At 28.2% G+C, this 129100-nt stretch overlaps 3 protein-coding genes and 1 long non-coding RNA gene across 4 annotated transcripts; 3 read left to right on the plus strand and 1 right to left on the minus strand.

The window, feature by feature from the left end:
• The first annotated feature begins 15002 nt into the window (after positions 1–15002).
• On the plus strand, positions 15003–15494 carry LOC139431501 (uncharacterized). The gene has a single exon (XM_071199378.1). The coding sequence runs from the start codon at positions 15003–15005 to the stop codon at positions 15492–15494; it is 492 nt and encodes a 163-aa protein (XP_071055479.1).
• A 12727-nt stretch (positions 15495–28221) lies between these two features.
• Positions 28222–106607, plus strand: LOC111419002 (zinc finger protein 284-like). Its single transcript, XM_071199450.1, has 5 exons — positions 28222–28920; positions 62857–63737; positions 70833–70928; positions 98212–98609; positions 98658–106607. Exons 2-5 carry the CDS (start codon positions 62874–62876, stop codon positions 99334–99336), a joined length of 2037 nt encoding a protein of 678 aa, XP_071055551.1. The 5' UTR covers positions 28222–28920; positions 62857–62873; the 3' UTR covers positions 99337–106607.
• On the plus strand, positions 87039–94736 carry LOC139431553 (uncharacterized). Its single transcript, XR_011641635.1, has 2 exons — positions 87039–91201; positions 93013–94736. It is a non-coding gene; the product is annotated as an uncharacterized lncRNA (long non-coding RNA).
• Positions 106608–115794: 9187 nt separating the features above from the next.
• Positions 115795–117092, minus strand: LOC111421920 (Carbonic anhydrase 9). The gene is made up of 4 exons (XM_023055120.2): positions 117000–117092; positions 116459–116931; positions 116168–116401; positions 115795–116112 (listed from the first exon to the last, which is right to left on the minus strand). The coding sequence occupies exons 1-4, from the start codon at positions 117052–117054 to the stop codon at positions 115915–115917; spliced, it is 960 nt and encodes a 319-aa protein (XP_022910888.2). The 5' UTR covers positions 117055–117092; the 3' UTR covers positions 115795–115914.
• Between the last annotated feature and the right edge of the window lie 12008 nt (positions 117093–129100).

Consider the following 129100-nt stretch of genomic DNA (forward strand, 5'->3'; position numbering starts at 1 on the left):
TGAATTTTATACGAATTTTTAAAACTTAATCTGCGAAAATTACGAAATTCGAAAAAATTGTCGATCATTTCAAAATTTTATTTCTCAAGAACTAAAAGTGATTTTTCAAAACGGCTTTTTGCATTAAAAAGAGGATACTTTAATTAATAATTGGTGAAATTTCCACAAGGATCGTTCAAGAAATTAATTTTATAGCGAATTTTGAAAATTATCGATTTAAATTGCAACATCGAAAATTTTATCAAAATTTCAAATTTTGTTTTCTTAAAAACTAAAAGTTATTTTTCAAAACGGGTTTGTTCATTGGAAAGAGGACACTTTTATTAACACTTTGGGAAATTTTCATACTCATATTCCAAGAAGTGGATTTTATACGAATTTTTAAAACTTAATCGGCGAAAATTACAAAATTCGAAAAAATTATACATTATTTCAAAAATTTATTTCTCAAAATCTAAAAGTGATTTTTCAAAACGGCTTTTTGCATTAAAAAGAGGATACTTTAATTAAGAATTGGTGATATTTCCACAAGGATCGTTCAAAAAATTAATTGTATAGCGCATTTTGAAAATTATCGATAAAAATTGCAACATCGAAAATTTTATCAAAACTTCAAATATTGTTTTCTCAAAAATTAAAAGTTATTTTTCAAAACGGGTTGGTTCATTGGAAAGAGGACACTTTTATTAACACTTTGGGAAATCTTCATACTCATATTCCAAGAAATGCATTTTATACAAATATTAAAACTTAATAGGCGAAAATTACAAAATTCGAAAAAATTATACATTATTTCAAAAATTTCTTTCTCAAAATCTAAAAGTGATTTTTCAAAACGGCTTTTTGCATTAAAAAGAGGATACTTCAATTAATAATTGGTGATATTTCCACAAGAATCGTTCAAGAAATTAATTTTATAGCGCATTTTGAAAATTATCGATAAAAATTGCAACATCGAAAATTTTATCAAAACTTCAAATATTGTTTTCTCAAAAACTAAAAGATATTTTTCAAAACGGGTTGGTTCATTGGAAAGAGGACACTTTTATTAACACTTTGGGAAATTTTTATACTCATATTCCAAGGAATGGATTTTATACGAATTTTTAAAACTTAATTGGCGAAAATTACAAAATTCGAAAAAATTATACATTACTTCAAAAATTTATTTCTCAAAATCTAAAAGTGATTTTACAAAACGGCTTTTTGCATTAAAAAGAGGATACTTTAATTAATAATTGGTGATATTTCCACAAGGATCGTTCAAGAAATTAATTTTATAGCGAATTTTGAAAATTATCGATAAAAATAGCAATATCGAAAATTTTATCAAATATTGTTTTCTCAAAAACTAAAAGTTATTTTTCAAAACGGGTTGGTTCATTGGAAAGAGGACACTTTTATTAACACTTTGGGAAATCTTCATACTCATATTCCAAGAAATGCATTTTATACAAATATTAAAACTTAATAGGCGAAAATTACAAAATTCGAAAAAATTATACATTATTTCAAAAATTTATTTCTCAAAATCTAAAAGTGATTTTACAAAACGGCTTTTTGCATTAAAAAGAGGATACTTTAATTAATAATTGGTGATATTTCCACAAGGATCGTTCAAGAAATTAATTTTATAGCGCATTTTGAAAATTATCGATGAAAATTGCAACATCGAAAATTTTAACAAAACTTCAAATATTGTTTTCTCAAAAATTAAAAGTTATTTTTCAAAACAGGTAGGTTCATTGGAAAGAGGACACTTTTATTAACACTTTGGGAAATTTTCATACTCATACTCCAAGAAATGCATTTTATACGAATTTTTAAAACTTAATCGGCGAAAATTACAAAATTCGAAAAAATTATACATTACTTCAAAAATTTATTTCTCAAAATCTAAAAGTGATTTTTCAAAACGGTTTTTTGCATTAAAAAGAGGATACTTTAATTAATAATTGGTGATATTTCCACAAGGATCGTTCAAGAAATTAATTTTATAGCGCATTTTGAAAATTATCCATGAAAATTGCAACATCGAAAATTTTAACAAAACTTCAAATATTGTTTTCTTAAAAACTAAAAGTTATTTTTCAAAACGGGTTGGTTCATTGGAAAGAGGACACTTTTATTAACACTTTGAGAAATTTTCATACTCATATTCCAAGAAATGCATTATATACGAATTTTTAAAACTTAATCAGCGAAAATTATAAAATTCGAAAAAATTATACATTATTTCAAAAATTTATTTCTCAAAATCTAAAAGTGATTTTTCAAAACGGCTTTTTGCATTAAAAAGAGGATACTTTAATTAATAATTGGTGATATTTCCACAAGGATCCTTCAAGAAATGAATTTTATAGCGAATTTTGAAAGTTATCGATAAAAATTGCAACATCGAAAATTTTATCAAATATTGTTTTCTCAAAAACTAACAGCTATTTTTCAAAACGGTTTGGTTCATTGGAAAGAAGACACTTTTATTAACACTTTGGGAAATTTTCATACTCATATTCCAAAAAATGAATTTTATACGAATTTTTAAAACTTAATCAGCGAAAATTGCAAAATTCGAAAAAATTGTCGATCATTTCAAAAATTTATTTCTCAAGAACTAAAAGTGATTTTTCAAAACGGCTTTTTGCATTAAAAAGAGGATACTTTAATTAATAATTGGTGATATTTCCACAAGGATCCTTCAAGAAATTAATTTTATAGCGAATTTTGAAAGTTATCGATAAAAATTGCAACATCGAAAATGTTATCAAAGTTTCAAATTTTGTTTTCTCAAAAATTAAAAGCTATTTTTCAAAACGGGTTGGTTCATTGGAAAGAGGACACTTTTATTAACACTTTGGGAAATTTTCATACTCATATTCCAAGAAATGCATTTTATACGAATTTTTAAAACTTAATCATCTGATTGGCTGCAGGATTTTTTTGTATTGTACTTTGTGTGTGGCAAGATTTATTACTGGCAAAGATGATCAACGCAAAAAAGTACAATCAGTTAGGAAGTGTTGGACTTCTAGAAACGAAGGATATCAGAACGCAAGATGGCATTCAAGTTAATTTGGATTGCCCAGCTACATGGGCAATAAAAGAGATCTTGATTAAGGTATTCAAGACATATTCAATAATAACTAATCCACAAGGATTTAAAATTACTCTAAGAAACTCCGTCAGGCAAAATAGCCGACCTGGAGGGAATTTGAGAAGAATCAGATTCTAGGACACATTAACTTTTAGTAATTCGAGACTGCATCCTCAGATATATAACTTTCTGATCTTCGTGTATTTCTTCAAATGGTGTTAATTGATTTACTTTAAAACTATTTAAAATAATTTTAATCTTGTTATATCTTCATAACATATAAAATAAAAAGTTTTATAGCGACTTTGTGTCAAAGGATTTACGGATTTCACTCTAAAATTACCGATGTAGCTCTCGTACATAGTAAGCGGGCTATCTATTTTCTAATTGCCTCATCGATAACTGTCATTTTAATTAGCGCGATTTGTCAGGATCGGATTTATTTGCAAAAGCCCAACCCTACCAACATCCTTTCATGCTTTACTATTTAGTTGTTACAGAGGATAAACTTCGAATAATAATAATAATTTCTTAATCACGATTTTATTTAACATCCTCCTTTTTCTTATCATTTCTAACAAATTGCGCTTACGCGGTCGCACGGGCTAATTTCGAAGACCATAAATCCGGGGGCCATTACAATAAGAATCGCTCACGTGCACGGTCGGTGTGAAAAACTGCGCAGTAATTTCAAGTTATTAAAAGAGCTACGTGCATTAGTTTTACGCGGCCGTGATTTCATGATGGAGATAGAACGATTACGACTATGTTAAATTAGCCTGCTAACCTTAGTTAGACCATAAAGGTAAATTATGATTTGGAAAAGAAACTTTTAGAACTTAGAAATTTGTAATTATATTATTATATATAGTGTGTTAATTAATTATCGTACCCGACGTCATCATTGAAAATATGCAACCAATATCACAGTATTGGTATTGCATTACCAGTTCTGTGATATTGGTTGCATACTTAATTAATTAATATATATATTTTATTGAATTTCTAGTTCTAGATCTATTTCTCTTTGTCTATCGTCTTATTTCCAGAATCATTTACTATTTTGTTCACCTTAAGTTTATTTATTTTCTTTGTTAAAGTAAAAATCCCTTGATACCTTCATTTAATATCATCCACCTCTTCCCACGAAAATCGTACGTTGGGGGTGGTTGCGTTCTGAGAAAGCAACCACCCCCATCAATCGCCTCCGCGCGATCCAAAACACGGTCCCCCGATGCATAATTCACCCCGTCCGAGTAAGTTTCGTGCAGAACCGCTCGCAGCGTCGTGTGTGCGGGCTTCGTAGGGATGGTGGAGACGAAGGGGTTGAAACGGGGAAAGAGGGAGTTCACGTAGAGGCTTGGGAGGGGGGGGGGACGTCTGAGGGGGTTGAATACCCCCCCGAAACGCAGAGGCGTCGGCCGGTGCAACGGCGGCTCCTGATGCAACCCACCCGGGGGTGGGTTGCGAGACAGCGCGTGACGCAGTGGGGGGATCGGGGGGGCGGCGAGCGAGCGGGGGTGCAAGGGGGTCGGCCTAGGCTAGACTAGTATTGATCTAGGCCACCTTCACCCACTAATTTCGTTGTCGGAGCTGGAGGCCAGACGGCCGGCCATCTTTACGTCTTGACTTTATAACGCTCGGGCGGCCGAAACGCCCGCCACCACCTCCAAACCCCTTCCCTTCCTCTCTCACTCTACGTTTGTGAAGGGGTTTTCCCCCGATGATGCTAGTAGTTCGGACCACCGTGCGTAGTAAGCGGAAATTTTTAAGGTACTCTATTATTTTAGGACTGTTATTTTCCAAACGGTTAATAACACTAATTTACAAGAAAAAATGTTGTGCTGATTCTGAAACTGTCTTCAGTTTTTCTCCATCACGTCCAGATTTTCAGATATACCCAAAAATGTGGAAAATCGTAAATTAAGAAACATAGTAACGGTTCATGTTCAATATATTTTTTATTTTGCATAGTGTGCTTCTGTAGCTACATGGACATGAAAGTAGAGATCCAGATGAACATTTTGTGGTATTGTGGCATAAATTGAACTCTTCGTTATAAATTTCTTTTTTTGCCATTTTCACTCTATTGTTGAAACATTATCACGAACAATTTTTTTTAATAAAGAGGTGTTCCAAGCACTAAGTATAAACATTAAATTCACTGAAATCAATATTATTTTACCTGTTCTAAACGTTGAACATTAAGCATACCAAGTAATTAAAATTTATTGTCACTGTCACTTTTACTCATAACTTTTTTTTACTCTTTTACTGGATTGTATTAATTGGTCAGGAAGATTTGGTTTTGGCAGATCTTACAAACTATACCAAACTTTTCTTTGTCTTTTTATTTATATTGACTAGGTTTATATTACAAATTATTTATGGAATTAAATTTTATGTTTAATACATACTACTTTACTTATTGTTAGTATAGTGCTGGAAATGATTACTTTTCGACAATTTTTTGTATGTCTTTAGGTCGATTTCTTTGATAACACTCCAGAGATAATCTCCCATCATAACGTCTTTTCAATGTCACTAAGTCTTGATGGAACCGCTCACCTTGTTCGTCACTTTCTGCTCCAAGATTGCTTGGAAAAAAAAAATCTAAGTGCGAATGGAGAAAATGGATTTTGAGCAACATATTGTGCATTTATGGCTTCGTAATTGTGCAATAAGTTGGAAATTATTTCGCGATAATTCTCATCTGTATCGTTGTTATTTATTTAAAATATGCCTTCTTTTAGTTTAGCATACGATAGTTGTAGAAAGAGGTATTTAAATGCTGGAACTTTTGGATTCAACGTTTTCACAAAGTTTTTCATCAAACTCAGTTTGATGTGTAGTGGAGGCGATATTACAGGTGCTGGTTTCACCAGAGGCTTATTTAAGACATTGAAAGCACCAGTATCGTAATGTTCTCTAGAAGGCCAGTCTTTGCGCACATAATGATGCATAATGAATCTCGCTCGGCTATCCCACAAACAAAGAAAACAGCAATATTTTGTAAAGCCGCTTTGTAAACCACAGCAATTACTTGAAAATCATAGAAATGTAAGTCAATACTTAAAAAGTAGAAGTTAGCAAATTTCTTTTTGTAATTCGCTACGGTAATGAAAGCTATAACAGTACTCAAACGGGTGCTGTAACGAGACTCCTTACAGCATCTGATGCTGTAATGAGATTTTAGTAACATTTTATGGAAGCAGTTCAAGTTGGTGACATTGGGTCATTAATTTTTCTAGTTGTCAATATGACAATTTTTGTCTATGGATGTTTAAACACGTTCTTAGCATCGAATACAAGGTCCACAATTGCTACTCTGAGCAATTTCTCTTATTTTGGGAGATGTACATCAAACATTTTTTCAGGTACATATATTTTGACAGTTTCTAATTGTCAATTCAAAGTTTCTATTTTCAAGTGTTCCAGTGTTACCAACTACTACATAACTATTTCCCTACATTGCCAAAATTTACTTTATTTTTGTTAAAAAAAAGTATAAAAATGCGAATTATACAGGGTGTATCTGAATGACTGCAACAAACTTCAAGGGGTGATTCTTTAGTGAATTTTAAGGGTACTTTGATATATGAACCAGGGGCGACTTCGGCTCCCCTAAGGAGCTACACCCCTCCAAAAATGGCGGAAAATTTAAGTTTAATTTGTTTTTCTCAAAAACCATAAACGCTAGGAAAATGAAATTTGGGGAATATGTTTAACTCATAATAGGGCATGTTTTGACCCTACTTGTACTTTCAACCTACCCTTCTAAACTACTAAACGTAACCACCCCCTTCACATTTTTGCTAATATTTTTTTTATGCAGATGATAAATACATTAAAAAATCTAGGTAGATGAAAGTATTCTAAAACTTTTTTGTCTCTCTAAAATTTTTCCAAAAACGACTAATTTTTGAGAAAAAAATAATAAAGCAAACACTGCACGTTAAACATTGGGGTTGGCGATCAAAAGTTGGAATGAATTTTTAATGAAAAAATCTTAGTAGGCTTAGTAGAAATATTTTTGACGTTTAAATGTCAGTGTTTTTCTTACTATTATTATTGTTTTTCAAATTAATTTTTAAATAAAGTTCCATCGCATTTACGCTCGTTCACTCGACGTTTCAAAATTTTAAATAAAACAATAATAATAGTACGAAAACCACTGCCATTTAAACGTCAAAAATATTTCTGACAAAGATTGCAAAGCCTACTGAGATATTTTCATTAAAAATTCATTCCAACTTTCGATTAACAACCCTACAGCTTAACAGTTAGTGTTTGCTTAATTATTTTTTTTCTCAGAAATTATTAAATTTTCGAAGAACATCAAAGAGACAAAAAAATTTTAGAATAGTTTTATCTATTTAACTGAAATTTTTCCAATGTATTTATCATCTTCATAAAAAAAATCTAGGCATAAATTGAACGGGGGTGGTTACGTTTAGTAGTTTAGAAAAGGGTAGGTTGAAAGTACAAATAGGGTCAAATCGTGCCCTATTATGAGTTAAACATATTCCCCAAATTTCATTTTCCTAGCGTTTATGGTTTTTGAGAAAAAACAATTAAACCAAAATTTTCCGCCATTTTTAGAGGGGTGTAGCTCCTTAGAGGAGCCGAAGTCGCCCATGGTTCATATATGAAAGTACCCTTAAAATTCACTAAAGAATCACCCCTTGAAGTTTGTTGCAGTCATTCAGATACACTCTGTATAAATGCTTCGCCTCTGTTTCGATGAACAGTTACATGGGTTGTAGGGTGTAAATAATTCCATTGCTGCAAGCGGGATGCCAATACCTCACTATCAATCTTCGACAACTTCAGATCTCTAGCTAAGTCACTTAGTTCTTTCTGTGACAGTTTATTTTGGCATCATAGTCGCTGCTAGATGACATATGTTCACTCTCTCCTTTACTCTGACCACTTTCGCTGGATTGTATTAATCGGTCAGGAGGACTTGGTCTTGGATCTGATCTTACATCAGGATAAACCAAACTTTTCTTTGTTTTTTGGTTTATGCCGTCTAGGTTTATGTTACAGAAATAGCAATCGCAATGAATAGATATCTGTGACCATAACATTGGAATATCAAACTGTAAATGAGATGTAGATTCGCCATCCATCTATTGAAAGTATACCGCAATTCGGACATACAAAGCTGGGTGTCTAGGGCTTGTCTAAATTCGTCAAAGCAAACCCAAAATAATGAGAATACGCCTGTTTTATAACAGTTGTAATTGGTCGTCCCGTCATCCCAATAATGCATTGTCCTCCAATAAAATAGAACGAATCAGGATTGTTCTTGCATCCAAAACTTCTGCTACTGCTAGCCATTATCAACAAAACTTTTACAACACTTTGGCAAAAAAAATGGAAAATGGCAAAAAATGAAATTTTGCACGATTGTCGTAAATTAACGATATCTCCGGTAAAATACATTCAACCATGGTGTCTAATGCTTCGAAATTTAGAGAATTAAATGTTCTACAGGATAGAATAGCTAACTTTTTTGTTCATATATAATTCTTTTTTATTACGGTGCGATTTAGTGTTAAAAAAATGGGAAAAATGCCAAAAAATTTGATTTTGTTGAATTGTTTTAGGCTGTATCAAAATAACGGAGAGTCCGATTTATGCCAAAAATACCTCAAAATGTTCGTCTGGATCTCTACTTTCAAGTCCATGTAGCTACAAAAGCACACTATGCAAAATAAAAAATATACTGAACATGAACCGTTACGATGTTTTTTAATTTACGATTTTCCACATTTTTGGGTATATCTCAAACTGTAATAAACTCTCTCCTTTACTCTGATCACTTTCACTGGATTGTATTAATCAGTCAGGAGGATTTGGTCTTGGATCTGATCTTACATCAGGATAAACCAAACTTTTCTTTGTTTTTTGGTTTATGCCGTCTAGGTTTATGTTCTCTGTGACCATAACATTGGAATATCAAATTGTAAATGAGATGTAGATTCGCCATTCAGTTCGGATATACGAAGCTGGGTGTCCAGGGCTTGTCTAAATTCGTCAAAGCAAACCCAAAATAATAAGAATACGTCTGTTTTATAAACAAAACAGAACAAATCAGGATTGTTCTTGCATCCAAAACTTCTGCTGCTGCTAGCCATTATCAACAAAACTTTTACAACACTTCGCTATTTTCTTAAACGAAAAATCACTGAGGTGTCTCAAGAAGAACTAAATATTATGACAATATTATTATACCAAAAGATATTTCAAAAAAAGCCTGTTTAGCAGAACAAGCTTCTAATATACAGGGTGTTTCGGTGACTCGGGGAACAAATTTAACCACATAGGTACTTTTTGAACGAGACAGAACAAGACAAGTAATAAAAAATACTAAAGGAAATGTTAAAAAACTTAGATTTCTTTTTTTTAGTGCTATTATTGAAATCGGAACACAACATTTTTGCATTTAATACGAAAACGGTGGATTTTATCAATATTCTCTAAGAGTGATAAAAGTTTCTAAACTAAATTTACTATTAGAAACTGCAAAAATAAATGTAAGGTTATGATAGAATAAAAAAGTTCTGAGCAAACAAACTTTTGGGACAGCCTGTATAGCATTGTTCCCGTGTACCGATCCAACTCAAAAATTGCCTAATGATTTTACGTGATATTAGTTTACACTGTACCAAATTTCAACGTTTTACCATAAATAGTGTTTGAGATATTTAGAAAAATGTGTTAAAATTTCCTAACTATGATGGCCTGTATTTTTGCAATTTGAGGACTTAAAAATAAAATCGTTATCATTTTCACTCTAGTACATGTGGTTACATTTGTTCCCCGAGTCACCGAAACACCCTGTATAAAGAAGTGGAGTTATTAAAAAACACTTTTTCAAAAAATGGCAAAAAATGAAATTTTGCACGATTGTCATAAATTAACGATATCTTCGGTAAAATACATTCAACCATGGTGTCTAATGCTTCGAAATTTAGAGAATTAAGTGTTCTACAGGATAGAATAGCTAACTTTTTTGTTCATATATAATTCTTTTTCATTACGGTGCGATTAAGTGTTGAAAAATGCCAAAAAATTTGATTATGTTGAGTTGTTTTAGGCTGTAGCAAAATAACTGAGAGTCCGATTTATGCCAAAAATACCTCAAAATGTTCGTCTAGATCTCTACTTTCAAGTCCATGTAGCTACAAAAGCATACTATGCAAAATAAAAGATATACTGAACATGAACCGATACTGTGTTTTTTACTACGTTTTTCAAAAACTGGAAGTGATGGAAAAAAACTGAAATTAGAAAGATAGTTGTAATTGTTATTGATTTCGAAATCCATAAAAGTAATTACTTATTGAAAACTTTTCCTAAACATATAATTTTATAACAAAACTACCAGAACCTCGCAGTCTTTAATAAACTTTCCACGCGGCTGCAAAAGAGGTGTATTTCTCGCATATATGAGAAAAGCGGGGGGCTCAAATCGATATGCAATTACGTTAGCGACAGGACTGCATTGTAGGAAAACGAAGACGGCAATTACCAAGTCCACTAATACCTATCTTAGCTCTTACACAGCATAACTTATCTAAACCGGCTAATTTTCGATTCCGCGGTACCTAATGAGCCTTTAAGGCGTTTTTGCGAGTTCACTCGCGTTTATCGACACACATCCACGAAAATTATTCTCCTTTTAACTCTTTCACTCTTTCTTGAACTCATTTAACTCTTTTTTTCTTCAAACAAACACAATTACTAATTTTGATTGCGTAAACTCTACATCGCCATCGTCACGCAACTATTCTTTCTACTAAATAGTTTGGGGTATTATTATAATTGAGGAAAACGCACGAACGAATGATCCAACATTTTAAAAACCTTGGTATACACGCGAATTTTTGGTGTTAACCTCGTTGTGCGATTAATGATATTCGCACGTTTTTTTTTTTCTTGTATTTAGAATTTCGCAACGCGTTTTGCAATAATAGCCTCGTCGTTTGGAGCGCCCAAATAAATTGAAGGTTAGCTAGTGTTTTCAGCTCGCGTCCGAAATGGTCGGTTCTGTTTGCCGATTGCGAATTTTGCGCTTAGCCAGCCTACCTTGTACCCATATTTGCAATATTTGAATATTTATGTTCATAAAAGAACTTCGAATTTCTTGAGTTTTTGAAAGAATGAAGAAATAATTTTTATATTTACAATCAATACCAAAATATAACGTTTTGATTGTGGGTCATGACCTCGCCACGCACCGTCAAAATGTGCGAACTCGAATCGTTTCGTAACAAAATCGTCTGAGTCTAGGCAAAATTGCGGGGCTCAATACGGGCAACGTCCGACGGAGTTAAATGAATTGTTTTAGATAAAAAATATATCTTTAATCAAGATAATCAATTATATTGATAACAAATTGGTGTTAAAATCTATAATGTGTACAAAAAGTAAATATAACTTCCAATGATTTAATTTCCTGATGATGGTATGATACCGAAACCAGTAGAAATCGATTTTTATGTCATAAACAAAGATAGAAAACAAATTACGTCAGTATCCTATCTCTATTTTACTCCCTCATACTCTCTTTTCTTTTTATTCTCTTATAGCAACAGGAAGGACTTCTCTTATAAGCTGCTTATAGCTGTATTACCGCAGGACTATGGGCAATTTGAGCCGTTTGCTGATCATAAATGGATTTTTCGAAAGTCGTAATTTATTTCTATATGTAGTTTTATTTTTATATGACGCACAATATTTATACCTTAGAAATCTAACCAATGAGAAGAGCTGCTTTTTATTGCCACCTTATCACAACATCCAGGAAAGTAAAAAAAAGCTGTTATTTCTAGCATAGAAATCAGCAATACATATGCAAAGGTAACATATTTACAAGATTTATTAAATCACACGATTAATAGAACTTTATTAATTGAGTCAGTATATAACTCTGGATTACAAAACTTAGTTTTATATAGTAAGTGGTATAGCAAGTACTACCTAAAGAGTCTAATGTTGTATCTGATGCTAATTTGTTCATAGCTTCAATTGTACCTATTAGATTAATTGACGAATAAACTGGTAAAGTAGTGTGGCAAAATCCTGTTCCCTCATCTATGCGGTTTTGTCGACAAATTTCAATTGAGTTTTCTAAAGAGACTCCCGAGAAAACGAAAGCCGTTATGGATGGCTAAGTCAAATTGATAGTTTGAGTCCATCGGTAACTACAAAGCCAAGAAAAGCAATACAAATCAAACATGATATGTTTCTCACTATAATAGATGACTTCATTATCAACGCTACATGCCTGGATGCATTGCATGGAGATGATTTTCCACATGAGTGGTGTAGATGCAAAACTCACATTCTCCATTTTCTTAAGATATGGAGTTAAATATATCACCGTGTTGGTCTTGTTAAAGCGAATCAAATTCTGATAGCAATTTACAGCAAAACTTACAGTTTAACACCACAAAACTATAGTGAAAATCGCGTTTTGAAACAAAAGTCACATTATCCAACAGTTGTTCTGCTACAAAATTCACATTCTCCATTCCAACCAGTCACAGACCGTGTAGCAAAAACAAGTAGGCGTCTTTGCCCTCTGTTTATGTTTTCGTCGACCTCACAATTTAAATTAACCTGTTGCATTATTATTACACAAAGTTATATAGTGCATAATGAATCAACTAGTGCAACCATCAACCGGATTAACAAGAAAAAAGAAAAAGGCTCCTGAGAAATGGAAGCGAAACGAAACCAAATTAGCAAGGTTAGCATTATAGTCCAAGGCTAGTTCTATGTTTTATACTCGGCTCTTTCTTTCTTTTTTAGGTACTCAGCAAACAGTTTACCAGCATTTCCATCTTGCAACCACAACGGCGTAAAATTTCAGTGCTTAACAGTGTCCCTACAAGATATAAGGAGATTTCATCAGAACTTCCACTTCCAAAAAGAAAAGATTTGCCAAGACAACTTTATTTTAAAGTTTACTTCATCAGTTGATATTAAGAGAAGGAGACGCTACAAAAAGCAGTCCTTAAGAACCAAATACTTTATAGGCTCTAAAAACAAATCAATGATACCAGTATGTCTTAATACATTCTTAGGTGTTCTAAAAGTTTCAAGATTTCGAGTGAATGGTATTTTAAATCGTTTTAGACAAACAGGTCAGCTTTCTAAAGAAAACAGAGGGGGTGACAGGATTTCAAATAAATATATACGTAAGAAAGAGAATGTTATGCGTTTTATAAACACATTCAAATGTTCAGAGCCTCACTATTGCTCCAAACATACAAGTAGAAAATACCTTTCTGCTCAGCTAAATGTTAAAAAAATGTGGAAACAGTATAATAGTTCGCTCACAGAGGATCAGAGTGATTTAAAAGTAACACAATGGTACTTCAGAACTATTGTTAACACGGAGTACAATGTTGGATTTGGTTCACCAAGAGTTGACGTTTGCTCTACCTGTCTACAGCTAGATGAACAAATAAAACATACCTACTCCAACATTGAGGACAGACAGAAGCTTATGGTTGAAAAACGTATTCATAAATTGCGTGCTAAAGCTTTTTATGCAGCATTAAACAACACCGACCCTAATGTTTTTATGTTAAGCTACGACTGTCAAAAGAACTTACCATTACCAAAATTGCCTGACCAAGCCACGTACTACAGTAGGCAAATATATTTAAACAACTTTACTGTAGTTAAGGGAAATTCGAAAAGTAGACTCAATCCAGAAAATGTGACAGCTTACATTTGGACAGAAAACGAGTTTAAAAAAGGATCCAACGAAATTGCTTCGTGTGTTTTTAATACACTGTTAACAACCGAAATGGAAGTGCCCATTGATACAGTTCGATTAGTGTGTGATGGATGTGGGGGTCAAAATAAAAACTCGATAGTTCTAGCCATGCTTTGTTTCTGGAATTCCAAACATGCACCAAAAAATATCAAAAAAGTGGAGCTCTTTTTCCCTGTAACAGGCCACAGCTTCCTTCCCCCAGACCGAGTATTTGGAATCACCGAAAAGGCTACAAGGAAAAAAGAAGTGATTTACAAAACCATCAGAATACATTGATATTATTAGTAAGCAATCCAAGGTAGTAAATGTTGGTGTTGATTGTCAGGTTTTTGATTGGAAAAAAGAAAAAGAAACTTTTATGATCAAACCTGCTAAATTTCATTTTAAACTAGGAGCCTGCAAAAGAATAATTTTGACAAAAACCAATCAAAAGAACGTACTCGTTAGAGGAGAGTACACCTACAAATCCGACCTTGGAGTGCCTAAATCTATAGCAAAGCCTAAATCCCTAGGTCAAACGCAATAAAGCAATCCAAAAAAGTTGACGTCAACAACTTATTAAAGAAACATTATGGGGATCAGTGGAGAGAGATTGAAGATTTGGTATTTTATAAAAATATTATTGATGGCGCTGAAGACAATGAAGAAGATGAGCCAACATGTGAGCCGACAGAAGAAGTCAATATCTTTAATATCTAAAAATATTAACTTACCTCTACTTCCAAATTATATTTTGCAATAAAGTTAGTTCATTATAGCTAATGCATTTACTTCCTTTGTTACCAGTTGATTCCAAGATGTGATACTGTTTTGCTTCAAAACTAACATCATCCATGTGAATTTGTTACAAAACCCACATTTGACCATATTTTGGCTCAAAACTCACATTTTACCAGTTTGAAAATAAAATTACAAAAAAACCTCTTCAACTAAAAGGTTTGCAGTGCAAGTAAACAGTTTATTTGGTTACAAAATTTAAATTAAAAAAAAATTGCAGTAATACTACTTGAACTTCAATACGTCCTAGTTTTTTACGTTTTTCCGAAAATTTGGAAAAGTGGAGAATGTGAAATTTGCATCTACACCACTCACATATCATAATATGATATGTGGAAAAGACAAAAAATTCCTGAAGAAGAAAGAACCAGAAAAAGAGTGAGGAGAGAAAGTTCCTGGAAAGAAAACGTTCGGAAGAAACTGAAGGAAAAAGACAAAGAGTATACATCTAAAAAAGGAGTTTTAAAGAAAGCAAAAGAATTGAAGACACCCTGCAACTGCCGCATGAAATGTAATACCAAAATAAGCCAAGCGCAAAGAAAATCACTGTTTGAAAATTTTTACCTTTTATCAAGAGATGCTCAAGATCAATATATTGCAGAAACTATAAAAGAATCTGAAAAACAAAGAGAAAGAGTCCAAAGACGAAAGGAAAGTGAAGAAGTGCATAAAGAAAGTCGAAGAAACTTTACAAGAAAATATTATCTTTCAAAAGAAGACCGGCAAAGCGTTGAAGTTTGGAAAAAAATTTACCATAATTCTTTTGATTTAACATTGAAAAAGATAAGAGTTATAACAGAGAAAAAAAGGAGGTCCGAGTAGAACATTTGTCCAACAGATGGTCGTGGAATGCACTCAAACCATTACAAAATTGGCGAAGAAAGAAAAGATCTAAATGCGATCAATTTAATTTGAGTTTAAAGGCACTGCAGGATAAACAACTGACCAAAGAGGAGGAAGATACTAAAACGAAACTGATACAAGAAAAGGAGATACACTTAAACTTGGCTGAGGCAGCTTATAAAGAAAAGTCGCTAGATAAAGAAAGAAGTAAGAAAAATGAATCTTTTATTGTCGCCTCATTTGACCTCGAAAAATGTTTGTCATTTCTAAGGCATGGCCTTAGAAATGGCGTATCATTTTACAAAAGACAACTATGGAGGTTCAATTTAACAGTTTTTCAAACAAATACTTCGGGACATTCCGCTTTCTTTGGGGTGAAACAATAGCAGGTCGTGATGGTCAAGAAATAGCGTCCTGTATAAGGTCCTTTATATTGTCGTTACCCGAAAAAGTTATATCACTTCATTTGTACAGCGACTCTTGTACAGGCCAAAACAGAAACGAGCTAAAACAACAAAACAGAAATCTGCAGGAAATACACCACAAATTCATGCAGCTATTGAATTGGCCAAAAAGAAAACCACCTCTGAAATAGAAGTACCTCATGAGTGAAACAATTTGATACGAAATGTATGGAGAAATCCGTCTTTACAAGTTGTTGAAATGCTACAAAGTAAATTTCTCAATTTCAATAGCTTATTGCACAATGAATTAGTTCACCGCAAAAAAAATGAAGATGGTGAAAATGTTCCCTGGCTGAAAATAAAGTGGTTGAAGTTCACCCAAGACCAGGAATTTCAGTTTTTTTACAAAATCAGTTTTGCAGAAGAAGAAGAGGTCAAAAGAGTTTACCTGAGAAGAGGCAGTTTAGAAAGCGACAAATTGACATGGATCCTCTTAATGTAGAGCCTTTGGCACTTCCCAGTAACTTTAAAAGTTATGATCCTGTACTGTAAGAATAAATTTTTAATAAACTTTGTTCATTTACTCCGACTTTATTATACACATTTATATCCTAACTTTTAGGGTCAATGTCGGCAGTCAGTAAATGTGCTCAGGGCCAATGTCCATTGCTTTCTAAAATAAAAAGGAATATTCACAAAAGTATAGCATAATATGAAACTACCTATTATTAGCTGCTTCTGTTTAAAAAATCAAATTGTTAATACAAATCTCACACTTTTTAATCTAGTTTCTATCGGCCATCCAGTATCTGTTAGCTCTCTACTCGTTTCCACAACGGAACCTAGCCACCAACTTCATCCCTTCCTCATCTCCTTCCAATAACAAGTATCTAGGCAGCCCCTCCGTAATTATGTCCTTGTACCTTTCGTTATACCTTCCCTCTTTTATTTGTGTCCTTCTTTCCTGTCTCTGCACATCTCGGTCCCTATCTCTCAACTCCCTCCACATCTCTCTACCCACCTTTCGTCTATTATTTATCTCAGTTACCGAGTAGCCCGCTCGTCTATAATAGTTGTCTCTGTCTCCTTTCCCATATCTGATCTTTCCCTCTCTAATTTCCCTCCTTTTCCTCTTCCCTCACTATATACCCCGGTGTTTCTCTCGCCACCCCAAGCACCCATCTCCAGTATCTAGCTTGCACGTCCTCCAGCATTGCCTGCTCTCTCCATCCCCATACATCATCACACTGCTAACCAGACCTTCAAACATAATCTTCCTCGCTGCCACATTCCTTCCAAAGACTCTCTTCCCCCAACCCTATACTTGTCCCATCACCTTATTCGCCTTTTTTGCCATAGCTATCACACCCTGTTGTCCTCCCTAAACACATACCCCAAGTAAGTATACTCCCTAACCTCCTCGATCTCTTTTCCTTCCCATCTCCAGTTTTCTGTCCTTTTTCTCCCACCCTTACAAAACTTCATCATCATTGTCTTCCCCACATTCATTTCCAGCCATCTTTCATCTCCGCCGCTTCTCTCGCCATGACCACGATGTCATCCGCGTATGCTAACATATGCACCTTTCTACCTCCCATTTGCCCCTTCCCCAATCTATCCTTCAGGTCCGGCGTATACAGTGCAAATAGACGGACATCCCTGCCTCAGTCCCTTCGTCGCCCAGAACACGTCGCTCAGCTTATCTCCCACTTTTATCCTAGCTATAGTCTCCATGTATATTTCCTTCACTCTCGCAATTAGGTGTTCCATGATCCCCCTCCTCCAGTCTTCCCAGTAGTATCTTCGTGTATACCTTGTATGCCGAGTCTAGTAGGTTAATTCCCCTGTAACTCTCTACCTTTCCCTTATTACCCTTTTTATATACTGGGCAAATTACCCCCACTTTCCATCCCTCCGGAATCCCATCCCCTCTCCATACGCTATTCATCTCCTCCAACAACTTCACTCTCACCACCCTTGATGCTTCCAACCATGCCTCGTTCTGGATCCCATCTTCCCTTAAGCGCTGCTTCCATCTCCTCTCCCCGATCTCCCTTATAGCCTCCCAAACCCGTTAGCCTCGTTTCCACCCCTCTCAATAATCTCATAAAGTAACTCTTCCATTCTGTCATGTGTATTTCGCTGGTTATCCTCTTCCTACCCTTCTTTCTCTTTTTCAGATACCTCCAGACTTCCCCTTCCCTTGTTTTCCCTCAGTTCTGTTTTCTTTCTACTGCATAACTCTCTGTATCCTCTCCTGGCCTCCCTATATCTATCCACCCCTATCTTCCCCCGTCTCCACTGCCTCAACCTCTTTCTCGCCTCCCTCTTCGCCTTCTTGCACTCGCCATCATACCCCTACGTACACACTCCCTTTTCAGTGTTGCCTCCAGCACTACCTGGATAAGTTCTTCCAAACCATTGATCTCTTGTATCTTCTGTTGCGAAGTGTCGAGGTTTCCCCTGTAGAATGCTATCCCTTCTTCCGACCAGTCTGTCCTGATGAACTTGCTCGCCTTCTGCCGCCCATCCCCTTTACCCCCACCTCCAATAGTTGGTGATCCGCTTCTCCCACTTTAAACCTTTCCACCCTCTCCCACATTTCCTGATCCACCAGTACATAATCAATCACAGATGTCCCCCTCGCCCCGATGCAAGTATACTCTCCTTCCTCTTTATTCCCATTCAGTATCTCCCATCCGTTCTCCTCTACCCATCTCAGCATTTCTGTTCCTTCTCCATTCCGCACAGTATCCTTCGACCGCCGTCGTCCCTCCTCTCCCCATAACTGCCAAAGCAAATAAGTGGTAATACAAACGATGGAAATACTGCTAGAAGATTTTTTTGTACTGCTTCTTCTTCGGCAGAAATTACCGGTGTTTCTTCAGGCGTTGACATCGGGTGTTATGGCAGATCCAGAAAAATTTAGATGGAAACGGCAAAATTATAATTAAAAATTATAACTGGTGAACGTATTCATACGACATTTTGCAATTTTACCTATTGGACAGCTATCAGAAGATGCACAGGAATCTCGAAATAAAGATTACAAAAAATTCATGCACAAAAATTTTCTAGATATGCCACATTTTTATACGACTGAAAAATAAATTTTTGGAAAAATACTTCTAAAAAAGGCACTAAATTCAAAATAATTGTAGAATTTTCTTTATTTTAACTCCTATATGTAAAATCGCATGTGGAGGTGATTTGTTAAGTAAAATACTACTTCCGGTTTCATGATTTCAATGTAATTTTTATCTATACATTTTTCATACTGCTTTTTCATACTATACATTTTACTTATGTTAGTACCAAGTGTAGATAAAGTACTACTTCCGGTTATGTGAGGTGGTATTTCTACAATTTCTACAAAATTTTATCTGATAATCTCTATTTAAAGTGTAAGTTTACCACTCTTTGATTTTCATCACTTGGGTTAAGAAGTCCATTGCAGTGATACCTTGTGGTCTAACCAGCATATGGCGATACTCTACAATAACTGCTTCTGCCAGCTTTATCTCAGCTGAATTTCTTAATTTTTGGAATTTATAACAGAAAATGGTGTGTCGGGTTTCCCACATCCAAACTAACACCCATCTGATGTTAATTTTTATCTCTTTGAAATAACCAGAAAATACTCTGTGTTCTGTAATCGCTTGTGTTAAATATATGGTAGTTGATGTTTAGTCTTTGTATTGAAGCCATCTTTTTTGCCACCGATTTATCGTTTCCTTATGACCTCCTTCAGTCTGTGTGCCTTTATTTGGCCAGTCCCTGGATCTTTCTTGGAGCAGCAAAATTCGGCTTTATCCACGATTCGCTGTTTGGTAGATTCTTGTTTACAAATTTTTTTAATGCTAACAAACATTTATTTTTTTGGCCTATATGATTTATTAGGTTACAATTTTATAGTGTGTAGTACAAAAGTGTTAGTAAACGGATCAGAAGCTATTTCAATTTGTTGGTCACCGAATCCAATTAACAAGAATCAGAATCACTTTCTTTTCCTCAAGGAGAAACGGTATTCGAGGCTTTTAACGGGGCGACAGAAAAACTATTTACCACACTGCGCGTAGAGAGTCTGCGGATGGTATCGGAGCCCCCGCACACGCATCAAAAGTCGGACCATTGTCTCGGGGCGGTGACGGCAACTTGTATATAATTGGCATCTCTTTTCGTTCTGCTTCCTCCGCCGCAACAGCGTCTGGAGGTCTGGTCCGGACCAGCCATGCGGAAACACGCCAAGAACGAAAACGCATCGGCCCTAGTACTCCTCTTCCTCTCTCGCTCTTAGCCTTTTGCAAGAACACCATGACGACGGTTCCGGTTCGTGTCCGCCATTCGCAGATCACCGGAGAATGGCATTAAGCCGTGAATCAAAACGATTTTTCGGGCCAAATTGCAGGGTCTGCTAAAGGTCTGCTATGTACAGATTTAAACCGCGATTATTATTATGGAATTAACGTAGCAGATGTTTGGACATAATTGCTTTTTTTTTCTGGTTGAGTGTTTTTTTTTTGACTTTTTAATGTGAAAGTGAAAATTGGGGCAGATGCAGGTTGTTTACCTAAAATGTTATAATTTCCTCATTCGGAATAATTATCGATTTTTATATAATGTTAACTTAAAAAACTTTTGTAGGTATATTATTATATTTTATTCGTAATTTGACATATGAACTTTTAAAATTAAATTAAAAATTAATTAAAAATTTTTTGATTATTTTTAAAAAATCCTAATAAATCAGGGATTCAATAAATCGTTATGAAATTGACCACACATATAAATGAAAGTATAGGCTTTTTAATGAAAAACAGTATTTTATAAAATATTTTATACTTTTTGAGGTGTCAACTTTTAAATGCAACAATTGTAGTTGGTGTAACAAATTTTTTATTATTTTTTAAAAAATCAATAAAACTAAAAATGCGAAATAATTAGAAAGAAATTGTTTATGGATTATGTATTTGTGGTGTATTATTTATAATTTTTATTAACATCATTCTCATCCACAACTTTTAATTTTTGAGATAATATCATGTTGTTGTTAAATGTGCCAAATTTGAAATGTTTGGGATTTTAAATCCGCTAGGTTGGTAATAATAACAGTTAGGTTATAATCGCTTACGGATATTGTTATATTGGTTTATTACAAACAATTTTCATCAACAACATTTATTTCTAGCATCATTAGTTTGTGAGTTACAACCAGAAATTTTACACAAAAACAGCAATTAAGAGATTTATGGCTTTTATGGTTTATAACTAAAAATGCGAAATAGTTAGATAGAAATCGTTGATGGATTATGTCATTGTGGTGTATTATGAACAATTTTTATTAACATCATTCTCATCCACAACTTTTAATTTTTGAGATAACACCATGTTGTTGTTAAATGTGTCAAATTTGAAATGTTTGGGATTTTAAATCCGCTAGGTTGGTAATAATAACAGTTAGGTTATAATCGCTTACGGATAGTGTTATATTGGTTTATTACAAACAATTTTCACCAACAACATTTACTTCTAGCACTTTTAGTTTCTAAGTTACAACAAAAAATTTTATACAAAAACGTCAATAAAGAGATTTATGGATTTTATGGTTTATAACCAAAAATTCGAAATACTTAGAAACAAATCTTTGATGGATTATGTCTTTGTGGTGTATTATGAACAATTTTTATTAACATCACTCTCATCCACAACTTTTAATTTTTGAGATAATATCATGTTGTTGTTAAATGTGCCAAATTTGAAATGTTTGGGATTTTAAATCCGCTAAGTTGGTAATAATAACAGTTACGTTATAATCGCTTACGGATATTGTTATATTGGTTTATTACAAACAATTTTCATCAACAACATTTATTTCTAGCATTATTAGTTTGTGAGTTACAACTAGAAATTTTACACAAAAACATCAATTAAGAGATTTATGGCTTTTATGGTTTATAACTAAAAATGCGAAATAGTTAGATAGAAATCGTTGATGGATTATGTCATTGTGGTGTATTATGAACAATTTTTATTAACATCATTCTCATCCACAACTTTTAATTTTTGAGATAACACCATGTTGTTGTTAAATGTGTCAAATTTGAAATGTTTGGGATTTTAAATCCGCTAGGTTGGTAATAATAACAGTTAGGTTATAATCGCTTACGGATAGTGTTATATTGGTTTATTACAAACAATTTTCACCAACAACATTTACTTCTAGCACTTTTAGTTTCTAAGTTACAACAAAAAATTTTATACAAAAACGTCAATAAAGAGATTTATGGATTTTATGGTTTATAACCAAAAATTCGAAATACTTAAAAACAAATCTTTGATGGATTATGTCTTTGTGGTGTATTATGAACAATTTTTATTAACATCATTCTCATCCACAACTTTTAATTTTTGAGATAACACCATGTTGTTGTTAAATGTGCCAAATTTGAAATGTTTGGGATTTTAAATCCGCTAAGTTGGTAATAATAACAGTTACGTTATAATCGCTTACGGATATTGTTATATTGGTTTATTACAAACAATTTTCATCAACAACATTTATTTCTAGCATCATTAGTTTGTGAGTTACAACCAGAAATTTTACACAAAAACATCAATTAAGAGATTTATGGATTTTATGGTTTATAACTAAAAATGCGAAATAGTTAGATAGAAATCGTTGATGGATTATGTCATTGTGGTGTATTATTTATAATTTTTATTAACATCATTCTCATCCACCACTTTTAATTTTTGAGATAATACTATGTTGTTGTTAAATGTGTCAAATTTGAAATGTTTGGGATTTTAAATCCGCTAGGTTGGTAATAATAACAGTTAGGTTATAATCGCTTACGGATAGTGTTATATTGGTTTATTACAAACAATTTTTGACCAACAACATTTACTTCTAGCACTTTTAGTTTCTAAGTTACAACAAAAAATTTTATACAAAAACGTCAATAAAGAGATTTATGGATTTTATGGTTTATAACCAAAAATTCGATATACTTAGAAACAAATCTTTGATGGATTATGTCTTTGTGGTGTATTATGAACAATTTTTATTAACATCATTCTCATCCACAACTTTTAATTTTTGAGATAATATCATGTTGTTGTTAAATGTGCCAAATTTGAAATGTTTGGGATTTTAAATCCGCTAAGTTGGTAATAATAACAGTTACGTTATAATCGCTTACGGATATTGTTATATTGGTTTATTACAAACAATTTTCATCAACAACATTTATTTCTAGCATCATTAGTTTGTGAGTTACAACCAGAAATTTTACACAAAAACATCAATTAAGAGATTTATGGATTTTATGGTTTATAACTAAAAATGCGAAATAGTTAGATAGAAATCGTTGATGGATTATGTCATTGTGGTGTATTATGAACAATTTTTATTAACATCATTCTCATCCACAACTTTTAATTTTTGAGATAACACCATGTTGTTGTTAAATGTGTCAAATTTGAAATGTTTGGGATTTTAAATCCGCTAGGTTGGTAATAATAACAGTTAGGTTATAATCGCTTACGGATAGTGTTATATTGGTTTATTACAAACAATTTTCACCAACAACATTTACTTCTAGCACTTTTAGTTTCTAAGTTACAACAAAAAATTTTATACAAAAACGTCAATAAAGAGATTTATGGATTTTATGGTTTATAACCAAAAATTCGAAATACTTAAAAACAAATCTTTGATGGATTATGTCTTTGTGGTGTATTATGAACAATTTTTATTAACATCATTCTCATCCACAACTTTTAATTTTTGAGATAACACCATGTTGTTGTTAAATGTGCCAAATGTGAAATGTTTGGGATTTTAAATCCGCTAGGTTGGTAATAATAACAGTTAGGTTATAATCGCTTACGGATAGTGTTATATTGGTTTATTACAAACAATTTTCACCAACAACATTTATTTCTAGCACTTTTAGTTTGTGAGTTACAACAAAAACTTTTATACAAAATCGTTAATTAAGGGATTTATTGATGTTATGGTTTATAACCAAAAATGCGAAATAGTTGGAATGAATTTATGGATTATGTCTTTGTGGACAAAGAGATGAAAGAGGGAACAAGGGGTTGGAATAGGTTGGGATGACTTCAAAAAGGAAGTCAGGATATTGTTCAAGACGGATAGGAGGCAAGGGGAGGTGGTAAATTATGTTATGGAAGTGTCAGGGAGGATTACAAGGTTTGGGAGGGTATATATTGGGTTGTCGTCATTGAAAATTGACGATTTCATAGACGTGAAGAGGTGACAGACACGAAACAAAAGATAGAAACTATGGGGAATACCGGCGGAGTTGGCGAAGAGAAGTATTAACTATGAGGACATAGGGAGAGAGCCGAAAGGGAGAGAGCGGATAACCGACTGTGATGGGGAAGTGAGGGAGAGGGCCGGGGAGACTTTATCAAAAAACTAGATGGGGGGGAGAAGCGACAGAAGAGAGAGGGATTGAAAATGGTATTCTGAAATGTAGCGGGGATTACGAATAAGGGAGGACAATTCTGGGAATATTTGAAAGGATTTGAGGTGATTTGTTTGGTGTAGAGCTGGGTTGACAAAGTAGCGTGGGCAAAGATTGCCAGAAGTGTTGGGTTAGATTGAGAGAAGATGGAGGCAGAAGGGAATGGTAAAAAGGCAAATCAAGCTAGAGGGAGAGAAGGTGCAGATAGTCACAGTATACATATAGCAGGGTAATGAAAGAGACAATAAGGCAATGGGAAGATATGATAGAAGAGGGGAGAGAGGGATATCTGATTATCGGAGGGGACTTTAATGCATGAGTAGGGGGAAAAGGGGGAAGAGGGGAATATGTGGGGGGAGGGAGTGGGGCGACAGGTTAAGGATAAGATTTTGAAATGGAGAAAGAAGGAAGATGCTGAGATGAGTGGAGGAGAGGGGATGGGAGATACTAAATGGTTATTGAATGAACTGATTGAGGTTAGGGAGTCGACATTGAAAAAAGATAGATTGGGAAGGACGGAATGGGGGGATAGGAAATGCAGAGAGGCCAAGAGAAAAGTTAGAAGGAGATTGAGACAGTGGCAGACAGGGGAGGTAGAGATAGATAGATATACAAGGTGATTCACCATCAAACTTTGACATATGATAGCTAATCCAATTACCAAAAAAAAGGTCAATTAACATATGTCCTATTTTAATTATTTACGAAATTATAACACTTTAGGGTTTTCTGTAGCTAATTTATTAATAGTCAGTCAAATCAAACATTTAACAAAAATAAAGTTGTCATTGTAATATGTCAGTTTGCTGTAAGGTTCAAAATGTACGCTTATAGCACTGAGGAGTATGCTGATATAATTTTCGTGTATGGTTTTTACAATGGAAATGCTCGACAATCAGTACGAGAATATCAAAAAAGATTTCCATAGCGTCACTTGCCATATTACTCAATTTTTAGCGATTCTTTCAGAAGACTTCGAGAAACAGGTAATCCTGCTCCAGCAAAAGCTATGTTTTACACGAGATGGTATAAATAATTACCATAATGAACATATTTGGGCATTACAAAATCCGCATGCGATTAGACCAAGGAAATTTCAACAACGTGTCAGTATCAACGTTTGGGGTGGAATATTTAACAACAATTTACTAGGTTTGCATGTACTTGATTTTTTATGAACAATACACTTTTTGATTTACTTGAAGATATACCTCTTAATGTAATTCAAAATATGTGGTACCAGCACGATGGTACCCCAGCGCGGAAGAGTGGTTAAACCAATATTTTCCAAACAAGTGAGTTGGTAATAATGGTCTATTTGCGTGGCCACCTAGATGCCCCGACCATAATCCATTGGATTTCTACTTATGGGGTCAAATGAAACAAATTGTGTATCAAGTGGAAATTAACACACGAGAATAGTTATTAAACAGAATACAAATAAGTGAAATAAGAAATCAACCAGACATTTTAATTCGGCTGAAGAACTCTTTAATTCGTCGTTGTGAAGCATGTATTCTAGGCTAGTTTGAACAATATTTGTAATATTTATGTGTTTTAAAAAAATGTAGCAGTTCATTATGATATAAAAATTAAAACTTTAAAGTGTTATAATTTTGTAAATAATTGAACTAGGACATACAGTCAGTCCCAAAAGTCATCGTACACAAATGGTTTTCGCATGATTTCCAAAACGTGATCGTAAATAAAAGAATTTTTTTATTACCATACATGTAATTATTTATTTTTAACAGATTTATAAACAGAAAACACTGCAATTTAACAAAATAACTTAATAATTCTTCAAAATCGTTCCATTGCAATCTCACAAAAGTAATCGTACATCTGAAAACCGACAGGGGTTTCCCCGTCTCTTTGTCAATTACGTGGGATTTTCCGTGCAGCTAGTCTAACCTGCCCTACATCTAGTAATCGTTGCTCTCCGTTTGTCAAAAAAGTGTCATGGCTCCCCAGAGAACGGAAACAAGTGTAGAAGTGAGAAAAATTGTTATAAAATTACATAATGAAGGTCGATCTATACGTGAAATCGCTAAAACACTTAATAAAAGTGCTTCTACAATTCAGTATATAATTAAAAGGTTTATGGATACCGGAAATATTGAAAATGCTCCGCGCACTGGCCGTCCAAAATTGTTGAAGTCAACGCAAATCCTCGGATAAGTGCCCCAAAAATAGCGGCGAACGTCCAAAACAAATTTAATAAAACCGTAAGTGCAGAAACTGTGCGAAGGGTTTTGCGTGGTGCCGGGTATAACGGACGAGTACCACGAAAGAAACCTTACATTAGCGATGTTAACAAAAAGAAACGAATCGAATTTGCAAAAATGTATAAAAATAAAGATATGGACTTTTGGAAAAGGGTCATCTTTACAGATGAATCAAAATATAACATATTTGGATGCGATGGTAGGGGTAAAATTTGGAGGAAGGCCGGTACAGCCCTAGATTTAAAAAATCTCCTACCAACAGTGAAACATGGCGGTGGATCCGTTATGGTATATATCCATGGCTGCTTCAGGAGTCGGTAGTTTAGTCTTTATTGAAAATATAATGAATAAGTGGCAATATTTAAATATTTTAAAGGCTAATTTAAAGCAAAATGCTATACAATTGTGTCTTGGAAGTAATTGGATTTTCCAACAAGACCAATACCCAAAGCATACAGCGCATGTAGTTCGCGAATGGCTTTTATATAATGTGCCCAAGCAGCTACATTCTCCTCCACAATCACCGGATATTAACCCCATAGAGCACGTGTGGGATTACTTAGAAAAATCTATTAGAATGCACAACATTAGTAGCAAGGAATCCCTAAAAGCTGCATTACAAGTAGAGTGGGATAAAATTCCGGCATCATACACTGAAAAACTTGTTCAATCTATGCCGAGAAGACTAAAAGCTGTACTTAAAGCGAACGGAGGACCAACCAAGTACTAGTACCAGCTTGGCTGCGTCTTTAATTACAACTTTTGGATCTGTACGATCACTTTTGTGACATTCCAATGGAAGAATTTTGAAGAACTATTAAGTTATTTTGTTACTTTGTTAAATTGCAGTGTTTTCTGTTTATAAATCTGTTAAAAATAAATAATTATGTGTATGGTAATAAAAAAATACTTTTTTTACGACCTCATTTTGGATATTATGCAAAAACCGTTGGTGTACGATGACTTTTGGGACTGACTGTATGTTCATTAGAACATTAGAAGAATGCAAGAAAAAGAAGAGAGGTGCTGAGAAGATTAGGGAGTTGAAAGAGGAATTATGGAGATATGCTTAAAGAGAATGAGGAAGGGAAGATAGGAAGTCAGCAAAGATATACAAATGACGGGATGGAGAACATACTTCATGGGATTTTTGGGATGGGTGGAGGAGAGAAGACTTGGAATTTGAAATGTGCTAGGTTGGTAATAAATAGCTTACAGATAATGTTGTATTTGTTGGTTTATTATAAACAATTTTGATCAACAACATTTATTTGTATCATTTTTGTTTTGTTAATTTAGTTCAGTTCAGTAAGTCAATCGTTGGCGTCGGTTTTCGTCTCCGTTTTTGGGGGGTTGCGAGGTGGCGTTTCCCTTATCCGAAAAAGGGGGGAACGTCGGCGTCGCGCCGTCGTTGCGTTTTCGGCGGCGGCCGACGTCGTCATTGCACCGACGTCGGTGCACACGTTTAACGGGGGGAATCGCGGGGAGACGGCGGGGAGCAGCGCGGGGGCGCGACGGCGCTCGAACCAAGCCGACGTCCGCGGCCGCCGTCCGAGTCACAGTCGCGACCGTACCAGTCTGCCGACGAGGGCAGGAGCAGAGCACCACGTCTCTCGCAAAAACCCGCGCGGCGTCGCCAACAACACATTACTACTTAACACTTACTTTTAACTAAAAAAAAAAAAATAAATTATAACAGTGCAGGAGAGAAACGTGTTAGTATAAAAAAACGAAAGAAGGGAAAAAATCGGCGCCCCCGGGCAGACTACGACGAAAGATTAAAAAAAATTGTACCGACGCCGGCGTCGCCTTCGCCTTCGCCCGTGTTGGAAAAAGTGATTATTTAATTTTTTTTTAATAATTTTTTAATTATCTCCAAGTTAAATGTAATAATTGTGATCACGGGATTAACTAAAAAAAAATTGATAAAAACAACCCAAGTTTTTACGACGTTAACTAAAATACTTAGAACACGCTTTCAAAAAAATTGAACAAAAATAAGAAACGCAAAGTAAATTCGAAGTAATAAGGAAAACTAAAGATAATAAGGGGAAGAATAAAAACGTTTTTTTAGTGTTTAATGTACATTCCCGACGACGCCGACGACCGTCACCACTTATGCCCGCCGACGACGACCGCCAGCGTCTCAAAGCGCGTCTGCACCACCGTCGCTGCCGCCACCAACGCTGCCACCGTCGTCGTCCGAACCCAAAAAACTTCAGCTGAGGTGCGTTCGAGTCGTAGGTTAGCCACGGATTGCGTAATCAATGTCAGAAAGGTAAACATTATTTCTTAATTTCTTAATCGTAAGATTTTTCCTCAAACATAAGATGTTCTAAACACAACCCCATAAAACACTATTGATAAACAAATTTGTTGTTTCTCCGAATTATACACATAAATATAACACGAATAAGTAAAAAAGCTACTTGTTGATAACTTTGAAGCATAATCGATTAAACAAGAATTTAATAACAATCAAATCGGTATCAATTCACTGCTTGGATTTATTTTTCTTGCAACTTAATCGTGACATAAGGCGATAAATAAAGAAATACTCCTAGTTAAATTGAACTTTTAAAGTTATGGTAGAAAATAAATTTAAATGATTGATGTCACTGAGGTTCAGAAATTTATCTGATACTAATCCAGCTTTTGATACTGATCACCTCATTCTTTCAAACTTTTCAAACTTTTTGTTGTAACTTAAAAACTAAAAGTGCTAGAAATAAATGTTGTTGATGAAAATTGTTTGTAATAAACCAATATAACATTATCCGTAAGCGATTATAATCTGACTATATTTATTACCAACCCAGCGCATTTAAAATCCCAAACATTTCAAATTTGACACTTATAACAACAACGTGGTATAATCTCAAAAATTAAAAATTGTGGATGAGAATGATGTTAATAAAAATTGTTTATAATACACCACAAAGACATAATCCATCAACGATTTCTTTCCAAGTAGTTCGAATTTTTTGTTATAAACCATAAAATCCATAAATCTCTTTATTGACGTTTTTGTATAAAACTTTTTGTTGTAACTTAGAAACTAAAAGTGCTAGAAATAAATATTGTTGGTGAAAATTGTTTGTAATAAACCAATTTAACAATATCCGTAAGCGATTATAACGTAACTGTTATTATTACCAACCTAACGCATTTAAAATCCCAAACATTTCAAATTTGACACATTTAACAACAATATGGTATTATCTCAAAAATTAAAAGTTATGGATGAAAATGATGTTAATAAAAATTGTTTATAATGCACCACAAAGACATAATCCATCAACGATTTCTATCTAACTATTTCGCATTTTTAGTTATAAACCATAAATCTCTTAATTGATGTTTTTGTGTAAAATTTCTTGTTGTAACTCACAAACTAATAATGCTAGAAATAAATGTTGTTGATGAAAATTGTTTATAATACACCACAAAGACATAATCCATCAAAGATTTGATTCTAAGTATTTCGAATTTTTGGTTATAAACCAGAAAATCCATAAATCTCTTTATTGACGTTTTTGTATACAATTTGTGGTTGTAATTTAAAAAGTAAAAGTGCTAGAAATAAATGTTGTTGATGAAAATTGTTTGTAATAAACCAATATAACATTATCCGTAAGCAATTATAATCTAACTATATTTATTACCAACTGAGTACATTTAAAATCCCAAACATTTCAAATTTGGCACTTATAACAACAATATGGTATTATCTCAAAAATTAAAAGTTATGGATGAGAATGATGTTAATAAAAATTGTTTATAATGCACCACAAAGACATAATCCATCAACGATTTCTATCTAACTATTTCGCATTTTTAGTTATTAACCATAAAATCCATAAATCACGTAATTAACGTTTTTGTATAAAAGTTCTTGTTGTGACTCAGAAATTAAAAGTGCTAGAAATAAATGTTGTTGATGAAAATTGTTTGTAATAAACCAATATAACAATATCCGTAAGCGACTATAACCTAACTGTTATTATTACCAACCTAGCGCATTTAAAATCCTAAACATTTCAAATTTGATATATACAACAACAACATGGTATTATCTCAAAAATTAAAAGTTGTGGATGAGAATTATGTTAATAAAAATTGTTTATAATACACCATAAAGACATAATCCATCAACGATTGCTTTCCAAGTAGTTCGAATTTTTGGTTATAAACCATAAAATCCATAAATCTCTTTATTGACGTTTTTGTATAAAATTTTTTGTTGTAATTTAAAAAGTAAAAGTGCTAGAAATAAATGTTGTTGATGAAAATTGTTTGTAATAAACCAATATAACATTATCCGTAAGCGATTATAACCTAACTGTTATTATTACCAACCTAGCGGATTTAAAATCCCAAACATTTCAAATTTGACACTTATAACAACAACATGGTATTATTTCAAAAATTAAAAGTTGTTTATGAGAATGATGTTAATAAAAATTGTTTATAATACACCACAAAGACATAATCCATCAACGATTTCTTTCCAAATAGTTCGAATTTTTTGTTATAAACGATAAAATCCATAAATCTCTTTAATGACGATTTTGTATAACATTTTTTGTTGTAATTTCGAAACTAAAAGTGCTAGAAATAAATGTTGTTGATGAGAATTGTTTGTAATAAACCAATATAACATTATCCGTAAGCAATTATAATCTAACTATATTTATTACCAACTGAGTGCATTTAAAATCCCAAACATTTCAAATTTGGCACTTATAACAACAACATGGTGTTATCTCAAAAATTAAAAGTTATGGATGAGAATGATGTTAATAAAAATTGTTTATAATGCACCACAAAGACATAATCCATCAACGATTTCTATCTAACTATTTCGCATTTTTAGTTATAAACCATAAAATCCATAAATCACGTAATTAACGTTTTTGTATAAAAGTTATTGTTGTATCTCAGAAATTAAAAGTGCTAGAAATAAATGTTATTGATGAAAATTGTTTGTAATAAACCAATATAACATTATCCGTAAGCGATTATAACCTAACTGTTATTATTACCAACCTAGCGGATTTAAAATCCCAAACATTTCCAATTTGACACATACAACAACAACATGGTATTATCTCAAAAATTAAAAGTTGTTTATGAGAACGATGTTAATAAAAATTGTTTATAATACACCACAAAGACATAATCCATCAACGATTTCTTTCCAAATAGTTCGAATTTTTTGTTATAAACGATAAAATCCATAAATCTCTTTATTGACGTTTTTGTATAACATTTTTTGTTGTAATTTCGAAACTAAAAGTGCTAAAAATAAATGTTGTTGATGAGAATTGTTTGTAATAAACCAATTTAACAATATCCGTAAACGATTATAACCTAACTGTTATTATTACCAACCTAGCGCATTTAAAATCCTAAACATTTCAAATTTGATATATACAACAACAACATGGTATTATCTCAAAAATTAAAAGTTGTGGATGAGAATTATGTTAATAAAAATTGTTTATAATACACCATAAAGACATAATCCATCAACGATTGCTTTCCAAGTAGTTCGAATTTTTGGTTATAAACCATAAAATCCATAAATCTCTTTATTGACGTTTTTGTATAAAACTTTTTGTTGTAATTTAAAAAGTAAAAGTGCTAGAAATAAATGTTGTTGATGAAAATTGTTTGTAATAAACCAATATAACATTATCCGTAAGCGATTATAATCTGACTATATTTATTACCAACCTAGCACATTTAAAATCCCAAACATTTCAAATTTGACACTTATAACAACAACATGGTATTATCTCAAAAATTAAAAGTTGTTTATGAGAATGATGTTAATAAAAATTGTTTATAATACACCACAAAGACATAATCCATCAACGATTTCTTTCCAAATAGTTCGAATTTTTTGTTATAAACGATAAAATCCATAAATCTCTTTATTGACGTTTTTGTATAACATTTTTTGTTGTAATTTCGAAACTAAAAGTGCTAAAAATAAATGTTGTTGATGAGAATTGTTTGTAATAAACCAATGTAACATTATCCGTAAGCGATTCCAACCTAACTATTATTATTACCAACCTAGCGCGTCAAAATCCCAAACGTTTCAAATTTGACACATTTAACAACAACATGGTATTATCTCAAAAATTAAATGTTGTTTATGAGAATGATGTTAATAAAAATTTTTCATAATACACCACAAAGACATAATCCAGCAACAATTTCTTTCCAAGTATTTCAAATTTTTTGTTATAAACCATAAAATCCATAAATCTCTTTATTGACGTTTTTGTTTAAAACTTTTTGCTGTAACTCAAAAATTAAAAATGCTAGAAATAAATGTTGTTGATGAAAATTATTTGTAATAAACCAACATAACATCATCCGTAACCGATAATAACCTAACTGTTATTGTTACCAACCTAGCGCGTCAAAATCCCAAACGTTTCAAATTTGACACATTTAACAACAACATCGTATTATCTCAAAAATTAAAAGTTGTGGATGAGAATGATCTTAATAAAAATTGTTTATAATACATCATAAAGACATAATCCATAAACGATTTCTTTGTAACGATTTCGAATTTTTGGTTATAAACCATAAAAGACATAAATCTCTTATTTGTCGTTTTTGCATAAAAACTTTGATTGTAACTCAGATATTAAAAATGTTAGAAATAAATGTTGTGGGTGAAAATTGTTTGTAATAAACCAATGTAACATTATCCGTAAGCGATTCCAACCTAACTATTATTATTACCAACCTAGCGCGTCAAAATCCCAAACGTTTCAAATTTGACACATTTAACAACAACATGGTATTATCTCAAAAATTAAAAGTTGTGGATGAGAATAATGTTAATAAAAATTGTTTATAATACACCACAAAGACATAATCCATCAACGATTTCTTTCCAAGTAGTTCGAATTTTTTTATAAACCATAAAATCCATAAATCTCTTTATTGACGTTTTTGTTTAAAACTTTTTGTTGTAACTTAGAAATTAAATTGCAAGAAATAAATGTTGTTGATGAAAATTGTTTGTAATAAACCAATATAATAATATCTGTAAACATTTATAGCGTAACTATTATTATTACCAACCTAGCGGATTTAAAATCCCAAACATTTCCAATTTGACACAATTAACAACAACATGGTATTATCTCAAAAATTAAAAGCTGTGGATGAGAATGATATTAATAAAAATTGTTCATAATACATCATAAAGACATAATCCATAAACGATTTCTTTGTAACGATATCGAATTTTTGGTTATAAACCATAAAAGACATAAATCTCTTATTTGCCGTTTTTGCATAAAAGCTTTGATTGTAACTCAGAAATTAAAAATGATAGAAAGAAATGTTGTGGGTGAAAATTGTTTGTAATAAACCAATGTAACATTATCCGTAAGCAATTCCAACCTAACTGTTATTATTACCAACCTAGCGCGTCAAAATCCCAAACGTTTCAAATTTGACACTTATAACAACAACATGGTATTATCTCAAAAATTAAAAGTTGTAGATGAAAATGATCTTAATAAAAATTGTTTATTATATACCACAAAGACGTAATCCATAAACGATTTCTATCCAACTATTTCTCATTGTTAGTTATTAACCATAAAATACATAAATCTGATTACTGATGTCGATAAAATATCTGATGAGATTAACTCTATGATTGTAAATGTTGATGTTTGAGTATAATGTACGCAAATTTTCCCTTTTTGAGATTATTTATTTATTCTAGATTAGTATTAATTAGATTACGGTAGCTTGGATACCGTATTAATTAATAATTCATTGTTATATTGATATAACTAGCAGAAAATGATTCAATATTTGTTTTTTATTTATTATTATTACCTACATTTTTTGATTTAATAATTTCGATTAGATCCAATTTCTTTCATTGTTTGATTTAGTATTGTTTTTTTTTTTAATTCGTTGATTAAACATATCTCTTGTCCTACAAATATTAAAGAAACGAAATTTACCACAAATATTCTATAAAGATTGAGCTTTAATTTAAACCTAACTTGGTGGTTATATCTTAATTAGGAATTAAGTTATGAACGTTTTAAAATTGGTGTATTTTGATAAAATTGGGTTGGGTTACTTTTATTTAAAAGATCATATCTGTTGTAGCACAAATATTGTAGAAACGAAATTTACCACAAATATTCTATAAAGATCGAGCTTTAATTTAAACCTAACTTGGTGGTTATATCTTAATTAGGAATGAAGTTATGGAGTTTTTAAAATTGGTTTAAAATTTCAACAATTTATCACTAAAACGTCAAATTTGACAGATAATTGATGTTGAAACGTCAAAGTTGGCAGATTGAAGATATTGGGAATGAAATTTTTGAAAAAATTCTTCTTTTAGAATAAAACCCATAAAAAGATATATTTATAGAGACTTGAAAATCGCAACATTAAACTTTATTTTACCTAAATTAAAATTTAATCATTCTCTTCCTGTTTGTAGTCGTTATCACGCTTCAGCCAGCTTAGTCAAAATTAATTATATCTGCGCCATACGAAATTGGCCAAAACTTTCTTGGTTTGGAACCAAGAGGAAGAATGTTTGTGGTGAATTTTTTAAAAAAGATCGAATTATTTTTCTTTATACCCAACACCGACGGGGAATTAAGTGGCCGGTCGCGTTATGATGACATAATGGCGTACGAATTACGAAAAGCAAACGTTCTAAAAATATCGCACGCGAGAAACGCACTGCGACATTAATTTTAAAAACTTTTGAACTTGATCTTAAAGGTTAAATATAGAAACAACGAATTCAAAATTGTTCTTTAACAAATAATAAAGAATAAGATTTTAGGTTTCTTCAAAATTAAAACAAAATCAAAGATAAAAATTTTATTCTTCCGCCTAATCCAAATCCGTATCACCTCCACGACTTCTGTTTACCATACAATTAACGTTATGCAACGCTCGAGACGGACTCGTAGCCGATTGTGTGCCGCGATAATAATTGCACGTATGGACGAAGGGATGTGAGGGGAGAAGAGGTGAAAGCGTTGAGAGAACGAACAAGAGAGAGACGAAAACTTAACGGGAATATACAAGATGAAAAAAGATGCAAATACAGGCGTGTGCAGCACTTTGACTCTGTATAGTTGTGCTGCGTTCGGTTTCGAGCAGTTCTCTTTTGCACGCCTACGAACGTCGCGATGCCGATCTCGAGTGCGTCACGTTCTTTAATAAAAAAGAAAAAATGCAAAATCCCATTAAAAAAGGAAAACAAAGTATACTGTTTAGTTTTTGGATATTAATTAATTAATCGTTGAGAATGGGATTAGGAATTCGTTCGACAAATTGTCTTTAGCCCATATCAGACACCTATTTATTATCCTCGCATTTACATTTTAATAGTTTAAGGCAGAGTGCGGTTGGCTGACCGCAAACTCAACTCGACTTCCACGGGGTACACCGTTTATGGAAGTTAACTGCGACCATGTCTTGTTCCATTATTTTCCTATTGATTTTACGTTGCGGATCGACAGTTAATTGAAAGCTAATTAGATTAAGAAAAAGAGCTTTTACCGTACATAAACTGGTGTCATTTACACTCTACTTTTTATTTTCAAGAATTTTCAACGAACAATTTTAAAAAAAAGATGAAATTATTGTACATAATTCAAGACATTTTTTATCTGACATTCACTATAATATCTTGGCTAAGTAAATTAAATAGAAGATAGTTGCCAAGAAGATCCAAAATAATATAGGATGCATAAAACGTTTTGATATACAATGTTTTGACATAAATGGGTATTTAGAGAATTTTTGATCTACAAGCATTAAAGAAATAAAATTTGCCATAAATATTCTATAAAGATTGAGCTTTAATCCGAACCTAACATGATCCTTTTAGCTTCATTTAGTTATCAATTTTTTAAGATTGTTGACTTTGACAACGTTTTGAGAAAATTTGGTTATTTAAAAAAGAAATGTATCTCTTGAACTACCGTCATTGAAAAAACGAGCTTTACCATAAGTATTCTATAAAGATTTAGCTTTAATTAAAACCTAACTTGATGGCTTTATCTTAATTAGGAATGAAGTTGTGAATTTTTTAAAATTGGTGTATTTTGATAAAATTGGGTTAATTCACTTTTATTTAAAAAATTATATCTCTTGTACTACAAATATTGAAGAATCGAAATTTACCATAAATATTCTATAAAGATTGAGCTTTAATTGAAACCTAACTTCATTGTTTCACGTTAAACAAGTACGAAGTTATCAGTTTTTTAATATTGCTTTATTTTGACAACGTTTTAACAAAATCTGCTTGGCCTATTTTTATTTAAAAAACCATATCTCTTGTCTTGTAAATATTGAAGAAATGAAATTTGCCATAAATATTCTATAAAGATTAAGCTTTAATTTAAACCTAACTTTATGGTTTTATCTTAATTAGGAATGAAGTTGTGAATTTTTTAAAATTGGTGTATTTTGATAAAATTGGGTTAATTCACTTTTATTTAAAAAATTATATCTCTTGTACTACAAATATTGAAGAATCGAAATTTATCATAAATATTCTATAAAGATGGAGCTTTAATTGAAACCTAACTTCATTGTTCCACGTTAAACAAGCACGAAGTTATCAATTTTTTAATATTGTTTCATTTTGACAACGTTCTAACAAAATTGGCTTGGAATATTTTTATTTAAAAAATCATATCTCTTGTCTTGTAAATATTGAAGAAATGAAATTTGCCATAAATATTCTATAAAGATTAAGCTTTAATTTAAACCTAACTTTATGGTTTTATCTTAATTAGGAATGAAGTTGTGAATTTTTTAAAATTGGTGTATTTTGATAAAATTGGGTTGGGTTACTTTTATTTAAAAACTCATATCTCTTGAACCACAAATATTGAAGAAACGAAATTTGTTACAAATATTCTATAATGATTTAGCTTTAATTTAAACCTAACTTGATGGCTTTATCTTAATTAGGAATGAAGTTGTGAATTTTTTAAAATGGGTATATTTTGATAAAATTAGGTTGGGTCACTTTTATTTAAAAAATCATATCTCTTGTACTACACATATTGAAGAATCGAAATTTACCATAAATATTCTATAAAGATTGAGCTTTAATTTAAAGCTAACTTCATTGTTTCACGTTAAACAAGCACGAAGTTATCAGTTTTTTAATATTGTTTCATTTTGACAACGTTCTAACAAAATTGGCTGGGAATATTTTTATTTAAAAAACCATATCTCTTGTCTTGTAAATATTGAAGAAATGAAATTTGCCATAAATATTCTATAAAGATTAAGCTTTAATTTAAACCTAACTTTATGGTTTTATCTTAATTAGGAATGAAGTTGTGAATTTTTTAAAATTGGTGTATTTTGATAAAATTGGGTTAATTCACTTTTATTTAAAAAATCATATCTCTTGTACTACACATATTGAAGAATCGAAATTTACCATAAATATTCTATAAAGATTGAGCTTTAATTGAAACCTAACTTCATTGTTTCACGTTAAACAAGCACGAAGTTATCAATTTTTTAATATTGTTTCATTTTAACAACGTTCTAACAAAATTGGCTTGGAATATTTTTATTTAAAAAATCATATCTCTTGTCTTGTAAATATTGAAGAAATGAAATTTGCCATAAATATTCTATAAAGATTAAGCTTTAATTTAAACCTAACTTTATGGTTTTATCTTAATTAGGAATGAAGTTGTGAATTTTTTTAATATTGGTGTATTTTGATAAAATTGGGTTAATTCACTTTTATTTAAAAAATTATATCTCTTGTACTACAAATATTAAAGAATCGAAATTTACCACAAATATTCTATAAAGATTGAGCTTTAATTTAAACCTAACTTCATTGTTTTATCTTAATTAGGAATGAAGTTGTGAATTTTTTTAATATTGGTATATTTTGATAAAACTAGGTTGGGTCACGTTTATTTAAAAATCATATCTCTTGTACTACACATATTGAAGAATCGAAATTTACCATAAATATTCTATAAAGATTGAGCTTTAATTGAAACCTAACTTCATTGTTTCACATTAAACAAGTACGAAGTTATCAGTTTTATAATATTGTTTCATTTTGACAACGTTCTAACAAAATTGGCTTGGAATATTTTTATTTAAAAAATCATATCTCTTGTCTTATAAATATTGAAGAAATGAAATTTGCCATAAATATTCTATAAAGATTAAGCTTTAATTTAAACCTAACTTTATGGTTTTATCTTAATTAGGAATGAAGTTGTGAATTTTTTAAAATTGGTGTATTTTGATAAAATTGGGTTAGGTCACTTTTATTTAAAAAATGATATCTCTTGTACTACAAATATTGAAGGAATGAAATTTACCATGAATATTCTATAAAGATTGAGCTTTAATTTAAACCTAACTTCATTGTTCCACGTTAAACAAGCACGGATTTATCAATTTTTTAATATTGTTTCATTTTCATAACGTTTTAACAAAATTGGCTTGGAATATTTTTATTTAAAAAATGATATCTCTTGTCTTGTAAATATTGAAGAAATGAAATTTGCCATAAATATTCTATAAAGATTAAGCTTTAATTTAAACCTAACCTTATGGTTTTATCTTAATTAGGAATGAAGTTGTGAATTTTTTTAATATTGGTGTATTTTGATAAAATTGGGTTAATTCACTTTTATTTAAAAAATTATATCTCTTGTACTACAAATATTAAAGAATCGAAATTTACCACAAATATTCTATAAAGATTGAGCTTTAATTTAAACCTAACTTCATTGTTTTATCTTAATTAGGAATGAAGTTGTGAATTTTTTTAATATTGGTATATTTTGATAAAACTAGGTTGGGTCACGTTTATTTAAAAATCATATCTCTTGTACTACACATATTGAAGAATCGAAATTTACCATAAATATTCTATAAAGATTGAGCTTTAATTGAAACCTAACTTCATTGTTTCACATTAAACAAGTACGAAGTTATCAGTTTTATAATATTGTTTCATTTTGACAACGTTCTAACAAAATTGGCTTGGAATATTTTTATTTAAAAAATCATATCTCTTGTCTTATAAATATTGAAGAAATGAAATTTGCCATAAATATTCTATAAAGATTAAGTTTTAATTTAAACCTAACTTTATGGTTTTATCTTAATTAGGAATGAAGTTGTGAATTTTTTAAAATTGGTGTATTTTGATACAATTGGGTTAGGTCACTTTTATTTAAAAAATGATATCTCTTGTACTACAAATATTGAAGGAATGAAATTTACCATGAATATTCTATAAAGATTGAGCTTTAATTTAAACCTAACTTCATTGTTCCACGTTAAACAAGCACGGAGTCATCAATTTTTTAATATTGTTTCATTTTCATAACGTTTTAACAAAATTGGCTTGGAATATTTTTATTTAAAAAATCATATCTCTTGTCTTGTAAATATTGAAGAAATGAAATTTGCCATAAATATTCTATAAAGATTAAGCTTTAATTTAAACCTAACCTTATAGTTTTATCTTAATTAGGAATGAAGTTGTGAATTTTTTAAAATTGTTTAAATTTTCATCGTTAAAACTAACATTAAAAATTAATTAAAAATCGATTTTTTGGATTATTTATATGAAATTTTCCCATCTTATAAAGAAAAATGTCACCTTTTCAATGAATGCATCGGATTTTGGAAATCTCGATTAGTTTTTGAAATACATATTGTTGAAGCGTAATGTTACCAATATTTTCGACCCAAATTAAAAAAATCGAGTTTTTCAAATTTTTTTTCATAAATCATTACGTAAATTGTCTACTTTTTAACGATAAATTTGTTTATTTGGAAATCTCGAATATTTTTAAAGATATTAATATTCAAAGTTAATTGTAATTCAAGCTAAAATTACAATGCGATTTAAATGAAGATTTCGTAACAACTATCGCGTAATTACTAGATAGGTTATCTTTGTAAATTTAACTTTCCAAAATAACTTACACGATTAAGTTAACTTTCTTACTCATTTCTGCAAAACATCATAACGTTTAATATAAATCTAATACAACTTATTTCCATTAAGTAATATCTAAGATAATAAATAATACGACTCAAATAAATTAAGGTATACTAATAAGTTTATAAACTTTACGACGTTTGTTTAGACATATTTCGATTAAATCGTCGTTGGTGAAACCGTACAATAAATCTACAAGTCCATTTCTCAATTCGCCATTCGTGGTTATTAAGATAGACATGCATATCTCAATGTAGGCAATGGTTTCAAGCTCGCCAATTACCGGTACTTCTTGTGACGTTTTAAAGTGCTTCGGGGTACAAAAACTGCTACTATTTCGCATGTTCAAAAATCATTTACTGCGAATATGGAATGAGAGCAGCAGCAGCAGCAGCAAAGGTTCTGTTGGTCGATTTAGATCGAATCGTGCGGCCATAAAGATTTTAACGTTTTGTAATAATTACATTTGCTTTCTAAATTAAACACGAAAGATACATTAAATAATTTTATCATTAAATTTTTTTTTCTGATAACCTAAGAAAATTATTAGTTCGTTAAGCGACCGCAAAAGCTTTACTTTAGGTGTTGTTCCTAAAAGCTTCCTTCTCTTTACGTATTGGATGTTAGTGGTGGAGTTCGTCCGAAACCGACAAGTAACTATAACCATTGTGGGTTTCTCGAAAATTACATCACACAACTCGGGCTTATTGTTTTACCAGGAGAGTCGTTTGCAATCAAGAAATGAAAACCGCGCTTTATAACATAATTGCAACTACGCTACGTTAATATCTTAAACCTCAAACTAAACCAGGATCGTTAGGGTTATAAATAATAAATTCTTTTTCTTAAAAAGATGATTAATAGATAACGAACATTTTAAAGCAAGATTTGAAGACTATAACTTTATGGGCCATACAAAATTTCTTATATTCAAAATACGAAAATTTAAAAATTTGGTGAACTTGCTCTTAGTAGAGGTGACACTCAGGAATTGGAGCATGTTACAAAGAAACTTTTACAACAAAAGTTGTACCAAATTTCATTCTTAACAATATTGCTTTCTTACACTTTTGCTCTCAGATGCATAGACATCTAGAAAAATATGAAATGCTTTGTCACGTTATTAATGGTAACATTCTGGAATGACAGGAATAACATTCTGGAATAAAGTAAAACCATGAAATTAGGTTTAAATTAAAGCTCAATCTTTACAGAATATTTGTAGTAAATTTCGTTTCTTCAATATTTGAGGTTCAAGAGATATGAATTTTTAAATAAAAGTAACCCATCCCGATTTTATCAAAATACCCCAAGTTTAAAAAAATCGTAACTTTATTCCTAATTAAGATAAAGCCATGAAGTTAGGTGTAAATTAAAGCTTAATCTTTATAGAATATTTATGGCAAATTTCATTTCTTAAATATTTATAAGACAAGAGATATGATTTTTTAAATAAAAATAGCCCAACTAATTTTGTTGAAACATTGTCAAAATGAAACAATATTAAAAAACTGATAACTTCGTACTTGTTTAACGTGAAACAATGAAGTTAGGTTTAAATTAAAGCTCAATCCTTATAGAATATTTATGATAAATTTCGATTCTTCAATATTTGTAGTACATGAGATATGATTTTTTAAATATGTGACCCAACCTAATTTTATTAAAATACGCCCATTTCAAAAAATTCACAACTTCATTCCTAATTAAGATATAACCATCAAGTTCGGTTTAAATTAAAGCTCAATCTTTATAGAATATTTGTAGTAAATTTCGTTTCTTCAATATTTGTGGTTCAAGAGATATGAGTTTTTAAATAAAAGTAACCCAACCCAATTTTATCAAAATACACCAATTTTAAAAAATTCATAACTTTATTCCTAATTAAGACAAAACCATCAAGTTAGGTGTAAATTAAAGCTTAATCTTTATAGAATATTTTTGGTAAATGTCATTTCTTCCATATTTATAAGACAAGAGATACGAATTTTTAAATAAAAATAGCCCAACCAAGTTTGTTGAAACATTGTCAAAATGAAGCAATATTAAAAAACTGATAACTTCGTACTTGTTTAACGTGAAACGATGAAGTTAGGTTTAAATTAAAGCTCAATCCTTATAGAATATTTATAATACATTTCGTTTCTTCAATATTTGAGGTTCAAGAGATATGAATTTTTAAATAAAAGTAACCCAACCCAATTTTATCAAAATACACCAAGTTTAAAAAATTCGTAACTTCATTTCTAATTAAGATAAAGCCATTAAGTTAGGTTTGAATTAAAGCTAAATCTTTATAGAATACTTATGGAGAAGATCGTTTCTTCAATGACGGTGGTACAAGAGATACATTTTTTTTAAATAAAAACAACCCAACTAAATTTTCTCAAAAAGTTGTCAAAGTCTTAAAACAAATCTTAAAAAATTGATAACTTCGTCATAAATTAAGCTGAAAGGATCATGTTAGGTTCGGATTAAAGCTCAATCTTTATAGAATATTTATGGCAAATTTCATTTCTTCAATACTTGTAGATATAATACTTGCATAGAAAATATGGAATTTGATGAATTTGTTGCTTTTTGAGTTATTAGTGGTAACATTCTAGAATGGGAAGATATCACAAAATAATTTTTAGAACAAAAGTGGAAGCAAATTTTATTCTTAACAATATTGCTCTCTTGCACTTTTACTCTTAGATGCGTCAATATCGAGAAAAATGCGAAAATATGAAAATTTGTTGAAATTGTTGCTTTTTCAAAGTATTAAAGGCTAGGTTCTGGAATCGGAGAAGGTTATAAAAAAACGTTTAGAACAAAAGTTATAACAAATTTTATTCTTAATAATATTGCTCTTTTGCATTTTTGCTCTTAGATGCGTCAATATTGGAAAAACTTCGAAAATTTGATTAAATTGTTGCTTTTTAAATTATTAAAGGTAACATTCTGGAATCGGAGCACGTTATAAAAAAATTTTTAGAATAAAAGTTGTGTCAAATTTTATTTTGAGCAACATTGCTCTCTTGCCTTTTTGCTCTTAGATGCGTCAATATCGAGAAAAATACGAAAATATGAAAATTTGATGAAATTGTTGCTTTTTAAATTATTAAAGGTAACATCTTGGAATCGGAGCACGTTATAAAAAAATTTTTAGAATAAAAGTTGTGTCAAATTTTATTTTGAGCAACATTGCTCTCTTGCCTTTTTGCTCTTAGATGCGTCAATATCGAGAAAAATACGAAAATATGAAAATTTGATGAAATTGTTGCTTTTTAAATTATTAAAGGTAACATTTTGGAATCGGAGCACGTTATAAAAAAATTTTTAGAATAAAAGTTGTGTCAAATTTTATTTTGAGCAACATTGCTCTCTTGCACTTTTGCTCTTAGATGCGTCAATATCGAGAAAAATACGAAAATATGAAAATTTGATGAAATTGTTGCTTTTTAAATTATTAAAGGTAACATCTTGGAATCGGAGCACGTTATAAAAAAATTTTTAGAATAAAAGTTGTGTCAAATTTTATTTTGAGCAACATTGCTCTGTTGCACTTTTGCTCTTAGATGCGTCAATATCGAGAAAAATACGAAAATATGAAAATTTGATGAAATTGTTGCTTTTTAAATTATTAAAGGTAACATCTTGGAATCGGAGCACGTTATAAAAAAATTTTTAGAATAAAAGTTGTGTCAAATTTTATTTTGAGCAACATTGCTCTCTTGCACTTTTGCTCTTAGATGCGTCAATATCGAGAAAAATACGAAAATATGAAAATTTGATGAAATTGTTGCTTTTTAAATTATTAAAGGTAACATTTTGGAATCGGAGCACGTTATAAAAAAATTTTTAGAATAAAAGTTGTGTCAAATTTTATTTTGAGCAACATTGCTCTCTTGCACTTTTGCTCTTAGATGCGTCAATATCGAGAAAAATACGAAAATTTGAAAATTTGATGAAATTGTTGCTTTTTGAAGTTATTAAAGGTAACACTTTGGAATCGGGGAATATTATAAAAAAACTGTTAGAACAAAAGTTGTAGCAAAAAAGTTGTGTCAAATTTTATTTTGAGCAACATTGCTCTCTTGCACTTTTGCTCTTAGATGCGTCAATATCGAGAAAAATACGAAAATATGAAAATTTGATGAAATTGTTGCTTTTTAAATTATTAAAGGTAACATTTTGGAATCGGAGCACGTTATAAAAAAATTTTTAGAATAAAAGTTGTGTCAAATTTTATTTTGAGCAACATTGCTCTCTTGCACTTTTGCTCTTAGATGCGTCAATATCGAGAAAAATACGAAAATTTGAAAATTTGATGAAATTGTTGCTTTTTGAAGTTATTAAAGGTAACACTTTGGAATCGGGGAATATTATAAAAAAACTGTTAGAACAAAAGTTGTAGCAAATTTTATTATTAACAATATTGCTCTCTTGCATTTTTACTCTTAAATGCGTCAATATCGAAAAAAATACTAAAATATGAAAATTTGATGAAATTGTTGCTTTTTCAAAGTATGACTTTAACACTTTAAGTTCTGGAATCGGAGAACGTTATAAAAAAACGTTTAGAACAAAAGTTGTAGCAAATTGTATTCTTAACAATATTGCTCTCTTGCACTTTTACTCTTAGATGTGTCAATATCGAAAAAAATACTAAAATATGAAAATTTTATGAAATTGTTGCTTTTTCAAAGTATGCCTTTAACACTTTAAGTTCTGGAATCGGAGAACGTTATAAAAAAACGTTTAGAACAAAAGTTGTAGCAAATTGTATTCTTAACAATATTGCTCTCTTGCACTTTTACTCTTAGATGTGTCAATATCGAAAAAAATACTAAAATATGAAAATTTGATGAAATTGTTGCTTTTTAAATTATTAAAGGTAACATTGTAGAATGGGAGTATGTTACAAAAGAACTTTTACAACAAAAGTTGTAGCAAATTTTATTCTAAACAATATTGCTCTCTTGCATTTTTACTCTTAAATGCGTCAATATCGAAAAAAATATTAAAATATGAAAATTTTATGAAATTGTTGCTTTTTCAAAGTAAGCCTTTAATAGTTTAAGTTCTGGAATCGGAGAACGTTATAAAAAAACGTTTAGAACAAAAGTTGTAGCAAATTGTATTCTTAACAATATTGCTCTCTTGCACTTTTACTCTTAGATGTGTCAATATCGAAAAAAATACTAAAATATGAAAATTTTATGAAATTGTTGCTTTTTAAATTATTAAAGGTAACATTGTAGAATGGGAGTATGTTACAAAAGAACTTTTACAACAAAAGTTGTACCAAATTTTATTCTACACAATATTGCTCTCTTGCATTTTTACTCTTAAATGCGTCAATATCGAAAAAAATATTAAAATATGAAAATTCTATGAAATTGTTGCTTTTTCAAAGTAAGCCTTTAATACTTTAAGTTCTGGAATCGGAGAACGTTATAAAAAAACGTTTAGAACAAAAGTTGTAGCAAATTGTATTCTTAACAATATTGCTCTCTTGCACTTTTACTCTTAGATGTGTCAATATCGAAAAAAATACTAAAATATGAAAATTTGATGAAATTGTTGCTTTTTCAAAATATTAAAGGCAACACTCTGGAATCGGAGAACGTTATAAAAAAACTTTTGAAATAAAAGTTGTAGCAAATTTTATTCTTAACAATATTGCTCTCTTACACCTTTGCTCTTAGGTGCGTCAATATCGAGTGAGCTGGGTGATTACAAAAATGTCTAAAATCCCCTGCAGTTACAATAATCAGTTAGCCAACCTCAATTTTTAAAAATTTCCATTCCAGGATACACATGATGTTTGTTAGTTGGGTTGAGTAGTTGAAAAGAGGTTTTGATAGAGGATTCTGAGCACATCTCTTTTCAAAAATGTAACAATCTCAAAATATACCAAATAATAAGTTAAATATTTAAGCACTAAAATATGAAATATAAATAGTAATAGCAACAGCAGCGGTAGCTTACACACATCATCCGTTATAGCACAATGCGTGCGAACGCTTGATAAACAGTCTAATCGGACTGTACACACAAACGGCCTCGCCATTGACCTTTATGGTTTCTGCAACCAATGTCAGCGGTATTTTATTTTTTCTAATGCGCGGATCCTCGTAGATAGCAACTACCAGAGAGATGCAATTAAATGGTGCCGTATAAACTTGGCTCTTAGATAAGGTCACGATGACGAAGTCCGTGCGTTTTTATTTTTTGTTATTAACACCTCATCACGATTTTCGTAGTTAATCAAAAAAAAAAGAAAGAAAGAACTGTATCTTAGTCATTATACAAAGAAAAAAAATCGAATCATAAACCTTGTTTTGATGATTAGGAAATTTTTGGTGTTTTGCCTGAATTAAGTAATAAAAGAAAAATTTGTAAAATGTTCTTGACATTGACCCGACTTTCTGGTTGAGATAACTAAACGAAACAAGAAATGGAGTTGTTACTGTGCCAGCAAAAATTTATTTTATAAAATAATAATAATAATAAAAAAAGGTGATGATTTATTTTATGGAATTTGTTATCGTGTTCATTCGATCTCGTTTGTCTGATGCGTGCTAGCGTACAATTGTCGAAGTTGAGTTTTATTTTTAAAATGGGTAAAGGCCCGAGTGCTATGTGCGTAACCGACTGCAGATAAATACCGAGTAATCTATTTTTATCGGCCGTGTGGAGAGAATCCTGTGGACGTGCAGTCGCGCGAACGTTGGACGATACAATTCGAAAAATGCCACCGGTACTCTGTATTTTATGCTGATTATTTACACGATCGACAAAACAAGACGTAACAGAAAAAGTGAACGTTACCCGTTAATTTGTAATTATAATTTAAAGGGGAATTTTCCATTACATACATTGTTAACAACGTTTTTTCTCGTATTGTTTTCTATTTTGCATATCGGCATCTATTAATCTTCAAAACATCTTCTTAAGGTAAAGAATTTATTATTTATAACCCTAACAATCTTGGTTTACTTTGAGGTTTCAGATATTAACGCGGCGGTTTCATTCCCTGATTACAAATTATATTTGATCATAATCAACAATGCAGAGATAGGCTTAAAAAATCGCAACATCGGTGTTTATGGAAAACAAAAAATTAATTGTTTATTAAATTTGTTTTAAAATGTTGTATATTTCATGGAGATATCTCCATTCGTTCTTGAGATACGCCCATCTAAAGTTCTATGTTTCAAATCTATAACAATTAACCATGTCAAGTTGAGTTTAAAATATCACAACATCGCTGTTTATGGAAAGCAAGAAATTATTTATGGCACATTAATTCTTTATCAAATTTGCTTTAAAATGTTCTTTATTTCATGGAGATATCTCCATTCGTTCTTGAGATACGCTCTTCTAAAGTTCTATGTTTCAAATCTATAACAATTAACCATGTCAACTTGAGTTTAAAATATCACATCATCGGTGTTTATGGAAAATAAGATATAGTTTATGGCACATTAATTCTTAACTAAATTTGCTTTAAAATGCTCTTTATTTCATCATCGTATCTTAATTCGTTCTTAAGATATGATTTGTTAAAGCTTTATACCTCAATTCTATAATCAAAAAAGCAAAATTGGATTTAAAAAATCACAACATCTGTGTTTATGGAAACCAAGAAATTATTTATGGCACATTAATTCGTTATTGAATTTGCTTTAAAATGTTGTTTATTTCATGGAGATATCTCCATTTGTTCTTGAGATACGCCTTTCTAAAGTTCTATGTTTCAAATCTATAACAATTAACCATGTTAAGTTGAGTTTAAATTATCACAACATCGGTGTTTATGGGAAATAAGATATTGTTTGTGGCACATTAATTCTTTATTAAATTTACTTTAAAATGTTGTTTATTTCATGGAGATATCTCCATTAATTCTTGAGATACGCTCTTTTAAAATTCTATGTTTCAAGTCTATAACGATCATTCACGTCAAGTTAATTTTAAAATATCACACCATCGGTGTTTATGGGAAATAAGATATTATTTATGGCACATTCATTCTTTATTAAATTTGCTATAAAATGTTCGTTATTTCATCATTGTATCTTAATTCGTTCTTAAGATATGATTTGTTAAAGTTTTATTCCTCAATTCTATAATCAAAAAAGCAGAATTGGATTTAAACAATCACAACATCTGTATTTATCATTTATGGCACATTAATTCTTTATTAAATTAGCTTTAAAATGTTCTTTATTTCATCATCGTATCTTAATTCGTTCTTAAGATATGATTTGTTAAAGTTTTATACCTCAATTCTATAATCAAAAAAGCAGAATTGGATTTAAAAAATCACAACATCTGTGTTTATGGAAACCAAGAAATTATTTATGGCACATTAATTCGTTATTGAATTTGCTTTAAAATGTTGTTTATTTCATGGAGATATCGCCATTCGTTCGTGAGATACGGTCTTTTAAAGTTCTATGTTACAAATCTATAACAATTAACCATGTTAAGTTGAGTTTAAAATATCACAACATTGGTGTTTATGGGAAATAAGAAATTATTTATGGCACATTAATTCTTTATTAAATTCGCTTTAAAATGTTCTTTATTTCATCATCGTATCTTAATTCGTTCTTAAGATATGATTTATTAAAGTTTTATACCTCAATTCTATAATCAAAAAAGCAGAATTGGATTTAAAACATCACAACATCGCTGTTTATGGAAAACAAGAAATTATTTATGGCACATTGCTTGTTTATTAAATTTGCTTTAAAATGTTGTATATTTCATGGAGATATCTCCATTCGATCTTGAGATACGCACTTCTAAAGTTGTATGTTTCAAATCTATAACAATTAACCATGTCAAGTTGAGTTTAAAATATCACAACATTGGTGTTTATGGAAAATAAGATATTGTTTGTGGCACATTAATTCTTTATTAAATTTGCTTTAAAATGTTGTTTATTTCATGGAGATATCTCCATTCGTTCTTGAGATACGGTCTTTTAAAGTTCTATATTACAAATCTATAACAATTAACCATGTTAAGTTGAGTTTAAAATATCACAACATCGGTGTTTATGGGAAATAAGATATTGTTTATGGCACATTAATTCTTAACTAAATTTGCTTTAAAATGTTCTTTATTTCATCATCGTATCTTAATTCGTTCTTAAGATATGATTTGTTAAAGTTTTATACCTCAATTCTATAATCAAAAAAGCAGAATTGTATTTAAAATATCACAACATCTGTGTTTATGGAAACCACGAAATTATTTATGGCACATTAATTCGTTATTGAATTTGCTTTAAAATGTTGTTTATTTCATGGAGATATCTCCATTCGTTCTTGAGATACGCTCTTTTAAAGTTCTATGTTTCAAATCTATAACAATTAACCATGTCAAGGTGAGTTTAAAATATCACAACATCGGAGTTTATTTGAAATAAGATATTATTTATAGCACATTAATTCTTCACCTAATTTGCTTTAAAATGTTCTTTATTTCATCATCGTATCTTAATTCGTTCTTAAGATATGATTTGTTAAAGTTTTATACCTCAATTCTATAATCAAAAAAGATAAATTGGATTTAAAAAATCACAACATGGGTGTTTATCGAAAACAAGAAATTAATTGTTTATTAAATTTGCATTAAAATGTTGCATATTTCATGGAGATATCTCCATTCATTCTTGAGATACGCTTTTCTAAAATTCTATGTTTCAAATCTATAACAATTAACCATGTCAAGTTGAGTTTAAAATATCACAACATTGGTGTTTATGCAAAATAAGATATAGTTTGTGGCACATTAATTCTTTATTAAATTTGCTTTAAAATGTTGTTTATTTCATGGAGATATCTCCATTCGTTCTTGAGATACGGTCTTTTAAAGTTCTATATTACAAATCTATAACAATTAACCATGTCAAGTTGAGTTTAAAATATCACAACATCGGTGTTTATGGAAAATAAGAAATTATTTATGGCGCATTAATTTTTAACTAAATTTGCTTTAAAATGCTTTTTATTTCATAATGATATCTCAATTCCTTCTTGAGATACAATGTTTTTAATCCAAATGTCTAAAACAGTCACATTTATTAGGTTGAACTTAAAAACTCCTAATTACTAGGTTTATGGAAAATAAGAAATGATTTATGGCACACTGTATCTTCATTAAATTTGCTTCAAAATGTATCTTATTTCATCGTGATATTTAAATTGGTTCTTGAGATACGACTTCTTAATTTTATTCTTAGAATTTAGACCAATCAAAGATGCCGAGTTGTGTTTAAAAATTGATAAATTCGAGGTTTATAGGAATTAAGAAATCACTTGAGGCACATTAAATCATCATTAAATAAGCTTTAAAATGCTTTTTATTTCAGAACGATATCTCAATTCCTTCTTGAGATACAACGTTTTTAATCCAAATGTCTAAAACAGTCACATTTATTAGGTTGAGCTTAAAAACTCGTAATTACGAGGTTTATGGAAAATAAGAAATTATTTATGGCACATTAATTCTTTATTAAATTTGTTTTAAAATGTTGATCATTTCATCATCATATCTTAATTTCTTCTGAAGATACGATTTTTTAAAGTTCCTAGTTACGAATTGTTGGATCCAACTCGACTTATATTAGAATTGAAACAATAAACTTGTATCTCAAGAATGAATGAAGATTTAAGGATGAAATAAACAGCGTTTGAAAGCAAATTTAATGTGCCACAAATAATTTCTTGTTTTCAACTCTAAGAACAGATATTAAAACAATCGTATCTCAAAAACTAGTTGAGATATCAACATGAAATGAACAACATTTTAAAGCTAATTTAATAAAGAATTAATGTACCATAAACAATTTCTTATTTTCATTTTTTTCAATTTGTCATTTTTAAAAATGACAAAAAAAACATTTTAAAAGCAACAATGTATAATTTGGGATACTTTCTATTTTGGGTTATTATTATAATATGTAATAAGTTTTTGGTTTACTTAATTGAGCAAAGTTATAAAAGCGATTTTCATAATTTGAACAGGAAGTAATAATTTATATAATTTATAATCGGGTTTTTCGAAGTAAGCTTTAAAGTGTGTGTGTTGGCAATCGAGGTAGAATGGCGTAGGCATATTATAAATTATAATTGATCCGATGGGATATGTTAAGACCGTACGGAACACGTTTAAGATTATACTCTCCCTATGAAATGGGCGAATTTAAATTTAGAATAACAATAATCAGCCGGGTAAAAATTAATTCTCCGCGCGATGGTTGGGAGATAATTAAAATTATACGCCGGCGGATCGAGAGGAAACAACTGATTTACTCAAAAGTAAAAAAACTGCTTTGTTCTTCGCGAATTTCTGAGACGTTTAGCCAAGCTTTTATGGAATTTTAATGAAGTTACGTCGTCAGAAATAGTAGTTTAAGTCGATGACTTTCATCTTTTCCTTTTTTCCCCTATTTATTTATTATTTCTGCATAAAATGCATACCTTTTATTTGAGACGAAATAATTACTATTTACAGAGAATGTATACCGAAGGATACACATACAATGTAGACTCGTGCGTAACCGACGAGAGTTATAATTAAATCCAAGTAAAAGAAAACCAAAGGAAGTAAAACGTAATAAACTTTATTAATGATTTTGAAACATCAAAATCTAATTAAAACTTCAAATCTTAATAAGTAAAAAAATAACAAATTTTTTTATTAACTTGATCATAAAATGTCATGACCTTATCTAAACTAGACAACAACAACAACAGAAAATGGGTCCAAACTACTCCTAATTATCACCGTTTCCTTTTAGTTTTTTTTTTTAGTTTTAACCTAGTGGCATTTCCAAGTGGTTAAAAAAACTCGCTTTAAAAATGCTTTAAATTATAATGTCAAAAGTACGACAAGAGAAACAATACACGTTCGAACGTTGCCAAATAGACGGCTAATTTTAAAAGCTTAACGCACATCACACTCTTACATCAATTTGAAACGACCAACCCAATCAGTACCTCAACGCCACGTCGTCCTTATAACGAAAAATTCGCGCACCATTTCGAAATTTATGCGAATTTTAAGCACCCGGTAACCTTGGCGAACACGAAATAGATTTTGAAATCGCCAAATTGCAATTCTGGACGTACATTTCCTCCGGCGCGAACGTTCAAGACTCTCCTCGTCCATCCGGTGAATTCAAATTTTGACACTGAAGTCAGAACGACTCGCTTCGATGACCTTTAACAATTTATTTTAACAATTTATTTTAATATCTTTATTTAAGATTTATGTTAATATCTCAATTCGTTTTTGAGGTACGACATTTTTTATATCTGGGAGTTTTGTTTAAAAAATCATAACAACGATGTTTATTTCGAAATTATTTGTGGCACATGAAATTATTATTAAATTTGCTTTAAAATGTTTTTTATTTCATGGAGATATCTCCATTCGTGCTTAAGATACACTCTTTGAAAGTTCTATGTTTCAAGTCCATAACGATTAAATCAAGTTGATTTTAAAATATCATACCATCGGTGTTTATGGGAAATAAGATATTATTTATGGCACATTAATGCTTCACTAAATTTGCTTTAAAATGTTCTTTATTTCATCATTGTATCTTAATTCGTTCTTAAGATATGTTTTATTAAAGTTTTATTCCTCAAATCTATAATCAAAAAAGCAGAATTGGATTTAAAATATCACAACATCGGTGTTTATGGAAAACAAGAAATTATTTATGGCACATTAATTCTTTATTAAATTTGCTTTAAAATGTTGTTTATTTCATGACAATATCTCCATTCGTTCTTCAGATACGCTGTTCTAAAGTTCTATATTTCAAATCTATAACAATTAACCATGTCAAGTTGAGTTTAAAATATCACACCATCGGTGTTTATGGGAAATAAGATATTATTTATGGCACATTAATTCTTTATTAAATTTGCTTTAAAATGTTCTTTATTTCATCATCGTATCTTAATTCGTTCTTAAGATATCATTTATTAAAGTTTTATTTCTCAATTCTATAATCAAAAAAGCAGAATTGGATTTAAAATATCACATCATCGGTGTCTATGGAAAACAAGAAATTATTTATGGCACATAAATTCTTTATTAAATTTGCTTTAAGATGTTGTTTATTTCATCATCGTATCTTAATTCGTTCTTAAGATATGATTTGCTAAAATTTTGTTCCTCAATTCTATAAACAAAAAAGCAGAATTGGATTTAAAATATCACAACATCGGTGTTTATGGAAAACAAGAAATTATTTATGGCACATTAATTCTTTATTAAATTTGCTTTAAAATGTTCTTTATTTCATGGGGATATCTCCATTAATTCTTGAGATACGCTCTTTTAAAATTCTATGTTTCAAGTCTATAACGATCAACCACGTCAAGTTGAGTTTAAAATATCACACCATCGGTGTTTATGGGAAATAAGATATTATTTATGGCACATTCATTCTTTATTAAATTTGCTTTAAAATGTTCTTTATTTCATCATCGTATCTTAATTCGTTCTTAAGATATGACTTATTAAAGTTTTATACTTCAATTCTGTAATCAAAAAAGCAGAATTGGGTTTAAAAAATCACAACATCGGTGTTTATGGAAAACAAGAAATTATTTATGGCACATTAATTCTTTATTAAATTTGCTTTAAAATGTTCCTTATTTCATGAAGATATCTCCATTAATTCTTGAGATACGCTCTTTTAAAATTCTGTGTTTCCAGTCTATAACGATCATTCACGTCAAGTTAATTTTAAAATATCACACCATCGGTGTTTATGGGAAATAAGATATTATTTATGGCACATTCATTCTTTATTAAATTTGCTTTAAAATGTTCTTTATTTCATCATCGTATCTTAATTCGTTCTTAAGATATGATTTATTAAAGTTTTATTCCTCAATTCTATAATCAAAAAGGCAGAATTGGGTTTAAAATATCACAACATCGGTGTTTATGGAAAACAAGAAATTAATTGTTTATTAAATTTGCTTTAAAATGTTGTATATTTCATGGAGATATCTCCATTCATTCTTGAGATACGCTCTTTTAAAGTTCTATGTTTCAAATCTATTACAGTTAACTATGTCAAGTTGAGTTTAAAATATCACACCATCGGTGTTTATGGGAAATAAGATATTACTTATGGCACATTAATTCTTCACTAAATTTGCTTTAAAATGTTCTTTATTTCATCATCGTATCTTAATTCGTTCTTAAGATATCATTTATTAAAGTTTTATTCCTCAATTCTATAATCAAAAAAGCAGAATTGGCTTTAAATAATCACAACATCGGTGTTTATGGAAAACAAGAAATTATTTATAGCACATTAATTCTTTATTAAATTTGCTTTAAAATGTTGTTTATTTCATGACGATATCTCCATTCATTCTTGAGATACGCTCTTTGAAAGTTCTATGTTTCAAATCTATTACAATTAACTACGTCAAGTCGAGTTTAAAATATCACACCATCGGTGTTTATGGGAAATAAGATATTGTTTATGGCACATTAATTCTTCACTAAATTTGCTTTAAAATGTTCTGTATTTCATCATCGTATCTTAATTCGTTCTTAAGATATCATTAATTAAAGTTTTATTCCTCAATTTTAAAATCAAAAAAGCAGAATTGGATTTAAAAAATCACAACATCGGTGTTTATGGAAAACAAGAAATTATTTATGGCACATTACTTGTTTATTAAATTTGCTTTAAAATGTTGTTTATTTCATCATCGTATCTTAATTCGTTCTTGAGATACGCTCTTCTAAAGTTCCAAAGTTGTTTCAATTCTAATATATGTCGAGTTGGGTCAAAAAATTCGTAACAAGGAAGTTTATGTAAAATAAGAAATGATTTATGGCACATTAAATCTTTATTAAATTAGCTATAAAATGCTATTTATTTCATGTTGATATCTCAATTAGTTTTTGAGATACGTAAAGTTTAAGTACAATGCTTGTTTCAAGTTTGATTTAAAAAATCATGCTTCTGATATTTGAATAGTTGAAGCAATAATTCTCAAAATATAAAATACTAAATAAATTTGCGTTTTTAGATTTGAAATAAATTTTTTTGGTTGTATTTTGCGATCAGCAAACTAAGTATCATGAACTTTATCCTTTTCCTATTGTACTGTCGCGAAACCGTACGTATTAATTCCCGCGAATGGTGAAATTTCTGGCCTCTCCTACTTTTCTTGTGTGAGGGAGCCGCGTTCGGTACGCTTTGTGCAAGAAGATTTATACGAAACAATCGCCGCGATAAATGCACAACGAGACGTGTTTGTTCTCGACTAGAAAGGTTCAAATCTATATTTCCTACAGCCCTATATCGCGTAAGCACTCTATTAATATAACCTTATTTGAGTTTGAGTAAACATTCAAGTTACTTTCACCAATATTAATTTATCTATATATTAAACCAAATCGATCGATATAATAAAGCTAATTTCTCAATCTAAAAGAGCCTCTTCATAAATATGCAAATACAAAGAGTATATAGATGAGGTATTCCATACCACGGTGGATGCTTATGTTTATTAATGATAACGAGGTGTTCTTTTTCCCTTCCATGCCTCATCCAAGGCTACCGGCACAACCAATTAACGCCAATAACACCATAATTCGTATTGAGCTGTCGATTTTGATGGACTTTCCTCTATTACTTCCGTTTTCATCAAGTGAAGTATAATCGATGTATAACTCCATCGAGACTTAAATAAGATCGATCGTAAACAAATGTGTTCTTTTGAAAGTTATGGATTAAAGAAGACTTATTGAAGCTTTAAATACTCTTAGAAATTCTGCCGACACGTGTTAAATCCGTTCACAAACACCTACGACTCGGCAATTAAATATCTCTGCAAATGCCAACGGCGAGTTTTTTAACGAAATTTAATACTCGAGGACCGCGTCGCGAGACAAAGGAGAAGTTGCGTTTTGTTGTGATATACCGTCGTCGTAGTTGTTGTCGTCGTCGTCTCCAGATGAATATACTTTACCTTTGCAACTTTCTAACGCAGTTGGGAGTGTGAATGACGCATCCAAGTTCGAAACGTTTGGTTTCATTTTAAATCGTCGCGAATTATTCTTTATGTAACGTAAAAACTGATATAAAACGTAGAATATGTAACACCTGTGTTTGCATATGAGGGAGTCGTTCCAAGAAATCCCGGATAAAAGTTGAAGTTGCAGCAAATATTTAAAATTATGCGTATGCTTTAGATTTTATCTAAAATAAATTGATTTGTTAAATAAGATCTTCATTAAATTTGGTTTTAATCACTTGGATCTAAAAATTCGTAACAAGGAAGTGATTTATGGTACATTAAATCTCCATTAAATTGGCTTTAAAATGCTTTTTATTTCATAACGATATCTCAATTCCTTCTTGAGGTACAATGTTTTTAATCCAAATGTCTAAAACAGTCACATTTATTAGGTTGAGCTTAAAGACTCGTAATTACGAGGTTTATGGAAAATAAGAAATGATTTATGGCACATTGTATCTTCATTAAATTTGCTTTAAAATGTATCTAATTTTATTGTGATATCTCAATCGGTTCTTGAGATACGACTTCTTAATTTTGTTCTTAGAATTTAGACCAACCAAAAATGCCGAGTTGTGTTTAAAAATTGATAACTTCGAATTTTATAGGAATTAGGAAATGACTTGTGGCACATTACATCTTCATTAAATTTGCTTTAAAATGCTTATTATTTCATAACTATATCTCAATTCCTTCTTGAGATACAATGTTTTTAATCCAAATGTCTAAAACAGTCGCATTTATTAGGTTGAGCTTAAAAATTCATAACAACGAGGTTTATGGAAAATAAGAAATGATTTATGGCACATTGTATCTTCATTAAATTTGCTTTAAAATGTATCTTATTTTATTGTGATATCTCAATCGGTTCTTGAGATACGACTTCTTAATTTTATTCTTAGAATTTAGACCAATCAAAAATGCCGAGTTGTGTTTAAAAATTGATAACTTCGAATTTTATGGGAATCAAGAAATGTCTTGTGGCACATTACATCTTTATTAAATTATCTTTAAAATGCTTTTTATTTCATAACGATATTTCAATTACTTCTTGAGATACAATGTTTTTAATCCGAATATCTAAAACAGTCACATTTATTAGGTTGAGCTTAAAAAATCATAACAACGAAGTTTATAGAAAATAAGAAATGATTTATGGCACATTGTATCTTCATTAAATTTGCGTTAAAATGTATCTGATTTCATCGTGATATCTCAATTGGTTCTTGAGATACGATTTTTTAATTTTATTCTTAGGAATTAGAACAAACATTCTAAGTTGTGGTTAAAAATTGATAACTTCGAGGTTTATGATAACTAAGAATTGACTTTTGGCACATTAAATTATCATTAAATTTGCTTTAAAATGCTTGTTATTTCATAACGATATCTTAATTCCTTCTTGAGATACAATGTTTTTAATCCAAATGTATAGAACAGTCACATTTATTAGGCTGAGCTTAAAAAGTCATAACAACGAGGTTTATAGAAAATAAGAAATGATTTATGGCACATTGTATCTTCATTAAATTTGCTTTAAAATGTATCTTATTTTATTGTGATATCTCAATCGGTTCTTGAGATACGATTTTTTAATTTTATTCTTAGGAATTAGAACAAACATTCTAAGTTGTGGTTAAAAATTGATAACTTCGAGGTTTATGATAACTAAGAATTGACTTTTGGCACATTAAATTATCATTAAATTTGCTTTAAAATGCTTGTTATTTCATAACGATATCTTAATTCCTTCTTGAGATACAATGTTTTTAATCCAAATGTATAGAACAGTCACATTTATTAGGCTGAGCTTAAAAAGTCATAAAACGAGGTTTATAGAAAATAAGAAATGATTTATGGCACATTGTATCTTCATTAAATTTGCTTTAAAATGTATCTTATTTTATTGTGATATCTCAATCGGTTCTTGAGATACGACTTCTTAATTTTGTTCTCAGAATTTAGACCAATCAAAAATGCCGAGTTGTGTTTAAAAATTGATAACTTCGAAATTTATAGGAATTAAGAAATGACTTGTTTCACATTACATCTTCATTAAATTTGCTTTAAAATGCTTTTTATTTCATAACGATATCTCAATTCCTCCTTGAGATACAATGTTTTTAATCCAAATGTCTAAAACAGTCACATTTATTAGGTTGAGCTTAAAGACTCGTAATTACGAGGTTTCTGGAAAATAAGAAATGATTTATGGCACATTGTATCTTCATTAAATTTGCTTCAAAATGTATTTTATTTCATCGTGATATCTCAATCGGTTCTTGAGATACGACTTTTTAATTTTATTCTTAGAATTTAGACCAATCAAAAATGCCGCGTTGTGTTTAAAAATTGATAACTTCGAATTTTATGGGAATTAAGAAATGACTTGTGGCACGTTACATCTTCATTAAATTTGCTTTAAAATGCTTGTTATTTCATAACGATATCTCAATTCCTTCTTGAGATACAATGTTTTTAATTCAAATATCTAAAACAATCACATTTATTAGGTTGAGCTTAAAAAATCATAACAACGAAGTTTATAGAAAATAAGAAATGATTTATGGCACATTGTATCTTCATTAAATTTGCTTTAAAATGTATCTAATTTTATCGTGATATCTCAATTGGTTCTTGAGATACGATTTCTTAGTTTTATTCTTAGGACTTAGAACAAACATTCTAAGTTGTGGTTAAAAATTGATAACTTCGAGGTTTATGATAACTAAGAATTGGCTTGTGGCACATTAAATCATCATTAAATTAGCTTTAAAATGCTTTTTATTTCAGAACGATGTCTCAATTCCTTCTTGAGATACAATGTATTTAATCGAAATGTCTAAAACAATCACATTTATTAGGTTGAGCTTAAAGACTCGTAATTACGAGGTTTATGGCAAATAAGAAATGATTTATGGCACATTGTATCTTCATTAAATTTGCTTTAAAATGTATCTTATTTTATTGTCATATCTCAATCGGTTCTTGAGATACGACTTCTTAACTTTATTTTTAGAATTTAGACCAATCAAAAATGCCGAGTTGTGTTTAAAAATTGATAACTTCGAATTTTATGGGAATCAAGAAATGACTTGTGGCACATTACATCTTTATTAAATTTGCTTTAAAATGCTTCTTATTTCATAACTATATCTCAATTCCTTCTTGAGATACAATGTTTTTAATCCAAATGTCTAAAACGGTCGCATTTATTAGGTTAAGCTTAAAAAGTCATAACAACGAGGTTTATGGAAAATAAGAAATGATTTATGGCACATTGTATCTTCATTAAATCTGCTTCAAAATGTATCTTACTTCATCGTGATATTTCAATTAGTTCTTGAGATACGACTTTTTAATTTTATTCTTAGAATTTAAACCAATCAAAAATGCCGAGTTGTGTTTAAAAATTGATAACTTCGAATTTTATGGGAATCAAGAAATGTCTTGCGACACATTATATCTTTATTAAATTAGCTTTAAAATGCTTTTTATTTCATAATGATATCTCAATTCCTTCTTGAGGTACAATGTTTTTAATACAAATGTCTAAAACAGTCACATTTATTAGGTTGAGCTTAAAGACTCGTAATTACGAGGTTTATGGAAAATAAGAAATGATTTATGGCACATTGTATCTTCATTAAATTTGCTTTAAAATGTATCTTATTTTATTGTCATATCTCAATCGGTTCTTGAGATACGACTTCTTAACTTTATTTTTAAAATTTAGACCAATCAAAAATGCCGAGTTATGTTTAAAAATTGATAACTTCGAATTTTATGGGAATCAAGAAATGACTTGTGGCACATTACATCTTTATTAAATTTGCTTTAAAATGCTTGTTATTTCATAACTATATCTCAATTCCTTCTTGAGATACAATGTTTTTAATCCAAATGTCTAAAACGGTCGCATTTATTAGGTTAAGCTTAAAAAGTCATAACAACGAGGTTTATAGAAAATAAGAAATGATTTATGGCACATTGTATCTTCATTAAATTTGCTTTAAAATGCTTGTTATTTCATAACGATATCTCAATTCCTTCTTGAGATACAATGTTTTTAATCCAAATGTTTAAAACAGTCATATTTGTTAGGTTGAGCTTAAAAAGTCATAACAACGAGGTTTATGGAAAATAAGAAATGATTTATGGCACATTGTATCTTCATTAAATTTGCTTTAAAATGTATCTTATTTTATTGTGATATCTCAATCGGTTCTTGAGATACGACTTCTTAATTTTATTCTTAGAATTTAGAACAATCAAAAATGCCGAGTTGTGTTTAAAAATTGATATATTCGAGGTTTATAGGAATTAAGAAATGACTTGTGTCACATTAAATCATCATTAAATTAGCTTTAAAATCCTTTTTATTTCATAACGATATCTCAATTCCTTCTTGAGATACAATGTTTTTAATCCAAATGTCTAAAACACTCACATTTATTAGGTTGAACTTAAAAACTTGTAATTACGAGGTTTATGAAAAATAAGAAATGATTTATGGCTTCAAAATGTATCTAATTTTATCGTGATATCTCAATTGGTTCTTGAGATACGATTTCTTAATTTTATTCTTAGAATTTAGACGAATCAAACATGTCAAGTTGTGTTTAAAAATTGATAACTTCGAAATTTATAGGAATTAAGAAATGACTTGTTTCACATTATATCTTCATTAAATTTGCTTTAAAATGCTTTTTATTTCAGAACGATATCTCAATTCCTCCTTGAGATACAATGTTTTTAATCCAAGTGTTTAAAACAGTCACATTTATTAGGTTGAGGTTAAAGACTCGTAATTACGAGGTTTATGGAAAATAAGAAATGTTTTATGGCACATTACATCTTCATTAAATTTGCTTTAAAATGCTTGTTATTTCATAACGATGTCTCAATTCCTTCTTGAGATATAATGTTTTTAATCGAAATGTCACATTTGTTAGGTTAAGCTTAAAGACTCATAACAACGAGGTTTATTTAAAATAAGAAATGATTTAAGGCACATTGTAAATTCATTAAATTTGCTTCAAAATTTATCTTATTTCATCGTGATATCTCAATTGGTTCTTGAGATACGACTTCTTAATTTTATTCTTAGAATTTAGACCAATCAAACATGTCGAGTTGTGTTTAAAAATTGATAACTTCGAGGTTTATGGGAATTAAGAAACGACTTGTGGCACATTAATTCTTTATCAAATTTGCTTTACAATGTTGTTAATTTCGTCATTATATCTCAAGAGGTTCTGGAGATATTAAGGAATAAATAAGCGTTGGCAGTTATAATTCTACATCCTCATAAAGTGCACATTTTGATTTCTCCTCCTCTGAGTTTTCTAAAATCGGGTGCTCAAGATGTAAATTGATTTTAGCAATTAACATCTTATTTACCTTCTTATAGAACTGGTTTCAGCAATCAATTTGGCAATCTCAAATCTTCATTCTAAGATTCTTAAGATGAGACAGATTTCAGCAATTAATCTCAGAAATGGACGTGGGGTAAAGTTGGATCTTTTATTTGAATGTGAAAAATGCATAATCTTGTTTAGTTAGGCCACTTAATTAAATCATCCTGTATAATCTTCGAATTGAAGGTGTTAAAATAAGAAATAAAAAAAAGCATTCGCGGTTTCCGCAAAAATCCGTCGGCGTCCAAGGTCGTGGTGGCGAGAGAGCCACTAATTATACCTACACACAAACACACACTCATGTACGGACACACAAACACGTAGAGAGAGAGTTAGCAGCCGCCGAAACGGGGCCTTTTCTGCGTATAAAAAATTCGCCAAACACGCAGGTTAGAAGAGAGATGCTTTGTCGGACGGCGGCACGAAACGCCCGGCACACCAACAATCGTCGCCGGTTGTCGGTGCAAATATATCAAGGTTGCCCGCCCCAGGTTCTCTTTCCGTAACCTTGGCGAGTTTGACTTTTACCTATGAGAAAAAATTCGCGAACCATTAGATTAGGTCAGTACGTCTCGTCATGCAAAAAAATCCTTTCTTGAACATCAACTGTAACAATAAACCTTTACCAACACGTTGAAATTTGTATATTACATATATTTTTTTAATTGTTTTAGTGTGGTCTATCTCAGACATGGGAAGTGAGCACTACTGCCTGAGGTGGAACAATCATCAGAGCAACCTGCTGGGCGTCTTCAGCCAACTGCTCCGGGACGAAAGCCTCGTTGACGTCACACTGGCCTGCTCGGAAGGCCACTCGATCCGTGCTCACAAGGTAGTACTGTCGGCCTGCAGCTCATATTTTCAAAATCTCTTCGTTGACCACCCGAGCCGACACCCAATCGTAATATTGAAAGACGTGCGTTTCGCCGAATTACGCACCCTCGTCGATTTCATGTACAAGGGCGAGGTGAACGTTGAGTACTGTCAGCTATCGGCGCTGCTCAAAACGGCCGAAAGCCTCAAAGTTAAGGGGCTCGCCGAAATGACCAATTTAGGCCCAACCAGGGATTATGACAAGGGCGGCGTCCCGGAGCCTGAACAGCTCGAACCGACCGAGCTCGTCAACAAACGGGTGATGATGACGGAAGAATCGTCGTCTTCCAGCCGACCAGATAGACCAGACAGGTCTGAGAGGATTGATAGGATCGAAAGGTTGGATAGGATGGAAAGGATTGAAAGGATCTCGGAACGAATGGAAAGGATCTCCGATCGGTTGGAAAGCAGCAACAGGGAGCAACAAATTCAAACGCCTCCTGCAAAAATCCCCAAGAACAGCAGCCCTGAAAGGCCCGAAAGTGTTGAAGGTGACAGATCTGAATCTCCCGCTGAAGAGTGCAGGCCGAGTGATATGAGTATGCATAATAATGGAAATAATGTGAGCTGTACGACCACCTCTGCAACTGTTGGAACACCTTGCAACAGGATACCGTCTCCAATTAACAGCGAACCGTTACCCGGTCCTTCTAATTTACCGCCAGTCCAACAAGTGCCTCTCGTAAGTAAAATTTACCCATATTTTTAATACTTGAATAATAATGTCTAAAACTGTCAGCTTGAGCTTAAAAATTCATAACATCGAGGTTTATGGAAAATAAGAAATGATTTATGGCACATTAAATCATCATTAAATTAGCTTTAAAACGCTTTTTATTTCATAACGATATCTCACTTCCTTCTTGAGATACAATGTTTTCAATCCAAACGTCTAAAACAGTCGCATTTATTAGGTTGAGCTTAAAAATTCATAACTACGAGGTTTATGGAAAATAAGAAATGATTTATGGCACATTATATCTTCATTAAATTTGCTTTAAAATGCTTTTTATTTCGTCGTGATATCTCAATTGGTTCTTGAGATACGACTTCTTAATTTTATTCTTAGAATTTAGAACAAACATGCTAAATTGTGTTTAAAAATTGATAACTTCGAAATTTATGAGAATTAAGAATTGATTTGTGGCACATTAAATCATCATTAAATTAGCTTTAAAACGCTTTTTATTTCATAACGATATCTCAATTCCTTCTTGAGATACAATGTTTTTAATCCAAACGTCTAAAACAGTCGCATTTATTAGGTTGAGCTTAAAAATTCATAACAACGAGGTTTATGGAAAATAAGAAATGATTTATGGCACATTATATCTTCATTAAATTAGCTTTAAAATGCTTTATATTTCATAACGATATCTCAATTCCTTCTTGAGATACAATGTTTTTAATCCAAATGTCTAAAACAGTCACATTTATTAGGTTGACCTTAAAAAGTCATAACAACGAGGTTTATGGAAAATAAGAAATGATTTATGGCACATTGTATCTTCATTAAATTAACTTTAAAATGTTTTTTATTTCATAACGATATCTCAATTCCTTCTTGAGATACAATATTTTTAATTCGAATGTCTAAAACAGTCGCATTTATTAGGTTGAGCTTAAAAAATCATAACAACGAGGTTTATGGAAAGTAAGAAATGATTTATGGCACATTGTATCTTCATTAAATTTGCTTTAAAATGCTTTTTATTTCATCGTGATGTCTCAATTGGTTCTTGAGATACGATTTCTTAATTTTATTCTTACAATTTGAACAAACATGCCGAGTTGCGTATAAAAATTGATAAATTCGAGGATTATAGGAATTAAGAATTGACTTGTGGCACATTAAATCATCGTTAAATTATCTTTAAAATGCTTTTTATTTCATAACGATATCTCAATTCCTTCTTTAGATACAATATTTTTAATCCAAATGTCTAAAACAGTCACATTTATTAGGTTGACCTTAAAAAGTCATAACAACGAGGTTTATGGAAAATAAGAAATGATTTATGGCACATTGTATCTTCATTAAATTTGCTTCAAAATGCTTCTTATTTCATCGTAATATCTCAATTGGTTCTTGAGATACGACTTTTTAATTTTATTCTTGGAATTAATTAAATTTAAAAATTGATAACTTCCAGAGTTATGAGAATTAAGAATTGTCTTGTGGCACATTAAATCATCATTAAATTAGCTTTAAAACGCTTTGTATTTCATAACGATATCTCAATTCCTTCTTGAGATACATTGTTTTCAATCCGAATGTCTAAAACAGTCACATTTATTAGGTTGAGATTAAAAAATCATAACAACGAGGTTTATGGAAAATAAGAAATGATTTATGGCACATTGTATTTTCATTAAATTTGCTTTAAAATGCTTTTTATTTCATCGTGATATCTCAATTGGTTCTTGAGATACGACTTCTTAATTTTATTCTTAGAATTTAGAACAAACATGCTAAATTGTGTTTAAAAATTGATAATTTCGAGAGTTTATGAGACTTAAGAATTGATCTGTGACCCATTAAATTAGCTTTAAAATGCTTTTTATTTCATAACGATATCTCAATTCCTTCTTGAGATACAATGTTTTTAATCCGAATGTCTGAAACAGTCACATTTATTAGGTTGAGCTTAAAAATTCATAACAACGAGGTTTATGGAAAATAAGAAATGATTTATGGCACATTGTATCTTCATTAAATTTGCTTTAAAATGCTTTTTATTTCATCGTGATGTCACAATTGGTTCTTAAGATACGACTTCTTAATTTTATTCTTAGAATTTAGAACAATCAAAAATGCTGAGTTGTGTTTAAAAATTGATAACTTCGAATTTTATGGGAATCAAGAACTGTCTTGTGACACATTACATCTTTATTAAATTTGCTTTAAAATGCTTTTTATTTCATAACAATATCTCAATTCCTTCTTGAGATACAATGTTTTCAATCCAAACGTCTAAAACAGTCGCATTTATTAGGTTGAGCTTAAAAATTCATAACAACGAGGTTTATGGAAAATAAGAAATGATTTATGGCACATTGTATCTTCATTAAATTTGCTTTAAAATGCTTTTTATTTCGTCGTGATATCTCAATTGGTTCTTGAGATACGACTTCTTAATTTTATTCTTAGAATTTAGAACAAACATGCTTGTTTAAAAATTGATAACTTCGAGGTTTATGAGAATTAAGAATTGACTTGTGGCACATTAAATCATCATTAAATTAGCTTTAAAATGCTTTTTATTTCATAACAATATCTCAATTCCTTCTTGAGATACAATGTTTTCAATCCAAACGTCTAAAACAGTCTCATTTATTAGGTTGAGCTTAAAAATTCATAACTACGAGGTTTATGGAAAATAAGAAATGATTTATGGCACATTGTATCTTCATTAAATTTGCTTTAAAATGCTTTTTATTTCGTCGTGATATCTCAATTGGTTCTTGAGATACGACTTCTTAATTTTATTCTTAGAATTTAGAACAAACATGCTTGTTTAAAAATTGATAACTTCGAGGTTTATGAGAATTAAGAATTGACTTGTGGCACATTAAATCATCATTAAATTAGCTTTAAAATGCTTTTTATTTCATAACAATATCTCAATTCCTTCTTGAGATACAATGTTTTCAATCCAAACGTCTAAAACAGTCTCATTTATTAGGTTGAGCTTAAAAATTCATAACTACGAGGTTTATGGAAAATAAGAAATGATTTATGGCACATTGTATCTTCATTAAATTTGCTTTAAAATGCTTTTTATTTCGTCGTGATATCTCAATTGGTTCTTGAGATACGACTTCTTAATTTTATTCTTAGAATTTAGAACAATCAAAAATGCTGAGTTGTGTTTAAAAATTGATAACTTCGAATTTTATGGGAATCAAGAACTGTCTTGTGACACATTACATCTTTATTAAATTTGCTTTAAAATGCTTTTTATTTCATAACAATATCTCAATTCCTTCTTGAGATACAATGTTTTCAATCCAAACGTCTAAAACAGTCGCATTTATTAGGTTGAGCTTAAAAATTCATAACAACGAGGTTTATGGAAAATAAGAAATGATTTATGGCACATTGTATCTTCATTAAATTTGCTTTAAAATGCTTTTTATTTCGTCGTGATATCTCAATTGGTTCTTGAGATACGACTTCTTAATTTTATTCTTAGAATTTAGAACAAACATGCTTGTTTAAAAATTGATAACTTCGAGGTTTATGAGAATTAAGAATTGACTTGTGGCACATTAAATCATCATTAAATTAGCTTTAAAATGCTTTTTATTTCATAACAATATCTCAATTCCTTCTTGAGATACAATGTTTTCAATCCAAACGTCTAAAACAGTCTCATTTATTAGGTTGAGCTTAAAAATTCATAACTACGAGGTTTATGGAAAATAAGAAATGATTTATGGCACATTGTATCTTCATTAAATTTGCTTTAAAATGCTTTTTATTTCGTCGTGATATCTCAATTGGTTCTTGAGATACGACTTCTTAATTTTATTCTTAGAATTTAGAACAAACATGCTTGTTTAAAAATTGATAACTTCGAGGTTTATGAGAATTAAGAATTGACTTGTGGCACATTAAATCATCATTAAATTAGCTTTAAAATGCTTTTTATTTCATAACAATATCTCAATTCCTTCTTGAGATACAATGTTTTCAATCCAAACGTCTAAAACAGTCTCATTTATTAGGTTGAGCTTAAAAATTCATAACTACGAGGTTTATGGAAAATAAGAAATGATTTATGGCACATTGTATCTTCATTAAATTTGCTTTAAAATGCTTTTTATTTCGTCGTGATATCTCAATTGGTTCTTGAGATACGACTTCTTAATTTTATTCTTAGAATTTAGAACAATCAAAAATGCTGAGTTGTGTTTAAAAATTGATAACTTCGAATTTTATGGGAATCAAGAACTGTCTTGTGACACATTACATCTTTATTAAATTTGCTTTAAAATGCTTTTTATTTCATAACAATATCTCAATTCCTTCTTGAGATACAATGTTTTCAATCCAAACGTCTAAAACAGTCGCATTTATTAGGTTGAGCTTAAAAATTCATAACAACGAGGTTTATGGAAAATAAGAAATGATTTATGGCACATTGTATCTTCATTAAATTTGCTTTAAAATGCTTTTTATTTCGTCGTGATATCTCAATTGGTTCTTGAGATACGACTTGTTAATTTTATTCTTAGAATTTAGAACAAACATGCTTGTTTAAAAATTGATAACTTCGAGGTTTATGAGAATTAAGAATTGACTTGTGGCACATTAAATCATCATTAAATTAGCTTTAAAATGCTTTTTATTTCATAACAATATCTCAATTCCTTCTTGAGATACAATGTTTTCAATCCAAACGTCTAAAACAGTCTCATTTATTAGGTTGAGCTTAAAAATTCATAACTACGAGGTTTATGGAAAATAAGAAATGATTTATGGCACATTGTATCTTCATTAAATTTGCTTTAAAATGCTTTTTATTTCGTCGTGATATCTCAATTGGTTCTTGAGATACGACTTCTTAATTTTATTCTTAGAATTTAGAACAATCAAAAATGCTGAGTTGTGTTTAAAAATTGATAACTTCGAATTTTATGGGAATCAAGAACTGTCTTGTGACACATTACATCTTTATTAAATTTGCTTTAAAATGCTTTTTATTTCATAACGATATCTCAATTCCTTCTTGAGATACAATGTTTTCAATCCAAACGTCTAAAACAGTCGCATTTATTAGGTTGAGCTTAAAAATTCATAACAACGAGGTTTATGGAAAATAAGAAATGATTTATAGCACATTATATCATCATTAAATTAGCTTTAAAATGCTTTTTATTTCATCGTGATATCTCAATTGGTTCTTGAGATACGACTTCTTAATTTTATTCTTAGAATTTAGAACAAACATGCTAAATTGTGTTTAAAAATTGATAACTTCGAAATTTATGAGAATTAAGAATTGATTTGTGGCACATTAAATCATCATTAAATTAGCTTTAAAACGCTTTGTATTTCATAACGATATCTCAATTCCTTCTTGAGATACAATGTTTTTAATCCGAATGTCTGAAACAGTCACATTTATTAGGTTGAGCTTAAAAATTCATAACAACGAGGTTTATGGAAAATAAGAAATGATTTATGGCACATTGTATCTTCCTTAAATTTGCTTTAAAATGCTTTTTATTTCATCGTGATATCTCAATTGATTCTTGAGATACAACTTCTTAATTTTATTCTTAGAATTTAGAACAAACATGTTAAATTGTGTTTAAAAATTGATAACTTCGAGATTTATGAGAATTAAGAATTGACTTGTGGCACATTAAATCATCATTAAATTAGCTTTAAAATGCTTTTTATTTCATAACAATATCTCAATTCCTTCTTGAGATACAATGTTTTCAATCCAAACGTCTAAAACAGTCGCATTTATTAGGTTGAGCTTAAAAATTCATAACTACGAGGTTTATGGAAAATAAGAAATGATTTATAGCACATTATATCTTCATTAAATTTGCTTTAAAATGCTTTTTATTTTGTCGTGATATCTCAATTGGTTCTTGAGATACGATTTCTTAATTTTATTCTTAGAATTTAGAACAAACATGCTTGTTTAAAAATTGATAACTTCGAGGTTTATGAGAATTAAGAATTGACTTGTGGCACATTAAATCATCATTAAATTAGCTTTAAAATGCTTTTTATTTCATAACAATATCTCAATTCCTTCTTGAGATACAATGTTTTCAATCCAAGCGTCTAAAACAGTCGCATTTATTAGGTTGAGATTAAAAAATCATAACAACGAGGTTTATGGAAAATAAGAAATGATTTGTGGCACATTGTATCTTCATTAAATTTGCTTTAAAATGCTTTTTATTTCATCATGATATCTCAATTGGTTCTTGAGATACGGTTTCTTAATTTTATTCTTAGAATTTAGAACAAACATGCTTGTTTAAAAATTGATAACTTCGAGGTTTATGAGAATTAAGAATTGACTTGTGGCATATTAAATCATCATTAAATTAGCTTTAAAATGCTTTTTATTTCATAACAATATCTCAATTCCTTCTTGAGATACAATGTTTTCAATCCAAACGTCTAAAACAGTCGCATTTATTAGGTTGAGCTTAAAAATTCATAACAACGAGGTTTATGGAAAATAAGAAATGATTTATGGCACATTGTATCTTCATTAAATTTGCTTTAAAATGTATTATAATTCATCGTGATATCTCAATTGGTTCTTGAGATACGATGTCTTAATTTCATTCTTCGAATTTAGACCAATCAAACATGTCGAGTTGTGTTTAAAAATTGATAAATTCGAGATTTATGGGAATTAAGAAATGACTTGTGGCACATTAATTCTTTATTAAATTTGCTTTACAACGCTGTTAATTTCGTCATTATATCTCAAGTGGTTCTGAAGATATCAAGGAATAAATAAGCGTTGGCTTTTTATCAAAATCTCTTCTAAATGTTGAAGCGATTCGAGGTTTATAAAAATTAAGAAATGAGAATCGTTATATCTCAACTGGTTCTTGAATTAGATTTTTTTAAAGATAGCTAGTTGGTGTTAACGTAGTTTTGCATGATTGCCAAATCACATAAATATAAAGATTATATTTAGTATTAACTTAATCATTTATATCCCACGCGTTGTTATAGTATTAATTTTTTTTGGACTCATTACCACATCGAAATTTCTGTTTGTTTCAGTCTTTGACTAAGGAAGCGGACTGGGTACCGGGATTATCTGAAGAGAAAAGCGCCGGCGAGAGTTCATCCGATTACCCCAGGCACCCTCACGACACGGTAAGCGAAAAAAGTAGAAAGAAAAAAAAGAATAACAAAAGTTGCAGCGAGAAAGTTTAGAAAATTAAATTTTGAAGTGTTTAAGAACGTGAAAGATAAAAAAGATGGAATGAATGGGGTAGTTGAATGAATGAATCAAAAAGATTGAATGAGAAGAGGAGAAAGGAGTGAGAAGGAGAAAACTTTTTGGTGGTTACCCAAATAGACCGTCTTAAATTTAACCAAAAAGTTTTCTCGACATCGAGCGGTTTTTGGGCCGATGTGAAGTTGACATTCGTTTTGGCTTATAAATACTATTTAAAAACAAATACGATTAAAATAAAAAAGATTACAAAAAAAACACGATTAAAAAAATACTGTTAAGTAACGATTATGATGATTTAAAAGGTCGGTAAAAATTTTTTTATAAACGGTGACAGAGCCACTGTCGGGACTCACTCCTCCAGCCAAACAAAAGCGAGCGTTAACTTCTTGTAGTGGTGTCCTTCCCTAGAGAGATTTCGGGGGCGTAGTTGCGACCGACGCGCAAATGCGCCACAAAAAAAAAAGATTGAAAGCGCCAAAAAAGCAACGCAAGAAGTTGATACGTCTTCTTTTGTTTGGTTGCAGGAGATGGACAGCAGGGACAGTGGATCGCCCAGATTGTACCAGTGCATGTATTGTGGCAGTGCGTTTCCGCACCAGAGCAAGCTCACAAGACACATCCTATCACACAGCTTAGAAACGCTTAAGTACCGCGAGATGCAACATCACCAGAGCCTCCAGTTACCGGAACCTTTGAATTTAATGGAAAGTCATTTTGGTCCTCGAGCTCCAGTTGTTCCGCACGATCCGCCGGATCCAACAGATCAACCACCGACTGCGATGGATCTTGAATTAACTGGTGATGGTCCGGGTGTAGTGTTATGTAAATTTTGTGGAAAATCATTTCCCGATGTGAGTTCATTGATTGGCCATCTACCGGTACATACCGGTGACAGACCTTTTAAGTGTGAGTTTTGCGGAAAAGCTTTCAAATTAAGGCACCATATGAAGGACCATTGCCGCGTACACACTGGTGAGCGACCTTTTCGATGCTCTCTGTGCGGAAAGACGTTCTCGCGATCAACGATATTGAAAGCCCACGAGAAGACGCACTATCCAAAGTACGTGAGGAAATTTCTTTCGCCGAGTCCATTGGATACCGAAGAGGAAAGCCCTCACTAGCGATCCCCAATCGCCGTTTCTTCTAGGACTTTTAGCAAACGCTAAAACACACCCGGAGGACGTAGGAGCGACGCTTCGTTAGAGAGCTTCTTGTATTATACTAGCTAAAATTTTTGAGAGGCGATTTTTCTCTCATACACACACCAACTTTTTTATAACAACGCTGCGTTAGCAATCACGATTTTTCTACGGACTTCTCGGTTGAGTTTCGGGTCCTTTTGGTTGTGACTAAAGATCTTTATTATTATCCTGGAGGCAGCCCAAACTTTTTTGCGAAAGGGGAATTTAACTCGAAAAGTACTCATTAAAGAAACAAGTTTAAGTTTTAATAAGGAAAATCTCACAGATCATAAAAAAACGATTATTTTAATAACAAGGTTTAAAAATATCGGTTAAGTTTTGAACACGAGGAGACAAGAATGTTTTTCAGCCCGGATTATTGAGATAAACAGTTCAATTTTTTAATCTTTTATAATCATACTAATAATTAAAACACTTTGAAGCTAAAAGTTTATACTTTATTTTATTTGAATAAGTTATTGTTCTAAATTTATTGCTTTATTAAGAAAAAAGTTCTCAAATTAGGTTAAAAACTATAAATTTTCAAAAATGGATATCTCATGAAACAATATAGCTACAATCATGAATTATACATCATTTTGTAGCTAAAAGTGCGTACTTTATTTTATTTCTATAAATTATTATTCTAAATTTATTAGTTTATAAGGGATAACATTTTCAAGCTGATTAAATTTAGGTCAAAAAAACTTCAAAAAACCTCATAATATAAAATTATCAATATCTCATGAAATAATATCGCTAGAATCATGAGTGATACGTTAATTTCAAGCTAAAACTTTGTATTTTATTTTATTTATACAAATTATTGTTGTAATTTCATTAGTTTGGCAGAAAAAAAATCTCAGCTTGTCTAAATTAAATTAAAAGCTTCAAATTACCGTGATATAAAATTTTCGATATCTCATCTAATAATGTCGATAGAATCATGAATGATACGTCATTTTCAAGCAAAAAGTATGTACTTTGTTTTACTTCTATAAATTTTTCTTCTAAACTAATTAGTTTATTAGGAAAAAAAATTTCAAGTTGATCAAATTTATGCTAAAAACAATAAATTTTGAAAAAAGGTCGTAACACGAAATTATCGATATCTCTTGAATAAATATCACTAGAATCATGAGTCATACATCAATTTCAAGCTAAAAGATTATACTTTATTTTATTTGTATAAATTGTTGTTCGATATTTATTAGTTTAGTAGAAAAAGAATTCTAAAGTTTTTAAATTTACAACAAATTTGCAAAAACCTCGTAATATAAAATTTTCGATATCTCATGTAATAATGTCGATAGAATCATGAATGATACGTCATTTTCAAGCTAAAAGTATGTACTTTGTTTTACTTCTATAAATTTTTCTTCTAAACTAATTAGTTTGTTAGGAAAAAAAATCTCAAGTTGATCAAATTTATGCTAAAAACAATAAATTTTCAAAAAAGCTCATAATACGAAATTATCGATATCTCATGAATAAATATCGCTAGAATAATGTGTCATACATCAATTTCAAGCTAATAGACTATACTTTATTTTATTTCAATAAGTTATTGTTCTAAATTTATTGCTTTATTAAGAAAAAACTTCTCTAATTAGGCTAAAAACTATAAATTTTCAAAAAACTACTTAATATAAAATTTTGGATATCTCATGAAACAATGTAGCTACAATCATGAATTATACATCATTTTGTAGCTAAAAGTGTGTACTTTATTTTATTTCTATAAATTATTATTCTAAATTTATTAGTTTATAAGGGATAACATTTTCAAGTTGATTAAATTTAGGTCAAAAAAACTTCAAAAACCTCATAATATAAAATTATCAATATCTCATGAAACAATATCGCTAGAATCGTGAATGATACATTAATTTCAAGCTAAAACTTTGTATTTTATTTTATTTATACAAATTATTGTTGTAATTTCATTAGTTTGGCAGGAAAAAAAATCTCAGCTTGTCTAAATTAAACTAAAAGCGTGATATAAAATTTTAGATTTCTCACGAAACAATATAGATAAATGATGCATCATTTTCAAGTTATTTTATTTCCATAAATTGTTGTTCTAAACTTATTAGTTTATTAAGAAAAAAATTCTCAAGTTGATTAAATTTACGCTGAAAACAACAAATTCTCAAAAAAGCTCATAATACAAAATTATCGATATCTCATGAATAAATATCGCTAGAATAATGTGTCATACATCAATTACAAGCTAAAAGACTATACTTTATTTTATTTCAATAAGTTATTGTTCTAAATTTATTGCTTTATTAAGAAAAAAGTTCTCTAATTAGGCCAAAAACTATAAATTTTCAAAAAACCACTTGATATAAAATTTTGGATATCTCATGAAACAATGTAGCTACAATCATGAATTATACATCATTTTGTAGCTAAAAGTGTGTGCTTTATTTTATTTCTATAAATTATTATTCTAAATTTATTAGTTTATAAGGGATAACATTTTCAAGTTGATTAAATTTAGGTCAAAAAACTTAAAAAAACCTCATAATATAAAATTATCAATATCTCATGGAACAATATCGCTAAAATCATGAATGATATATTAATTTCAAGCTAAAACTTTGTATTTTATTTTATTTATACAAATTATTGTTGTAATTTCATTAGTTTGGCAGGAAAAAAATCTCAGCTTGTCTAAATTAAACTAAAAGCGTGATATAAAATTTTAGATTTCTCACGAAATAATATAGATAAATGATGCATCATTTTCAAGTTATTTTATTTCCATAAATTGTTGTTTTAAATTTATTAGTTTGTTAGGAAAAAAAATCTCAAGTTGATTAAATTTATGCTAAAAACAATAAATTTTGAAAAAAGCTCATAATACAAAATTATCGATATCTTATGAATAAATATCGCTCGAATAATGTGTCATACATCAATTTCAAGCTAAAAGACTATACTTTATTTTATTTGAATAAGTTATTGTTCTAAATTTATTGCTTTATTAAGAAAAAAGTTCTCTAATTAGGCCAAAAACTATAAATTTTCAAAAAACCACTTGATATAAAATTTTGGATATCTCATGGAACAATGTAACTACAATCGTGAATTATACATCATTTTGTAGCTAAAAGTGTGTACTTTACTTCATTTCTATCAATTATTATTCTAAATTTATTACTTTATAAGGGATAACATTTTCAAGTTGATTAAATTTAGGTCAAAAAAACTTCAAAAAACCTCATAATATAAAATCATCAATATCTCATGAAACAATATCGCTAGAATCATGAACGATACATCAATTTCAAGCTAAAACTTTGTATTTTATTTTATTTATACAAATTATTGTTGTAATTTCATTAGTTTGGCAGGAAAAGAAATCTCAACTTGTCTAAATTAAACTAAAAGTGTGATATAAAATTTTAGATTTCTCACGAAACAATATAGATAAATGATGCATCATTTTCAAGTTATTTTATTTCCATAAATTGTTGTTCTAAACTTATTAGTTTATTAAGAAAAAAATTCTCAATTTGATTAAATTTATGCTAAAAACAACAAATTCTTAAAAAAGCTCATAATACAAAATTATTGATATCTCATGAATAAATATCGCTAGAATAATGTGTCATACATCAATTTCAAGCTAAAAGACTATACTTTATTTTATTTCAATAAGTTATTGTTCTAAATTTATTGCTTTATTAAGAAAAAACTTTTCTAATTAGGCTAAAAACTATAAATTTTCAAAAAACTACTTGATATAAAATTTTGGATATCTCATGAAACAATGTAGCTACAATCATGAATTATACATCATTTTGTAACTAAAAGTGCGTACTTTATTTTATTTCTATAAATTATTATTCTAAATTTATTAGTTTATAAGGGATAACATTTTCAAGTTGATTAAATTTAGGTCAAAAAAACTTCAAAAAACCTCATAATATAAAATCATCAATATCTCATGAAACAATATCGCTAGAATCATGAACGATACATCAATTTCAAGCTAAAACTTTGTATTTTATTTTATTTATACAAATTATTGTTGTAATTTCATTAGTTTGGCATGAAAAAAAATCTCAGCTTGTCTAAATTAAACTAAAAGCTTCACTATTACCGTGATATAAAATTTTCGATTTCTCACGAAACAATATAGATAAATGATGCATCATTTTCAAGTTATTTTATTTCCATAAATTGTTGTTCTAAATTTATTAGTTTGTTAGGAAAAAAAATCTCAAGTTGATTAAATTTATGCTAAAAACAATAAATTTTGAAAAAAGCTCATAATACAAAATTATCGATATCTTATGAATAAATATCGCTAGAATAATGTGTCATACATCAATTTTAAGCTAAAAGATTATACTTTATTTTATTTATATAAATTATTGCTCGATATTTATTAGTTTAGTAGGAAAAGAATTCTAAAGTTTATTATATTTACAACAAATTTGCAAAAACCTCGTAATAATAAATTTTCGATATCTCATGTAATAATGTCGATAGAATCATGAATGATGCGTCATTTTTAAGCTAAAAGTATATACTTTGTTTTACTTCTATAAATTTTTCTTCTAAACTAATTAGTTTGTTAGGAAAATAAATCCTAAGTTGATTAAATTTATGCTAAAAACAATAAATTTTCAAAAAAGGTCATAATACGAAATTATCGATATCTCATGAATAAATATCGCTAAAATCATGTGTCATACATCAATTTCAAACTAAAAGATTATACTTTATTTTATTTATATAAATAATTGTTCTATATTTATTAGTTTAGTAGAAAAAGAATTCTAAAGTTTTTAAATTTACAACAAATTTGCAAAAACCTCGTAATAATAAATTTTCGATATCTCATGTAATAATGTCGATAGAATCATGAATGATGCGTCATTTTTAAGCTAAAAGTATATACTTTGTTTTACTTCTATAAATTTTTCTTCTAAACTAATTAGTTTGTTAGGAAAATAAATCCTAAGTTGATTAAATTTATGCTAAAAACAATAAATTTTCAAAAAAGGTCATAATACGAAATTATCGATATCTCATGAATAAATATCGCTAAAATCATGTGTCATACATCAATTTCAAACTAAAAGATTATACTTTATTTTATTTATATAAATAATTGTTCTATATTTATTAGTTTAGTAGAAAAAGAATTCTAAAGTTTTTAAATTTACAACAAATTTGCAAAAACCTCGTAATAATAAATTTTCGATATCTCATGTAATAATGTCGATAGAATCATGAATGATGCGTCATTTTTAAGCTAAAAGTATATACTTTGTTTTACTTCTATAAATTTTTCTTCTAAACTAATTAGTTTGTTAGGAAAATAAATCCTAAGTTGATTAAATTTATGCTAAAAACAATAAATTTTCAAAAAAGGTCATAATACGAAATTATCGATATCTCATGAATAAATATCGCTAAAATCATGTGTCATACATCAATTTCAAACTAAAAGATTATACTTTATTTTATTTATATAAATAATTGTTCTATATTTATTAGTTTAGTAGAAAAAGAATTCTAAAGTTTATTAAATTTACAACAAATTTTCAAAAACTTCGTGATTTAACATTTTCGATATCTAATGTAATAATGTCGATAGAATCATGAATGATACGTCATTTTCAAGCTAAAAGTATGTACTTTGTTTTACTTCTATAAATTTTTCTTCTAAACTAATTACTTTATTAGGAAAAAAAATTTCAAGTTGATTAAAAAATTTATGCTAAAAACAACAAATTTTCAAAAAATCTCATAATACAAAATTATCGATATCTCATGAATAAATATCGCTAGAATAATGTGTTATACATCAATTTCAAGCTAAAAGACTATACTTTATTTTATTTGTATAAATTATTGTTCTATATTTATTAGTTTAGTAGAAAAAGAATTCAAAAGTTTTTAAATTTGCAACAAATTTGCAAAAACCTCGTAATATAAAATTTTCGATATCTCATGTAATAATGTCGATAGAATCATGAATGATGCGTCATTTTTAAGCTAAAAGTATGTACTTTGTTTTACTTTTATAAATTTTTCTTCTAAACTAATTAGTTTGATAGGAAAAAAAATTTCAAGTTGATTAAATTTATGCTAAAAACAACAAATTTTCAAAAAATCCCATAATACAAAATTATCGATATCTCATGAATAAATATCGCTAGAATAATGTGACATACATCAATTTCAAGCTAAAAGACTATACTTTATTTTATTTATATAAATTATTGTTCTAAACTTATTAGTTTATTAAATCTAAAGTTTTTAAATTTACAACAAATTTGCAAAAACCTCGTAATATAAAATTTTCGATATCTCATGTAATAATGTCGATAGAATCATGAATGATACGTCATTTTCAAGCTAATAGTACGTACTTTGTTTTACTTCTATAAATTTTTCTTCTACACTAATTAGTTTGTTAGAAAAAAAAATCCCAAGTTGATTAAATTTATGCTAAAAACAATAAATTTTCAAAAAAGCTCATAATACGAAATTATCGATATCTCATGAATAAATATCGCTAGCATAATGTGTCATACATCAATTTCAAACTAAAAGATTATACTTTATTTTATTTATATAAATTATTGTTCGATATTTATTAGTTTAGTAGGAAAAGAATTCTAAAGTTTATTAAATTTACAACAAATTTGCAAAAACCTCGTAATATAAAATTTTCGATATGTCATGTAATAATGTTAATAGAATTATGAATGATGCGTCATTTTTAAGCTAAAAGTATGTACTTTGTTTTACTTCTATAAATTTTTCTTCTAAACTAATTAGTTTGTTAGGAAAAAAAATCTCAAGTTGATTAAATTTATGCTAAAAACAACAAATTTTCAAAAAATCCCATAATACAAAATTATCGATATCTCATGAATAAATATCGCTAGAATAATGTGACATACATCAATTTCAAGCTAAAAGACTATACTTTATTTTATTTATATAAATTATTGTTCTAAACTTATTAGTTTATTAAATCTAAAGTTTTTAAATTTACAACAAATTTGCAAAAACCTCGTAATATAAAATTTTCGATATCTCATGTAATAATGTCGATAGAATCATGAATGATACGTCATTTTCAAGCTAATAGTACGTACTTTGTTTTACTTCTATAAATTTTTCTTCTAAACTAATTAGTTTGTTAGGAAAAAAAATCTCAAGTTGATTAAATTTATGCTAAAAACAATAAATTTTCAAAAAAGCTCATAATACAAAATTATCGATATCTCATGAATAAATATCGCTAGAATAATGTGTCATACATCAATTTCAAGCTAAAAGATTATACTTTATTTTATTGGTATAAATTATTGTTCTATATTTATTAGTTTAGTAGGAAAAGAATTCTAAACTTTATTAAATTTACAACAAATTTTCAAAAACCTCGTAATATAAAATTTTCGATATCTCATGTAATAATGTCGATAGAATCATGAATGATACATCATTTTCAAGCTAAAAGTATGTACTTTGTTTTACTTCTATAAATTTTTCTTCTACACTAATTAGTTTGTTAGAAAAAAAAATCCCAAGTTGATTAAATTTATGCTAAAAACAATAAATTTTCAAAAAAGCTCATAATACGAAATTATCGATATCTCATGAATAAATATCGCTAGAATAATGTGTCATACATCAATTTCAAACTAAAAGATTATACTTTATTTTATTTATATAAATTATTGTTCTATATTTATTAGTTTAGTAGGAAAAGAATTCTAAAGTTTTTAAATTTACAACAAATTTGCAAAAACCTCGTAATATAAAATTTTCGATATCTCATGTAATAATGTCGATAGAATCATGAATGATACGTCATTTTTAAGCTAAAAGTATATACTTTGTTTTACTTCCATAAATTTTTCTTCTAAACTAATTAGTTTGTTAGGAAAAAAAATTTCAAGTTGATTAAATTTATGCTAAAAACAATAAATTTTCAAAAAAGCTCATAATACAAAATTATCGATATCTCATGAATAAATATCGATAGAATAATGTGTCATATATCAATTTCAAACTAAAAGATTATACTTTATTTTATTTATATAAATTATTGTTCTATATTTATTAGTTTAGTAGAAAAAGAATTCTAAAGTTTTTAAATTTACAACAAATTTGCAAAAACCTCGTAATATAAAATTTTCGATATCTCATGTAATAATGTCGATAGAATCATGAATAATGCGTCATTTTTTAGCTAAAAGTATGTACTTTGTTTTACTTTTATAAATTTTTCTTCTAAACTAATTAGTTTGATAGGAAAAAAAATTTCAAGTTGATTAAATTTATGCTAAAAACAAACAAATTTTCAAAAAATCCCATAATACAAAATTATCGATATCTCATGAATAAATATCGCTAGAATAATGTGACATACATCAATTTCAAGCTAAAAGACTATACTTTATTTTATTTATATAAATTATTGTTCTAAACTTATTAGTTTATTAAATCTAAAGTTTTTAAATTTACAACAAATTTGCAAAAACCTCGTAATATAAAATTTTCGATATCTCATGTAATAATGTCGATAGAATCATGAATGATACGTCATTTTCAAGCTAATAGTATGTACTTTGTTTTACTTCTATAAATTTTTCTTCTAAACTAATTAGTTTGTTAGGAAAAAAGATCTCAAGTTGATTAAATTTATGCTAAAAACAACAAATTTTCAAAAAAGCTCATAATACGAAATTATCGATATCTCATGAATAAATATCGCTAGCATAATGTGTCATACATCAATTTCAAACTAAAAGATTATACTTTATTTTATTTATATAAATTATTGTTCTATATTTATTAGTTTAGTAGGAAAAGAATTCTAAAGTTTTTAAATTTACAACAAATTTGCAAAAACCTCGTAATATAAAATTTTCGATATCTCATGTAATAATGTCGATAGAATCATGAATGATACGTCATTTTTAAGCTAAAAGTATATACTTTGTTTTACTTCCATAAATTTTTCTTCTAAACTAATTAGTTTGTTAGGAAAAAAAATTTCAAGTTGATTAAATTTATGCTAAAAACAATAAATTTTTAAAAAAGCTCATAATACAAAATTATCGATATCTCATGAATAAATATCGCTAGAATAATGTGTCATACATCAATTTCAAACTAAAAGATTATACTTTATTTTATTTATATAAATTATTGTTCTATATTTATTAGTTTAGTAGAAAAAGAATTCTGAAGTTTATTAAATTTACAACAAATTTGCAAAAACCTCATAATATAAAATTTTCGATATCTCATGTAATAATGTCGATACAATCATGAATGATACGTCATTTTCAAGCTAAAAGTATGTACTTTGTTTTACTTCTATAAATTTTTCTTCTAAACTAATTAGTTTGTTAGGAAAAAAAATCCCAAGTTGATTAAATTTATGCTAAAAACAATAAATTTTCAAAAAAGCTCATAATACGAAATTATCGATATCTCATGAATAAATATCGCTAGAATAATGTGTCATATCAATTTCAAACTAAAAGATTATACTTTATTTTATTTATATAAATAATTGTTCTATATTTATTAGTTTAGTGGAAAAAGAATTCTAAAGTTTATTAAATTTACAACAAATTTGCAAAAACCTCGTAATATAAAATTTTCGATATCTCATCTAATAATGTCGATAGAATCATGAATGATGCGTCATTTTTAAGCTAAAAGTATGTACTTTGTTTTACTTCTATAAATTTTTCTTCTAAACTAATTAGTTTGTTAGGAAAAAAAATTTCAAGTTTATTAAATTTATGCTAAAAACAATAAATTTTCAAAAAAGCTCATAATACAAAATTATCGATATCTCATGAATAAATATCGCTAGAATCATGTGTCATACATCAATTTCAAGCTAAAAGACTATACTTTATTTTATTTGTATAAATTATTGTTCGATATTTATTAGTTTAGTAGCAAAAGAATTCTAAAGTTTGTAAATTTACAACAAATTTGCAAAAAACTCGTAATATAAAATTTTCGATATCTCATCTAATAATGTCGATAGAATCATGAATGATGCGTCATTTTCAAGCTAAAAGTATGTACTTTGTTTTACTTCCATAAATTTTTCTTCTAAACTAATTAGTTTGTTAGGAAAAAAAATTTCAAGTTGATTAAATTTATGCTAAAAACAATACATTTTCAAAAAAGCTCATAATACAAAATTATCGATATCTCATGAATAAATATCGCTAAAATCATGTGTTATACATCAATTTTAAGCTAAAACCCCATCTTTTAATTTACTTCAAATAAATATTGTCACGAAACTTTTAGTTTATTTTGAAAAAAATCTTGAATCATGAAAAACCTTTGTCTACTCGTATTTCTTTAAAAAGAATTTAAAAACAATCGTTTCAAAGTAATATAAATAATTTTCATGGTTTGTATTGTAAGAATGTAAAACAAATAACCAACCAAAACCCATTTTGTTATCGTTAAAGTCACCAACCTACGACCAATAAATGTACATCGTTACAGTTATCGTTGGCGTAAACGACACACCGATTGCCCAATTATGTTTCAGGTATGTAAAGAACCATCTCATTAGAAACTCAATTTACATAACTTTTTCAAAAACGCAAGGTTTTCCTTAATAATTTATTATTGTTTAATTGGAAACTTAATCGTTGATTCGTTAATAAATTCCCCTTTTTCGGAGTGATAACAAAAAATAAAATTGAAAAGACAGACAAAAAAAAACGAGGGAGAAAACATTGTTTTTTTTTATTTAGCCGAGTTTTTAAACTAATCTAAAGGAAAGAGCTGTGATAAGAAAAAAATAGCTATAAGTGTAATAATATTGGAATGTGAGATGACTCTGTGATGAACCCACGAGGCCATTTTTTGAATGAGGAAAAATAAAACGGGGCTGCCGACAGATTGATACCGAAACAGATCTAAGAATGGATTTTCCTTTAAATTTAAATTTTGTGAGTTAATTTTGTTATAATAGAGAAAGTAAGATAGCTTTTATTAAAAAGCAAAGGAATAGAATGCTTTTTTTTAAATAAGCTTTAAATCTAAAACAATTTGTTTTAAAACACGACCCATGTTCTCGGCAGTATTATTGTGCAGGGAAGAACTTATACGTTTAAGTTCCGCACTATGTTGTTAATTAGTTAATTAGTTTAAAAAATAAACGTACAACCCTTCCAGAAATAGATCGCACGCATTCTATAAACTACGCAAAAGAATTTTATTATAAAGAACTACATACACGTAATTAAAGAAAAATAAAAATAACACGCTTTCATCGCCTGTTTGTATTAAAAAATCATTTTTTCAAGATAATTTTTCGTAGCTGATCACTGAATTAATGAGAGCAGTGCCATCGCTAGAAAAAACTTTTGCGAATTAAAAATAACCCTATGTTCCTTTTACGTTGTTGGTATAAATTAGTTGTCTCAGGCGTAAAGAGAAGTTAAGAAATGATTTCTTTTAATTTAAATTAGTAGTACGAATTCGTTGGATAACACGATAAGATGATCATTTTTACCACCGATATTGAAATAATAACGATGAGGAAAAAAGTATATAGCAATAATATTTATACAAATAGTAATATATACAATTATATATTATATAAAAATATATACATAATGAATATCAGCACTAGGAAAAAACACTGTAGCCCGTAAGTTATATACTATAAACAATTTTCGTTTCCTATGTCAAGAGAGTATATTTATCAATATTTTTAATAGAGAGAATATATATTGTTGTACATATTAAAATATTGAGATTAGATTGTAGCCCGTAGCGTTATTTATTTAATAGGGACTTTTGGACGGTCACGTTTTTACTTTTTTTAAAGTTTTTTTTTTGAATACGTGAGAGGGTGGCCCGAGGTTTGCCACTTTTTCTAAATAGGATCCGCTGTTAAATAAACATTATGCTAAACGAAGAGTTACAATAATTTTTTTAGGTTCATGTAAAAAAAATTTACGAAAGAAAAGCTTTTCTGAAATCTCCTTAACGATCAGATTTGTAGTAAAGTTTGGAAAAGCGAGATGTTTTATTACTACAGATAGTTATAATGATGTATTATACATCATTTTCAAGCTTAATGTATGTACTTTATTTTATTTCTATAAATCATTGCTCTAAAATTATTAGTTTATTAAGAAAAAAGTTCTCAATATGATTAAATTCAACAAATTTTCAAAAAATTCGTGATATAAAATTTTCGATATTTCATGTATAAATGTTGCTAGAATCATGAATGATACATTATTTTGAAGCTAAAAGTATGTACTTTGTTTTATTTTTATACATTATTGTTCTAAATCTATTGGTTTATTTGAAAAAAAATTCTCAAGTTGATTAAATTTATGCTAAAAACAAGAAATTTCCAAAAAACGTTATGTTATACAATTCTCGATATCTCATAAAACAATATAGCTATAATCATGAATTATACATCATTTTGAAGCTAAAAGTATGTACTTTGTTTTATTTGTATGCATTATTGCTCTAAATCTATTGGTTTATTAGAAAAAGAAATTCTTAAGTTGATTAAATTTATGTCAAAAATAACAAATTTTCAAAAAACGTCATGTTATACAATTTTCAGTATCTCATGAAACAATATAGCTACAATCATGAATGATACGTTATTTTGAAGCTAAAAGTGTGTACTTTATTTTATTTCTATAAATTATTATTCTAAATTTATTAGTTTTATAGGAAAAAGAACCTGAAGTTGATTAAAATTAGGTTAATCACCAAATTAAAAAAAAAACCTCATGATATAAAATTAACGATATCTCATGAAACAATATTGCGAGAATCTTGAATGATGTATCATTTTGTAGCTAAAATTGTGTATTTTATTTTATTTGTATACATCATTGTTCTAAAATTATTAGTTTATTAAGAAAAAAGTTCTCAATTTGATTAAATTCAAAATAATTTGCAAAAACTTCGTGATATAAAATTTTCGATATTTCATGTACAAATGTTGCTAGAATCATAAATGATACATTATTTTGAAGCTAAAAGTGTGTACTTTGTTTTATTTGTATGCATTATTGTTCTAAATCCATTGGTTTATTAGAAAAAAAAATTCTCAAGTTGATTAAATTTATGCTAAAAACAAAAAATTTTTAAAAAACATTATATTATACAATTTTCGATATCTCATGAAACAATATAGCTACAATCATGATTGATACATCATTTTGAAGCTAAAAGTGGGTACTTTGTTTTATTTGTATGCATTATTGTTCTAAATCTATTGGTTTATAAGGAAAAAAAAACTCAAGTTGATTAAATTTATGTCAAAAATAACAAATTTTCAAAAAACGTCATGTTATACAATTTTCGGTATCTCATGAAACAATAATAGCTACAATCATGAATGATACATCATTTTGAAGCTAAAAGTGTGTACTTTGTTTTATTTGTATGCATTATTGTTCTAAATCTATTGGTTTATAAGGAAAAAAATTCTCAAGTTGATTAAATTTATGTCAAAATAACAAATTTTCAAAAAACGTCATGTTATACAATTTTCGGTATCTCATGAAACAATATAGCTACAATCATGAACGATACGTTATTTTGAAGCTAAAAGTGTATACTTTATTTTATTTCTATAAATTATTGTTCTAAATTTATTAGTTTAGTAGGAAAAAAAATCTGAGGTTGATTAAAATTTGGTTAATCAACAAATTAAAAAAAAAACCTCATGAGATAAAATTAACGATATCTCATGAAACAATATTGAGAGAATCATGAATGATATATCATTTTGTAGCTAAAATTGTGTATTTTATTTTATTAGTATAAATCATTGTTCTAAAATTATTAGTTTATTAAAAAAAAAGTTCTCAATTTGATTAAAAAATTCAACAAATTTTCAAAAACTTCGTGATATAAAATTTTCGATATTTCATGTATAAATGTTGCTAGAATCATGAATGATACATTATTTTGAAGCTAAAAGTATGTACTTTGTTTTATTTCTATACATTATTGTTCTAAATCTGTTGGTTTATTAAAAGAAAAATTCTCAAGTTGATTAAATTTATGCTAAAAACAAGAAATTTCCAAAAAACGTCATGTTATACAATTCTCGATATCTCATAAAACAATATAGCTATAATCATGAATTATACATCATTTTGAAGCTAAAAGTATGTACTTTGTTTTATTTGTATGCATTATTGCTCTAAATCTATTGGTTTATTAGAAAAAGAAATTCTTAAGTTGATTAAATTTATGTCAAAAATAACAAATTTTCAAAAAACGTCATGTTATACAATTTTCAGTATCTCATGAAACAATATAGCTACAATCATGAATGATACGTTATTTTGAAGCTAAAAGTGTGTACTTTATTTTATTTTTATAAATCATTACTCTAAATTTATTAGTTTAGAATCTGAAGTTGATGAAAATTAGGTTAATCAACAAATTAAAAAAAAAACCACATGATATAAAATTAACGATATCTCATGAAACAATATTGCGAGAATCTTGAATGATACATCATTTTGTAGCTAAAATTGTGTATTTTATTTTATTGGTATAAATCATTGTTCTAAAATTATTAGTTTATTAAGAAAAAAGTTCTCAATTTGATTAAATTCAACAAATTTTCAAAAACTTCGTGATATAAAATTTTCGATATTTCATGTATAAATGTTGCTAGAATCATGAATGATACATCATTTTGAAACTAAAAGTGTGTAGTTTGTTTTATTGCTATACATTATTGTTCTAAATCTATTGGTTTATTAGAAAAAAAATTCTCAAGTTAATTAAATTATTGTCAAAAATAACAAATTTTCAAAAAACGTCATGTTATACAATTCTCGATATCTCATAAAACAATATAGCTATAATCATGAATGATACATCATTTTGAAGCTAAAAATGTGTACTTTGTTTTATTTGTATGCATTATTGTTCTAAATCTATTGGTTTATTAGAAAAAAAATTCTCAAGTTGATTAAATTTATGCTAAAAACAAGAAATTTCCAAAAAACGTCATGTTATACAATTCTTGATATCTCATAAAACAATATAGCTATAATCATAAATGATATATCATTTTGAAGCTAAAAGTGTGTACTTTGTTTTATTTCTATACATTATTGTTCTAAATCTGTTGGTTTATAAGGAAAAAAATTCTCAAGTTGATTAAATTTATGTCAAAAATAACAAATTTTCAAAAAACGTCATGTTATACAATTTTCGGTATCTCATGAAACAATATAGCTACAATCATGAACGATACGTTATTTTGAAGCTAAAAGTGTATACTTTATTTTATTTCTATAAGTTATTGTTCTAAATTTATTAGTTTAGTAGGAAAAAAAATCTGAGGTTCATTAAAATTTGGTTAATCAACAAATTAAAAAAAAAACCTCATGAAATAAAATTAACGATATCTCATGAAACAATATTGCGAAAATCATGAATGATATATCATTTTGTAGCTAAAATTGTGTATTTTATTTTATTTATATACATCATTGTTCTAAAATTATTAGTTTGTTAAGAAAAAAGTTCTCAATTTGATTAAATTCAACAAATTTTCAAAAACTGCGTGATATAAAATTTTCGATATTTCATGTATAAATGTTGCTAGAATCATGAATGATACATCATTTTGAAGCTAAAAGTGTGTACTTTGTTTTATTTGTATGCATTATTGTTCTAAATCCATTGGTTTATTAGAAAAAAAATTCTCAAGTTGATTAAATTTATGCTAAAAACAAAAAATTTCCAAAAACCGTCATGTTATACAATTCTCGATATCTCATAAAACAATATAGCTATAGTCATGAATGATACATCATTTTGAAGCTAAAAGTGTGTACTTTGTTTTATTTGTATGCATTATTGTTCTAAATCTATTGGTTTATAAGGAAAAAAATTCTCAAGTTGATTAAATTTATGTCAAAATAACAAATTTTCAAAAAACGTCATGTTATACAATTTTCGGTATCTCATGAAACAATATAGCTACAATCATGAACGATACGTTATTTTGAAGCTAAAAGTGTATACTTTATTTTATTTCTATAAATTATTGTTCTAAATTTATTAGTTTAGTAGGAAAAAAAATCTGAGGTTGATTAAAATTTGGTTAATCAACAAATTAAAAAAAAAACCTCATGAGATAAAATTAACGATATCTCATGAAACAATATTGAGAGAATCATGAATGATATATCATTTTGTAGCTAAAATTGTGTATTTTATTTTATTAGTATAAATCATTGTTCTAAAATTATTAGTTTATTAAAAAAAAAGTTCTCAATTTGATTAAATTCAACAAATTTTCAAAAACTTCGTGATATAAAATTTTCGATATTTCATGTATAAATGTTGCTAGAATCATGAATGATACATTATTTTGAAGCTAAAAGTATGTACTTTGTTTTATTTCTATACATTATTGTTCTAAATCTGTTGGTTTATTAAAAGAAAAATTCTCAAGTTGATTAAATTTATGCTAAAAACAAGAAATTTCCAAAAAACGTCATGTTATACAATTCTCGATATCTCATAAAACAATACAGCTATAATCATGAATGATACATCATTTTGAAGCTAAAAGTATGCACTTTGTTTTATTTTTATACATTATTGTTCTAAATCTATTGGTTTATTAGAAAATGAATCTCAAGTTGATTAAATTTATGCTAAAAACAAGACATTTTTAAAAAACATCATATTATACAATTTTCGATATCTCATGAAACAATATAGCTACAATCATGATTGATACATCATTTTGAAGCTAAAAGTATGCACTTTGTTTTATTTTTATACATTATTATTCTAAATCTGTTGGTTTATAAGGAAAAAAATTCTCAAGTTGATTAAATTTATGTCAACAATAACAAATTTTCAAAAAACGTCATGTGATACAATTTTAGGTATCTCATGAAACAATATAGCTACAATCATGCATGATACATCATTTTGAAGCTAAAAGTGTGCACTTTGTTTTATTTCTATACATTATTGTTCTAAATCTATTGGTTTATTAGAAAATGAATCTCAAGTTGATTAAATTTATGCTAAAAACAAGACATTTTTAAAAAACATCATATTATACAATTTTAGATATCTCATGAAATAATATAGCTACAATCATGAATGATATATCATTTTGAAGCTAAAAGTGTGTATTTTATTTCATTTGTATAAATCGTTGTTCTAAATTTCTTAGTTTATTAGAGATAAAATTTTCAAGCAGATTAAATTTAGGTCAAAAACACGAAATCTTAAAAAAGCTTCATAATATAAAATTATCTATAATTCATGAAACATGAGGGATACATCCTATTGAAGCTGAACTAACTTCAAACTATTTTTTCAAATGTATTAGATTTTGCAGAAAAAGAAGTGATGCTCTATTTTTATCGCAACTTTTAGCCTTAATATCAAAAGTTTTATTGGGTGTTAAAGTCCCGCTACAATAAGCTGAAACACCTGTACAAAAAATAAAACAGATCGTATCTTTATCGAGATTGAATTATCTCCAAAACGGTTTTTATTTTTATAGAAACATTATTTTCAGTAAAAGCCACCGTTATTGAGATATTCACGAAAAACTTATCTTCGTCTTTTATTGAATGAAAATTTTATTGCAACTCTTCATTAAGCGTTGAATGAAATGAAAAAAAAATCTACTGCAACCGGAGTGCCTGTCGGAAGACTTTTATCGAGCAAACAAGTCTGTTTTACACGAAGAAATTAAAAAAAAATTACAACCACTACGTACACAAGTTTTTAAAATAACCAACTAAAAATGAGACGCACGAATTTAAAAAAAAAGTTACTCGCAACAAAAATGAAGAAGTACGGAAGCGTCTCTTGGTTTTGTAAATAAATAAATAACTAAATAAATAAAGGCAGTTGTAGTGAGAGCAAAATGCTTGTTGTTCATTTATGATTTCAGTATTTAAAAATAAGTAGGATTCTCTCTCGAGTGGTTATTATTATTATTATTAACGAAGAATAAGTGAAAAAAAGTAAATAAACATCTTTCCCTGTTAATTAGGCACACAACCAGCTGCTACAAATTATACACGCGGTAGTACTGCCTCCGATTGTAAATTAATTAACCGATAAAGTTAGAAAAAATGATTGTGGTAGATCTTTTTGGATTGACACAAACATACATACACGAAGGGAAATGGAAAGAAAATGACATAAAATGTTTAGGAAAATTTGATCGATTGATTTCTTCGATCGTAGGGGACACAATAATAACTAATTATTATTATTATTAATGATTCTTAAAGAAATGTTAAGAAATAAAATTTAAAAAAAATAAATACATGAATTGCAGATGCACTCTGTGATAGACTGTGATGAAAAAATTAAAGAAAAAAAATAAAAATGATAACACGTTTTACACGTTCGTTCTCGACTAGGTTTCCCAATTCGTTTAATTTAGTTTAACTCTACCAAGAAAAAAAGAAAAATAATTAATACAACATTAACGAACGAATATTTTAATTTTATTTTGGAAAATATCTTTTTTTATAAACTGATAAATAATTAAAAGCAAAATACCCTTTTCTATACATACATTATTACGGTAGTTCTCAGGGCCTCTACTTCCAATATCAATAGAACTGTTATTAACAATAAAAAAACATAGGCGTAGCTTACATACAACAATGAGGGAGTTGCAGAATCGGTAACGTATCGCAAATTTGCTCAATAAAACCGTATTACTTTTCTAATTCAATTTGTTTTTAACTTTAATTGAGAAATTTCGTTCTTATCTTAATATACAAACAATTAAATTATTTCGATTATTGATATCATTAACACTTCTACACATTCAAACTGCAATCATATATTAGTTTTTTAAAAAAACCTTTTTTGAAACGATTTTGTGAAATTTTATGTTTTTTATGATTTAAATTACCCCAAATTCTACAGTCTCTGATTTAGCTCCAATTTTATTCAAATAAATTTAGGTTGGTATATATGAAAATCTTATTTTTTATAACGTTTTAGAAAATTTTTAATATATATTGATGTAATAAATGACATCGGAATGAGTTTGAAATGAGAAAAGACGTGAAATGAATCCAAACACGGCATATCTAAGAGTCATAGGACCCAAGATATCAACGTGCGTATAAAATCAAGATGGCCGAAAACAAAACACTAATTAATTGTGTCAATTTTTCGTTTAAAAATTAATTTTATGATTAATATGGGGGTGTGATACATGAAATTGGGTTAAAATTTTCTGATTTTTACGAAAATCTTATTTTTATAACGTTTTAAAAAAATTTTTATATATATTGATGTAATAAATGATATCGGAATAAGTTTGAAATGAGAAAAGACGTGAAATGAATCCAAACACGGCATATCTAAGAGTCATAGGACCCAAGATATCAACGTGCGTATAAAATCAAGATGGCCGAAAACAAAACACTAATTAATTGTGTCAATTTTTCGTTTAAAAATTAATTTTATGATTAATATGGGGGTGTGATACATGAAATTGGGTTAAAATTTTCTGATTTTTACGAAAATCTTATTTTTATAACGTTTTAAAATTTTTTTTATATATATTGATGTAATAAATGATATCGGAATAAGTTTGAAATGAGAAAACACGTGAAATGAATCCAAACACGGCATATCTAAGAGTCATAGGACCCAAGATATCAACGTGCGTATAAAATCAAGATGGCCGAAAACAAAACACTAATTAATTGTGTCAATTTTTCGTTTAAAAATTAATTTTATGATTAATATGGGGGGTGTGATACATGAAATTGGGTTAAAATTTTCTGAGTTTTACGAAAATCTTATTTTTATAACGTTTTAAATTTTTTTTTATATATATTGATGTAATAAATGATATCGGAATAAGTTTGAAATGAGAAAACACGTGAAATGAATCCAAACACGGCATATCTAAGAGTTATAGGACCCAAGATATAAACGTGCGTATAAAATCAAAATGGCTAAAAACAAAACACTAATTAATTGTGTCAATTTTTCGTTTAAAAATTAATTTTATGATTAATATGGGGGTGTGATACATGAAATTGGGTTAAAATTTTCTGATTTTTACGAAAATCTTATTTTTATAACGTTTTAAAATTTTTTTTATATATATTGATGTAATAAATGATATCGGAATAAGTTTGAAATGAGAAAACACGTGAAATGAATCCAAACATGGCATATCTAAGAGTCATAGGACCCAAGATATCAACGTGCGTATAAAATCAAGATGGTCGAAAACAAAACACTAATTAATTGTGTCAATTTTTCGTTTAAAAATTAATTTTATGATTAATATTGGGGTGTGATACATGAAATTGGGTTAAAATTTTCTGATTTTTAGGAAAATCTTATTTTTATAACGTTTTAAAAATTTTTTTATATATATTGATGTAATAAATGATATCGGAATAAGTTTGAAATGAGAAAACACGTGAAATGAATCCAAACACGGCATATCTAAGAGTTATAGGACCCAAGATATAAACGTGCGTATAAAATCAAGATGGCTAAAAACAAAACACTAATTAATTGTGTCAATTTTTCGTTTAAAAATTAATTTTATGATTAATATGGGGGTGTGATACATGAAATTGGGTTAAAATTTTCTGATTTTTACGAAAATCTTATTTTTATAACATTTTAAAATTTTTTTTAAATATATTGATGTAATAAATGATATCGGAATAAGTTTGAAATGAGAAAAGACGTGAAATGAATCCAAACACGGCATATCTAAGAGTCATATATACCAATTTAGGTTGGTATATATAATTTTAAAGCAGAGACTTCAACCTTCATTTTGAACCAAAAATTATTTCTTAATATTCATAAATAAAGATTTTTTGATACAACCCAAATTGTAGAGTGTTTGATTCTAAACAGTATATGTGATCATAAAGTAGAGATTCCAAGCTTCAATTTAAGCTAAAAATTATTTCTTGCTTCAGCGATTTTTTGAAATTACACAATTTCTGTTGAAACATGTGTAGAGGTGTTAAGGCAAAAATTAGAATTATTGTTAGTATATTACGAGTTACAATCCGCAAACACATTCGTCTGACTGAAATATAAAATAGAAACTTGATACTATAGTTAAAATATACACACACGCATCTACTTAAATAAGTAAAGAAGAAATAAATATATTTAAAACAGAATCGTGCGTTATCGAGCATATCTCGCGCTCCCTCAATTTTTATACAACACTAGATTCTATTTTACAGATTGAACAGAAATTTTTAAATTTTATTACAGAACGCAATAGTCTGTTATACTACGTATACACATAAAACAGAAAAAAAATAATAAGAAATAATAATAATAAAAAAGATAATGAAGCAAACCATAACTGGATTTATTTACAGATATTTACTACATTAATATGTTGTTGAGTGCCAACTACCTATATTAAAACTTAAATTATTAAACCTAAAATAAATTAAAAAAGAATAAAAAAAATAAACCAGGAAAGAATGTTGAAAAATGTTAAGTTTGTGTTCTTATTGGAATAAGGAAATGATTAATAAAAAAATATTGCTGAGACGTAAAAATTAAAGTTAAAAATATTAATAATTTAAGGTTGCTTTTATTAGAAAGGAACTGTTAAATTATTAATGCAAGTTTACCGAGAAAACTAATAAAACAAGAACTTCAAAGAGACACATCAAAGAGATATTACACAACAAAGACGTTATTAAATTAAAGTAAATAGTAAATTACCAACCCAGAAACGATTTTTGATTAAGAAAAAACCCTTTTTTTATGAGTTAATTTAATTGTTTAAAAAAGAATAATTTTTTCCCGAATTAAAAGGAAAAAAAAACGTTAATAAACACAATCCATGTTCCTGTATAGCTGATAATTTATATTTAAAAAGATAGCGTACGCAATAGTGATCCGTAAACACTAAGTTATGTCGATAGTTTAAATTTAAAGCCAGTATATTACCCACATCCTCTTAAAAACATAAAAAAGGGAAATTTTTAAAAAATATAAAAGAGAAAAAATGTGCCCACTTCGGGATGATTCGTATAAAAAAAACATTAAGGTATAAAAAAAAATTATTAAATGAAAAAAATCATATTAAAAAAGTATTCCGTACCACGATGCGTAGAGACTTGTATCGCATATTAGGGTATATGCAAGACAAAGTAAAAAAAAATAAATAAAAAAATTAAAAAAAAATAATGAAACAACACACATATCAATTAGTACACTTTTAGACGTTTTTCTCGACTATTAATTTCTGATTGTATCTCGTTATGTTTATTATGATGTTAATCCGAGTGGTTTATTATTATATTCAGTTTCGCCTTGAATCGTTATCGCAAACAACCCTCAAAAATGATATCGGCAACGTTTATGATTCTCTTTTATCCGGACCGATTGATTATTAATATTTTTTTTTGTTCTTACTAGGACGTAATTTTATTTTTGTGTATTAAAGTTTTAGAATAATAAAAAAAGTTCAAAAATTGTAAATGCATCGTTTTATTCTTCCTTCTAATAACGTCCTTAATTAAAAATTAATATTCTTGATTAAAAATCTTTTAATATGAGTCCAAACACGACCTATTTAGCTAATATAGTTTGAGAGATATTTTAATTTTTAATATTTTATAAAATCCAAGATGGCCGAAAATAAATGATTTTCATTTTTTGTGATAGATAATTAAAAGACGCGTGAAATGAGCCCAAACACGGCATATCTATAAGTTATAGAACCGAAGATATAAACATTTGTATAAAATCAAGATGGCCGAAAACAAAACACTAATTAATTGTGTCAATTTTTCTTTTAAAAATTAATTTTATGATTAATATGTGGGTGTGATATATGAAATTGGGTTAAAATTTTCTGGTTTTTAATAAAATCTTATTTTTGAAGACGTTTTAGAAAATTTTTAATATATATTGATGTAATAAATGATATCGGGATAAGTTTGAAATGAGAAAAGACGTGAAATGAATCCAAACACGGCATATCTAAGAGTCATAGGACCCAAGATATAAACGTGCGTATAAATCAAGATGGCCGAAAACAAAACACTAATTAATTGTGTCAATTTTTCTTTTAAAATTTAATTTTATGATTAATATGGGGGTGTGCTACATGAAATTGGGTTAAAATTTTCTGATTTTTACGAAAATCTTATTTTTTATAACGTTTTAGAAAATTTTTAATATATATTGATGTAATAAATGATATCGGAATAAGTTTGAAATGAGAAAAGACGTGAAATGAATCCAAACACGGCATATTTAAGAGTCATAGGACCCAAGATATAAACGTACGTATAAAATCAAGATGGCCGAAAACAAAACACTAATTAATTGTGTCAATTTTTCGTTTAAAAATTAATTTTATGATTAATATGGGGGTGTGATATATGAAATTGGGTTAAAATTTTCTGATTTTTACGAAAATCTTATTTTTATAACGTTTTAAAATTTTTTTAATATATATTGATGTAATAAATGATATCGGAATAAGTTTGAAATGAGAGAAGACGTGAAATGAATCCAAACATGGCATATCTAAGAGTCATAGGACCCAAGATATAAACGTACGTATAAAATCAAGATGGCCGAAAACAAAACACTAATTAATTGTGTCAATTTTTCGTTTAAAAATTAATTTTATGGTTAATGTGAGGGTGTGATATATGAAATTGGGTTAAAATTTTCTGATTTTTACGAAAATCTTATTTTTTATAACGTTTTAGAAAATTTTTAATATATATTGATGTAATAAATGATATCGAGATAAGTTTGAAATGAGAAAAGACGTGAAATGAATCTAAACACGGCATATCTAAGAGTCATAGGACCCAAGATATCAACGTACGTATAAAATCAAGATGGCCGAAAACAAAACACTAATTAATTGTGTCAATTTTTCGTTTAAAAATTAATTTTATGATTACTATGGGGGTGTGATACATGAAATTGAGTTAAAATTTTCTGGTTTTTAATAAAATCTTATTTTTGATGACGTTTTCGAAAATTTTTAATACATATTGATGTAATAAATGATATCAGGATAAGTTTAAAATGAGAAAACACGTGAAATGAATCCAAACACGGCATATCTAAGAGTCATAGGACCCAAGATATAAACGTGCGTATAAAATCAAGATGGCTAAAAACAAAACACTAATTAATTGTGTCAATTTTTCGTTTAAAAATTAATTTTATGATTAATATGAGGGTGTGATATATGAAATTGGGTTAAAATTTTCTGATTTTTACGAAAATCTTATTCATTATGACGTTTTTGAAAATTTTTAATATATATTGATGAAATAAATGATATCGGAATAAGTTTGAAATGAGAAAAGACGTGAAATGAATCCAAACACGGCATATCTAAGTGTCATAGGACCCAAGATATAAACGTACGTATAAAATCAAGATGGCCGAAAACAAAACACTAATTAATTGTGTCAATTTTTCGTTTAAAAATTAATTTTATGATTAATATGGGGGTGTGATACATGAAATTGGGTTAAAATTTTCTGATTTTTACGAAAATCTTATTTTTTATAACGTTTTAGAAATTTTTTAATATATATTGATGTAATAAATGATATCGGAATAAGTTTGAAATGAAAAAAGACGTAAAATGAATCCAAACACGGCATATCTAAGAGTCATAGGACCCAAGATATAAACGTGCGTATAAAATCAAGATTGCCGTAAACAAAACACTAATTAATTGTGTCAATTTTTCGTTTAAAATTTAATTTTATGATTAATATGGGGGTGTGATACATGAAATTGGGTTAAAATTTTCTGATTTTTACGAAAATCTTATTTTTATAACGTTTTAAAAATTTTTTAATATATATTGATGTAATAAATGATATCGGAATAAGTTTGAAATGAGAAAAGACGTGAAATGAATCCAAACACGGCATATCTAAGAGTCATAGGACCCAAAATATCAACGTGCGTATAAAATCAAGATGGCTAAAAACAAAATACTAATTAATTGTGTCAATTTTTCGTTTAAAAATTAATTTTATGATTAATATGGGGGTGTGGTACATGAAATTGGGTTAAAATTTTCTGATTTTTTCGAAAATCTTATCCTTTAAGACATTTTCGAAAATTTTTAATATATATTGATGTAATAAATGATATCGGAATATGTTTGAAATGAGAAAAGACGTGAAATGAATCCAAACACGGCATATCTAAGAGTCATAGGACCCAAAATATCAACGTGCGTATAAAATCAAGATGGCTAAAAACAAAATACTAATTAATTGTGTCAATTTTTCTTTTAAAATTTAATTTTATGATTAATGTGAGGGTGTGATACATGAAATTGGGTTAAAATTTTCTGATTTTTACGAAAATCTTATTTTTTATAACGTTTTAGAAATTTTTTAATATATATTGATGTAATAAATGATATCGGAATAAGTTTGAAATGAGAAAAGACGTGAAATGAATCCAAACACGGCATATCTAAGAGTCATAGGACCCAAGATATAAACGTACGTATAAAATCAAAATGGCTAAAAACAAAACACTAATTAATTGTGTCAATTTTTCGTTTAAAAATTAATTTTATGATTAATATGGGGGTGTGATACATGAAATTGGGTTAAAATTTTCTGATTTTTACGAAAATCTTATTTTTTATAACGTTTTAGAAAATTTTTAATATATATTGATGTAATAAATGACATTGGGATAAGTTTGAAATGTGAAAACATGTGAAAACACGTCATATCGAAAAGTTATAGAACCCAAAGTATAAAGATTTGTATAAAATCAAGATGGCCGAAAACAAAACACTAATTTATTGTGTCAATTTTTCTTTTAAAATTTAATTTTATGATTAATATGGGGGTGTGATACATGAAATTGGGTTAAAATTTTCTGATTTTTACGAAAATCTTATTCTTTTTGACGATTTTGAAATTTTTAATCATTTTTTTTTCAGCCCATTGAGATAGATCGATGTTTTACATCACCATCATGCTTAGATCGCCCCCAAAGTGCCCACAGTAGCCGTTCTTCAACTCCCTTTGCACTACCATTTCCGACGTTAGCGACGTCTTTACTCGAAGTGGGTTTGATGCATCCGGCCCTATTAGGCGAGGAGATGTTTCGATGTTCGGCTTGTATGGCAGCATTCCCTTCAATTTGGCTTTTAGAACAACACACGGCTTTACAACACATAGGCGCATTGGGTTCAATCGATAAACCGTTCGTTTGCGAACAATGCGGTCAAAGTTATCGATACCGATCGGCTTACGTGAAACATAGAGAGCAAAATCATCGGGCAAGACTTCCGGCGGATAAATTATTTTCTTGTGATGTTTGCGGGATGCAATTTAGGTAAGAAAAAAAGTTACTTTTAATTATAATTAATTTCAAAAATTTTAGGTATTTAAAATCGTTTAAGAAACATCGTTTAAATCACGCTTTGGAGCGTCTTCATGGCAAAACCAACCCAGATTCCCAATCTTCCGATTCAAAACCGGGCCAAACGAGTTCGATTCAACCGGATAACAGCGATCAAGTTTCTAGTTCAAACGAAACCCTCGCGATTGAAGATGCCGAAGAAACTATAACGATTAAAAAGGAGCCATCTTCAGATAATGATGCAACCCAAGAAGCTAACTCTTCGGATGTTGATAAAAATGATCCGGATCAAGATCAAGATGACACAATTGATTCGATGGTGGGGTTTCCAAGACCAACGAGCAGTACTGCTTCATCAACATCGGAAGCTTATCGGAATGCGCAAGAAGCGTCGATTATCAGTTTTTTACGAGCGGATGCGGCGGAAAGGCAAAGAGAAAGGAGGTTTGCTTGTCCATTTTGTGGGAAATGCGTGCGATCCAAAGAAAATTTGAAATTACACGTAAGAAAACACACGGGGGAGAGACCTTTCGTCTGTTTGTTTTGTGGTAGGGCTTTTGGGGGGAAATCGGATTTAACGAGACATCTTCGAATACACACCGGTGAAAGGCCTTACCATTGTGATTCTTGTGGGAAATGTTTCGCGAGGGCTGATTACCTCTCGAAGCATTTAACGACGCATCTCAACAGCCCGCGTTGATTGAGCCAAAAAATAAGAAAACATTTTTGTTGTTTTTCCGTCCTTTACGAATTATTAAAAAAAAAAGATAGAAAGGAGAAGGAAATGTGATGATTCGTATATTGAAAGGGTTGATTAAAATTAATTTTTTTATCAACCTAGAAAGTCCGCAATTTGTTATTTGGCTGTGAGCAAAATATTCCCTTCTCAAACACAGTCTTTGGTGAGATTTTTTATTTTTTGTGTTTTTCTTAAGAATCTCTTAAAAATGAAAGGATTCGAATGAAATTAGTAAACCGTCAAATTAATAAGTAGTAAAAGAGGATTTTAATTTTAATTTTTAGTTGTAAATCGTTCTTTCGATGTCTATCGATTTTAATATTAGTGAGTTACCAAGCAATATAAAAATTAATTAAAAATAAAATTAATTAATGGAAACAAGAAAAAAGTAAACACACAGCACTGTAGTTCCTTCCTAGTCACGAATAATTAATAAAAAATAATAGTAGTCAATTGATCGTCGGCGCCTTTTCAAAACGAAACTTTTTATAATTATAATTATCTTTTCTTCTTTCCAAATTAAACAATAATAATTAGTTTATGTGGTTTTATAAAGAGCCATCTAAACCAAAAAGAACGAAAGAAAGGTGGATGAACAACGAATTTTTATTATAAATAAAAAGAATCGAAAATTCGTTGCGTTATGTTTTTCTGTGCCAAATTGTCATACCTCATATTTGTGAATATCTGTACAGAACTGTCTTTTGTCAGTGTAACCAAAAAAAGAAAATTACAAAATAACTCAGTGTAGTAATAACTAATAAATGTTTAACATCGAACAGGCTGCCTCCGAGTAATAAAATTAAAACTAAAAAGAAATTATTTTTTATACACTATTACAATAGATTATCTTGTTGCTGAAAAAAACGTTAACTTGAATTCAAGTTAATTAAATAATAAAGCCGACTGTTGTTCATTTTTCTACAACAAACTGCTCAAAATACAATCAGGAATACAAAAGAAGTAAATAAACCAGAACTGTATATTATAATAAAATAACCCGATTATTATATTATTATTAAATCGTTTTTTACGCCAATTAAATCCAACCCAAATTGTTTTTATTTCAAAGTTTTTAAGATGTTAAACATTTACATAAATATGTATATTTTTTGTTGTCGAATTTTTATGAAATAAATGAAAATGTTTCCGTACCATTTTGCTTTAGGACAAAAATTGTGGATAATATGTTTTATTTTATTATCAATTAACTATGTTATGTAGGGTGGAGATGGTTAATTTCATTTTTTATAGGTATTAAAATTTTAAAGTACAACAATTTCATTCGTATTAAGTTTAGTTGAAATGGATTGAATTTGGTGGGTTAGATTTGGGTTCTGATTGGGTTGGGATGAGTTGGGGTGAATTCGGGCTTGGATTGGGTTAGGTTGATATGTGTTTAATTGAGATGGGTTGGGCTCGAAATAGCAGAGAGGACGTAGAAACGGAGATGGCAGGATGTATCAACTCAGCACCATGGGGGAAGAGAATAGAAACGATAAAGGAAGAAGAATTCTCATGGGGAATAAAAAGAATAATAAAATCGTATCTATCCCAAAGGAAGATAATGCTTCCAGTGGGATGGGAAGAGAATATGACGTTATGAAATATTTTCTTGAAAGAATTGCAGAATAGATGAGAGATGGGAAAATATTTGGATGTTTACCTGGATAAAGGTTTTTAAAACCTGTCAAGAAATTAGTTGAAGGGAGGGTATCCGAAACAAGCAAGAAGAAAACTGCTGGGATGAGTTTGGTTGCGTTGAATTGGGTTGACATGGGTTCAATTAGGTTATGTTGCAGTTAACTCTTCAAATTTCGCAAACACTCGAGATATTCAAGTCCTGTGGCCATGAAGTTCACATTACCTGGTCACTAAAATGCTAAAAACCTTCTTTCTTGCTGCCTATGCTAAGTTATCTACTTTGAGCTCTTGCAAAGTCTAAGTTGAATACCTTGTACATATTATCTGCTCAACCTAATAAATCAGTTTCTATCATATCATCCAGCAAGCTGAAGAACAGTTACTCCCACTCATTGTCTGCTAAACATTATCTCTCCAAAGATTTTACTTTTTCCTATTCTATAGTCTCGATTATGCAACAATTTAATCAAATTTTAATATTTTCGGAGTTTTCTTAATATTGACGCATCTAAGAGCAAAAGTGCAAGAGAGCAATGTTGTTAATAATAAAATTTGCTACAACTTTTGTTCTAAAAGTTTTTTTATAATATTCTCCGATTCCAAAGTGTTACTTTTAATAGCTTGAAAAAGCAACAATTTCATCAAATTTTCATATTTTCGGAGTTTTCTCAATATTGACGTATCTAAGAGCAAAAGTGCAAGAGAGCAATGTTGTTAATAATAAAATTTGCTACAACTTTTGTTGTAAAAGTTTTTTTATAATATTCTCCGATTCCAAAGTGTTACCTTTAATATCTTGAAAAAGCAACAATTTCATCAAATTTTCATATTTTCGTATTTTTCTCGATATTGACGCATCTAAGAGCAAAAGTGCAAGAGAGCAATGTTAGTCACAATAAAATTTGACACAACTTTTATTCTAAAAATTTTTTTATAATATTCTCCGATTCCAAAGTGTTACCTTTAATAGCTTGAAAAAGCAACAATTTCATCAAATTTTCATATTTTCGGAATTTTCTCAATATTGACGCATCTAAGAGCAAAAATGCAAAAGAGCAATATTGTTAATAATAAAATTTGCTACAACTTTTGTTCTAAAAGTTTTTTTATAATATTCTCCGATTCCAAAGTGTTACCTTTAATAGCTTGAAAAAGCAACAATTTCATCAATTTTTCATATTTTCGAAATTTTCTCAATATTGACGCATCTAAGAGTAAAAATGCAAAAGAGCAATATTGTTAATAATAAAATTTGCTACAACTTTTGTTCTAAAAGTTTTTTTATAATATTCTCCGATTCCAAAGTGTTACCTTTAATAGCTTGAAAAAGCAACAATTTCATCAAATTTTCATATTTTTGGAGTTTTCTCAATATTGACGCATCTAAGAGCAAAAACGCAAAAGAGCAATATTGTTAATAATAAAATTTGCTACAACTTTTGTTCTAAAAGTTTTTTTATAATATTCTCCGATTCCAAAGTGTTACCTTTAATAGCTTGAAAAAGCAACAATTTCATCAAATTTTCATATTTTCGTATTTTTCTCAATATTGACGTATCTAAGAGCAAAAGTGCAAGAGAGGAATGTTGTTAATAATAAAATTTGCTACAACTTTTGTTCCAAAAGTTTTTTTATAATATTCTCCGATTCCAAAGTGTTACCTTTAATAATTTAAAAAGCAACAATTTCATCAAATTTTCATATTTTCGTATTTTTCTCGATATTGACGCATCTAAGAGCAAAAGTGCAAGAGAGGAATGTTGTTAATAATAAAATTTGCTACAACTTTTGTTCTAAAAGTTTTTCTATAATATTCTCCGATTCCAAAGTGTTACCTTTAATAGCTTGAAAAAGCAACAATTTCATCAAATTTTCATATTTTCGGAATTTTCTCAATATTGACGCATCTAAGAGCAAAAATGCAAAAGAGCAATATTGTTAATAATAAAATTTGCTACAACTTTTGTTCTAAAAGTTTTTTTATAATATTCTCCGATTCCAAAGTGTTACCTTTAATAGCTTGAAAAAGCAACAATTTCATCAAATTTTCATATTTTCGGAGTTTTCTCAATATTGACGCATCTAAGAGCAAAAATGCAAAAGAGCAATATTGTTAATAATCAAATTTGCTACAACTTTTGTTCTAAAAGTTTTTTTATAATATTCTCCGATTCCAAAGTGTTACCTTTAATAATTTAAAACGCAACAATTTCATCAAATTTTCATATTTTCGTATTTTTCTCAATATTGACGTATCTAAGAGCAAAAGTGCAAGAGAGGAATGTTGGTCAAAATAAAATTTGACACAACTTTTATTCTAAAAATTTTTTTATAGCATGCTCCGATTCCAGAATGTTACCTTTAATAATTTAAAAAGCAACAATTTCATCAAATTTTCATATTTTTGGAGTTTTCTCAATATTGACGCATCTAAGAGCAAAAATGCAAAAGAGCAATATTGTTAATAATAAAATTTGCTACAGCTTTTGTTCTAAAAGTTTTTTTATAATATTCTCCGATTCCAAAGTGTTACCTTTAATAATTTAAAATGCAACAATTTCATCAAATTTTCATATTTTCGTATTTTTCTCAATATTGACGTATCTAAGAGCAAAAGTGCAAGAGAGGAATGTTGTTAATAATAAAATTTGCTACAACTTTTGTTCCAAAAGTTTTTTTATAATATTCTCCGATTCCAAAGTGTTACCTTTAATAGCTTGAAAAAGCAACAATTTCATCAAATTTTCATATTTTCGTATTTTTCTCGATATTGACGCATCTAAGAGCAAAAATGCAAGAGAGCAATATTGTTAATAATAAAATTTGCTACAACTTTTGTTCTAAAAGTTTTTTTATAATATTCTCCGATTCCAAAGTGTTACCTTTAATAGCTTCAAAAAGCAACAATTTCATCAAATTTTCATATTTTCGTATTTTTCTCGATATTGACGCATCTAAGAGCAAAAGTGTAAGAGAGCAATATTGGTCAAAATAAAATTTGACGCAACTTTTATTCTAAAAATTTTTTTATAACGTACTCCGATTCCAGAATGTTACCTGTAATAATTTAAAAAGCAACAATTTCATCAAATTTTCATATTTTCGGAATTTTCTCAATATTGACGCATCTAAGAGCAAAAATGCAAAAGAGCAATATTGTTAATAATAAAATTTGCTACAACTTTTGTTCTAAAAGTTTTTTTATAATATTCTCCGATTCCAAAGTGTTACCTTTAATAGCTTGAAAAAGCAACAATTTCATCAAATTTTCATATTTTCGGAATTTTCTCAATATTGACGCATCTAAGAGCAAAAATGCAAAAGAGCAATATTGTTAATATTAAAATTTGCTACAACTTTTGTTCTAAAAGTTTTTTGATAATATTCTCCGATTCCGAAGTGTTACCTTTAATAGTTTGAAAAAGCAACAATTTCCTGGAGTTTTAATACTCAACTAAAATATTGTAAGGATTTTAATACCTATAGAAAATAATTTTAAATCCTCCAACCTTAGTTTGAAATAAAAAAAAACTATATAGTATATATTTTACATAATTAAATTTAAATAGTTAGTCAATAGACAATATTAGATATCTCTATTACAATTAATGATTAAGACATAACAATGCAACTTACAACAATTGGTACAAATCAAAAGCAACAACTTTTTCTTTTTTGATTTCGTTATTTCAATTTGTTAACGAAAACTTGTCCATTAAAAGCCAGCCATAAAACCGTTTTAAACCATAGAACGTAAGGATTTACTATATTTACATAAAATGTGCCTTTTTCAATTCAAACCGTCAATGATAATGATTCTACACAGATATGAAACATACAAACAAATAAAACTTGTCCTAAAGCATTAACTACTTTAAGCAGCAAGTCCATAATGATATATTCCAATTAGTTTTTAACGTTTAAAAAAATTATAATTATTAATGATACGCAGCAAATTAAAAAAAAATAAATTGAAAGCACAGTGTAAATACAAGAAATAAAAATATATTAATACTATTATAATATTAATAATATAAAGTATATTTAATTACATACATGTTCCTACTTCGTATAATATAACAGAAAAAATTCAGAAATTAATGATGATGTAAAAACATGAAATTAATTTTCGTTTATTTAAAATTAAATTGATTTTTTTGAATTAAATTTGGACTGTAAGTTATAGTGAATGTAAAAAAAACTATATAAATATACAAAATAGGAGGGGCATAGACTTAAAAATGAAAAGAAAATGATGCAAAAAAAAACTGTTTCAATGACTAAGTGTTACTCGTTTTTCGGTGTTTAAAGCGTATATTCTACGTAGTTTTTATATATTGAGGATGAAAAAGAAAACTAAATTAACCCTTTTTGTTCCGAAAAGAAAATATTATCCTAGCAAAAAAATGAATTGTATATTTGGCTTCAAAATTTTTGCAAATTGTAGATAGATCTAGAACACGATTAAATCTAAAAGGAGACACGTTTATGTAATTTCCGCTCTTATATGTGTGTACGCGTATGATTTTCGCACATTAAATCGTTTTCATCAAATCGAAAATAAAAATTAAGTTAATTAAGTTATTTCGATTTGGTGAAGGCGTGAAATAACATTTTTCGACACATAAGTTGATGTAATACGAATGTGATATTTTTCTTAGTTCGAGTATATTATTATAATAAAAAAAATAATATAAATGAAACTAAAAAAAAATTAGTATGTGAATAATTAATATTAAAAAAATTATATATTATATATATTAATCGTAAGCGATAATTTTTTAAAAACAGTGCGTGATATATTATTAAATTGTTCTCAATATAAATATTTTTTATTTTATTGTTTTGATTTATCCGACTATACAACGACAATATTACAATGTAAATAGAAAAAACGAAAAAAAAAACGACAGCCGCCCATAAGTTTTGATTTAACTGGAAAATATTAAAAAAAATTATTTTTTTTTAATTTTAAATTATTAAGTAATTGGCAAAGCGAATGTAAAACTTAAAAATAATAAAATAAATAACGGAATAAAATAAATGGGAAGGTCGATTATGCTCAGTAATGTTCATAAAAAGAATTATGGTGCTGCAATTACAGAAACGATAATGTGATATGGTTTATTTCGTTTCAACTCCGTTATTACAATTAATAAATATACATAAAAAAAAATTAAGTACATGAAAAAAGTGGATATTATTATAAAAATATATATATTATTATAAGGTTTTAGGGTTCATAATAAAATATAATATATATATTACAAGAAAAAAAAAGTGCGGAAAAACTATTATATTATACATACGATATTATTATATATATAACTATATTTTATTTGTATTTCTCAGTGTGATGTTTCTCATTACCACGTAAAATTAAAAAAAAAAATAAAATAAAATCGAAAAAAATAGTTAAAAATGTTTGATTCAAAACCGATAAATTGATATATGAATGTGTGATCATTTAAACGTTTACAAAAAGATGTGGAAATTTGAAGGAAATTGAAAAAAAAAACGATGTAACACACGCCTATTTGTAAGTCTGTGTACAAAATACATCGAAATATATGTGTATTTCAATTCTCTGGGGTGTGTTTTATTTTTTTTATTCTTATTAATATATATTTATTAATATACCCGATTTTTTAAAATTTTAAAACGTTATTTTTTAAATCCAACCTTGTTTGATCGTTATAGATATGAAATAAAAATTTTAAAAAATCGTATCTTAAGAACGAATGGAGATACCTCCATGAAGTTAAGAACATTTTAAAGCGAATTTAATAAAGAATTAATGTGCCATAAATAATTTCTTGTTTTCCATAAACACCGATGTTGTGATTTTTTAAATCCAATTCTGCATATTTGACTGTTTTGATATGAATAAACTTTAAGAAATCGTATCTCAAGAACTAATTGAGATATTACTATGCAATAAAATGCAATTTAAAGCAAATTTAATAAAGAATTAATGTGCCATAAATAATTTCTTGTTTTCCATAAACACCGATGTTGTGATTCTTTAAATCCAATTCTGCTTTTTTGATTATAGAATTGAAGAATGAAACTTTAATAAATGATATCTTAAGAACGAATTAAGATACGATGATGAAATAAACAACATTTTAAAGCAAATTTAGTTAAGAATTAATGTGCCATAAATAATATCTCATTTCCCATAAACCCCGATGTTGTGATATTTTAAACTCAACTTGACATGGTTAATTGTTATAGATTTGAAATATAGAACTTTAGAAGAGCGTATCTCAAGAACGAATGGAGATATCTCCATGAAGTAAAGAACATTTTAAAGCAAATTTAATAAAGAATTAATGTGCCATAAATAATTTTTTATTTTCCATAAATACCGATGTTGTGATATTTTAAACTCAACTTGACATGGTTAATTGTTATAGATTTGAAATATAGAACTTTAGAAGAGCGTATCTCAAGAACGAATGGAGATATCTCCATGAAGTAAAGAACATTTTAAAGCAAATTTAATAAAGAATTAATGTGCCATAAATAATTTTTTATTTTCCATAAATACCGATGTTGTGATATTTTAAACTCAACTTGACATGGTTAATTGTTATAGATTTGAAATATAGAACTTTAGAAGAGCGTATCTCAAGAACGAATGGAGATATCTCCATGAAATAAAGAACATTTTAAAGTAAATTTAATAAAGAATTAATGTGCCATAAATAATTTCTTGCTTTCCATAAACACCGATGTTGTGATAATTTAAATCCAATTCTGCTTTTTTGATTTTAAAATTGAGGAATAAAACTTTAATAAGTGATATCTTAAGAATGAATTAAGATACGATGATGAAATAAAGAACATTTTAAAGCAAATTTAGTTAAGAATTAATATGCCATAAATAATTTCTTGTTTTCCATAAACACCGATGTTGTGATATTTTAAACTCAACTTGACATGGTTAACTGTTGTAGATTTGAAATATAGAACTTTAGAAGAGCATATCTCAAGAACGAATGGAGATATCTCCATGAAATATATAACATTTTAAAGCAAATTTAATAAACAATTAATTTTTTGTTTTCCATAAACACCGATGTTGTGATTTTTTAAATCCAATTCTGCTTTTTTTATTATAGAATTGAAGAATACTGAAGAGTACTTGAAGAGTACTTTAATAAATGATATCTTAAGAACGAATTACGATACGATGATAAAATAAAGAATATTTTAAAGCAAATTTAGTTAAGAATTAATGTGCCATAAATAATATCTCATTTCCCATAAACACCGATTTTGTGATATTTTGAACTCAATTTGACATGGTTAATTGTTATAGATTTAAAATATAGAACTTTAGAAGAGCGTATCTCAAGAACGAATGAAGATATCTCCATGAAGTAAAGAACATTTTAAAGCAAATTTAATATAGAATTAATGTACCATAAATAATTTCTTATTTTCGATAAACACCGATGTTGTGATAATTTAAATCTAATTCTGCTTTTTTGATTATAAAATTGATTAATAAAACTTTAATAAATAATATCTTAAGAACGAATTAAGATACGATGATGAAATAAAGAACATTTTAAAGCAAATTTAGTTAAGAATTAATGTGCCATAAATAATATCTCATTTCCCATAAACACCGATGTTGTGATATTTTAAACTCAACTTGACATGATTGATTGTTATAGATTTGAAATATAGATCTTTAGAAGAGCGTATCTCAAGAACGAATGGAGATAACTCCATGAAGTAAAGAACATTTTAAAGCAAATTTAATAAAGAATTAATGTGCCGTAAATAATTTCTTGTTTTCCATAAACACCGATGTTGTGATTTTTTAAATCCAATTCTGCTTTTTTGACTGTTTTGATATGAATAAACTTTAAGAAATCGTATCTCAAGAACTAATTGAGATATTACTATGCAATAAAAAGCAATTTAAAGCAAATTTAATAAAGAATTAATGTGCCATAAATAATTCCTTGTTTTCCATAAACACCGATGTTGTGATTTTTTAAATCCAATTCTGCTTTTTTGATTATAGAATTGAAGAATAAAACTTTAATAAATAATATCTTAAGAACGAATTAAGATACGATGATGAAATAAAGAACATTTTAAAGCAAATTTAGTTAAGAATTAATGTGCCATAAATAATATCTCATTTCCCATAAACACCGATGTTGTGATATTTTAAATTCAACTTGACATGGTTAATTGTTAAAGATTTGAAATATAGAAATTTAGAAGAGCGTGTCTCAAGAACGAATAGAGATATCTCCATGAAATATACAACATTTTAAAGCAAATTTAATAAACAATTAATCTTTTGTTTTCCATAAACACCGATGTTGTGATTATTTAAATCCAATTCTGCTTTTTTGATTATAGAATTGAAGAATAAAACTTTAATAAATGATATCTTAAGAACGAATTAAGATACGATGATAAAATAAAGAACATTTTAAAGCAAATTTAGTTAAGAATTAATGTGCCATAAATAATATCTCATTTCCAATAAACACCGATTTTGTGATATTTTGAACTCAACTTGACATGGTTAATTGTTATAGATTTGAAATATAGAACTTTAGAAGAGCGTATCTCAAGAACGAATGGAGATATCTCCATGAAGTAAAGAACATTTTAAAGCAAATTTAATAAAGAATTAATGTACTATAAATAATTTCTTGTTTTCCATAAACACCGATGATGTAATTATTTAAATCCAATTCTGCATATTTGACTGTTTTGATATGAATAAACTTTAAGAAATCGTATCTCAAGAACTAATTGAGATATTACTATGCAATAAAAAGCAATTTAAAGCAAATTTAATAAAGAATTAATGTGCCATAAATAATTTCTTGTTTTCCATAAACACTGATGTTGTGATTTTTTAAATCCAATTCTACATATTTGACTGTTTTGATATGAATAAACTTTAAGAAATCGTATCTCAAGAACTAATTGAGATATTACTATGCAATAAAAAGCAATTTAAAGCAAATTTAATAAAGAATTAATGTGCCATAAATAATTTCTTATTTTCCATAAACACCGATGTTGTGATTATTTAAATCAAATTTGATTATAGAATTGATTAATAAAACATTAATAAATAATATCTTAAGAACGAATTAAGATACGATGATGAAATAAAGAACATTTTAAAGCAAATTTAGTTAAGAATTAATGTGCCATAAATAATATCTCATTTCCCATAAACACCGATGTTGTGATATTTTGAACTCAACTTGACATGGTTAATTGTTATAGATTTAAAATATAGAACTTTAGAAGAGCGTATCTCAAGAACGAATGGAGATATCTCCATGAAGTAAAGAACATTTTAAAGCAAATTTAATAAAGAATTAATGTGCCATAAATAATTTCTTGTTTTCCATAAACACCGATGTTGTGATTTTTTAAATCCAATTCTGCATATTTGACTGTTTTGATGATATGAATAAAGTTTAAGAAATCGTATCTCAAGAACTAATTGAGATATTACTATGCAATAAAAAGCAATTTAAAGCAAATTTAATAAAGAATTAATGTGCCATAAATAATTTCTTGTTTTCCATAAACACCGATGTTGTGATTTTTTAAATCTAATTCTGCTTTTTTGATTATAGAATTGAGGAATAAAACTTTAATAAATAATATCTTAAGAACGAATTAAGATACGATGATGAAATAAAGAACATTTTAAAGCAAATTTAGTTAAGAATTAATGTGCCATAAATAATATCTCATTTCCCATAAACACCGATGTTGTGATATTTTAAATTCAACTTGACATGGTTAATTGTTAAAGATTTGAAATATAGAAATTTAGAAGAGCGTATCTCAAGAACGAATAGAGATATCTCCATGAAATATACAACATTTTAAAGCAAATTTAATAAACAATTAATCTTTTGTTTTCCATAAACACCGATGTTGTGATTATTTAAATCCAATTCTGCTTTTTTGATTATAGAATTGAAGAATAAAACTTTAATAAATGATATCTTAAGAACGAATTAAGATATGATGATGAAATAAAGAACATTTTAAAGCAAATTTAGTTAAGAATTAATGTGCCATAAATAATATCTCATTTCTCATAAACACCGATTTTGTGATATTTTGAACTCAACTTGACATGGTTAATTGTTATAGATTTGAAATATAGAAATTTAGAAGAGCGTATCTCAAGAACGAATGGAGATGTCTTCATGAAGTAAAGAACATTTTAAAGCAAATTTAATAAAGAATTAATGTGCCATAAATAATTTCTTGTTTTCCATAAACACCGATGATGTAATTATTTAAATCCAATTCTGCATGTTTGACTGTTTTGATATGAATAAACTTTAAGAAATCGTATCTCAAGAACTAATTGAGATATTACTATGCAATAAAAAGCAATTTAAAGCAAATTTAATAAAGAATTAATGTGCCATAAATAATTTCTTGTTTTCCATAAACACCGATGTTATGATTATTTAAATCCAATTCTGCTTTTTTGATTATAGAATTGGGGAATAAAACTTTAATAAATCATATCTTAAAAACTAATTAAGATACGATGATGAAATAAAGAACATTTTAAAGGAAATTTAGTTAAGAATTAATGTGCCATAAATAATATCTCATAAACATCGATTTTGTGATATTTTGAACTCAACTTGACATGGTTAATTGTTATAGATTTGAAATATAGAACTTTAGAAGAGCGTATCTCAAGAACGAATGGAGATATCTCCATGAAGTAAAGAACATTTTAAAGCAAATTTAATAAAGAATTAAGGTGCCATAAATAATTTCTTGTTTTCCATAAACACCGATGTTGTGATTTTTTAAATCCAATTCTGCATATTTGACTGTTTTGATATGAATAAACTTTAAGAAATCGTATCTCAAGAACTAATTGAGATATTACTATGCAATAAAAAGCAATTTAAAGCAAATTTAATAAAGAATTAATGTGCCATAAATAATTTCTTGTTTTCCATAAACACCGATGTTATGATTATTTAAATCCAATTCTGCTTTTTTGATTATAGAATTGGGGAATAAAACTTTAATAAATCATATCTTAAAAACTAATTAAGATACGATGATGAAATAAAGAACATTTTAAAGCAAATTTAGTTAAGAATTAATGTGCTATAAATAATATCTCATTTCCCATAAACACCGATGTTGTGATTTTTTAAATCCAATTCTGCTTTTTTGATTATAGAATTGGGGAATAAAACTTTAATAAATCATATCTTAAAAACTAATTAAGATACGATGATGAAATAAAGAACATTTTAAAGCAAATTTAGTTAAGAATTAATGTGCCATAAATAATATCTCATTTCCCATAAACACCGATGTTGTGATTTTTTAAATCCAATTCTGCATATTTGACTGTTTTGATATGAATAAACTTTAAGAAATCGTATCTCAAGAACTAATTGAGATATTACTATGCAATAAAAAGCAATTTAAAGCAAATTTAATAAAGAATTAATGTGCCATAAATAATTTCTTGTTTTCCATAATCACCAATGTTGTGATTTTTTAAATCTAATTCTGCTTTTTTGATTATAATTTGAGGAATAAAACTTTAATAAATGATATCTTAAGAACGAATTAAGATACGATGATGAAATAAAGAACATTTTAAAGCAAATTTAGTTAAGAATTAATGTGCCATAAATAATATCTCATTTCTCATAAACACCGATTTTGTGATATTTTGAACTCAACTTGACATGGTTAATTGTTATAGATTTGAAATATAGAAATTTAGAAGAGCGTATCTCAAGAACGAATGGAGATGTCTTCATGAAATAAAGAACATTTTAAAGCTAATTTAATAAAGAATTAGTGTGCCATAAATAATTTCTTGTTTTCCATAAACACCGGTGTTGTGATTTTTTAAACCCAATTCTGCTTTTTTGATTATAGAATTGAGGAATAAAACGTTAATAAATCATATCTTAAGAACGAATTAAGATACGATGATGAAATAAAGAACATTTTAAAGCAAATTTAGTGAAGAATTAATGTGCCATAAACAATATCTTATTTCCCATAAACACCGATGGTGTGATATTTTAAACTCAACTTGACATGGTTAATTGTTATAGATGTGAGATATAGAACTTTAGAAGAGCGTATCTCAAGAACGAATGGAGATATCTCCATGAAATATACAACATTTTAAAGCAAATTTAATAAACAATTAATCTTTTGTTTTCCATAAACACCGATGTTGTGATTATTTAAATCCAATTCTGCTTTTTTGATTATAGAATTGAGGAATAAAACTTTAATAAATGATATCTTAAGAACGAATTAAGATATGATGATAAAATAAAGAACATTTTAAAGCAAATTTAGTTAAGAATTAATGTGCCATAAATAATATCTCATTTCCAATAAACACCGATTTTGTGATATTTTGAACTCAACTTGACATGGTTAATTGTTATAGATTTGAAATATAGAACTTTAGAAGAGCGTATCTCAAGAACGAATGGAGATATCTCCATGAAGTAAAGAACATTTTAAAGCAAATTTAATAAAGAATTAATGTGCTATAAATAATTTCTTGTTTTCCATAAACACCGATGATGTAATTATTTAAATCCAATTCTGCATATTTGACTGTTTTGATATGAATAAACTTTAAGAAATCGTATCTCAAGAACTAATTGAGATATTACTATGCAATAAAAAGCAATTTAAAGCAAATTTAATAAAGAATTAATGTGCCATAAATAATTTCTTGTTTTCCATAAACACTGATGTTGTGATTTTTTAAATCCAATTCTACATATTTGACTGTTTTGATATGAATAAACTTTAAGAAATCGTATCTCAAGAACTAATTGAGATATTACTATGCAATAAAAAGCAATTTAAAGCAAATTTAATAAAGAATTAATGTGCCATAAATAATCTCTTGTTTTCCATAAACACCGATGTTGTGATTATTTAAATCAAATTTGATTATAGAATTGATTAATAAAACATTAATAAATAATATCTTAAGAACGAATTAAGATACGATGATGAAATAAAGAACATTTTAAAGCAAATTTAGTTAAGAATTAATGTGCCATAAATAATATCTCATTTCCCATAAACACCGATGTTGTGATATTTTGAACTCAACTTGACATGGTTAATTGTTATAGATTTAAAATATAGAATTTTAGAAGAGCGTATCTCAAGAACGAATGGAGATATCTCCATGAAGTAAAGAACATTTTAAAGCAAATTTAATAAAGAATTAATGTGCCATAAATAATTTCTTGTTTTCCATAAACACCGATGTTGTGATTTTTTAAATCCAATTCTGCATATTTGACTGTTTTGATGATATGAATAAAGTTTAAGAAATCGTATCTCAAGAACTAATTGAGATATTACTATGCAATAAAATGTAATTTAAAGCAAATTTAATAAAGAATTAATGTGCCATAAATAATTTCTTGTTTTCCATAAACACCGATGTTGTGATAATTTAAATCCAATTCTGCTTTTTTGATTATAGAATTGAGGAATAAAACTTTAATAAATAATATCTTAAGAACGAATTAAGATACGATGATAAAATAAAGAACATTTTAAAGCAAATTTAGTTAAGAATTAATGTGCCATAAATAATATCTCATTTCCCATAAACACCGATGTTGTGATATTTTAAACTCAACTTGACATGGTTAATTGTTATAGATTTGAAATATAGAAATTTAGAAGAGCGTATCTCAAGAACGAATGGAGATATCTCCATGAAATATACAACATTTTAAAGCAAATTTAATAAACAATTAATTTTTTGTTTTCCATAAACACCGATGTTGTGATTTTTTAAATCCAATTCTGCTTTTTTGATTATAGAATTGAAGAATAAAACTTTAATAAATGATATCTTAAGAACGAATTAAGATACGATGATGAAATAAAGAACATTTTAAAGCAAATTTAGTTAAGAATTAATGTGCTATAAATAATTTCTTGTTTTCCATAAACACCGATGTTGTGATATTTTAAACTCAACTTGACATGGTTGATTGTTATAGATTTGAAATATAGATCTTTAGAAGAGCGTATCTCAAGAACGAATGGAGATATCTCGATGAAATATACAACATTTTAAAGCAAATTTAATAAACAATTAATTTTTTGTTTTCCATAAACACAGATTTTGTGATTTTTTAAATCTAATTCTGCTTTTTTGATTATAGAATTGAGGAATAAAACTTTAATAAATGATATCTTAAGAACGAATTAAGATACGTTGATGAAATAAAGAACATTTTAAAGCAAATTTAGTTAAGAATTAATGTGCCATAAATAATATCTTATTTCCCATAAACACCGATGTTGTGATATTTTAAACTCAACTTGACATGATTGATTGTTATAGATTTGAAATATAGAACTTTAGAAGAGCGTATCTCAAGAACGAATGGAGATGTCTTCATGAAGTAAAGAACATTTTAAAGCAAATTTAATAAAGAATTAATGTGCCATAAATAATTCCTTGTTTTCCATAAACACCGATGTTGTGATTTTTTATTTGCATATTTGACTGTTTTGATATGAATAAACTTTAAAAAATCGTATCTCAAGAACTAATTGAGATATTACTATGAAATAAAAAGCAATTTAAAACAAATTTAATGAAGATTTAAGCCGGCAAAAATAATTTCTTCATTTCCATAAACATCGATATCGAATTGAAATATAGAAGCTGAGATATTAAGTAAATAATAAAAAATAAACACTCAATAGATATATTTTTACATATCATATAAAAAATTAAAAATCCTAATATAAAGGATGAACATCATCAACAATTAATGTTAAATAAAAATAAACTCTTAAAGAAATAATTTAATGTTAAACTTTAGATCGTTTAGGGCGCATCATCCAGTCCCATTTATCATAAGAAATAGTTTCGTTAGTTTTGTGATAGCGAATCTTTTCTTTCATCTTTCTAACAAAGACTCGTCTACTTCCAATTTTTTGCAACTTTCTGTAATTTTTCACGATGGGAGTTTGGTTTGTATCCGACGCTAAATTTCTGAACTTGTTCATCTAAAAAGAAAAATGTAAATCAAAAATTCAGATTATAATTAAAAAAAAAACGAACTTGATAAACCGAAATCGGTAAAGGATCCGGAAATAAGATCCACGTAACAGCTTCGGAACAGGGTGGAGTTGTTAATGAACCTTTGTAAGTGTAAAATCGTTCCATGTCATCTGATGACGGTAATAAAGAGGCTAAAGTAAACGTTTCGTTTAACATGTAACGAGTGTTTACTGAATAAACGTGTTTTAAGTTGCGAACGATGTTGGATAAACCTTTATTTTCTTTTTCACTTATCTAAAACACATTTTAATAAAATTAATTGATTTTTACAATAAATCATTCATTTTTTACTTGAAAGAAAAATCCCAAAACTGTCAACCCATCCGTATAATTTAAAGCATCACCAACAGTATCATACTTCCTATTCCTATAAATAATGTGCATCTCAATTGGAAATCGAATATCATTAAAAATATGTTCAGATCCTTGATTATTAGTATCGCCCCAATGAAAATGCAGACCCTCTAATACGTATTCGTTATGTAATCTCGCCCCAAAAACATACGGAATATATTTTTGGTACGGATCGTCTTCGGGCAATTTTGGAAGACTCAAAGTAACGGAATGACCGTTGTTTGTTAGGTCTAAAGGGCCTGGTAAATAATCGTGAAATCGAATCATCTCTAAAGCGGGCATTCGCAAAGGGATCGCTTTAAAACTATCGATTCGTATTGGCGATTGCATTTCGCCACCGCAAGAAATGTGTTCTCTTCGCCAGTTGCGCTGTTCGTAATTGCTGTAACCGAATCGATGAATCCCAGAAACTAATTAAAACAAATTTGTTTTTATTAATTTAATACTACTATAAATTATTAAATTACAAAGTACCTACCTTTAAAATGTCCTATAAGGAATAATTGCACGATAAGTAATAAACACTTATTCATAATTGTTAAGATTTAAACTAGTGTAGCACAATGTAAAAAATACTCGATATCAAACAGGTAAGCGAGTATTTATAGAGAAACCGCAGATTTGCGCATGCTAACCATTGATTTGTAAACAGTTAGCGAACTTATTTTATCTAATTGTTCATTCTAAACGGTATGGATTTTTATGATAATTCGCTTTGCGTTCAAAAATACTTCTGAATCGGAATACTAAAAAAATAATAAAATACTAAGAAAAAACGTCAAATTTTGTGATTTATCACTAGAAACTGGTGATAGATAAATACGAAATCAATCTGGATTATGATTTATTGATGCATTAGGAACGTTTTTTATTCACAACGTTTTTCTCCATCAGTTTTAGTACTTTCGTTATATTTAGTTGATGTTATTAAGAAAAATCGTCCAATTTGGACAATTTTTTGAGTTAAGCTACATCACTAGAAATTGGTGATAGATAAATATGAAATAAATATAGATTATGATTTCTTGATGCATTAGGAATATTTTTTATTCATAAAGTTTTTCTCCATCAGTTTTAGTACTTATTCTATACTTGATTTTATTAACAAAAATCATCAAATTTTGACAATTTTGTGATTTAAGCTACATCACTAGAAACTGATGATAGATAAATATGAAATAAATATAGATTATGATTTCTTGATGCATTAGGAATATTTTTTATTCATAACGTTTTTTTCTATCAGTTTTAGTACTTATTCTATACATGGTTTTATTAAGAAAAATTATCAAATTTTGACATTTTGTGATTTTTGCTACATCACTAGAAACTGGTGATAGATAAATACGTATTCATTCTGGATTATGATTTATTGATGCATTAGGAACGTTTTTTATTCAAACGTTTTTCTCCATCAGTTTTAGTACTTCCGTTATATTTAGTTGATGTTATTAAGAAAAATCGTCCAATTTGGACAATTTTTTGATTTAAGCTACGTCGCTAGAAGCTGGTGATAGATAAATATGAAATAAATATAGATTATGATTTCTTGATGCATTAGGAATATTTTTTATTCACAACGTTTTTCTCCATCAGTTTTAGTACTTATTCTATACTTGATTTTATTAACAAAAATCATCAAATTTTGATATTTTGTGATTTATGCTACATCATTAAAAACTGGTGATAGATAAATACGAAATCATTGTGGATTATGATTTATTGATGCATTAGGAACGTTTTTTATTCATAACGTTTTTTTCCATCAGTTTTAGTACTTATTCTATACATGGTTTTATTAAGAAAAATCATCAAATTTTGACATTTAGTGATGCTACATCACTAAAAACTGGTGATGGATAAATACGAAATCATTCTGAATTATGGTTTATTAATGCATTAGGAACGTTTTTTATTCATAATGTTTTTCTCCATCAGTTTTAGTACTTCCGTTATATTTAGTTGATATTATTAAGAAAAATCGTCCAATTTTGACAATTTTCTGATTTAAGCTACCTCACTAGAAACTGGTGATAGATAGATATGAAATAAATATAGATTATAATTTCTTGGTGCATTAGGAATATTTTTTATTCATAACGTTTTTCTCCATCAGTTTTAGTAGGTACTTATTCTATACTTGATTTTATTAAAAAAAAATCATCAAATTTTGACATTTTGTGATTGCTGCTACGTCACTAGAAACTGGTGATAGATAAATACGAAATCATTCTGGATTATGATTTATTCATGCATTAGGAACGTTTTTTATTCATAAAATCTTTCTCCATCAATTTTAGTACTTCCGTTATATTTAGTTGATATTATTAAGAGAAATCGTCCAATTCTGACAATTTTTTGATTTAAGCTACATCACTAGAAACTGGTGATAGATAAATACGAAATCATTGTGGATTATGATTTATTGATGCATTAGGAACGGTTTTTATTCATAACGTTTTTCTCCATCAGTTTTAGTACTTCCGTTATATTTAGTTGATGTTATTAAGAAATATCGTCCAGTTTTGACAATTTTTTGATTTAAGCTACATCACTAGAAACTGGTGATAGATAGATACGAAATCATTCTGGATTATGATTAATTGATGCATTAGGAACGTTTTTTATTTATAACGTTTTTCTCCATCAGTTTTACTACTTCCGTTATATTTAGTTAATTTTATTAAGAAAAATCGTCCAATTTGGACAATTTTTTGATTTAAGCTACGTCACTAGAAACTGGTGATAGATAAATATGAAATAAACATAGATTATGATTTCTTGATGCATTAGGAATATTTTTTATTAATAACGTTTTTCTCCATCAGTTTTAGTACTTATTCTATACTTGATTTTTTAAGAAAAATCATAAAATTTTGACATTTTGTGATTTCTGCTACATCACTAGAAACTGGTGATAGAAAAATACGAAATAATTTTGGATTATGATTTATTAATGCATTAGGAACGTTTTTTATTCATAACGTTTTTCTCCATCAGTTTTAGTACTTCCGTTATATTTAGTTGATGTTATTAAGAAAAATCGTCCAATTTTGACAATTTTTTGATTTAAGCTACGTCACTAGAAACTGGTAATAGATAAATATGAAATAAATATAGATTATGATTTCTTGATGGATTAGGAATATTTTTTATTCACAACGTTTTTCTCCATCAATTTATGTACTTATTCTATACTTGATTTTATTAACAAAAATCATCAAATTTTGATATTTTGTGATTTATGCTACATCATTAAAAACTGGTGATAGATAAATACGAAATCATTCTGGATTATGATTTATTGATGCATCAGGAACATTTTTTGTTCATAAAGTCTTTCTCCATCAGTTTGAGTACTTCCGTTATATTTAGTTGATGTTATTAAGAAAAATCGTCCAATTTGGCCAATTTTTTGATTTAAGCTACATCACTAGAAACTGGTGATAGATAGAAGCGAAATCATTCTGAATTATCATTTATTGATGCATTAGGAACGTTTTTTATTCATAAAGTCTTTCTCCATCAGTTTTAGTACTTCCGTTATATTTAGTTGATATTATTAAGAAAAATCGTGTAATTTGGACAATTTTTTTATTTATGTTAGATCACTAGAAACTGGTGATGGATAAATACGAAATCATTCCGGATTATGATTTATTGATGCATTAGGAACATTTTTTATTCATAAAGTCTTTCTCCATCAGTTTTAGTACTTCCGTTATATTTACTTGATGTTATTAAGGAAAATCGTCGAATTTGGACAATTTTTTGATTTAAGCTACATCACTAGAAACTGGTGATAGATAAATATGACATAAATATAGATTATGATTTCTTGATGCATTAGGAATATTTTTTATTCATAAAGTTTTTCTCCATCAGTTTTAGTACTTATTCTATACTTGATTTTATTAAGAAAAATCATAAAATTTTGACAATTTTTTGATTTAAGCTACGTCGCTAGAAGCTGGTGATAGATAAATATGAAATAAATATAGATTATGATTTCTTAATGCATTAGGAATATTTTTTATTCATAACGTTTTTTGCCATCAGTTTTAGTACTTATTCTGTACATGGTTTTATTAAGAAAAATCATCAAATTTTGACATTTAGTGATGCTACATCACTAAAAACTGGTGATGGATAAATACGAAATCATTCTGGATTATGGTTTATTAATGCATTAGGAACGTTTTTTATTCATAATGTTTTTCTCCATCAGTTTTAGTACTTCCGTTATATTTAGTTGATATTATTAAGAAAAATCGTCCAATTTTGACAATTTTCTGATTTAAGCTACCTCACTAGAAACTGGTGATAGATAGATATGAAATAAATATAGATTATAATTTCTTGATGCATTAGGAATATTTTTTATTCATAAAGTTTTTCTCCATCAGTTTTAGTACTTATTCTATACTTGATTTTATTAAGAAAAATCATAAAATTTTGACAATTTTTTGATTTAAGCTACGTCGCTAGAAGCTGGTGATAGATAAATATGAAATAAATATAGATTATGATTTCTTAATGCATTAGGAATATTTTTTATTCATAACGTTTTTTGCCATCAGTTTTAGTACTTATTCTGTACATGGTTTTATTAAGAAAAATCATCAAATTTTGACATTTAGTGATGCTACATCACTAAAAACTGGTGATGGATAAATACGAAATCATTCTGGATTATGGTTTATTAATGCATTAGGAACGTTTTTTATTCATAATGTTTTTCTCCATCAGTTTTAGTACTTCCGTTATATTTAGTTGATATTATTAAGAAAAATCGTCCAATTTTGACAATTTTCTGATTTAAGCTACCTCACTAGAAACTGGTGATAGATAGATATGAAATAAATATAGATTATAATTTCTTGGTGCATTAGGAATATTTTTTATTCATAACGTTTTTCTCCATCAGTTTTAGTAGCTACTTATTCTATACTTGATTTTATTAAAAAAAAATCATCAAATTTTGACATTTTGTGATTGCTGCTACGTCACTAGAAACTGGTGATAGATAAATACGAAATCATTCTGGATTATGATTTATTCATGCATTAGGAACGTTTTTTATTCATAACGTTTTTCTCCATCAGTTTTAGTACTTCCGTTATATTTAGTTGATATTATTAAGAAAAATCGTGTAATTTGGACAATTTTTTGATTTAAGCTACGTCACTAGAAACTGGTGATAGATAAATATGAAATAAACATAGATTATGATTTCTTGATGCATTAGGAATATTTTTTATTAATAACGTTTTTCTCCATCAGTTTTAGTACTTATTCTATACTTGATTTTTTAAGAAAAATCACAAAATTTTGACATTTTGTGATTTCTGCTACATCACTAGAAACTGGTGATAGAAAAATACGAAATAATTTTGGATTATGATTTACTAATGCATTAGGAACGTTTTTTATGCATAACGGTTTTCTCCATCAGTTTTAGTACTTCCGTTATATTTAGTTGATGTTATTAAGAAAAATCGTCCAATTTGGACAATTTTTTGACTTAAGCTACGTCACTAGAAACTGGCGATAGATAGATACGAAATCATTCTGGATTATGATTTATTGATGTATTAGGAACGTTTTTTATTCGTAACGTTTTTCTCCATCAGTTTTAGTACTTCCGTTATATTTAGTTGATGTTATTAAGAAAAATCGTCCAATTTGAACAATTTTTTCATTTAAGCTACATGACTAGAAACTGGTGATAGATAAATACGAAATCATTCTGGATTATGATTTATTGATGCATCAGGAACGTTTTTTATTCATAACGTTTTTCTCTATCAGTTTTAGTACTTCCGTTATATTTACTTGATGTTATTAAGAAAAATCGCCCAATTTGGACAATTTTTTGATTTAAGCTACGTCACTAGAAACTGGTGATAGATAAATATGAAATAAATATAGATTATGATTTCTTGATGCATTAGGAACATTTTTTATTCATAACGTTTTACTCCATCAGTTTTAGTACTTATTCTATACATGGTTTTATTAAGAAAAATCATCAAATTTTGACATTTTGTAATTTATGCTACATCACTAGAAACTGGTGATAGATAAATACGAAATCATTCTGGATTATGATTTATTGATGCATTAGGAACGTTTTTTATTCATAACGTTTTTCTCCATCAGTTTTACTACTTCCGTTATATTTAGTTGATATTATTAAGAAAAATCATCCAATTTGGACAATTTATTGATTTAAGCTACGTCACTAGAAACTGGTGATAGATAAATATGACATAAATATAGATTATGATTTCTTGATGCATTAGGAATATTTTTTATTCATAACGTTTTTCTCCATCAGTTTTAATACTAATTCTATACTTGATTTTATTAACAAAAATCATCAAATTTTGACATTTTGTGATTTATGCTACATCATTAGAAACTGGTGATAGATAAATACGAAATCATTCTGGATTATGATTTATTGATGCATTAGGAACGGTTTTTATTCATAACATTTTTCTCCATCAGTTTTAGTACTTCCGTTATATTTAGTTGATATTGTTAAGAAAAATCGTCCAATTTGGACAATTTTTTGATGTAAGCTACGTCACTAGAAGCTGGTGATAGATAAATATGAAATAAATATAGATTATGATTTCTTGATGCATTAGCAATATTTTTTATTCATAACGTTTTTCTCCATTAGTTTTAGTACTTATTCTATACTTGACTTTATTAACAAAAATCATCAAATTTTGACATTTTGTGATTTATGCTACATCACTAGAAACTGGTGATAGATAAATACGAAATCAATCTGGATTATGATTTATTGATGCATTAGGAACGTTTTTTATTCACAACGTTTTTCTCCATCAGTTTTAGTACTTTCGTTATATTTACTTGATGTTATTAAGAAAAATCGTCCAATTTTGCCAATTTTTTGATTTAAGCTACGTCACTAGAAACTGGTGATAGAAAAATTCGAAATAATTCTGGATTATGATTTATTAATGCATTAGGAACGTTTTTTATTCATAACGTTTTTCTCCATCAGTTTTAGTACTTCCGTTATATTTAGTTGATGTTATTAAGAAAAATCGTCCAATTTTGCCAATTTTTTGATTTAAGCTACATCACTAGAAACTGGGGATAGATAAATATGAAATAAACATAGATTATGATTTCTTGATGCATTAGGAATATTTTTTATTAATAACGCTTTTCTCCATCAGTTTTAGTACTTATTCTATACTTGATTTTATTAACAAAAATCATCAAATTTTGACATTTTGTGATTTATGCCACATCATTAAAAACTGGTGATAGATAAATACGAAATCATTCTGGATTATGATTTATTGATGCATTAGGAACGTTTTTTATTCATAACGTTTTTCTCCATCAGTTTTAGTACTTCCATTATATTTAGTTGATATTATTAAGAAAAATCGACCAATTTGAACAATTTTTTGATTTAAGCTACATCACTAGAAACTGGTGATAGATAAATATGAAATAAACATAGATTATGATTTCTTGATGCAATAGGAATATTTTTTGTTCATAAAGTTTTTCTGCATCAGTTTTAGTACTTATTCTATACTTGATTTTATTAAGAAAAATTATCCTACTTTTACTACTAGGAACATCTCTAATTCTGATGTAGTTAGCGTAATAGATGTTTAGATGTAATTGTGTTGTAATTAAATAAAAATATATTTGCGTCATAACGCTTATAAATTAATAAATCGAATTAATAAATGTGATAAGATTTTTTTTTGTTAAAAAAAAAATGTAAATATTTAGAAATTACGAATTTTAATCAAACCTAATCTAATTAATTTTTTTAAAACTTTCCTTTGAATCATCATTAAGAAATTTTCTGGCGAAAACGTTAATAATTTACAACTTGCGTAATAAACGTCCAACTAATTTGTCTTTTATGGTGATGAATTATTTTTGCACCTATTTATGATCGTCCGAGACGAGATCTGATAATCCCGAAAAAATTTCTAAACCCCATAAAAAAATCAAAACAATTTTTAATCTCATTAAAGGTGGCGTTCCTTTTTTATTAGTACCTCCGATAAATGTTTGCTGTATTTTAAAATTATCACCTTCAACGTTGATTATGCGAGTGGTAAAATAAAAAACATTTTCTTTCTAGGCTATGTATTTCGAACAATTCAAACCTGATTAGACACAGAGTGTAAATTTTTCACGTAACAACCATGGAAATACATAAAATTAAGTTGAAAATCTTTAAACACTTCTCAGAAAATTTCAGGATGAAAAATTAACATTTTTATTAGAGATAGAGATTAAGATCACGTTGATATTATAATATGATTAGATGTAAATTGAATAATAAAGAGGCGCTAATATTTAAATAGCAAAAGAATGAGTTGTAAATAATTTATAGAAGCATTTCGGGTTGTTAAAAAAATTTGCAACATAGTCTGCATACTTATTTGTTCGTGGATTAGATTAAATGAATTTAAAGCGTGACTTAAAAAAAAATAAATAAAAACAGAATTAAAATAGACGAAATCGAGTGAATAAAAGATATTTTCTAAAAGAGAGGAAAACTTTATTACTCTTATTTACAATACAGATTACAAGATTATTTATAATCTGTCGATTCATAAAATTAAAACCAGTTATAAAGCGGCTATAATAAAAATAAAGGTTAATAAATAAATGTGGACTTTAACAAAAATAAAACTGAATATTTTTAAAAATAGAAATATAATTAATTTTTTATGATTCGAGTAATGATGCAGAACAAAATGAAGATTTGTTTTATAAATACAAACAAATTAAAAATAATCGGTACACAAAGTTAATCTTTGTTAAACAAAAATTCACGTGAAATGATAAGAAAAAGCATGTGCGACCTCAATAATTTATTAATTTATTAATTTAAATACAAAATGTTATTAAACATTTTTCGGTTAAGTCATTATTTATACTAATTTTCAAAAAATCTTAACAAATTGGAATTTTAATAAATCATTATGAAATTCGCACCCATATATTATACAAATTATGAACTTTTCAATGAAAGAAACCGATTTTTAAAATATCTTTTAGTTTTTGAGATATTAACTTTTAAACATAACAAGGTATTTTTGTATTTTTCTGGACGTACAATTATTTTAATCATTTTCAAAAAATTATAATAAATCGGGATTTAAATAAATTATTGTGAAATTCTCACCATGTATTATACAAACCATAATCTTTCCAATGAAAGAATCAGTTTTTCAAAATATCTTGTAGTTTTTGAGATATTAATTTCTAAACATAATAAGACAATTTCTCATTATTCGATTAAGTCACTATATACACTCATTTTCAAAAAGTCATAATAAATAGGCATTTCAATAAATCATTTTGAAATTCTCAGCATATATTATACAAATTATGAACTTTTCAATAAAAGAAACCGATTTTTAAAATATCTTTTAGTTCTTGAGATATTAATTGTTAAACATAATAAGGTATTTTCTCATTTTTCGGGGTAAACGATTTCAAAAAATCATATCTACTTGGCTTTTTAATGAATTAGTTTGAAATTATTAGCACTTATTAAACAAATTATGAGCTTTTCAATGAAAGAAACAGATTTTTAAAATATCTTTTAGTTTTTGAGATATTAACTTTTAAACATAATAAGGCATTTTTGCATTTTTCTGGACGTACAATTATTTTAATAATTTTCAAAAAATTATAATAAATCGGGATTGAAACAAATTATTGTGAAATTGTCACCATGTATTATACAAACCATAATCTATCCAATGAAAGAATCGGTTTTTCAAAATATCTTGTAGTTTTTGAGATATTAATTTCTAAACATAATAAGACAATTTCTCATTATTCGATTAAGTCATTATTTACACTCATTTTCAAAAAATCATAATAAATAGGCATTTCAATAAATCATTTTGAAATTCTCAGCATATATTGTACAAATTATGAACTTTTCAATAAAAGAAACCGATTTTCAAAATATCTTTTAGTTCTTGAGATATTAATTGTTAAACATAATAAGCTATTTTCTCATTTTTCGGGATAAACAATTTCAAAAAATCATATCTACTTGGCATTTTAATGAATTAGTATGAAATTATTAGCACTTATTAAACAAATTATGAGCTTTTCAATGAAAGAAACCGATTTTTAAAATATCTTTTAGTTTTTGAGATATTAACTTTTAAACATAATAAGGCATTTTTGCATTTTTCTGGACGCACAATTATTTTAGTCATTTTAAAAAAATTATAATAAATCAGGATTTTAATAAATTATTGTGAAATTCTCACCATGTATTATACAAACCATAATCTTTAGAATGAAAGAATCGGTTTTTCAAAATATCTTGTAGCTTTTGAGATATTAATTTCTAAACATAATAAGACATTTTCTCATTATTCGATTAAGTCACTATTTATACTCATTTTCAAAAAATCATAATAAATAGGCATTTCAATAAATTATTTTGAAATTCTCAGCATATATTATACAAATTATGAACTTTTCAATAAAAGACACCGATTTTCAAAATATCTTTTAGTTCTTGAGATATTAGTTGTTAAACATAACAAGGTATTTTCTCATTTTTCGGGATAAACAATTTCAAAAAATCATATCTACTTGGCATTTTAATGAATTAGTATGAAATTATTAGCAGTTATTAAACAAATTATGAGCTTTTCAATGAAAGAAACCGATTTTTAAAATATCTTTTAGTTTTTGAGATATTAACTTTTAAACATAATAAGGCATTTTTGCATTTTTCTGGACGTACAATTATTTTAATCATTTTCAAAAAATTATAATAAATCGGGATTTTAATAAATTATTGTGTAATTCTCACCATGTATCATACAAACCATAATCTTTCCAATGAAAGAATCGGTTTTTCAAAATATCTTGTAGTTTTTGAGATATTAATTTCTAAACATAATTAGACATTTTCTCATTATTCGGTTAAGTCATTATTTACAGTCATTTTCAAAAAATCATAATAAATGGGCATTTCAATAAATCATTTTGAAATTCTCAGCATATATTTTACAAATTATGAACTTTTCAATAAAAGACACCGATTTTCAAAATATCTTTTAGTTCTTGAGATATTAGTTGTTAAACATAACAAGGTATTTTCTCATTTTTCGGGATAAACAATTTCAAAAAATCATATCTACTTGGCATTTTAATGAATTAGTATGAAATTATTAGCAGTTATTAAACAAATTATGAGCTTTTCAATGAAAGAACCCGATTTTTAAAATATCTTTTAGTTTTTGAGATATTAACTTTTAAACATAATAAGGCATTTTTGCATTTTTCTGGACGTACAATTATTTTAATCATTTTCAAAAAATTATAATAAATCGGGATTGAAACAAATTATTGTGAAATTGTCACCATGTATTATATAAACCATAATCTATCCAATGAAAGAATCGGTTTTTCAAAATATCTTGTAGCTTTTGAGATATTAATTTTTAAACATAATAAGACATTTTCTCATTATTCGATTAAGTCACTATTTACACTCATTTTCAAAAAGTCATAATAAATAGGCATTTCAATAAATCATTTTGAAATACTCAGCATATATTATACAAATTATAAGCTTTTCAATAAAAGAAACCGATTTTCAAAATATCTTTTAGTTCTTGAGATATTAATTGTTAAACATAATAAGGTATTTTCTCATTTTTCGGGATAAACAATTTCAAAAAATCATATCTACTTGGCATTTTAATGAATTAGTATGAAATTATTAGCACTCATTAAACAAATTATGAGCTTTTCAATGAAAGAAACCAATTTTTAAAATATCTTTTAGTTTTTGAGATATTAACTTTTAAACATAATAAGGCATTTTTGCATTTTTCTAGACGTACAATTATTTTAATCATTTTCAAAAAATTATAATAAATCAGGCGTTTAATAAATTATTGTGAAATTCTCACCATGTATTATACAAATCATAATCTTTAGAATGAAAGAATCGGGTTTTCAAAATATCTTGTAGTTTTTGAGATATTAATTTCTAAACATAATTAGACATTTTCTCATTATTCATTTTCAAAAAATCATAATAAATAGGCATTTCAATAAATCATTTTAAAATTCTCAGCATATATTATACAAATTATAAGCTTTTCAATAAAAGAAACGGTTTTTCAAAATTCCTTTTAGTTTTTGAGATATTAATTTTTTCGTCTCGATTAGAAACTTCAAAATCTTGTTCGATATGAACAAAATCCACTCAAATGGAAAGCTGAAGAAGTTAATAACTTAGGTTGGTGTAAATCCATCTTTGATTTGTCAATCTTTTTGAATGCAAAAGTTGCAATTCAAAGTTGAAACTCAAATATACTTTTATTAGATAGACATTTTAAAATATTTAAATTTTCTGAACATGATCTTTGCTGCTATTAACTCTCTTGTCTTTATAAAATAATTTCAAGGTGTATCCAATCGATTAAAAATATTTTGACATGCATCTACAAACTTTTTCTATTTTTTTTGTATCTTTGAAAGTGGTTCTTTCAAAAAGTTCAAAATCGT

Source organism: Onthophagus taurus, chromosome 10 (assembly GCF_036711975.1).
Source record: "Onthophagus taurus isolate NC chromosome 10, IU_Otau_3.0, whole genome shotgun sequence".
NCBI classification, from domain to species: Eukaryota; Metazoa; Arthropoda; class Insecta; order Coleoptera; family Scarabaeidae; genus Onthophagus; species Onthophagus taurus.

Coding starts and splice junctions, on each gene's coding strand:
- LOC139431501 (XM_071199378.1), top strand. CDS start 15,003: ATGTGGAAAAGACAAAAAATTCCTGAAGAAGAAAGAACCAGAAAAAGA.
- LOC111421920 (XM_023055120.2), bottom strand. CDS start 117,054: ATGAATAAGTGTTTATTACTTATCGTGCAATTATTCCTTATAGGACAT. Junction 116,402..116,458: donor TTTTGGGATTTTTCTTTCAA/GTAAAAAATGAA, acceptor AATGTGTTTTAG/ATAAGTGAAAAAGAAAATAA. Junction 116,113..116,167: donor TACCGATTTCGGTTTATCAA/GTTCGTTTTTTT, acceptor TTTTCTTTTTAG/ATGAACAAGTTCAGAAATTT.
- LOC111419002 (XM_071199450.1), top strand. CDS start 62,874: ATGGGAAGTGAGCACTACTGCCTGAGGTGGAACAATCATCAGAGCAAC. Junction 70,929..98,211: donor CCAGGCACCCTCACGACACG/GTAAGCGAAAAA, acceptor TTTTTTTTTCAG/CCCATTGAGATAGATCGATG. Junction 98,610..98,657: donor GTTTGCGGGATGCAATTTAG/GTAAGAAAAAAA, acceptor CAAAAATTTTAG/GTATTTAAAATCGTTTAAGA.